General features: G+C 37.9%; 1 long non-coding RNA gene across 1 annotated transcript; it reads left to right on the forward strand.

Annotated features, from left to right (window-relative positions):
• The first annotated feature begins 1,846 nt into the window (after positions 1-1,846).
• Positions 1,847-91,067, forward strand: LOC140634685 (uncharacterized). Its single transcript, XR_012032077.1, has 6 exons — positions 1,847-1,974; positions 8,718-8,863; positions 22,525-22,604; positions 84,277-84,306; positions 87,019-87,133; positions 90,778-91,067. It is a non-coding gene; the product is annotated as an uncharacterized lncRNA (long non-coding RNA).
• The last annotated feature ends 53,112 nt before the right edge of the window (positions 91,068-144,179 follow it).

A 144,179-nucleotide genomic window follows, 5' to 3' on the forward strand; every position in this document is an offset into this window, starting at 1 on the left:
TTTTCCTCCATCTATTTTAAGTTACAGAGGAGAGACAAGAAAATCACAGCCTAAAGGCTTTCAGAATTTAACGTTTTCACTCTATGGAATATATGAATCACCCACTTGCACATTCTGAGGTTTAGTTATTTGTTTCTTTTTCCAAAAGAAATTGTTTTTACAGATTGCAAAAACATTAATTTTGATATTGACTCTTTTTTGTGACACACTCCTCATCTGAAATTTCTCTTACTCTCTGGTCAAATTCAAATATATTCACAATATATGGCCAGCAAAACAACATGCAATAAGACTAATATGATACAAAGTCTTCAGTAGATAGCATCTTTGAACTACTGCAGTTATATGAATCTGAGCTTAGTGATTGGCACCAGTACAATCCACTCACAAGCAGGAGTTCAAGACCCCATTCCGGGCTCAGCTCCGGAAAGGAGAAATGCCAGTATAGTTGAATGCCAAGGATATTTTTCCATGTAGGTGCCAGCCAGGCCCTGAAGCTTATGACATCATGAAGGGTATAAACCCTTGCATTATTAGGTGCTGTGCCCTCTTTGGAATTTGCCATTTAGTCATTTTTTTGGAAATTTGTTTCTCAGAAATATATTGGAGGTTGACATAAAAACTGGCCTGAGATGCCTTTTAGTAGTAAGGGCTCCTGGCACTTACAATATCTAACCAGACCAGGAAGAGGATCAAGGTAGAAAGGGCAGGCAGTGGATGGCTAAACCAGCTGCTGACACTTTGGGAAGAAACACATACTTTGCTGAGCTTTCCACTGGATTTTGTTTGCTACTTTTTTCTTTATCAGAGCATTAAGTCATGAAGTTTCATACAAGGGAATCAGGATGGTTGCATTGAGTCCTTACTACTGAGTCCTCATATGCAGTGTAGCCCAGCTTATGTATTCTAAGACCAACATCGCATAGTAATAAGCTATGCATTTTTGTTTTCCTTAAACATTGTCTCTCTTAAACCTGCCTATGATCATGCCAGGTGACTAGACAAGGTTGAGTGCTTAGATGTGGGACACTTACTTCATGACTTTCTTACCATCTCTTCCCCCTTTGCAAATACAACCAAGAGTCATCAGTACCAAAGAGAGAACAGTGGGCACCAAGTGACAGCTTACATTATAAATCTTTTAAGGAAGACCAAAATTCAGAGTTGAAGGTGAACAGAACCAACAACTGAAAGAAAAAGTAAAATAGAACAAAACAATTAACAGTTTTGAAATAGCAGTAAATCCAAATATACAGAGAGATCATAGAGGAATCCAAGAATTAGCATGGTCATAACACATACACACACGTATATGTACTCAGAGCCAAGTAGAATTTCTAAGATAATTATTATAATTTCTAAGATAATTATTTCCATGAAGGCCCCCAGTTTGAGAGTTCCTGCCTTCAAAACTCTAGGTGGTTCTAAACTTCAGATCAGAGTAGCCTAGTTTTAAAGGAACCATGATCTGTCTATTTCCATTTGTCTATGCCCTACATAGATGTTATAAGACTTAAACAAGACAAAACATAGATAACTGATTTTAATAAAGGAAAGAATGTAGCTGTCCAGAAAACATTTCAGATATATGTCTATAGGAATGGTTATATAACTCAGTGGAATTTGAAGCTCAAAAAGTCCACCCTTAGGTAATTAAGCTAGATTTAAAGTAGACATAGAACTAGAGTACAGGCTCTGAATCTGAGGCCATGGGCTTCTTTTCATACTACAGCTGCTACTATTACTTTGAATTTCACTAAAATAGCCTAGATGTCATCAGTCGGGAGACATCGTCTTGACTAAGATTCACCGCTGCCTCAAATAGAGGCTTCTATGACGCGCCCAAGCTTCACTTTATGTACATTGACACAGCATATCTCCACATTTGTCATTCCCCTGCCTTTCAAGAAAACTGGATTTGATTCTTCATTCTTACAAAGTGGTCTTCTCCAAGGACCAGAGTATTGATTCACCGTGAGTTTAAACTTTGGTTTAAAAACTTTGGTTTTTAAAAACCAAAAACTTTGGTTCTCCACCCTCCCTCAAAATTCTCTCACATAAGTCATTTAAATAATTGGAGATAGTCTTCTTATTCAGAATGGTTACATTTCCCACTATTCTGGTTGTTAGGAGTAGCAATGCACTTTAAAATGACACTCTAGGGACACCTGGGTGGCTCAGTCAGTTAAGTGGTTAATTGTCTGACTCCTGATTTCAGCTCAGGTCATGATCTCAGGGTCATGGGGATTGAGCCTTGAGTTGCTAGGCACTAGGCATGGAGCCTGCTTAAGATTCTCTCTCTCTCTCTCTCCCTCCCTCTGCTTCTCTCTCTCTCTCCCTCTGCTTCTCCCCCACATGCTTGTGCACTCTCTCTCTAAAAAAAAGTAAAATAGAATGACTCTCTAAGAACCTGAGTCAATGCTTCAGATACCGTTTTGACCAGCACAAGGCTGAGAAAAAAATCACATCTCCTTTGTTTTGAGTTATAATTCTAAGTCTACAATGAATTAATTGGATATAAGAGAAAGAGTGGAATAAGAACAGGGAAGTGAGATGACAGGATGATTTAGATAGTCCCAGGTTAGCCTTAATCCTTACATCTATATAGTAGAGATTCCAAGGTGGGTACATATGCTATATGATTTGATCCTCACAGCAAGCCATTCTGGCAAACAAGACAGTATAGACAAGGCATAATACACATTTTCTTATAAAACCAAGTATTAACATTAAAAAATTGCTTAAAGCTGTGGGTACCCATGTTGGAACTTTCTCTTTGTGGGACCTAAATCATTGGCGTAAGTGTATTTCCCTCAAAGAGGTAACTGTCATACATCTGACCCTTCATCCCAGTGTTAACCAACAAGGTTTAGATCTTGATAGCAAAAACACAGGATACGTTTTTCTACTTGGACCTCTTTTTTTAAAAGATTTTATTTATTTATTCATGAGAGACACCACAGAGAGGCAGACACAGGCAGAGGGAGAAGCAGGCTCCCTGCGGGATCCCAATGAGGTACTTGATCCTGAGACTCTGGGATCACACCCTGAGCCAAAGGCAGAGGCTCAACTACTGAGCCACCCAGGCATCCTCCTACTTGGGCCTTTTAAAAAACAAAATTTACAGTACATTAGTGCTACACAACTGTCATTCTTCTTTTTTTTTTTTCCTCTCTCAAAATCCCACTATTCACTTTAATTTGGAACATAATCACTCAAGTGTAAGATCTTTCATGTCTTTAGCATAATAGGATCATCTTAGAGTCTTCATCTTTGTTTTTTTTCCCTTGAATATTCAGCAGTGTACATGTATATGTGTCCCTGTGCATACATGCACACATGTGTGTACGTGTCTGTGGAGGAGGGAGGATACATTTCTTACTTTCATATTTAGAATTCTGGCTTTAAGATTGAGACCCTTGAGAATGTGTTGAGATTAAGGGACTTTGAGGCTGTGTTTATTTGGACACATACACATCATGACCTAATTACAGTGGGCCCCACCAGGTGTGTTCCCAGGTTCACTTCTCTGGTGTTCTGGTTCCCTTCTAGCTCCCCAATGTGCCAGATGTTTCTTAAATTGCACTCTCATTCAGCAGATTTGAAATCAGTAGGGCTTGATGGTAAAGGGAGGGGGTTGTTGCTTCTTAATTTTGTTTCTTTCCTTTGAAGCCTCCTGCCACAGCTGTGCACTAACAAAACTATCTCAGCCCCTCCCCCAGTGGCAAATTTCAGTTTTAGGTTCTAAAGTTTCATTAGCCCAAGCAATCTCTCCTGGAAGCTATTTCATTCCTCATAACCGTAGGCAGAAGCTAACACTCTCAAAAAAAAAGGGAAAAAAGAGAGAATCTTATTGTGGTTTTATAAGTGTCTCTTTGATGCCCCATTGCAGGTGCATATACGAGGCTGCCGAGCTTCAAGATAAGCTCCATGGCTCAAATCCTGTCTGTGGTTTTGTGTAAGCTGCCCCTTCCTCTTCTAGAGAATTTGTGAACTTTAAAGGTTATTACTGGGAAAACTCACTGGTCCAAAGAAACCTTCAGAATGAGAAAAATCTCACTGATTATTTTGTTGAAATATTCTTAATCTTTTTTTTTTAAGAAAAAGTGTTAAATTGATGCCAATCTCCATACTTTGGTCCAAGTTTACCACACTATGTTTAGAAATCATTTATCAATCTAATTAAATATCTGTTTTCTGCTCCTTTGTCCCAGATTTTATGCTGGACTCTAGACTTAGAAAGATATATAAAATACACTGTCCACCCCACCCTCAAAGAATTGTAGTAAAATTGGTGTGAAGCCTACATAAACCAATAAATAAGCACAATACATGATGATGAGTGCTATAATCAAGATTCCTGGTGAGGTGTGGTAGCAAAGGAAGAATTCAAAATTCAGACTGTGGAGAGAATGTGAATAGTGAGCACTGGATTCTATTTACTTTTCCATTTCTCATTTGTCTAAGAAAGGATAACTAATAGTCATGTCAGATATGTAACATAATTTTTTTGATATGTAACATAATTTATTATAATAATATATAATTATTGATTGTTATACAGTTATTGAAAACTTACTCTGTGCTGGTGCTAGGCAATGTATGAGCATTTATCATGTGTTACTTTGAAACTTAAAATAAGTTTATGAGGGGAATACTTATGTTTGTTATTTAAGTCAGGTTGTTGAAAAACACCAAACCCAAATTTTCATAGTATAACATAATAATGGTTATGCCTCAGTTAAGGTGAAAGGCTCTTTATTATAGTTTTCTGCTAACTGATGATGACTCAAGATTCAGGCTCCTTCCATCTTGTGGTACTGCCATCTTAAGCATATGACTTCCAAGTTCTTACAGAGAAGACAGAGAAAACCATGTTCCATCTCTCAAAATCCTCTTAAGTCCCACTTTTCATTTCACAAATACTGAATTACTTATAGCTCTTTGAATAGGCATACTATTCCATTCATCCTTTTCTTTGCCCATGCTCTACCCTTAATCTGAATGTGATTTTCCCTTAATTCCTCTTAGAAAATTTCTATTTTACTTCTGTAGGTAATATTTTTGCAAAGATTTTTTAAAACATTGTATAAATTTTCAAGGACTTGTTCCTCCTTGTATGATGCTAAATGCTAAGAGCCAGGCTTATAGTCAGGCAAAAACACCATTTTCTACTCAAACATGCATTGTTCTGATTCCACTAAATACACCAAAAATAAAACTCATTTTCTCACTGTACTCTTTTATAATGAGTCTTATAATCTGTGGATGGCATGATTTTCTTTTCCCTAACATATAGTCGTGATTCCCTCAGCCTTGAAATAGACCTCTTAATGGTCCTGACAGTGCTTTTTCTACAGCACAGCTCAGATAACCTCCCCTTTTCACACTGATGTGGCCACCAGTGTGATTCTGGTCCTCATTACCTCCCTATCCTGACCACTGCAGTGGCATTGCAATCTCTTCTTCAATATATTCCACCTTTACTTCCAAACATATATTTCTTCCTTTTTATCTCCATGACATCATTCATAGTATAGTGACTTGTAGGGAAAAGATACTTAATAAATTACTTTGTTATTGACAATTATAATGACAAAGATCTGTTAATGAATGCAAACGACTATCCACATATACTTATACAGCCTCCATATTATATGGAACCCATGAAGATGATTACCACGGATAAACTTTCAATGTTTTTAGAAATCCAAAGATCTTGGAGGTAACATTGAGAAATAATTATATATAAGGTGTGTACGCACACAGACACACACACACACACACACACACACAAGTGAACTCAATCCATCCTATAATAATGAAACTACTCTGTCCCAAAACGTTTCTCCCAACAATGCAAATTTCTTAGGGAGCTCTGCTTCAAAGCCTACCCACAGCCATATCTTAGAAGGTAAATATATAGGAACCATATATAATAAGAAGGGCTCCGATCAGAATGAGTAAATGAAAGGGGTCTGTTTGTCTATTTAAATTATATATATATTTTACCAGTGACTCCTCAATCAGTAAATATAAGTCTAGAAGTACATAGGGCATATAAAGAAGTATATTATTCCAATTAAATTATACAGGCCTTGCTTTCAAAAGTTGATATTCACACTTGAGGTGAAATGAACTTCCCATAGTGTAGAAATGAGGAACTATAAAAGAATATGCTGAGAAATTAAGCCAAATAAAAATGTAAAACTTCTCAAAAAAAAAAAAAAAGCCAAACTAAGAAACAGACTCTTAACTATAAAGAGAGCAAACTAATGGTTACCAGAGGGAAGGTGGCTGAGGAGGGGAGAGTGTAAAATAGGTGATGGGAATTAAGAGTAATTATCATGATGAGCACTGAGTAAAGTATAGAATTGTTGAATCACTATATTGTACACCTGAAACTAACATAACATTGTGTGTTAACTATATTAGAATTAAAAATGTTTTTAATGTAAAACTTCTCTAGGTAAAAAAAGCAATGTATAAGTAAAAGACAAATATCAAAATGGAAAATAATACTGGCAGCAAAAATAAAAAGGGCTAATATCATTAATATACAATGTCATAAATCAACAAGGATTCTCCAGGAGAAAAATGAGCAAAGGATATAAATTGGCATATCATAGAAGATAATTATAAATGACTTGTAAATGTATGAAAAAATGCTTAATTTCACTAGGAATAAAAAAATTAAAACAAGGTATAATTTTTCAACTGTCAAATTTGTAAGGATCAAAAAAGAGAGTGTTCAGCTTTGGCAAGGTTTTGAGTAAACAGGCTTTCTCATATATGGCTACTGGGAGTTGGAATTAGTTCTACTTTTCTAGAGGGTAATATTGCCTTAAAAATATGAAGAATGTACATAAAGTTGGTCTATTAGCTTTACTTATAAAAACATATTCTGAAGAAATCACTAAACAAATTTAAGAAGATACATGTATAGGGATATTCATTGCCCATTATTAATAGTAAAAAAATTGAAGATAACCTTAATGTATAATAGTAAGAATTAGTATATAGCACAGCTATTAATACGACTTAGATCTATATCTTTTAAGATAGGAAGATGCTCAAGATGTATTGATGAGGTGGAATTGTAGACTGGAAAACAATCCATGGAATATTAATTCTTGAGGAGATTTGTGTATAAATAAAATTATGAAAAGATTAAAATAAAATACAAGTGAATTTAAGTCTGATTTATACAAGTAATTTTTTTCTTATCAGTATTTTAATTTTAGCATAAACGTGGGTTACTTTTGTAAAACATACATAATTTGTGCTTTTGATTTAGCATAATATAGTCTTAAATTTAGAAGGAATCATTAAAATAATCTAATCTAGTTCATCCTGGAGACCTGCACTAGAATCCCCTGTACAAAGCATCCCTGATGGATGATAACTGAGCTTCTCTTGAGTATTGCAGATAAAGAGGAAGCTGCTATTCTATGTTCTATTTTGGGATCTTCAACTATTAATTTTATTTTTTTTCTTCTGTCAAACTGAAACCTTTTCCCAATACTATCTACTTATTAGCCTAGTTCCTTGTACTCTGGGAAAGTAGAGGAGAAACCTATTTCTTTTTCTACATGTCAACCCACCAACTCTTTGAAAGAAATTATTATGTTCCCTCCTGGCTTTCTTCACAAAGATATCAAAACCCATCGCCTCACTGATGGTTCCTGTCTTTCAGCCCCACTCTTTCCTGAGATACACCTCCACATTCCTCCAATCTGTGGCTGAATACACACCTTTGGGAACTGGGGATCAGAACAGGGAAAACAATAAATGATAAGGACTTCAGAAAAGGAGACCATCTCTGTGGTTGGGATGGTAAGGTCAGATTCATGGGAAAGATAAGACTTACTAGAGATCATGTAAAATCTTTGACTTTCTGACCACCATAGAAGGGAATAAAGGGTCCACCAGGCCCCATGACATTAGAGAATGTTTCCTTTTAATGGTCCAAATTTCAATACTAGACAAGAATTAAAATGTGCCTTTCATGTATTCATCTTACATTCTTTTTTACTCCTTTCCTACTTCCTGTTCCTTTGCTATTTGGGGGTAATGCCTAAATAAATAAATAAATAAATAAATAAATAAATAAATAAATAAATACCTGAAATGATGTTTGCCTTCTCACACTCCTTTTCTGCTGTTATTAAAAATCTTAGTTTTTAATACTTTGCTTGTTATTGTTCCATAAGCTACTTCCTATATATAGGTTTCAAATCTCCAGTGAGGCTGTAAGTCGGGCAGGTGTCTTTAATTTCTTCATCAGCTCTCCTCATGCCCAGTCCCACTTGACAATGCATACTATGCCTAAAAGATTAGGTTGTTAAATAAATGTTGTCTTTTTATTGTCTGGTGATGAGTTCTCTGTGATATCATCCCATTATACCCAATCCCATATGTGAAGACCTACCTCCTGTACTGCTTGTCACATTAGGAGAAAGAATAAAGTCACAGTAAGTATGCTCTTTGCTGAATTCTTATCCCTTCCAGTTGTAGATACACTCTCATGTAGCTACTTCTTACCACTTACTGTGGCTTTTGTGAAATTCCCAGTAGAAGATAGTATTCTTTCCAATGCACAGTTTGGACGCTCAGAGCAGAAAGTGAGAAAATTCTGGAAGCTATTGAACATTTAATCTAAGACCTGCTACCAGGCTGACCCAGGTTATCTTTGCCTCTTCCTCTTTTTCCTGTAGAACTTTCCTTTTCTACTGACACCATCTGAGGCTCTCCAAAGTGATTCCTCTTCAGAATTGTGGATTTCTGGTTCTCAAAGCTTAGGATCTACCCCAACTGATCCAAGGGTCCAGAATATTTTCTTCCCAGCCAAAGAGACTATCAGGTAAACAAGAGGAGATGATCCTACTTGGTTAATGTATCTCTTCTGTACAAGAAAGTTGGGTGCCTCTGAAGGAGTTGAAGATTAGTTTTCACTGTTCACTGAAGTCAAGAACTGAATTAATGAGGTGTACAGTCAATAGCCGACTCACGATCTTCCAGCTGAGGCCTCAGACCCAAGGCCTGATTTGATTATCACATTGCATTTATCTTGCTAAGATATGTCAATGGGACAGACCCTTGGAAGTATATGTAGTAAGCAAAATCTATATACTCAATACACCACTCCATCTTTACAGTCACTACCTTTCCTAGTTACTACCCAATATGTATCAAGTTTTATTCCCACCTGTGTCTTGAAATAGATGCTAATTTTAATAAAATATTTACATATTCAGCAGGAAATACTTTATTATAAAGAAAAAAAGTTTTCAGAATAAATTGAATATTAGTTATGAGGGCAAACTAGATAGTTTTTTATTTGACATATTGAGTTAAGGGAACTTCGAAGCTCTTACCATATAAACAAAGTTTTCTTTCTCAGAAATAGCTCTGAATGACATGATATATCACATAACAGAAATACCATGGCCTGAATTCATTACCCATACATACTTTATTCCTAGTTCATTTAGGATTAATAAATTAAAGCTAAATAGAAAACTTCCTTGATAAAGTTTTTAAGAAGAAAATGTCTCCAGAGAATGAAAAGTTCTCTGGTGCTATATTCGTATGTCTGTGCTTGCTACTCAAACAACTATTTCTACTCAATGCCACTGGCCATGGGATAGATGACCAACATCAATCTCCTCCCCTGAAACACCAGATAATAGCAGATCTCTAGAGACAGAAAGGGAGTTCAGATTTGCCTGTAGTGGGATAAAGCTAAACTAAGATGGGAAGCTGGCTGGATGCTGAGCCTTCAACAAAGACGATGGGAGCAGTGATATGAAGAGAGATTTTTGGTGGAAGATGTGAGATCAGGAGTGACGAATAGTCAAGTGGTATTTGTCTAAAACAGCCCAGACCCTAAACATATCATTTTCTCTTTTTTCTCCCAAAGTCAATTTAATCCCGTGATTAGTATCTCACCAACCAAATCATATTACAATTCATCAGTGAATTACTACAGAGGTGTATGATAGGATACCTCATGAAGTTGTGATGTAATACTGGGTTTCTGTTATTCTCCCCTTATTAATGTCTGACTTACCAATGCATAACCTGGATATATAGCATCTTAGGTATTATCAACTGCCAACTGGCACCTGATTCCAGTACAGAACTAGAATATGTGCTGAGAAGGATAACACAAGCAAATTCTCTTCGACCTTCTCATGAATGCCACATCCTCCTCAGAACCAAGCCCATGACTGACTGACAAGCCCAATGGAGAAGGAGCAGAAAACAGGAAAGCGTGTATTACACATTGCCCTGCATTCATCAGACCGCCCTTCAGAAAGGGGAAATAACAACGAGTGAATGGTGGGAAGTCATTTTATCTGCTAGAAAAATATGACCTGTTCCCCACTCAAAAAACAAGTGGTTGTGAAGCAACCACATTATTTAAAGCTACAAGGCAAACAGGAAGAGGCAAACCAAACACCCAGGCCCTGAGAACTTCCCGCAAGTGCACCCCTCAGCTGGGCTGGTTTGCAGTCATGATGGGCATGCTGACAGGCTCCAGTGGTTGCTGTGAACCCAGAGCATTCTTGATGAGAAAGGAAAGAGGAAAGGAAAGTGCTAGTTCCTCTTTAGTGAGCTATTTGGGAGTCAGTTGCTCATTCAAAGGAATAAATGATTTCTTGAACCAGCCACCATCAGTTTAAGCACTGCCATCTGCTAAAGAAGCCCAATACTAAAATACAAGCTTGGACGATGTAGAAATCGCCTAAAACTGGAAGGCAAAAGAAGATACCTACAAAACCTCAAGGAATGGTAGCACTTTAAAATCAATTGGCAGCACATGTGGCTGTGTTGGCAGAATTATTATCATTGGAACTTGCAAGGTTTACAGGTTGGCTGAAAGATTCTGCAGTTTTGAAATATCTGATACGAGCAAATAGACATTTCAGGAGCTATCCTGGGATGACACTCCCCAGCCTCAGGTCCCATCTTAATCATACTTTGAAATACCTAGAACTGCATTTCAGGACCACCTCTGAGCTAAGTTGTTATTTTGTTGCACAAACCAGCAATAGGTCTTAGTAGAGCAGGGGATGAGTACTGTGACTTTACTGAATTAAGAATCAATATTATTTTTTGAGTGAGGGTCCTGAGTTTGGAGTGACCGTTCCACTGTTATAGAGCCAGCCAGTCAGTGTCAGGCCTCTGTGATGAGAAACCTTCTCCTTTTCCCTCTACATTATAGATAATGCATATCTAGGGGCAGTGGTGAGATGATGCTCCATGGTAGACGGATTTCTCACTGCAGAGAAAAATTCCTTTTTGGGCTAGAGTGAGCAGTCATGTGGGAAAAGTTGTCCCTTTGGATACAATGGAAAGTGTGAGTCCACAGCTTTCCCAGAACCCAGAAACCCTCCAAAAGGTGGAGAGGCAAAGACCTTCACCTTCCAGATATGGATTACATAGAAAAATGTACCACTTGGCTGACAGTGATATTAATGTATGTTTTCCCATTTCTCTCACTCCTCTGACAAGATGTAGTGTCACAGAGAACCAAATTAACACACCGGGAGGTTTTGTCATTAAAGAAATACAAGCTCGCTTTGATTATTGCTGGCAAGAGAGCAGAGTGTGCAGTGCAAACAGCAATCCTATTCTCAGAACTAATATTCTGCAGACAGCATGGCTCTGTCTCAGAGTATCTTGAATTGGGAGACGGGGGTGTAATTTTTCAAATCTAAAGGGACAAAATGATTTCCAAGCTAGGTACTTAAAGGTATAGCTAGCCATAGATTGCAATGAACACAGCTGTCAATGTTGCCATAATCATAAAAAAAAAGAGAGAGAGAAAGAGAAAGGAGGGAGAAAAATTGCAAGAACTGTTTCTAGTTATATTTGTATGAACAGAATATGTTATTTGTGAGACTAAGTGAGAAAGGCACTTATAGAAGGGTAAAACTAAGATTTATTTATCTGAGAAAAGTTATCAAATATAATCAGGCAATTTACTGCAAGAGCTTTAAGAGTCTTAACTTTATTGTTGTAATTGTTGTTGTTTGCCTTTGCATTTAAATGAAAGTGTTACTGTTTTAGGTATCTTCTTGAAATTTACTTATATTTGCTGTTTTGCCATTTGATTGTAATCTGTTGATTATGGAAAAACAGATTGCAGACCAGACATCAGAGATACAGATTCTAGTGCATATATTTTCCTCACTTATTTGTTACCATTGATAAATTATTTCACCTCTTGAAGTCTTCGTTTCCTCATCTGAAAATAGGAAGAGTAATACTATCTATATTGATAATCTATAAAGGGTTATATCAAATAGCAAAATTAACAAGAAAGTGCTTGGAAATCTAAGTTTTGGCCTTACAAAGGCTACAATTGTCTCAATTAGGCTATTTAAATCACATTGATGTGATTTAATATGGGGTGCTGGGAACATAAAAAAGCTGTACATTCTCTCAGAAATGAAACATAGATTTTGTTTTGCTGCCAGAAATAGCAAAATCATTAAACTCATCTGAGACTTGATTCACTGCTTATACATTCCAAGACTTGAGGAGACATGAGCTGTACCTACATCACATAAAATATAAACATAAACAATTCACATAATTGGCTCAATTAATTGTCCCACAATCAGTGCGATATTTAGTTTTTAAGGCCATAGGTAATTACATCCATACAAAATAATTTGGATCTGTAAAATAACCCAAAAGGGTATAACCAAAAGGAAAGTTTAAGAGGATGCTTTATATTCCCAAAATAGAATTCCTGAGAGGGAAGAAAATAATAATTCTCACCAAAATGATGAAACCATGGCAAACTGTGACTATGAGACAAGTACCATCCAATTGTGGACAGAATAATGGTAATACAAGTTAAGGATTAGTCAATCTTAAAAAAAAAAAATTAGTCAATCTTTATCAACTAGTAGAAGGAGGTATGAACTTAAATCTAAAGAATCAGGTCCCAGAACTAGAGTCAGGCAGAATGGATAAGAGAACATCAGCCCTGTGAATGCGTCAGCTCAGGGAATAACAACACTGTTTTAAGAATAAGTAAAGAACATTCTTAAAAGTTTAAGTTGTCTAAGGTCATGAGAACATTATAAAGAGAAATTTTTAAAAATAACTCTTAACCATAGTCTTCAGTTGAGCTTTATAGAAAAGGCTTAAATTTAGATAATTACACTGCTGTAAAAACATAAATACTTTTTTAAAAAGAACTTTATGAAAATTATGCTAAAGAAACTGAATGGCTATGCTCTGTCAGATACTAAGGCTTTTCACATGGAAAGTTTAGCCACCAAAATGGGCTTCCAGAGCCATTTTAACATATATCCATTGCCAGGCAAAAAGTAGAACTGGGATTCATTTTCTATCAATTAAGAAAGAAACAAGGGTTTCTGACCATATAGATCCAAAATAAAGGGCTGAGGGATAGGTTTTTCTCCTAAAATGGATGACACATTCTGAGCCCCAAAGCAGTATCCCTTGGATAATATTTCCTTCAATACATGTACTTCTCAGATTCTGCAAACTCACATAATGTATTTGAAATCTAAATAATTCAAGTCATGTGTAAAACTATAATTTTATTCCTTTATTACTGAAATTTAACCTAAATCTCAATTCCAGCTTCCAATAATGATAGAAAGCTGAGCAACTGGAGTCAAACTAGTCTCTTTCTGTTTCTACACTCAAGTCTCAGAGGAATCCCCCTCTCTCTCTGCATTCTCTATGAAATGAAGTTAAATTAATGTGAGCAGAAGTTTTTAATTTTGATGCTGTTTAATGTATGATTTTTTTTCCTTATTGCTTTTGGTGTCATTTCTAAAAAAAAAAGTCTACCCCAAGGTCATAAAAATAAATACCCTGTTTTACTTTAGCAAACAGAGCTTTTATGTGTAGATCTATAGCCCATCCTGAATTAATTTTTGTGTGTGGTGTGAGGTAGAAATCAACGTTCATGAGAGACACCTAACTCTGGGAAATGAACAAGGGATAGTGGAAGGGGAGGTGGGCGAGGTTGGGGCGACTGGGTGACGGGCACTCGGGGAGGGCACTGGGTGTTATGCTATATGTTGGCAAATCGAACTGCAATAAAAAACATATATACATACATACATACATAAATATTCTTTTTTCCTAGAAGTTTATCCAGTTGTCCTGATATAATTTGTTATAGAGACTTTCTATATTCTCTATTGAGTTGCTTGGGCTTCTTTGCCAAAACTACTGACAGCATATGAGTGAGTCTAGAAGTAGATTCCCTATTCTATTTCTTGGACCTATATGTCTGTTTATACACAAATGTCACATTTCCTTAATTATAGTAGCTTTGTAGTAAGATGTGAAGTCAGTTAATTTAACTAGTCCAATTTCGTTTTTCTTTTCTAAAATATTTCATGGGCTGTTCTACACCATTGCATTCCCATATAAATTTTATAATCAACTCAGTTTCTAAAACTATTTTAAAAAATTAGAAAATCTATTGGGAATTTGTTGAATCCATAAATCAACTAGAGAAAATATCTACAATAGACTCTTTGAATTCATGATTGTGGCTTATTTCGCCATTAATTTAGGCCCTTTTTATTTCCTCTATGGCAAGTCTCACAGACTTCAGTGTAGCTGCCTTGTGTTTCTTTTGTTGAATATGATCCTAACCATGTATTTATCTATAAATATTTCATATATATAAATATACATATTTTTTCTACACCTTTGGAGAATAATTTGCTGACATGATGATCCTTCATCATTAAATACTTGATTTAACATGTGTGTCCTAAAGAACAAATAACCAAAGTATTATTATCAAAATCATGAAATTAATAATATAATATTATTTAAGTTTTGCCAATTTTCCCAATTATGTCCTTTGTAGTAAAACAAAATTCTGGATCAAGGATTTTGTGGCTTCTTAGCCTGTTTTAGTCTAGAAAAGAGCAAATGGAATTTACTGTGGCAATAGAAATGTTCTATGTCTACACTACCCATTAGAAAAGCCTCTAGCCATATGCAGCTATTGAACACTTGAAATGCAGGTAGTATGACTGAGAAATTGGATTTTTCATTTTAAATTTAAATTTAAATACTCACATGTAACTGGTAGCTTCTGTATTCAACAGTGAAAAATTCTAGAATAATTCCTCAGTCTTTTTGGTCTTTCAGGTTCTTGATATTTTTGATTAGTAAGACCACTTATTTAATAGGACATCCCTTAATTTGGGCCTTTCAAATATTTCTTCATGACTAGATTCAGATTATGAATTTGGGGCAGTAAAACTTCAGAAGTGATGCTGTTTTCAGTGCCTGTCAGCAGGCCAAAGATGTTGATTTGTTTCGTTACCTGTGATGTTAATTTTGATTACTTAGTTGACATGGCTTCTTGCCAGATTGCTCCACTATTTTTTTTTTTTTTAAGATTTTATTTATTTATTCATGATAGTCACACAGAGAGAGAGAGAGGCAGAGACACAGGCAGAAGGAGAAGCAGGCTCCATGCACCGGGAGCCCGATGTGGGATTCGATCCCGGGTCTCCAGGATCACGCCCTGGCCCAAAGGCAGGCACCAAACCGCTGTAGATTGCTCCACTATTATGTAAATAGATTTACCTTTATAATTAAAAAGTATCTTGTGGAGAGATATTTTCAGACTATGTAAATATCCTTTTACTCATCAAACTTTCACACATTATTTTAGCATTTATTAATGATTCTTGTGAGTCAAATATTATCACGATTAAAAAAAAATACTTTCCCCAAAGTTTCTAATTATCATCTGCTTAAAGGATGAGTCCAAAACAAGCTATCCCAACTTCACCAAAACCAGAACTCTGGATTACCATTTTAAACATGAATTCTCAAAAAAAAAAAAAAAAAAAAAAAAAAACATGAATTCTCTTGGTCTAAAATGATTACTGGAGAAGGAGATCAAATAGAATTGGTAAAATGTGAATATACATTAAAATACATAAAAGGAATGTATAAGAGGAGTCAAACCTAAGTTGATAGTGTTATTCAAATGAGCAAAATAGTTTCATTTTACTATAATGTATCTTTATCATTATTTATAGTCAATTGACATTGAGCGCTCCCTGTGCACTTGCCATTTGGTATATGTGTTTTACACGTGATTATCTTATTTAATTCTTATAATAACCTAATAAGGTAAATGCTGTTATAAACTATTTGACAAATGAGAAGTCTGTTGCTTAGAGAATTGGTAATGTCTTGGATTATGCATCTAAGGTGGTAGAATCAGTATATGGAATTTAGGTGTCTCTGTCAACGTAAGCATGTGAATGTAACTTGTAGCTGGTTTTATTGGGACTTTTCCACTTTCTTTTAAAACTTAGGGCTGGAAGAACAGCGTTATATTATTAAACTATCCAGTTAGTTGGTTCCAGGTCACCAAGCAAGCATTGGCATTGGCATTCCATCTATGTGGACAGCATGTTCAAAGATAAGACTTGAGTGTTGTTGTTATGATAAGCCACAGGGAGAGATATATCTAAAAAAGGACCAGAAAATACAAAGACTTAAGTCTTTATAAATAAGTCTGCATATAAGTTCAAGCAGAACCTTCTCTTGAAGGCTGAAGTTTGCAAAACATAATGAGATCCCTGGCTTCTCCATTGGGCTAGGTCATGCATATCAAGGAGCACAAGACTACTTTCTGCACTTGTCACTCCTTAGACATTTGCTTCTATAATTAGTTCAAGGCATTAATGCTGGCTGGATTATTAAGATAATTGAAGAGGGGAAAACATATTTACCATATATTTCCAAAGGGCTTAGTCAGTCCCTAATTTTATTCAAGAATGAATTATTTTTTAAAAAGATTTTATTTATTTATTCATGAGAGACACAGAGAGAAAGAGAGGCAGAGACACAGGCAGAGGGAGAAGAAGCAGGCTCCACGCAGGGAGCCCGATGTGGGACTCGATGCTGGGATTACAGGATCATGCCCTTGGCTGAAGGCGGCGCTAAACCGCTGAGCCACCCAGGCTACCCTCAAGAATGAATTATATAGCTGTAGGGTTATAAATACTACAAATTATAGATCTTACCACTAAGAGATTTTTCAACTCAATGGAGTTGATACAGAAACATGAAACATGCTCAGTGATGTTAAAGAAGCAAGGTTAATAAGGTAAAAGTCATCACCCAGCAGTGTACAGTAGGTTGAATCTATTATATAAGCAAGGAGAGCTAGAAATGAAGAGGAGGCCATGTGGCCTTTGGTCTGGGGAGTCTTCACAATAGAAATGGCTCTACGGTGTTGAATAGTTTATCATTAGCAGCATCATTATGCCTAAAGCATAGATAATATGAGGTGTAATGCATATATATCCCAGAAAGGTATGCTGCCATGCATCCCTCCTTTTTTTACCCGAGTCAAGTAAGCATACAATGCATTGCAAGAAAATGGGAGTTATTTTTAGAAAGATAAACTTGAAAAGTATTGTATAAAAAGAGAAGTCATCTATATATTTAAGCATTTAACTCTTTTTAGTGACCATTGCTGTGACATATCTCACATTCCTCCATGGGTCTCAACATTATGGTCAAGAATAGGTGGCCTGATTGCCTGTAACAATTCTTCCACTTTGAGCATTCTCTAGATCCTTGATCAAATCATTAGGTAATTGACTAGATGAAATACTATGGGAAGTAGCCTATGTAGAGAATAATTGAGATAGGCTTTGCTCTTACCTTTGCAGAAATGGGTATTTATTAATTAGCTCATGAAGTCAGTTAGAAATACAAAGTTGTCCTGGTAGCAAAATGAAAACTAAAAATCAGCATCAAGGAAGGTAATGAAAAGGTTGTGTCAGAATCCTAGAAGTCGCTCTCCGGACCTGTGGAGCTAGAATCATAACTCAGGGGAAGGAGGGATAATAGGCAAGTTCGTTTTCTCCATCCAACATGATGACAGTGTGATAAGATATGCTCTTAAACAAAAGGCTCAGCTGTGATATTACCCATGACCAGTAGAACAGTGACAGAACTACAAGGAATGCAGCTATTGAAAGAGAAGAATCATGATGTGTATAATCTCAGAAAGGCCATTTTCTGCCCAAACTCTACAGAGTTCTGCCATGAACATTGTTTAATTATTGTTGACAAAGGTAACCATTACTTTACGAAAACAGGATTTACAGAGTGTAATAGAAAGTCAACTTAACTTGTTTTCTTCACCACCACCACCTCCCATCTCCTTTCCCCTAACTGCCACCTGGTCTCTTTAAATCTGGCCCAGGGCAGGAACTTTACTTATCACACTTATGTCATACAAATTGTTTACTAGTTCCTTCTAGCAACACAAGTCTTGATTTAGTAATTAAAACATCCAATCCCATAAAACTCCAAATTGGCTTCAAAATAAATACTTTCCTACCTCATTTCAGACAAGAAGCCTGCAGATGGGGAAGCATATGTGGTCAGAGCCCTTATTTTTCCAAGGAATCTCCTTAAATTCCTTTTTACTTGGCTCAAAGTATGGGAAGGCTCTCTCAAAAAATTTACCATAAAATGATCAAGTCCTTTATACTCTTATGCATTAAGAATTGCATGATTGGTTTTTGACAATTTATTTGACAGTTCTACATTCCTCTATCACCTAGCTAATGCCTACTAAACATTTGTGCATGTACTTTGTTAGCCCAAGGATCTAAAGAATGTGAGGTACAGTTTTTGTTCTTTTTGGGATGAGTGTCATAAAATTAGCACAAAAAATTATAAGGGAGATTATTGGTAGCTGAAATAGTTGGGGAAAGTTTCATAGAGGACATGGTGTATGTGTTATGACTTAAGGGAGAGACTGAGTTCTAACAAGTAGAAATAAGGGGGAAATGGCCTTAGAACTACTGAACAAAGTATAACTTTGTGATCAAATGCTGAAAACATAAATGAAATTAGATGTTTTATTAAAAATTAATATGTGCTTTACTCATACTGTATGGAATATAATTAATTTAGTACATTTTCCTATATACCCATCTCATTCACCAGACATGTAAGTTGTAAGAAGATAATAGATGTTTGCCCTTTTGAGCTTACTCAGTATTTGAACTCACTCCCTTAGAGAAGGACAGATATGTCTTCCCCAGTTCCTGGCAGCTAGACTACAGGCACTTCGCTGAAACTCAATCAATTGGATATTTTCCCTGGGACTTTAATTAGGAGCAAATAAAGCAAAGACACAGGGAGCAAATTGGAAAGCCTTCCAACAGCGGTGACAGCATGTATCTCCTGGCAACAGTGTCAGTGGCAAATTCTAATGCCCAGTCCCGGTATTGGAGGTCAGATTCCTTCTGTGGCATCTCCTTGAATGTAGTTCTGGCAGACCTGCCTACTTCAGCGTCTGCCCATTTTCTGGTTTGTTCATGAGCCTTCCCAATTATTCTTGAAATTATCCAATATCTTTCCAATAAAATTCCTTTTCTGCTTAATTTACCCAAGTTTTGTCTCTGTTGTTTGCAACCAAAGACCCTGAATAATAAATGTTTCTATTTCTCATTCTCTCTTGTTGACAAAAGAAAGACTCAATTATTGAACTGAATTCAACTTCAGTTGAATTGAAAGGTCTGTTGCCAGATTCCAAAAGGCTTTACGTTCTTAGCTGACCATTCGGTATTTTATTTTTCGTGGAATGGGCCATTATGAATTTTTTTTTTTTTTGCTCACACTGTTTCCTTTTACAATCTCACCTATGTCCATGGCTTCAGCCAACATCTACATAAAAGTGATGCTATAATCTCTATCTCCACTTCACTTTCCCTTATAAATTTTCACTTTATATTTTCAGCTGCTTGACAGACACTTTCATCTGAGTGCACTGCCAATACTTCAAGCTTATAAATTAAATATTTAAGCTTATATTCTAAGTCATTTTTTTCTTAATTTACTATTTTTCCTAACTTTATGACACTTTTCATTGTGACCCAGGTCCAAAACCTGGGAGTCACCCTTGAGTCCTTTTTTTCCTCATGACCCATCACCAAGTCCAACTAAACTATAGTTCTGAAAGTTATTACTGAGTACTTGTGTTGGACTATTAGTCACTTTGACTTGCTAATTCTGAGTTTCTCTTCTGGGATTAATCTCTCTAGGGCATCCTAGAGGGGATACCTACAGTGATGAGGTAGAAAGAAAAATAATTAGAAAGAAGAACTAGGATTTTACTATGGATATATCAAGAAGGATCAGGATGGCCATAGGAGCAGATGACTTAAATTTCACAGATGACTTTAAAAAAGAGATTTTTTTAAAAAGAGATTTCAGTAAAATAGCAATAGTGAAAAAAATATGATAAATTGTTTTATGGGGATGGTATGAAAGTTGGGGTTAGAAATACAGTTTCTTGAGAAACCAAAGAGAAAGCAATACTAGGAAGGAGAAATGGGAGTAGAAGAGAGCTGGACATATGGGGTGATTGTAATACATGAGAATTGGGCCAGGCTGTCCATATTACAATACCAGTACTATCATTCTCCATGAGTTCCCTCTTATCTGTCCCTCAGCTTCTTCACTTCTAAAATGAAGGTAATAATACATACTTAAATAGCGAGGATTAAATGAGTTTGTATATATAAAGTACTTCTAAGAGGGCCAGTAAAAGAGACATCAGTAAATATGAGTTCTAAAGAATAACATTATATAAGACAAAAGCATGTTTTAAGAGACATAAATAAGAAAGTAAGGTAAAAAATGAAAAAGAGAAAAGAAAAAAATTGCAGAGTTAGCTCCATGAAGCAGTAAGATGACAGAGCAGCCTAAATTTTTAAGATTGGCCATTCACGGGATCCCTGGGTGGCGCAGCGGTTTGGCGCCTGCCTTTGGCCCAGGGCGCGATCCTGGAGACCCGGGATCGAATCCCACGTCAGGCTCCCGGCATGGAGCCTGCTTCTCCCTCTGCCTGTGTCTCTGTCTCTGTCTCTCTCTCTCTCTATGTCTATCATAAATAAATAAAAATAAATTTAAAAAAAAAGATTGGCCATTCACATGGGAATGGTACCTTTTATCTAATTCTCAGAAAGAGACAAAATCAGCTCAGATAGTATATCCATAACTCCAGGGTAAAGAGAAATATGTGATGAGCAGGCTGTATTGACCAATCCATATGTTGTTCTGTACCAGCAGAGAGATTGGAGGATTGTTTAGGGAACAGAAGATAGAAGGACTTTTGCAATCTTCACTGGGATTCTTAATAACAACTTTGGTCTCAGCCCAAGTAAGAAAAATGTAGCTGGTGATCTCACTCCTGGACCACCCACCTTTCAGTATTTAGTTCTTCCCCTGTCCATGAAGCAATAAGCAGGCCAATTCACCAAGCCCAGAAAACGAGCTGCCATGCTTTGACACTTGACTTTTTTTTTCTTTTTTTTCTTTTTTTTTTTTGTCAGATGTGTAGTATACAAAGGGTAGTTAATAGAGGAAGAGGGTAAGGGGTGAGTTCTGGACACATTTACATAGCTCTATTTTCTAGAGGAGGCCTTCTAAAATTTTTGTTGAAAACCTATGAGCCTTCCCCCAATGTGGCTTGGAAACATTTACGCATCCCAGATAGGTATGTAAATTAGAGAATTACATCACATTACACACAGATGTACAGTTTGCCTGCTCTGGGGCTGTCTCTGATTTTACCCTTCCTACCAGGGAACTCTGCCAAGGAACTTCTGAGAAGCAGACAGGCCATGAGCCTTGAGAGGGGGAGTACTGCTCCCTCTCATCCGTTCCAAGCCCACAAGTTAGACTCATGCCAAATGTAGGTCCTGGGATCCATTCAGTTCCAAATGTCAGTGTCTCAGAGGCCAACAGCCACCACCCATTCTTCCGTAGTGAGTAGCTACTGAAATGGTGGTACCACTTAGTGGTAATCAGAAACCATTAAAAACAATGCCTTTTGAGTGAGAAAACTGATAACCTCTTACAGAGCTTTGGCATCTGTCTATTTCACCAGTTGGTTTATTATCTAACAATAATCCAACTAGTAAGAGTGGTAGGTATCATAAGCCCCATTCTATAAATAAGATAACTGAGGTCTAGGGACACTTAACAAAGCCCTCTCATAGTATCTATCATGCTTTATGACAGCTTCCATGAACTGAGTTCAGTTTCTACCTCTACAAAGCGTAACAGGAAAATTCACTGTCTACTAAAATATCTTGATAACTAAGCATTCAGAGATTGTAACCTAATTATTTTTGTATTTTTAGCATCTAATCCAATATCTGACATGAGATACTCACTCAATTAGACATCAAATATTTAAATATATCAAAACCAAACAGAATGGAGTCCTTTATCTTCTTTGAGATGCTTTATTATTCTCACCTCTACTGAAATGAACAGACTTGATTTCACTGTATTATATAAACCCAAGGGTTACCAAGAGAAATATTGACCCAACAGTAATAATAGGTAACTTTATTTCAAAAATGTATTCATTCCTTGCCTAAGTCTACAGCTAGTTCTCTAAGGATGGGTAAAATACACAGAATGTATTCCCCTTTACAGATTTCTCCAAGAACGGGATCATATCATCTACTTCTGTATCTCCACACATTGTACAAACTTCTGCAAATATCTAAAACAAAGTAAGTTCTAACTGTATATTGAATTATGAACACTGTTCCCTTCATGACATAGAACTCAACTAAATCATAAAACCATAAATGGTTTCTAGTAAAGCACATGATTTTGTGCTACCTAGCATAGGACATACAGGATTTTTAGATAAAGTATTTTCTCTCAGCATGCTTATTTGTTAAAGAAATAATGTTTATTTATAAAAGACATGACAAAATAAGTACAGGTATGGCTTATGGAGGTTATAGGAGCTCAAGGAAAGAGATTCACATGGTATAGTGGTCAGAGATTCATTGAAAAGATGATGGTTGGGACTCATCAAAAAGAATATTTGCCCTCAACCTACAGTTCTTATCAAGTCTCTTCAGCCTAGAGGTATACATGCTTTAATAGAGTGATAAGCCTGGCCTGATTGCAAGTGGAATTTTTTTTTTTTTTTTGCAAAAGCTTCATCTCTATACTTCTTGTTTGGTGGTAAATTCGTGGTTTTGTTTGCATTTTGATCTTATGGAGATCTGCCAAGGACAATACCGAGTCCATAATGAAGATAAAAAAAGAAAAGGAAAAGGATTAGGAAGTTTGATTCTTTATTGCACCTAAGTCTGTCAATCTGAGGGTAACCATGTTGATTAGGGAGGCCATAGAGACACAATATCTAAGCAAATTCATCACACACTCCTGTGGAAAGCCCACAAACACATGCTATCCAGACACACTCCCACCCTCAAGTCAATGCATGCATATCAACACTCCAAAGTCAACTTAAGTGTTCTACTCTCAAGGGATGTGGAAGACAATAATATCCACTAAAAAGCTAATGTTCCTTATTAGAATTTTTTTTTCCTCACTTGGACCTAGTTTAAGTTTCCTCTCAGGTCATCAGGCTCCCAGCTCAAATACGTTTCCCAAATTGCTTGTAGCATCATTTTTTTTTTTCTTATTCTTCCTTCACCTTCCTTTTGTCAATCAACTAACTATAAGTTAGAAAGGAATATTTAGGTGTCTGATTGGAATTATTTATAATAATTCCAACCACACTGTAAATATTGATAATTCATTTATAACTACCACATTAAAAATAGTTACTTGCAAATTCAGCAGCCTCAAAAGCAATAATTAGGAAGGTTTGATTTTTTTTCCAGTTATTTAATGTATTTAAGAAAAATAGACACACACATATGAGGTTGTTGATACTCTAATTCTCCCTTGGTTCTGTATTGAAAGCTTAAAATTTACACTAACTCCTCCACTTGACCCTAGGGCTGAGAAACAGAAGGAAATCTACTGCTAAAAGCATCCTTCACTCCCCTTCACCCAGGCTCAGTTTCCAAAAACCAACACAAAAGGCATATTATATATCTTTAGCTCCATGGCCTGAAGGTACCTGACTAGAACTGGGAGCCTGTCCAGTCCAGACAGAAGGAAAATATTACCCTTCTATTTAACAAGGCAGTGCTGAAGGATTAATCATTAAGTAAATAGCAACAAGCCAGGAGGTTTGCAGGAGGGACAGAGTCCCACCCCATGTTCTCAATTTTTCTGGGATTCAAGATGGAAATTATTACAGGGATAGTTTGGAAGGGGCTGCAGTAACAACCACCTTCCAGAGCAAGATGGAACAATGCATGAAACTTCAGGTCTGACCCAGCCAAGAGGGAAGTTCATTCCTAGAGTCCTCCAGAAAGCTAGGTCCGTTTGAACAGTCTGCAAACATACGTAGAGTTGATAAAACCTGTAGAGTGTTCATGGTCCTGCCATGTGTTGCTGCGTAACTTTAAATAAGGCATTTAATCTTTCTGAGCCTTGCCTTTCTCAATTTAAAAGTGTATGTGTTGCGTTTATTGTCAGGTATGCTGTAATTAGAGACACATAGAAAATAAAAATCCTCAGAATGGTCACTTGGAATGCCTAAAACTTCTCAAGCCTCCCTATTGTGAACACAGACCCACATAATAGTTGCCTTTTTAAAGAAAAAAAATTCTGTAATTTGAACCAGAGGACTTGAGGCATTTTTCTGAGTAAAGTGACTCATATGCATTCTCTTAGGAACTAGCTCAGGCATTGTCTCATCAACGGCCTCACCTTGAGGTTGCAATATGCATGATGGAACCCCACATAGCTGCACAGTGATAAAACATAGACACTTCATGAAATGTATTATCTTGAAGATGATTCCCCTTTTATAAAAAGACCTTTAAAAAGAGTCTACCTATGTTTGGATTTAATTTGTCTCCTGTTATCATTGTACTTATTAATTTATTCCACCAAAAACAACATACTGGGCATTTAAAGTGTGCTGAGTTCAGTGCTTAATGTCAAATGGAATATAAGAAACCATTAGACATAATTTCAAATTTATAACACAGTCAAGGTAGAGTGAATAGGGGAAAAACACAAATAAAATATGAAAATCAAAATATAAAACAAAATTTGAAAGAAGCACTGAGAGCTGATAGAGCAGTCTATAACTCAATTTTTCTAACTCTATATAGGTTGGCCTCAGATGGAGGAAGGGATAGCCCCCATGGTAGTGGCACTCCATATCAAGCTGAGGGCATCACAGCATCACTCAGGATGTCAATACAGGTAGTGAAACATGGTGAAGGCACATAAGATCTATTTCCTGAAGGACTCACTGGAAAGTAGAATGGGAAAAGTGTCAGATTAAGGCCTGATCTGTAACCCTAGCCTCCAATCTTGCTCTCCTGACCCTAATCCAGATGGAAAGGTACAACAGAGTTCTTGCTATGACATGCCCATCAGAGATGAGAGGGGGCTACTTACTGGTGTTGAAATTTGCCAAGGTCTTCTTGGTACAATCCTAAATGCTTGGTATATTAGTCAAATTGCTGTATCAGTGACTCAAATTTCCTTGATGCTGTTAGGCACAGCAAAACTCATAGTAAGATGATCCCTGTGATCATCATAAAAGGGTATCAGAGGACAGCGGCAGGAGTTTATCTTCACTAGGTAACTCTATATCAAGTCTGTCAAAGGGATACTATAATGATCCCAAAGTCCATGCACTCTATATCATAGGAGGGATGGCAAATGGCATACCAAAGCTGCTGCCTTATCCAGGACTGAAGAAGCAGAAGAAGAAAGAGAAGGGAAAAGAGAAAAATATGAAGGGTCTCATCTCAACAGACAGACTACCAGTTTTAGTTGCCGTCTTCCTTTCCTAACCTCTCTGACTCAGTCAAGAACAGCCTCATTTTCTTGTTTTTCCAATCCAATTGGCCTTCAAGGCCTAGATTCCAACTCTCTTTTGACTCTGCCACTTGAAAGCAAAGTACCATCCAGAATAGGCTGGATAGAATGAGAAAGAAATCAAATATGCTTGGTTTGGACTTCTATATTTTTCAGAACCATTAACCAAAATTAACAAAAGTTAATAATACACACACACACACACTAACCTTTCTTAAATTTTTTGTTTCTATACAGACACACACACATAAATATATATACATGAATATGTATAGGAATTAAATAATAATTTGATCGTGTTAAATAAGTGGATTAAATAATGCATGCTGCAAGGTGTCCCAAAAATGCAATATTGACATGGTCTGGAATACATAAATTTCCATAGAAGAAAGAAGAGACTAACATATAGTTTTGAAGAATGGGGAAAAGTAGAATATACTGAGAGCACTTAGAAGGACATTCTCCATGAAGGCAACTATTTTTATAGCCTTGGCAAGGCTGTAAAGATGGAATGAATCTCACATTGTGGGAGATAATTACTAGTAAGATTATTTCTTCTTTCCAGCCCTTCAGAGTACAATGTCCAGTTCCCAGACCCCAGCCTTCTGACTCCTCCTCTTGCTTTCCTCCTCTTATTCCCATACTCACATCACTTTGGCAGGATGGTTTCCCAGGACACCTAAGCAAGGAAGTTCCTTTGTTCTAGCAAAAGAGATATTGTGTACTCCTGTGATATTTGCTTATCATTTTCTCTCTTCACTAAATCTTAAGTGGTCGTAGGTCAAGGGTCTGTCATGTCCACAGGTGCATAACCCAAACAGCCCCTAGCACAGAATAGGTTTTCTAGTTACTGAATGAGTGAGCAGATGATTATCAGTCTCAACAGTGAGATCTAGTCTGCAAATCTATCCTGAAAAAAGTGACGTTACAAATACAAAGCTGAAAAATTATGTTCTAAGTCCTCAAGAACTCAAGATCTAGTGGTAGGATAGGAAGACGAATTACAAGGTAATGTTATAGAGTTTAATAGACACATGTAGTGTGGTTGAAAGCATGGAAGGAGATATCAACTTTGCTGGAAGGGTCAGGGTAGTCTTCACAGAGAGGGTGAACTTTTTGCTGAGTCTTAAATGACAGGAGGAACATTCATAGTTTAGCTAGCAGAGAGTAAAGCGGAAGATTTGAAATAGAACTAGTATAGTGAGCAGTCCGGTAAATTGGAGTCAAGAGATGCTTTGAATTACAGGCTTTGTTTTATCTACAGAGAGTCACAGCCAGAGCATACTGCCACAAGTTGAAGTTTAAATTGCTTTAGATCGCAAGTTCCCAAAGGGTAAGGACAATGTCTTTGGTGTGTTCTCTCAAAATTTCATGCCTCCTGCACTGTGGGTGTTCAATAAATATTTAATAATAACGAGTTGATTAATTGAGAGCATTCATGTTCCATATGCATGGGTAGAGCCCTCTTTTCATTTTAATTACTGTTGCTTTAATCATCATTAAATAGCATTTCTTAGATAGCAGTTTGGTTCATTGTTAAACATGCGGGTTGCCTGAGTTTCTAGCCCTAAGGTAAATAGCAGAATGAGAGAATAATCCCCTTTTCATTGCTGGTGAATGATTTTGTGACACTGCCTGTATAAAATGGATGCAATGAAATTCTGGAAGAATACTTATTGACAGAAAGCACCTGAGTGAGTGCTGGAGAGGCGGGGTGAGATGCGGAAATGTAGGGAATATCCTGGCAGGAAACAAGAACTGAGTGAGCAGTTTATCACACAGCAGAGGCTGAAATAAAAGGACAAAGAAGTCTTCCAATAAATGTGGCAAGAGTCAGTTGGATTCCTGGCCTGATGGTGGTGTCCAGGGAGTGGATCATCCAAAGAGTTCAGCTACTGGTGAATGTGCTCCAGACCAAATGAACCCAGCAGGGCTGAGATAGAGCGTAGAAACACACATGTATGTCTGAGCATCGTTGCCAGTGTATTGTCCACAACTAGACTCTCAGATTGTAAAAGGCCAGTATCACCACAGCTGTGTAAAAGGCAGTCATGACTCAGAGCAGCAGAAGCTTTGGAAAGCAGTAAACTCTAATGCAGAGGAGTTAGCATCATGATCTAATGCAAATTTAAGTTAGATAATGGAATGGCAGTGAAGAGAAGGCAATAGTTGTGGAGGAGGAGGAAACAGGAGCAGAGGTGATAACATTTACAGCTGTCTCATAAGCACAAGTGGACAAAGTATTTGTGAAAGCAGGACGACCAATTTTCTGCCTTCAATATTATCCAGGGCCCAGCACAGAAAGGCAATCACTACAGGTCAAGTGTGGGGCTTTCATGCAATCACTCTGGACTATCTTAATTCATGTTAATAGGTATTAAATATCAGTTACTAGTTTTCCATTCTTGCCACGGTAGATCTTATTATTCGCAAAACATCCAGAGTAGTATTTTAAAAATGCAACTCAGATTGTATTACTCTCCTGTGTAAAATTCCCCAGTGGCTTCCCACGGTATAGCTCTATGATTTTTGTTGTACAGGAGTCTCAAACACAAAAGCCTAGAGGGACCAAACTGTAAGTGTTAACCATATATTATAAGATTGAACTGACCTCTGAAATTTAGTGTGCATGTGACAACCTTAAAGGGTGCTACTGCTCCTTACCTCTAGCTATGTTTTGGCATGTGAAATGTGAACCCATATTTGCTAGAACTTCTAGTTTTCCAACACAAACTGGATATCTACATTTTCAAGTGAAATCTAATTTTGAAATGTTGGATCAAATTTATAAAATATAGTTTATGCCAAGCAAAATGTATCTGCATGATGGTACTGTCTACTAGCTGCCAATTTGCTCCTCTGGGATAGGACCTAAGCCAGTCTACAATTGGTGTCAATTCACTTTATCTCATGAATGCTGGAATAGGGTTAAATTTTTAGGAAATATAATCAGTGTTGTGAAAAGCAAAAAGCCAAGTCACAGGGCAAAATGTGTATCTGCAGAATCTAGAGAGTAGCATCAAGGGCTGAGGATAAAAGATTAAGGCAGGAGAGTTCAGTGGAATATACAGTATGTCACAGCAGCAAAGAGAGGTTTGTGGAGCCATGATTGTTCAGTAACTTCCTCAAAAAAAGTCAGACTAATGAGATTGCCTTCCTAGTCCCTTACTTCTTATTTAACATGCCTGGTCTACAATCAGGCAACTTCATCCTCAATATTCACATAAGAAAAGGTAAAATAACTCAGAAGGAGAAAGAACATATTATTAACCAAATTTTCAGAATAGTATCCATCTCTTCAGAGGGCTGAATGGATACACAAGTTGCAAAGAATATGGCCTTACTGAGTGAGATAAGAAAGTATACTTCTTGGTAATAGTGCCCAAAGAGGAACCACTAAAACATGGGTACTTAATAGAGTTAAGGAATAATACCAATGAGTATCTGAAGCAAATCCAAAATGAGAGACATGATTAGTCAATAATGGGAAAAATCAGAAGTTCAGAAAAGAGGAGAACAGGTAAGTATGATCAGAAAACTCTTCAGAGAGAAGGTAAGACATGAGATTTTTTAAAAATGTATTGATATATTGTTTCCATGTCTTGGCTTTTGTAAATAATGTTGCAATGAATATAGAGGTGCATGTATCTTTTCAAAATACGTATTTCTGTACCTGTGGATAAATACCCAGTGGTGGAAGAGCTGTATCATATAGTAATTCTATCCTTAAAATGTTTTAAAGATTTTATTTATTTATTTATTTGAGATAAAAAGAGTGAGCAAGAGAGAGAACACAAGCAGGGGGAGCAGCAGAGGGAGAGAGAAGCAGGCTCCCCACCAAGCAGGGACCCCACCCCCACCCAACATGGGGCTGGATCCCAGGACCCTGGGATCATGAACCGAGCCAAAGGCAGATATTAACGAACTGAGCCACCCAGGTGCCCCTATTCTTAAATGTTTTAGGACTCTCCATACTGTTTTTCCACAGTGGCTGCACCTATTTACAATTCTACCAACAAAGTATGAGGGTTCCCTTTCTTCCACATCCTCTCCAACACTTATTATTTCTTTAAAAAAAAATTGTTTCCTAGTATGGTTAACACACAATATTACATTAATTGGAGGTTGCAGGAATAAAACATAGCGAATTAACTTCTCAGTATGTTATGCTATGCTCACAACCCTACTACAATATTGTTGACTATATTCTCTATGCTGTGTCTCTTATTCCTGTGACCTATTCATTCCACATCTGGAAGCCTGTATCTCCCACTATCTTTTACCCATTTTTCCCATTTCCCCACCCCTCTTATCTCTGGCAATCATCATTTTGCTTTTCTGTATTTATGGGTCTGACAACCTAAATGTCCATCAATGGATGAATGGATAAAGACACACAAATGCACCCCCCCACACACACATGCACAATGGAATATTAGTCACACAAAAAAAATGAAATCTTCCCATTTGCAACAACATGGACAGAACTTGAGAATATTATGCTATGGGAAATAAGTCAGAAGGATAAAGACAAATACCATATAACTTCCCTCATATGTAGAACTTAAAAAACAAAAACAAATTAACAAACAAAACAAACCACAAACAATATCATAGATAGAGAAAATAGATTGGCAATTACCAGAGGAGAAGCAGGTTGGGAGATGGGTAAAAGGGCTAACAGGGGTCAATTGTACAGTGAGAGATGGCAACTAGACTTTTGGGAGTCATCACATTGTAATGTATACAAATGTCAAGTTATAATGTTGAACCAGAAATTTATATAATAAAACAAAAATGACCAGAATTTTAAAAAGGAATGGATTGATAAAGTCCTCATTGATTCATTAATCCAACAAATGTTTATGAGATGCTAGGTATGGCTCTAGACATTGGAAATCTAATGAAGAAGAAAACAATGTTCTCATAGAGTTTCTATTCCAGCATAGGAAAATAAACAATAAACAAGTTGACAAATAATTTCAGGTAGTTATTAGTGCTACAAGGAAAATTTAAAAAGGGCTTAGGATATGAAGGGACTGGTGTGGTATTAGAAGCTAGGGACTTCTTAGGCATCTATGACCTAAGTGATGGAAAGGAACCAGTCAAGTGAAGGTCTCAGGGGAAAGTATCTCAGAAAGAAAGAATGGCAGGTGTAAGGAGAGAATGAGCTTAGTGTGTTCAAAAAAGGTGGTATAGGAGGGTAGTGCTACAAGAGGAGATCAGAGTGGTCATTGAGGAGGGTATTGTAGCATCTAAAGGCATAGTAAGGATTTGAGTTTAGCTCTATTTTTTTAAGTGGATAGCATTAGAGTGTTTTAGGTAGAAACGTGATATGATATGAACAATATTTTTAAAAGATCACACTGCCAATTATATGGAAAAATGACCTTAAGGATAAAAGATAGATGTAGATAGACCTATCAAAAGATAAACACAGAATACCAGGCAAAAGGAGTAAAGGGGCTTGAGTTGTATTTTGACAGTAATGAGTTGCCATAAGATGGGACAATGAAATAAATACAAAGTTTTGAATGCCAGCTTTAGGAATTAATTCAATCCTTAAGGAGAGCATTGAGGTTCTTGACCATAGGATTAGTGTGATAGTAGAGCAATAATCTATTTGCTTGTTTATTACCTATTTCCCACGACTAGAACATAAACTTCATGAAGTACTTTGTCTTATTCTCCAGGTTCCATCACCATCACTATCATCAACACAAAACTATAAGCACCTTGAAGGCAGACACCATGCTAATCTGAACACAGTTATTAGCACAGAGTAGGCTCTCAATATGTGGTTAATGAATGTGATTAATGAAAAAAAATGATAGAAGGTTGTATTTGAGGGGATCCCTGGGTGGCACAGCTGTTTGGCGCCTGCCTTTGGCCCAGGGCACGATCCTGGAGACCCAGGATCGAGTCCCACATCAGGCTTCCGGTGCATGGAGCCTGCTTCTCCCTCTGCCTGTCTCTCTGCCTCTCTCTCTCTCTCTCTGTGACTATCATAAATAAATAAAATAAAATAAAATAAAATAAAATAAAATAAAATAAAAAGAAGGTTGTATTTGACATAACAAATTGGATTTAATGGAGAGATATGGGGATGAAGCAAAGAGGTTGCTACTATAATACAGATTTGATGAGTTAAGGCACAAAGCCAAGGAAAGAAAAAAAATGGAAGAGAGGACAAGAAAACCACCTATATTTGGGGGAGAGTCAACAGAATTTTGAGATAGTGGTGACTTGCTCATAAAGGATAAAATTGAACAAGAATTTGCAGAAGATTACAATGGAGGAGTGGAAATAGGCAGTATAACAAGAGGGAAGCTGAGCCATGACAGGACAGAAAACCTCGAGCACAGCCACAAAGCAACAAGCAAGGATGAACAAACAAAAATCCTGGGAACTGAGCACAGAAGCTCTGAGTAGCCCATGCCATGAAGGAGAAGATCTGAAGGCGGGTAGCACCCCATTATGGGGCAAGAGCTTCCAATAGGGTTGCTGAAAACAGACTCATTGGAAAGACTTCCCATAACTATTTAGATGAATTCTAATGGCCTATGTACACGTTTTGAATATTGTCACAAAGAAGAAACATGGAATTGAGCCATTGGATAACAGTGCCTGCTTTGCTTGTGAGGCAAGGCCCCAGGTGGCTAGTTCCAGTGTAATGCAGCAGAAATGCAGAAACACACACTAGGTACCAACAAAACACAGGTCATCCTGGAGGCTGCTGTTAGATAATAGAAGGACAAAAATGCCTTCCCAACACAATTTGAACGATCTAGAAAAAACTCAAAGAATGAGCTACTGGAAATTGTTTTCTAAGTGGAACATCAGAATGATTTACAGAGTTACAGAACTATGGGTTTAGTCTTGGGTTTCCAGACTGCTCTTGCCAACTTTCAACCAAGGATTCAACAGGGAAGGACATGATGGTTGTGGAATAGAAGGCAGAAACAGATATAACTACAAATCTATGCATGCGTTTTACAAGTGTTTAAGCTTTCTCATTGTATTAATTTGTTCACGTTTTTGTTGCTGTGCTTTCACCCTGACCCATTTTGCAATGGACTTAAAGAATTGTGTGACATATTTAGTATTTTTTATTCTTTTATTTTTATAAGTATGTGTTGGTAATCAGTATCTTGATAATGTGTATGATCTGTGTCTTCAATCCTGCATCTTTGTCCATTCTCTCTTTGTTGACTTTGTAAAGATCTTTTAATAAAAACAAAATATGCAAACATCAACATGATTAACACTCATAGGAATCATTCTCATATAGGAAATTATTTAAATCACCCATTCCAGCATGCTCACTATGGCAATAATATCACTTTCATACATTTTTTTTATTTTTTTTTATTGGTGTTCAATTTACTAACATACAGAATAACACCCAGTGCCCGTCACCCATTCACTCCCACCCCCCGCCCTCCTCCCCTTCTACCACCCCTAGTTCATTTCCCAGAGTTAGCAGTCTTTACGTTCTGTCTCCCTTTCTGATATTTCCCACACATTTCTTCTCCCTTCCCTTATTTTCCCTTTCACTATTATTTATATTCCCCAAATGAATGAGAACATATACTTTCATACATTTTATTGTAAAAGAGGACACACACAGAGTTGATATTCCCACTTCCAGTGACCCACAGGCAAAATACAGGCTGCAATTTGTTGTCAGGTTCTGAATCTGTTTGGTGGGTTGATTTCACTGGTCCTTTTTAGAGTTGCTGTCTCTGGCTTCTTGGGGCTACAGGGACTTCTAAGTAAGGGATAACTACAATGTTCTAGAAAGTAAGGGGTGGTAGGAGAGAGATGAATTCTTAAAGCTTTCTAAAGCATCTTAGCATAAAGCTTCAATAGTTATAATGAGATTTTCTGTTTGGATGTTATGACACAAAGCCCGTAAACTTCATATGAACCCTTCCACAAGGTGCACCATAGTATTCTATACTATGTGGGTGCTGGTCACCATATCATTGAAGTTTGGAGCAAGAAGAGATAATAAATGCTTGATAAGGTGTTGACAATTCAGATCTCCACATCTACTACGTGTGTGGCTCATCATCAGCTTTTATCTTTCAAGAAAAATCAGTGATGACAAAGGCAGTACAATGGGCTAGTCCATGTCACAATGGAGAGCTTGTGATTCTCTTCCTTCAGAACCAGAGAGGCCTCTTGATGAACTAGACTCTAAGAGTTAAAGCTTCTCTGCAAACCCACTTCTTGCAAAGATGATGACAATGATGATAACATTATAGGTTGAATTGTGCTCCCCTAAAATCCATATGTTAAAGCCCTAACCCCCAGTAACTCACAATGTAACACCTTATTTGGAAATTGCATTGTTGCAGATATAATTAGTTAAGATGAGGTCATACTGTAATAGGGTGGGCCCCTAAATCAATATAACCAATACCCTTATAAAAGGAGGAAATTTGAACACAGACATGCACACACAGAGAGAATATCATAGGAAGATGAAGACAAAGATCTACAAACCAAGGAATATCAAAGATCACCAGCAAGCCAACCAAAGCTAGGATAGAAAAATAAAACATTCTCTCTTACAATCCTCAGAAAGAACCAATCCTGATGGTACTGCATCATAGATGCGCAGCCTCCAGAACTGTGACATGATAAATTTTTGTTTAAACCCCCAAGTCCATGGGGCTTTGTAAAGACAATTGTAGGAAACCAATTCAGGAAATAAGTTAATTATAACCATAAATATCTAATGACATTAATATACATTGTAGAGAAGTTTGAAGGTTCTTTATCCAAGTCAAAGAAGGAGGTAGGACAGGTTTTTGCTTTAACTAAACTGATAGAAGTGACAGGACTTTCCCCCAGCTTACATCGAAAGGTCATGGAAGAGCAGACACTAAAACTGAGTTTTCAGAACTGACTTTCTAAGGTTCTGTGACCACTGGTAGCCTATGTTGAAGGAAAGAAGTTAAGGAGGGGAAGAATACAACACCCGGATACCCACTCTCCTCCTAGGTCTGCTTTTTAAGGTTACTGTTAATTCTCAACAAGAAAACGTTGTAGGAAATGAATTCTATAAACTTAGAGCTGAGTAAGAACATGGGAGGTGAACTAACACTGACAATAATATAATAACTCACTACACAGGTGGAAAAGCACTGGAACAGAAGCTTCCTATGAGACCCCTGGCTTTAGTATTCCATGTATAGGGACATCTGGGTGACTCAGTGGTTGGACATCTGCCTTTGGCTCAGGCCATGATTGCATGGTCCTGGGATCAAGTCTCATGTCTCTGCCTATGTCTCTATCTTTGTGTATCTCTCATGAATTAAAAAAAAAAATCTTAGTATTCCATATATAAACTGGAGACCCTGCTGGCTTTGGTCTTCCCAGGCAGGACTCCTGGGTTGTGCAACATGCCCCTCACATGGGGTTGGCTCTGTCCTCTGTCCTGGCTCCTGATGACAGCAGGCCAGAGTTCAAGATCTGCAAGGGGAGTGAGTGCATTACTACAATCTGAAAATGTCAGAATGCACTCCAGCTGCCCCATCTTCCTTGGAAATCCCTTTTGGTTTTGTCACCGAGGCATTTATTTAAATCTTTCAAAGACTCTTTTACAGTTTTATTGCATATCCCCTTTGGGAATAAGCAAAGCAAATTTATTTTTCACTATGTTAAGCGTAATGACTATTGACTTATCCTAAAATTGCCTCTTTAGACCATTCCATCTTACCATCTCAAAGTGATCCCTCTATCTTTCATATCCCAGATTTGGTGAAAAGTACTTCTTCCCCATTCCCTGAATGAATTTGTGATTTGTATCCTTCTTTTGTCAATCTACCCTTTTAATCCCATAGCTACTTAGTCTTTCAATTCTGTTGGCTCGTTAATTGACCAATCAAGTATTGAGTACTTTCCTTATGTAAGTCCCTGGCCAAGCCCTGGTGACACAAAGATAAACAAAACACTATCTGTTCTCAAGTAGTTCACTCTCTAGGGGCAGAATTACAATGGAATGAGAGGGTGAGTGGGCCTGAGCCAAGCCAACCAGAATGTGATTTGAGCTCTAGGAGAAGCCGCAGAGCATGTGGGTTTCACTCAAAGGAGGGCCTTGTGTTGATCAGAGTTCTCTGCAAACAGCAGAAGCAAATTCTGGCTTATTTAAGCACAGGAGGGAGGGGCTGGATTATTGGAATAGCTTTGGGAAGCCTTGAGAGATCAAAAACAGGCCTCAGAAAGCTAGGAGCAAAGTTTGTTCCTGGGATTTGAGGAGAAGGAGTTGTTCTCAGAATGACTGTTCAGTTATTCTTGGTCCTTTTTAAGACACAGATTCTGAAGAGAGTCTCGTTTGCTGGTGCTGGACCTCAGTTCTATACCCACCTCCTTTCCAGGAAGATCACACCACCTTATAGGCTTCTTGTTCAGGCTGTATCCATTAAAGGATAGGCAGTTCCTCAAAAATGGAAATAAATAGAAACATCAGGGGGCTGACATTAAAGCAAGAAATCATTGCCAGACAGAGCACAGAGCAGATGTCCCTAACAGGAACTAGAGTAGGCTGGAAGGGTGGAGACTCCTGGAAGGAAATGGACAAGGGTAAAACTTTTAAAGAAAAGTAAGAGTTAGTATGGTAGGTGTAAGAGAAAAGGGGAAAGGAAGGTGCTCTGGGATCTGAACAGCAGAGACCATAGCATAAACCAAGCCCTGAGGATAAGTTGGAATACTTTGCCAGTAATAACAGAGCAGGGGGAAAGGTAGAGTCAGGAGCCAGATTGTGGAAGGGACCCTTTCTCTTTGATGTAATGGCATAAGTATATGAAAGAAGATGAGAGAAAACCACACAAAATTGAATATAAGACTCAATGTGCCAGCAATGTGAAAGGCAGGCAAGAAATAAGGGCAGGAGGGACAATAAGAATAAAATGATGCACAGCACCAAGCACATGATTAATGCTTAATAAGTATTGGTTCCACTATCAGAATTCATAAAATGGAATAGATCAGTATCTTCTTCCTAGATTTGTCTGAGAACTCAGGGAGCTAGAGGTGTGAAGCAGATGACATACAGCAGGTATGTTTCGAGTTTGTTCCCTACTTCCATTTCCATTCTTGCAGCAATGTAAGTCAAAAGGATTGAAAATAGCCACCAGAGCTAAAATGATTGTGCTGAGAATAGAAAGAAGTACAGAGAACACGAGGGACTAAGGTGAGCAGTTAGCACAGGGTATGAGAAGGGGAAAAAGCCTAAACCCTCCAGGGTTCTGAGGTAGGAGACTGAATAGATAGATACTAGCATTATTCACCAAGATGAAAAAGGTGAGGGAAGGGAGGTGCTTGGTTTGGCATTTGGAGGGTAAACTATATCAACTTTGGGTTTCAGGTGGCAGAGAAGGTCCATGGACGGTGGCCCTGGGTGGCTCTGGCCTCTTTTCCCTCCCCTACCAGTGTTAATGGGAAGTGAACAGCCAGAGTGGAGACTACTGTACAGGGCAGAGAGCTTCAAACTGACAAGAGGGTACCGAGTTATATGACCTGACCCGATATAAACCATGCTTTGTCTTATTCTCAAACCTTTTTACTATGCTATACTTCCAAAGCATGCCATGCCCTCTCCATTTAGATGCCTGTGGAAATCTTCCACTAGTGTCTCTAGTAAGTAAACTCTTTCCAAAAGGCAAGGATGAGGAAATTAAAACAACAAACTCAGAGATCTTTTATTTCTAAAAAGCATTTCTCCCTGAATACCTGGGGTTTCTAGACTATAGTTTCTAGTTTCCAATTCCCTTAAAACTAGTCAGGAGGACCTGGACCTTCCTGTGGCCTCCAGAGCCATGTCCAATCTCAACAATTGACATACAGTAATGAATCATAAAGGATGGAGGGGGAGCCAGATTGAAACTGTTACAAAGCCCAAGGAGAAATTTATTTTTATTTTTTTTTAACTTACGATGTGTTTCAGATTATACAACATCTGCCTGTTTATATTTCAGCTGGGGAAATTTTTTTTCCTGCTTAAAAGATTTCCTGATTTCTTATAATAGTAACTGATGTTTCCCTGTGCATTCTAACTTTTTTTCCTGACTAATTTTACATTTGAAACTGGGTGCTACAGAGGCTCAGTGATTTGCCCAAGGACATAGAATGATTGCATGAGTTAGAAGGGACTAAACACTGACGCTCTTGACTCCTAGTGCAGTGTTCCTTCCCAAAGCTCTCTTCCATGAGTTTGGTTGGAGCCTTTCCTTCTCAAAGGACAGACCCTCATCAGAGCACATACCCTGCTAACAGGCAGCACAATCAGTGAGGAGGCTCTTCACATCCAACTGCTCACTCATCCAGAGAATATACTGAGCTGCTCAGGCAGTGCTGATTACAAAGGTCAGTTAGTCGACATGTGGCTGGAGAGCTTTGCAGAGTGATAATCAGGTGCAGGCTCTTTCTTCCCTCTGAGAAATTTTCAATTTGATCAGGGTAACACGTTCAAGGGTTTGAGTTGACCTCTTAGAGTACTGTAGTTTTGTGTTCATGATACTCATCTTTTAGAAGTATCTGAAACCCAGAGATACAGCAAGTAATGGAATTAGAGAGGTTTTGCATTAGAAGATAGCAGAGAGAAAAAAAAAAACAAGAAAAAAAGCAAGTCACTTCAATTTATAAGCAAGGAAACTCAGATTTAGGCAAATGAGCCACAGAGCTGATCAGAGACAAGTTTGGTAGTAGAATGCAAGCCTCTTGACTCCCTGACCGGTGGTGTTTCCTCACATTGTATGGCATGTGGCTGCAAAGGATAAACCAAGTCACTGCATTCATTTCTCACTAATCAAGTCAGCAGGAAAACTTGGGTTTAACAAATAACACATTGGAAACAGCCCTCAAGATTATATGGGAAAGGAGAGAAAATGAGTGGGGAAAAATCAGAAAGGGTGACAAAACATGAGAGATCCTAACTCTGGGAAACGAACTAGGGGTAGTGGAAGGGGAGGTGGGCACGGGGATGGGGGAGAGACACTGAAGGGGGCACATAATGGGATGAGCACTGGGTGTTATACTATATATTGGCAAATTGAACTATAAAAAAATATACATACAAAAAATAAATTAAAAAAGAAAAAGAAAAAAGCCCTCCAAAGCTGGTCTGAGAGTCTAGGAGGCTGTGATCCTAGGTTCTGAGTCAAAGACATCCTGATGACTCACATTTCAATACTGCTTTTCCTGGGCATCTCATCGTATTTGTAGGAACTGTGACAAATAAACATCCAGACAGGCTCAGTGTAGACCATAAACCAGAAAGCCTGCTTGTGTCAGCTTATCTGGGACCTCGGAGAGTAGTTGCCTATCACAACTGATTAATATATATAAATATTCACTTGTACCTGCTTTAGAACAAGTCTGAGTAAGGCAATTGCCTGTCATGGTGTGACTTAAGTAATATTCATTCTTGCCCCAATACACATACACACACACATGCACACACACACACACACACCAGTATCAAATCAAAGCATCTAAAATTTCAAATTAGAAATGTGAATCCTTTTATTCTTAAAAGATCTTTGTATTTTAAGAACCACCTGATGAACAATAAATCCTCAGAGCATGTAAATAAAATGGACCTAGCTGATGCTTCTGGGCAAAGGACAGATAGCAATGAGAAGGGATATAGATGAGAGCCAAAAACCATGTTCATAGTTTTCAACTGTTAATAACTTTTATTGTGCACTTAATATATACCAGGTACCAGGTTAGGTGCAGGAAAAACAAAGATAAATAAGGCATAGTCTCTGCTGTCAAGTCTAAAATTCTCACAGCTAAGCAGAGGAAAAAGTTGTAAACCATCAGAATCCTATGTAATATTCCATGCTCATAGTGCTACTTGGAGAAAACAGATGAGGGCCACCTAGAACTGCCCAAAGAACAGTGTATAGGAAGTGATGCTTGAGCTGAGTCTTTTATAAATGAGGAGAAGCTCACCATGAAGCCATGAATATATTTTGGGCAGAAGGAGCAACCCTACACAAAGGCCCAGAGTCATACTATATACCCCATCTTCAGGAATAGTAAGCAATTCTAAGTATAATGACAATGTCATGGACACTTATCTGTAGGGTATTGAATAAACTGGTTTTCCCTGAACTGAGGGAAATCTTGGAGAATGAGACTTACAGAGCTATAGCCAGGAAAGTCCCTGCTAAGCCAGAATAGGTTGGTCAACCTACAGAGGATCATGAGGATGGTGCTCCTGTGTTGGGGGGGAAAAGGATCAAAGCAAATGGCATAGTGGAAGGAGCACTTGACCAGGAACCAGAAGCCCTGAGATCAGACTTGATGGCTGCTAGTAGAAGCCATCCTGAAATCAGTTCTTTAATCTGGACTGTTTCATGGCAAAGATTAGAGAGTGATTCAGCATTCATGAGAAAACATAGCAACAAATGGTGACAAAGGTACTGTGATACAGTTCCAAAATTCCATCTTTCTGAATGTCTGAGGAAATTCCCGAAGAGCAAAGTTAGGTAGAGTCACCTACTTCAACAACAGATCATTCCACACAATAACAATTCTGTGAGTGCAAATCTACACAAATCCCTGAAGCCTTTTCCAGGAGCAAAAGGAGCCCACAGGAGATAGAAATCTGAGAGAGATCACCTACTGCTACATGGTGACAATGGTGGCCGTGATGATGACTATATTTGTGCCTCTTATTCAAAAGTAGCCTCTTCAGGTGCTAGTCACTGGTTTGTAGCCAGGCATCAAAATGATTTAAAAAGTCATAAGTCCCTGTTTGTCATGACTATCTAAGTGTACATTAAATTGTAATGACCTGGAGCTGCCAATCTCAGTTGCACTGTATTTTGTCACAAAATTTCTTGTTTGTTTATTCACTCACCCATTGAACCAACAGATTAGAATAACACATTTGTTGTTTAGAAAAAGAGAAAATTGCAGTACCTGAGCTATTACCTCATTTAGATGATTAGGTGACTTAGGTGATTACCTCATAGAATTACAAAACTAAAAGTGAATATTATTTTTGTACTTTTTCTAGACCCGTGTTAGAATTACTGAACAAGCTTCAGACTTCCAGTGCAGTGACACAAAACCTTTATTCATATTAACCCCAAAATTCTGAGAGTGACTTACATCTATATCACACTTTGACTATAGATGAAATATAAAAAGAGTGACCAAATTCAGTCAGAGAAAAATAAAAACCATCACTTTTTGGGAGGGTTAGAAGAAGACCCGTGGAGTGAAATCATGTGAGCTCACTAACTGGCTGGCTGACTAAATTTAGTACTTTAGGGTCTTATCCAGACAATCCTGTTCTATGTGAATATTATGAATCCAAAACATAATGTGAGCCTCAAAACTGAATTTTCTATTTTCTGGATTTTCAAGTTTCTCATATACTTCCACAGTTGGGAGATCAGCCCTGCAATCCTTCCACAAGTTCTAAAAAATAATCAGTTCCATTTCCAACCCCAATGATTGTTCTCGGCTTCACAGCTTGTAGTCTCTGCCAGGAAACGAAGCAAACGTTCCCTCTTTCAAAGCAGGTGCAGCAGCCTGACAATAATCCAATAAAAAACCTATTAGCTGGGTCTCCATGACACTCCTGGTATCCATGGGACCCACAATATCTTTAATGTAGATAATAAATCCAGACCATTTCCTTCCACAATTGCTCCCAATATGGCTCCACTCCTAGGACTGTTCCACTAACCTTTTGTTGCTATGTTTTCTCATGAATGCTGAATCACTCTCTAATCTTTGCCATGAAACACGTGCAGTCCCACTCAGTGAAACAGATCAATCTGCTTGTGTTAGCCAATTGCAATTGCCTACTGGGCCATATCTGTAGATTGCAAACAGCAGGCCTAATACTGACCAAGTTGTAAATTATCAGCCATGGCTTGGTTGTTAAGTGATGATGGGTAAAGAGAGAACACAAGGGAGGTCTCAGGCCCTTGGAGTCTCTGCATGTATCTCTGAGTAACCCTGCACATATAAACTCCAAAACAGGTCAGTATGTTAAATAAAATTTTTAAGGAAAAGATGTTCTAATTCATCCCACATAATGCCTTTCCTTCAATATTCCTGTTATTTTATCTCATGTCAATTCAGAAATCTTCTATAGCAGGCTATACTAAAAGACCAAAACTTTCCTCCACCTGGGATTCAAGACTTTCATATTTAGGCGCCTTTCATATATTCAACACCATCTCTTATTGCCTCCATATAAACACTGTTTAACGAAGCAAAATGCTTTGCTGTTAAATATGCATGATGCTCACTGTCTTCTCCCTTAATTTGCTAGAGTGAATCTCCATAAAGGCAAGAGCCAAGTTTGTCTTGCTAACTTTCATATCCCTAGCACCTAGCACAGTAACTAGTACCTACTACACACTTAGAAAATATTTATTGATACAATAAATTTGCCAGCGAGCTTTTTCTCTAAAATAAATGTTGTGTTCCTTATCAATATTTATTTTCCTGGTCCCCCGACCTTAATCAAACCTTGACCCCTTCTGAAAGATTATCCTAGGCTATTCTGGACTATATTGACCTATTTTCATCAAAGTCCAATTATGCTGCAGAAATCATATTCAACTCTTGACTTAGAAAATGTCAGAAATTTAGGATTTACATGGACCAACATTTCATTTTTTATAAATGAGAAATCTGAAGTCCAAGAAAATGCATTACTTGAACACATTTACAAGTACATAGTACATCACAATCAAGACAGGAATCAGGCATGGGTTTTTGCACAACCTCACCTTTGTCATAACTTGGTCTTATCTGTACCCGGAGGCCATCATTCCTTAAAGTATTGACCCCTCCATGTGCACAGGGTAGTTTTCATCCAATTATATGATAAATATTGTTAAATGGCATATTTGTTCTTGAATATAAAATTGTGAGCTTTAAACAATAGAATAGTGTGAGATCAACCCTGGATAATATAAAAAGTTGTAGTTTGTCTTTGTTTCATGTTTAATGAAAAGTTAAAGTCACCTCAGGTTTGTGATGATTTATTTTAAATCAACAAAAACATCTGCATAGCTATTATATGTCTTGCAAGCTATATCAAATCAACAGCCATTCAGAATCAATAGTTCTCCTGGGAGACCATGTCCATTCACCAACTCTTCTGCAATATGTAACTGAAGTATTGTAATTAAAACCTGAGGGGCACCTGGGTGGCTCAGTAGTTGAGTGCCTGACTTCAGCTCAGGTTGTGTTCCGGGGTCCTGGGATTGAGTCCCGCATCAGTTTCCCTACAGGGAGTCTGCTTCTCCCTCTGCCTATGTCTCTGCCTCTCTCTGTGTCTCTCATGAATAAATAAATAAAATATTTGAAAAAAAACCCTGAATAATGAGGAAGAAGGAAGAAAGGAAAAGGGGGTGCCATTTTATGGGGAAAAAACTCAAAAAACCCTACTGCCCATGTCATCTAACTTACTGTTCTCTGGAGGAAGGTGTCACAAGAGACATAGGAAGTCTTGTCCTCTTCAGTGCATATTCCCATGGAAAAAGTGCTACATAATAAGACTGTGTGCCAAAATCTAAAACCTTAGCTTGATGATAAATGGGTTGGATGGGGGGCCTTATAATGATCTTAGAATTAGTGAATATTATGTTTCTGATAAATACAGAAAACATGGTGGCTTTGCCTATTGGCAACTCATCACTATCTATTTCCTCTCTCTCTGAAGAGGCAGGAAATTACATTTCTGAATCTAACTTGCATTTACTTGTGGTCATTTAACTGAGTTCTAAGCCTATGGAATGCAAATGGAAATAATCTTTGCTACCTCCTACCTAAAATCTAGTCATTGAAAATTGCTTCACATATTCTCTTCTATACTCTTTCTCCTCCCAACTGATGGTAACACCTGACCAATCTTAGAAGCTATAGGTTGACGATGGCAGTTGACATTAACCTGAGCCTCTGAATGACTAGAAAAGAACCACCCTCATCTCAATATAACCATTAGACAGTTATTATTTAATCCACTGAAATTTAGGGGGGCTATTTGTTACAGAAGCTTACTATACTCTAACCAATAAAAAAAACCATTCCTATGTTACAAGATTGATGTGAAGTACAAATTTACTTTGAAAATTATAGGAATAGGATACAGAACAGATGGGGATAATTTGTCAAAATTGCACATAAATTGTCCTTTACCCTGACCTTGCATAATTTTCAAAAGAAAAAAAATGATACCAATATAATTCTATATTTGCATTACTGCAAAGTTCCTTACACTGATATAGGAATAGAATTTTTAAAAATCTCAAAGGTCCTATGTTAACTATACTGGTATTAAAATTAAAAACTTCATTAAAAAATCTAAAAGGTCTCAGGTAATGGTAATGGGAATAAAATTCTTTTTTAAAAAGTGACTTCAGGAATAAATCAGATTTTAAGCTAGAATTATATAAGGATTTCTCCAGTCTTTTTTCTGATTTTCTAGTTTAAATCTGGCTAAAAGAAAGAACTAGACCTCAAGATCTAATAAAAAAAGTGTGTGCAGATAGATTCTTCAAGAAATCATCACCATTCTCTATAGCCACTAGACTTTGAAAAAGGAGAAAGAACTCTCAGTTCCTCAGAGAATGTGAGTACATGAAATAAGACTCTGACAATATTTTTTTCAGTTTATACACTTACTTGCAAATGAATAATGCATTCCATAATCAGATCTTTCCAGAAGATCATAGTTTACCAGGCAACACAATGATAGCTCGTAATCTAAAGAACATTCTCTAATTTTCCATTTCAGTCAATGGACATCAATATCAGGTTTAAAATTTCAATTTGAATCTTGATCAATTGTTCCTAGCTCCACACTATCTCTGAGTTCCATCATTTACCTTTCATTTTCAATATCCAACACCCCAGACAAACCTTTTAAACTCCATTTCATTTCTGAATTCCTAAAAAAATATTCCTAATTTCTCTTAGCTCAAATACTTTCTCTCTAATCCATCTACCAAAGCAAGTGCCCTAGAATATTGTTGTATCATATAAAAAGAATAAGAATAAGGTCACCTGAGTGGCTTGATTTCAGGAGTCATGAGCTCAAGCCCCATCCAGTGTGGAGCCCACTTTAAAAATAATAGTTATCTTTTATTAAACACTAAGCACTGAAATGTATGCTAAATACTGAACATGTTTTTCTATATTCCTGTGAACACTCTCTATGGGTTATTTTTCTTTCCACATAAAAAAAATAAGGAGACTAAGGCTTAGAGATGTTAAGAAACTTGTCTTTCCTTGCAGTCTTTAGTGGTAGGGACAAAATTCAGACATTGACCAGTCTGACTTTAGAGCCTGAAATTTTGGTTATTATATCATAGTACCTTTAGAAAAATAATAGAGGTCCCTTAATCCACTTGCTGATCTTTAAGTAAAAACTTCTCTCTCAGATCCATCCTTTCCTACCTATCTCAAGGAATTCAAAAGAACCCCCAGCTATGTGTTGAAACATATTCTCATTCTTTAGCAAACTTCAAACCTCTCTTTAGTATGCCCTATAGATAGAGTTTTGGTTACATTTAATACCCGTTTCAACCCAACTTTACTACTTTACTATGTGAGTGGGTGGGTGAGTGGATGGATGGATGGATGGATGGATGGATGGATGGATGGATGGATAACTATTCCATTACATCCCATACAGCAAGTTTGATCACTTCATGATCTCCTATCCAACAATCTTCCTTTTTTTCTATCCCTGCAATTTTCTTTCTCTGTTCTGCTCAGACCTCAGATTCACACATAAACACACTTGCCCACAAGATTCCAAAAATATTTATTGAACATCTATCACCTACTGTGAGGCAGGGTCTCTTCTAAGCTCTGGAAAAACAGGGGTGAACAAAGTTGAAAAGGTTCCTGCCCTTAACAAGCTTTCATTCTAGTAGGACTAAACAGTATCTTGATGTTATTCATAGAGAACTTGAAGCTCAGAGAACTTATGCAGTGTCTAAAGACATGGAAGTTAAAACAGAAATATAAGAATATTAGTGGGGGATCCCTGGGTGGCGCAGCGGTTTGGCGCCTGCCTTTGGCCCAGGGCGCGATCCTGGAGACCCGGGATCGAATCCCACGTCGGGCTCCCGGTGCATGGAGCCTGCTTCTCCCTCTGCCTATGTCTCTGCCTCTCTCTCTTTCTCCCTCTGTGACTATCATAAATAAATAAAAATTAAAAAAAAAAGAATATTAGTGATGTTTGCTAAGTTCTTTATAGATTTTGGATACTAGCCCTTTAACTGATATGTCATTTTCAAATATATTCTCCAATTCTGTAGGTTGTATTTTGGTTTTGTTGACTGTTTCTTTTGCTCTGTAAATGATTTTTAACCTGATCAAATCCCAATTGTTCACTTTTGCCTTTGTTTCCCTTGCCTTTGGAGATGTGTCTAGTGAGAAGTTGCCATAGCCAAGGTCACAAAGGTTGCTGCCTGTGTTCTCCTCTAGGATTTTGATGGATTCCTGTCTCACATTTAGGTATTTCATCCATTTTGAGTCCATTTTTGTGTATAGTGTGAGGAAATGGTCCAGTTTCATTTTTCTGCATGTGGCTGTCCAATTTTCCCAACACCATTTGTTGAAGAGACTGTCTTTTTCCATTGGATATTCTTTCCTGCTTTGTCAAATATTAGTGACCATAGAGCTGAGGATCCATTTCTGGGTTCTGAATAATCCAATCAAGAAAAGGGCAGAAGACATGGACAGACATTTCCCCAAAGAGGACATAAATGGTCAACAGACACGTGAAAGAATGTTTGCATCAAGAAATACAAATCAGGGATCCCTGGGTGGCGCAGCGGTTTGGCGCCTGCCTTTGGCCCAGGGCACGATCCTGGAGACCCGGGATCGAATCCCACATCGGCCTCCCGGTGTATGGAGCCTGCTTCTCCCTCTGCCTGTGTCTCTGCCTCTCTCTCTCTCTCTCACTGTGTACCTATCATAAATAAATAAATAAATAAATAAATAAATAAATAAATAAATAAATAAATAAATAAATAAATAAATAAAAATACAAATCAAAATCACAATGAGATACCGCCTCACACCAGTCAGAATGGCTAAAATTAACAAGCCAGGAAACGACAGATGCTGGTAAGGATGTGGAGAAAGGGGAACCCTCATATACTGTTGGTGGGAATGCAAGCTGGTGCAGCCACTCTTGAAAGCAATATGGAGGATCCTCAAAAAGTTGAAAACAGAGCTATCTACCCTATGATCCATCAATTGCACTATTAGGTATTTACCCCCAAAATAGAAATGTAGTGACCCAAAGGGTCACCTGCATCTCAATGTTTATGGAAGCAATGTCCACAATAGCCAAACTATAGAAAGAGCCCAGATGTCCATCAGTGGATGAATGGAGATACACACACACAAACACACACACACACACACCATGGAATACTACTTAGCCATCGAAAATGAAATCTTGCCATTTGCAATGAATGGATGGAACTAGAGGATATTATGCTAAGCAAAATAGGTCAATTATCATATGACCTCATATATGAAATTTAAGAAACAAAACAGAGACTCACAGGGGGAGAGACAAAATCAGAGAGGGAGACAAACCATAAGAGACACTAATCATAGGAAACAAACTGAGGGTCATTGGAGAGGACAGGAGTAGGGAGATGGGGTAACTGGGTGATGGATATTAAGGGGGGCACGTGATTTAATGAGCACTAGTACCATATAAGATTGATGAATCAGGTACACCTGGGTGGCTCTGTGATTGAGCATCTGTCTTTGGCTCAGGGCGTGATCTTGGAGTGCAGGATCGAGTCCCACATGGGGCTCCTTGCATGGAGTCTGCTTCTCCCTCTGCCATGTCTCTGCCTCTTTCTCTGTGTTTCTCATGAATAAATAAAGAAAATCTTAAAAAAAAGATTGATAAATCATTGACCTCTACTTCTGAAACCAATAATATATGTTAATTAATTGAATTTAAGTAAAATTTAAAAATTGAATTTAAGTAAAATTAATATATTTAAATTTTATTAATAAAATATAAAGAATATTAGTGTGTGTCAAAGACGTGAGTATAAGAATTAGTCTTTGAATATAAGGATCCAAGAGAAGCTAAAAGGAAGCTAAAGCTTCCTTGCAAGCTTTTAATTCTGTGATATTAGAAATTAGAGAGTTGCCATTTATGAGTGAGAGCTAAAGCTAGTAAAATGGAGTCTATTCTCCCCTTATTTATTACACATCCTACATTAATTTTCTGGAGAACTACCATTCTAATAATATTCCTTCTATACTCAAAAAATTTTACTATATTTTTCTGCAAATGATAATTGTTTATGTATATCTAATGTACCCTCCAAAAACAATAATTTGCCACTACTGAGAATAAATCATTGTCTTTTTTTTCTTTTCAAGTTGAATATTCATGGAGAGTTTGGTTAGCAAACTCAAGTTACAAAATTTTAGTATACATAATTTAGTACAAGGAACAAAAAGAATTATAGGCATTGCCCAGAGTTTGTAAGATTATTATTTTATTGTTTTGCAAAAGTGATTACAAGTTTAGAGGTTAATTTATAGCTCAGTCTTGTTCTTTACCATTTTTAAAAACTTTTTTTTTTTGTATACATTTCAGTTTGTAACATAACTCTGGGAACCTAGTATGTGCTTAATAAGTACTCATCACTGCTGCTTTTGGAGAATTTTTACTTCAGTTTATAAATGCAATATTACTTTTTCCTCAAGAAGAGTCATAGCCTCTTAATGACCACTCTCATCTTACAAACAGAAAATGTCAAAATAATCAATGCATGGTTGGAAACAAACACACTTTACTGTGTCTCAAATATGTAGTTAAGGATGGGAGATAAAAATCTTGTTATTTTACTCCTATCCATCCACCCTCTAAATCACTCTTCTTTCTTAAGTGCATGGCCAAGAGAGAAAACAAGTGCTTCTAGTTGTTCATGCTTTATCCAATTGATGTTAAATTTCCCTGAAGCATGTATAGTGTTTTATATGTTCCTATATGGTTTCTTATCTATGACCACATTTTGCCCTTATAGTAGCCCCAGGAGATAAGTAGGCAAGTATTTCTATCCCCATCATGCACAGATAAGTTCCAAGTTCAAGGACCTTGCCTAAAAGCACACAACTGGGTATTGGCAAATCAGGTCTCCATATATACTGCCCATCCATCTTCTTTCTCCTAAAACAGGCAACCTCTGAGGCTGGACTAATATTTTTCTCAGCTAAAGCTATCTACATTAATTACAGCTGTTTTCCAAGTACATGGCTAGGGTAGTGAACAGCTGTTCTTAACCTTAAGGAGGAACAAGAGCACAACCACAGAGGACAACAGGAAGCATCTTTCAGGCAATTTACAACTTGAGGCCAGACCCACATCTGCTGTGACAAATAGAAGAGGGGATTGGGTAATTACCTATGATGTTACTCCCTGTAGATGGACTCTCTCCCTAAACCCCTCAAATCATTTTGTCCTTAGAAGCATTTTTTTCCTTCTCTTACCCTCACATTTACTGACTAATTATATGGTAAATACTATGAGGGCAGGGACAGGTCTTCTATGTCCCACATAACTAGACTGATTGGCTCAATTGGTGCTAATGAGCACAAGGGTGTCATTCAGGGTCACAGAAAGGGAGGAAACGATCTCTACTGGAATCTGCCCAGGGTTCTTATTTACAAGTGCTACTGGATAAGTGTGGATGTTCCTTAACATTTTTTTCTTGATTTCCTAACCAGCCACATTCAGTCTATTATTCAACGTTCCACTTTCCACCTTCTCCATGAACTTTTTCCTGATTATGCCAAGTCCAATTCCCATTTCAGTGGAATCCCTTAGACTATGAATGACGTTTTAGCCTTAATTCATGTCCTATCTTTCACTATGATTTAGTTATGTCCCTTGCATCTATATATATCTCCTAATTAAAAAGGTCAGAGATAATGTGCCTGGATGGCTCAGTCAGTTAAGCATCTACCTTCAGCTCAGGTAAGGATCCTGGGGTCCTGGGATCAAGCCCTGCATAGGGCCCCCTGCTCAGCAGGGAGCCTACTTCTTCCTCTCCCTGCCCCTCTGGCTCATGATCTTTCTTACTCTCTCTCTCTTAAAAAAATAAAATAAAATATTTTTTAAAAAGGCTAGGTATTATGAATTTTCTTTTTTTGTATTTCTGCTTATCCCCTACTCTCCTTCTTACACCATCCTCATCTTCAACCAACATGAGGAACAGACACAAGATTGAAGTCATGTGAGAAATGACAATGTGAATGGTTTTTATTAATATATTGTAACTTATCCATCCAACCAAATGCTTTCCCTTCAAGACAGTTCTCATAGAAAGCTCAGCATATTGCTGCCTTTGATGATTGCTTCTTCCCCAAGTAGGTATTTCCTTAAGGGTGAGAAAGCCGATGCTTACTTTATTCATTGTTGACTAATTTGTCCTGTCCTATGTTTGCGCCTAACCAGGCACACTTGGTTGTAAATCCTGCTTGTAGCTTGAAGCATTCTAGTCAGGATTATAAAGGTGAGGCACATGAAATAGTAGCGAGTAGTCCAAAGAAGTACATCATCAAATTGTTTTCACTCACTGTTGCAGAATGGGTCTTTCCTTCTTACAACCCCCCTCACCTTTGTACTAGAGGGAATTCCAATAGAACATGCCCCTGCTCTGCAGCAGTGAGCTGCACCAACTCTCCCTGCCTCAGCAGACAGTGGGCTCCAATTAAGGAGTAAACAGGTATTACTCTTCTTCCTTTGCCTCAAGACCTGGAATAGCATCTTAATAAATCCAAAAATCACTTAGCTGCTCAAAAAGTGTTCCCCTTTGCAATGCTAAAGGAAGTCAGGGAAGGTGCTGAGCAATGTGAATTTGAGAAGCCAGACAAAGCTTCATGGCTAACGAGGGACCTGCCATAGACTTCAGTGGATGAGTAAAAGATGCAAGAGGGAGAAGGGAGAAGTGGGGAGGGCAGCACAGAGGACCATCCAAGCAAAGAACTTGACCAGATATCTGGTAGGCATCAACAAAGGGGTTGAAGTCTATTCCACTCATCACTACCCTAAATAAATCCAGATAACATCTATGAGCAATCAAGAAATGTTCTCCATTTGGTATAAGTGTTTCAAAGTAAGGATTCCTGGGTCCTCAAAAGCAATTCTGAAAATGACACTAAGTTAAGTGGCTTTGGAAAATCAGTTAAACTTTCTAGGCCTCAATTTCTTCATCTTTAAAATTGAAATAATGATGCTTCTCTGCCTGAGGGTGAAGTTGAAGATCCAGGTTAGATGAAGTAATACATATGAAATACTGTGAAAGAGCACTGGAACAAATGTAAGGAATCATAATCTAATTTGGCTGCTACCTTGAAAGAGGAAGATGTGTAACCCTCCTTCACCCAGAGCAAAGCTTCTGCATGTAAAATCACCAAGTAGGTGTAATCAGGCATGATTAGAGATGGTTCTCTTCCACCTTTCTTTCTCTTTCACCTTCCAGGATTTGGGGTCTAAGTAATGCTCAGAAAAATCAACCTGAAAATATCTACTTGGAGCCACTCTATATCTCTTTTCTGCTAGAAGAAATACATTTTAATTTTCATTGTTTCTCAATGTCTAACACAGAAAGAGGTGCTGTTTAATAAAATTTGATGAATGAATGAAGTTGCAAACCAGCAAAGACTTAGGATTTATTCATTAATTAATTTGGTAATTTATACCAAGAATGTATCCAGGTCATTTAGGAAATGGCTCCTCTTTCTTGTGATTTAGATCCACTAGTTAATTGGTTTCTCTGCCTGGCTGATTGTCAGCCGAGACGCCTACATTGCTTATAACCAGCATGTCCATAAACATAGCAAAGTTATTAATTTAATCTGCTTCAGTTGGTGGGCAATGTGAGGGAACCAGCCTGTGTGTACATAGTTCCCTTGGGTTTGTTTGTTTGCTGGATTACCACCTCAGAGAAAGCCAGGCTGTGTCTGTCTACACAACACCCACATGACTATGCTATTTAGTCTATGTAGCCAAATAAGTCACTGATTCAATGGCAAGTATCAATTGCTTGACTGAATTTCTGGTTGTCTAATGGAATGGAATGGTTAATGAACTTCGATTGGTTGATCCAATAATGCTATGGAGACAGATTCTTTCAGTATTTTTGTACAGAAAATATGTATTTCTTTACTTGAAAAGACTAATGTTGTTTTATTCACCTTCACACAAATAATTGGTCTAGGTTGATATAAAAATACATTGGCTTAGCAGGCAAGAAATCTGTACTGTCATTGTCTTACATCTACCATTACCAGTTTGACCTTGAATGTATTTCAATCTCACACCTCACCTCCTCTCTTCACCACTTTAACTCATTTCTCACTTCTAGCCTCAATGTTATCATTTGTGAATAAAAAGCTTACACCAATAAGTTTACATTTGGGTTTGATGAACTTCTGATGATACACCTAAATTGGCCTTCATTATTACAGAATATTTACTTCTATAGCCTTCAAGTATCAAACTTGAGACTCATCTGGCCTATAGGCTCAAATCTATTATGAGATGATCTTATCTCAAAGAAGTGAAGAGTACAGGCAACACATCCCAGTGATGTTGATACCTAACCTTAATATTTAGACTCTGGACAGATGTTAAACCAGTGAAGAACTAGAGAAAAAAGAGGGAGGTCTCAGACAGAGACAGAATTATTAGCAATGGCATAAAGATGAGAGAAATCACAATGCTTTCATAGAAATGGGTGCTGCTCAACTTACCTTGCATATAAACTAGGAGATATAGCAGTAGTTCTATAATTAAGCAATGCCCGTGGTGTCGTGGCTCTTATATTTAGTCAACAAATGGTAAGTTTTGCTATTTTTCAAGATTGTTTTAAGTAATGCAAAGGCCTTTACATTCACAAGCATAGAAATTCCTGATGGCTCTAGGACACAGAATTGGCACCAATGCTCAATGTGGTTAGAGGGGGAAAGTGGTTTGTGTTAAAGCAGGAATACCAGCTGGGAAGCTGTCACAGGGATCTAGGTGAGAAATGATGAGGGACTATACTGCAAGGCAGTGAGGTGGGTATGAAGAAGGGATTATTTTGCTTGGCATAGCCATTACCTGAGAAATCACCGACAAGAACCTCCACCACTATTTCCACAGGGCGGCACAGTTCGCCTGTGCTAATTTAGGATTGTGGTAACTTAGGGTATATTTTACGTTATTTATTTTTTAGACTAACAGTTACAAAAACATGTCAGAGCTGCACACCAATTAATGAACCCCTGCAGGCTGGGCTGAGATTTTATTAGAGGCGATAGGAGATCTGTCGGCATGGCAGCCAAAGGGAGGTCTCTGGTCCCACAGTGGAGTCCTCAGTGGCCTACATCCATGGCAAGCTGCTTCCCTTGTTAACACAGGCACGGATCTCAGCTGTATGTTCCAAGAACTGTCGAGCTGAGACTGTTCCCCTGGCTTTTACCAGCCATCCACGTGTGTTCTCAAGAGAACGTTCTCAACATGGTACAAAGCAAAGAGCAGATCTGGAAGGAGACAACTTCTTTTTGAGCCCCTCCTGCTCACTTCCCATCCCTGTGATGGTGGGTGAAGCCTGGAATCTTTCTACACCTCAGGTCCCTCCTTTATAATATGGATGAAACTCCCACAGCTACTCTACAGAGCTGGAAAATAAGGTTTTCTTGTGGATCTGGGCAAACAAGATTGCATGTGAAAAACCTATTCCAACTATAAAACATTCTACACATGCTCACTTGTAGTATTGTTATATAAGTGCTGCATAATGTTTTAGTTCTCTGTTTCTGAACAAACCACCCCAGAATTTAGAGTCTTACACCAACAAAGATTTAGTATCTCTCTCAAATCTGTGGGTTGGCAATCTAGGTGGTTTTATTTTTGCTGGTTGCAATCAGTCATATGGCTACAATATCTGATGGCTTGCCTGCAAGTTGGTGCCAGCTGCCATCTGTCATGTCTCTTCCATTGGACTTCTTACCCTGCTGTAGGAAGGACTGGACCTCTTCAGAATGTGGGGATCTTAGGGCCCCAAGAGGGGAACTGGAAGCCTTCTATCTCTGGCTGTAGCTAATCTCATATAGCCTCAGAAGTCATTACTATACTGTGTTCCACTTATCAGTCAAAACAAAACATAAGGTCAGCCCAAGTTTAAAAGGGAGGGAAAATCTATTCTATCTCTTGATGGGAGGATGGCAAAGTCATGTTGCAAAGGAGCTTGGGAAGAACTGCTGCAACCGTCTTTGAAAATAATCTACCACATAGAATAAAAAGAACAACATGATCTGGCCAGAGGCAATCACAATCATGGCCTAGCACCTGATTTTAGGCTTCCTGTGATGCTTCAGATCTACAAATACCTAGACTACCAGCTCTCTCCAAAGGTCCTTCCAGAAATCCCAGAGTCCTAGATTAGCATTACTTTTTCCATCTTATCTAGGAATTCCTAAAGTGTAATTTAAAGAGAAAAGAACATATAACACAATGGTCTGTCCTTTATTTCCATTTCTGACATTACTAAAAATTAATATGAGACCAGTCAAAGATATTAAACTTGCCCAAGCTTGAAATTTCACCTAGAAATTTAAAAACAATAACACCTAAATCAAGAAGAAATCTTTGGATAATAGTGAAAGCAAACTCCCCCTTCTGTTCACCAGTCCCAGGAGAGTCCTTGACATGCCCATAAGATACTACATAACCTCAGAAACATGATATGGTATGAATGTTCTTGTCCTTTTTCCTCTGGCCTCCTGGCTTTTCAGCTTGTCTTCTATCTCTGGCTGTAGCTAATCTAATAAAATAAGCTAGATTAAGAAGTTCCTGAATGATATTAGTTGCGAAAAGCTAACCTCCTCCTCCAATAGCATTCACTTTTTTACTTAGCAGCCTTCAAAGCTTTAAATCAAAGAATGACAGGGACAGAGATTGGGACATCATTGCAGCTGGGATGGGAGGTATTTTTTTTTTTTTTTGGATGGGAGATATTTTAGAAGAAGACACTGTGAACTTTGGTTTGTACTCTTTAAACACAGAATGCATGGTTTTAAAAAAAATGTGTGATATCCACATAAGAAAAGCATCTTATAAAATATTTTTTGGTTAAAGCTAAGACATTTCGCTCTTAATATTGATATCAGTCAACTTCCTTATAATGAAAACTCAGCTAACTCAAGGCTTCCATGCTCTAGAGGAAGGGCCATTGAATTTAGACTCAGCACCATACCATTTAAGCCTGACACGGGATCTATTGCCATGGATTTGGGCACCTATTACTTAGCCTTCTGTAAAAGAAGACAAAGATTCTAAGAGCCACTAGCCTTATCCACACAGGGAGTTTAGTCTGTAATGGGGAGGAGTGGGAGGAGGATACTGTCCTTTACTTAAGACTTCTTCTGGGCAGCCTGGGTGGCTCAACAGTTTAGCACCTGCCTTCAGCCCAGGATGTGATCCTAGAGACCCGCGATTGAGTCCCATGTCAGGCTCCCTGCATGGGGCCTATTTCTCCCTCTGCCTGTGTCTCTGCGCTTTTCTCTCTCTCTGTGTCTGTCATGAATAAATAAATAAAATCTTTTTATAAAAAAAAAAGACTTCTTCTACCAACTGCATGTCTCAAAGCCTGTAAACCCTGCCACTCAAGATTCATTCTCTTGAGTCTTTAAGTTCACTATCTCTCTATTAAGACAAACCAGGTAAAATATGAAGCTATTTCTGATCCACATCTTCAATAGACCATGTTCTATCCAAACCTTCAGCTGGGACCAGTGCTATATGACAAAAGATTGTAATTCAGAGATTCAAGGAACTTTAATTAGCTGAAGGACTTCCAGGGACTGTGGACTCTGGAAATAGCTCCAAAAATTCTGTGTCTATACCAGACTCCTCAATTTTGTCTCTGTGGGGACTGATAGGAGACATTGTAACTAATGCAAGAGTGCTTTTCTGGAGAAAAGGCCTCCCCTTTCATCACATTCCTTATCAGGTCCTTGATTTTTATTTTTATTTTTATTTTTTTTATTTTTTTTTTAGGTCCTTGATTTTTAAAAAATAGTGTAAAGTATTGAAAAGATACAGGATGGGATGATGGATACAAAGTGGTTCAGCCCTTGTTGAAGTAGTGGGTGAAGGGAGGGGAGCCAAGTATTAACAGGAAAGCAGAGAGCCCTCAAGATTAACTGTCCTGTTGTCACAGCTTGGCTGTGGGCTCAGAGTGGCTTGTAACTCAGACTTTGCTCAGCAGTGATCCAGACTTTGAAGAAGCTTCTCTAAAGCACCCTCAGAAACCTCACCCCAGAAGAGGTATCAAGCCCATGCTCTTGAGATTCCATGTCACATGACTTCCCCTAACTTGTTTCCCCACAGTTTAGAGTCTCTCATGAAAGGGCTGCAGGATGTACTTGAGCAAGAGAACAACTTCTTTTCTCATCTTTCCCTTCCTCTCTGTACCTGAAGATTCAGGATACAGGAAAGTCTTTCTTGTTACTTCATGGAAGAGGAAGAGCAAGGACCTGGTTCAGGCCTGAAGGAGCCCATGAACACATAGGTCTAATAGCTTGGCTCTGGCAGGGAGAGGATAAGCAGGGGCTGGAATAGATGGGTCAGACCTAAAGACCAGCCTCTCCTGAAGAAATGGCCACAGTAAGGCCATGTCACTCACAGGAAATATTTGCTTATTCCTGTTTAATGCTCCTGTGGGTAGGTGCAAAGAGTAACTTCTAGAAGAGCTTAAAACTCACCCAGGACAATCAGGCATGCACCTACCTAGACAGAAGTGGTACCTGCAGCCAGGTTTATAGCTGGCCTTATGCTTCATCCCAATGCCTCCACCTGCCTCTACCTCATACTTTCCCCATACCCTATACTATAAAAAGTACCCTTATGATATACCAGATGTGTCTTGCAGGTGTATTTTTCTCCTAATAGTACACAAACTATACGCACCACATACAAACTGCTCCATTCAGTACCATTATCTTGGTGGTAGGGATAGATCTTAAAAAGATGCTCAGAGATAATAAAATAGCCGGGTCAGTTTTTCTTAAAGTGTGTTCATAGTACTCTGTGATTTATGACTTCCATGGAATGTTTATTTTAAAAGGCTTCATGTTAATAGTGTGATGTGGTCCAACAAGTTTGGGAAGTACTAGGTTTAACAAAATTAAATGTTCCTTATCATTGAATCTTTACTATGTAATATACATTATATATTTTCAAGAAGTGAAGCGCTTCTCAAATGTATTTTGACCACAGAATTCATCTCACACAGAGCATTCCTTTCATTAATGTGTTACGAATATTTTAGAAAATGCTTAAACAAAAATCAGGGAAAAGAAATTCTGTAACCAGTTCTGGCTCTAAGACTTATTCAATGTCTGACCTTAGTTACCTATTGCTATGTAACAAATTACTTAACATGTATTGGCCTAAAATAGCATTTCTCACCTTGTGGTTTTTGTGTAGATTAGAAATTCAAGTGTACCTCAGTTGGAGGCTAAGGGTATGGGTCTGAATTTCCCAAGGCTGCAACCAAGGTGTTAGCCAGGGGTGCAGTCATATCAAGGTTTGACTGGGGAAGAATCTCTTCCTAGTGAGTTCCTTTGGGCTGTTGAACTCAAGACCTCAACTTCTCCATCTGTTGGCCAAAATCTGCCCCTAATTCTTTGTCATGTGGACCTATGAAGTTTGGTTTACTATAGCAAGCATATGAGAAGAGCCAAAAGGAGAAGTGCAAAGGAAAATCACGGTAGTTATAACCTAACCTCAGAAATGGTGTCTACAACATTTGCCATCTCCTGTTTGTCAGAAGCAAGTCACTAGGGAAGGGATTACAGAAGAGCATGAAAAGCAAAAAGTGGGGCTCACTTGAGAGCACTTAAGCAGCAGGCAATCATGCTATTAACAAAAACCACAGGATCTTCAATGTAGAAGAATTTTAGGAATTATCTAATTTCCACATTGAAATCTAGGACTCAGATCTTTTCAGTGTCAGGTTGGTGCTTTTTCCACTACAGCAGGCTGCTTCAGTATCTACATGTATAAAATGGGATTAGTAATGTCTGGGCAGCATTTCCCCCTCAACAGATATCTGTGATAAACCAAAGCAATCAAAAAAGTAAAAATGCTTTAAAAAGCATAAAATTATGGCTGTTCAAAGTTACATTTTACCATTATTTTTTAAAGTTATTTATTTTAGACAGGAGAGTCTGCTTGAGATACTCTCTCTCCCACTCCTTCTGTCCCTCCCTCACCCCTCCCTGTCTAAAATCTCATGACCCCAAGATCATGACCCGAGCCAAAATCAAGAGTCAGACACCCAACCAACTGAGACACCCAGGTGCCCCAAAGTTACATTTTATCATTATTATTTCTACTACTACTACTACTACTACTACTACTACCACTACTACCACTACCACTACCACTACCACCACCACTGTTAATGTTGTTTAGCCTCAGGAGCAGATTTGTAAGGTAAGATTTCTTCAAACTTCTCCTTTCTCTTTTTTTGATGATACCTTTACCAACTTTGAGTAGATGAACATTTCCTTTTGAGGGAGATCACAGAGCCAGACATCCTGTCTTTTTCCCACTTACTTGCTTCCAGTGTCATTTAATAGCCAATCCTGTTCCCATTGCACATGTATCAGAGCCTAGTAATCTTGAGCTCCATCCTGTGATTTTTCTCTCTCGGTAGCAATGCTACCGAGGTTCAACCTAATTGTCAAAGGTTCAACCTAAAAGAATTAGATTTTCTTCCTAAACAGACCCATGTGAAAAGAATAGGTCTGGGACACTACAGAGACCCAAACATCCTACCTGTCACATGCATTACACCAAGAGAGTCTGCTAAGTCCTCCACAATCCCCACCATTAGAATGTTGTCACACATACTGAAATCTTACCTCACCTAGACTCAGAGTTACCATTTTTTGAGGAGCCATATGGGGCTGGCCATTTCTTTAAGCACTCTATAGGAGCATTTTGGTTTTCAGATACACATGCTCAAGTTTATAGGTGAGATAAATCAGCTGGAAAAGGTATAATTCCTTGGCCAACTTCATAAGCAACAGCAGAACTGGGAATCAGCCAGCAATTCTAGGCAGCATGCAGGAAAATTTATCTTATCTATAACCTCAGTGCCTGGCTCAGTATTGGAATTAGTATTAATTAACTAATAACTAATGCACTGCCCATTTCAGGTGTATTTATCATTTTATCATTCTTTCTAAGATCCCTGAGGGCAACTTCTCACTTTACATTCCCCTCAGTAGAAAATACAAGTCTTCCAAAGTATTAAAAATGTATTGTTTATTTCTCCTCATCCTGCCCGAGTGACAAGCAGTGACCGTATAAGGGAAAATCATGAAATCAGTTACTACATGTAGAAAAGATTATTTTGCTGTAGATTAAACACCCAACCCCAGTCAACCAAGAAATGTCTGCCAAGGAATGGCTTCATGTTTCAGTATTACTGAAAAAATAATGAACATAGGGTCCCAGTGAATGCCGTTCTTTGCATACAAAGGATGGTACCTCATGCTAAGGGCTTCCCTTTAATTTGTTCTAAATTATCTCCTTCACACTTCAAAGAAGGCAACCTGTTCTTTTATGTTTCTCATTGAAAACCAGTTTATCCACACATGTGAGGAAAGAAGAGGAAATCAGGAGCTTCTAGATGGGCTTTATGTTTTCTCCTGACATATTTTGTTCCAAAATATTTGTTCTTCCAAGAGTCTGACATAGTACCTATTTAGTCTCCCTAAGCTGCCCACATTTTAACCTTATCTCAGCCTTAAACATTACCCTAGCCCAATTGTGTATACAATTAAAGTGTTTGTTTATAGAGCTTTTCATCACAAGCACAAAACAATAATCAGGCATCATTCTGTCAGTTCACATTGCCAGCAAAAGACTTCTTGATATCTTCCCAAATTTGTTTCACATCCATTCACCTTGTCTCTACTTTTTGGCTCCTTGTTCCTTCCTTCCTAAAGCAATTGGGAGAGGGAATCTCTCTGTCAAGTCAGTTCCTCACTCTTTTGCCAAACGTTCTTTATTTCACTTATTTATTGAACTCCTGCATGTCCCCGGAGTTTACATTAATCCAGAGATTCACTGAATTCCAATTTAGTATTTCCTTTGCCATTAAATTCATCTCCCCATTACTGTTCAAGTCTTAACAGTATGCATTGGTGCCAGAAAATATAACATTTATCTTCACAGCTGAGGTGCAAATAGGATATTTCTCAAAATATCTTGCCCTTTATCCAGGAGTTATAAAAGACAAAAAAAATATTCTGCTTAACTTAATGTCAGCCTTCTAGCTCCAGCTGTGCAGTCTACAGTTACAATAACAACTATCATCTATATGGTTTAAGACTGGTCAAAGATCTACTACATGCACACATGTTGTGACAATACCTCAATTCTTTTTGTGTAAATTTTCATGAGTAGTTAAGTCATTTGGGGTAAAATATGAAAAGTGGTTTTACATTTGTCGACATTGTTATTGAAAAAACCTCACTGAAAATTACTCAAACGCATGGAAAATAAAAGTCAGATCACACAAACTCCAAGGTAAGAATCAGTCAGAAAACAAGATTAGAATCTGGTACAGTGGATTTAGCAGCCCCTGGATCCCTCCTAGGTGCCTTGGGCTCTTTGCTCAGGGATAGCTCAGACATTCCTTCAGCAGCCCAGTTCCAGCCTTATTCTACAAGAGAAGATCCCTGCCCCAGTGTCCAAATAAGCCACACCCTTGTATCAGTGTCTGACAGTGACGGACTCTGAAGGGATGCGAGGCTTGGTCCAGGGCTCTAACCACTATTTCCTCATAACACAAATCATAGTGTTTCTTCCCTGAGCCAGATTCTCCCAGCTGGGCTTTTGATCAAAGAGCATCTTCAAGCAGTAGCTAAGCAGCTTATATACAAAATATGCCTATATGTATAAAATTTTTAAAAATTGCAAGGATGTAGAATAAAATTTATAAACTTGAAAGCTGTGAAGAAAATGAGAAATAAGCAATTGTTTCTATTTTTATATGTCTTAATATAGTCATTTGACAAGTTTAGGAATGTAAAATTGATGTTATATGTGAAATATAGCATTTAAAATACCTATAAAATTCTCAATTTTGGTATACCGAATGATGAAAGCTCTCCCCAGTCCCCAGATAGCTTTAGGAAACTGAAGTAATTTTTAAAAGGGGATGGGGAATATTGAGTCTTAGATTTACATAGATACATTTGTATATATTATTTATTTATATATATAATTTATACCAAATATATATATGTGTATATATATATATTTGTGTGTGTGTCTATATATATATATACAAAACATTCTTTGAGTGGCTTCTAAAATTTCATATTTTATTTCAAGGACTCACATCTCCATAAATAACATTCTGTTGGGTCCTGCATAAGATAATTTAGACAAAGAAAATCAGCAAAATTCTTCCTTTGTGCACATTATCTAGCTAACTTTCACATTTCAGGAGAGTTAGGAGAAAGTTGTACTGGCTTATGAAGCAAATAAGTGGAAATTTGGAAAAAATCACTTGACCCATGATCTATGGTTGTGCCCCCCAATGGCACAACTTATTAACTGTGTGATTTGGGAAAAACAGCTCAAACTCTGAGTGACAATTTTTCATTTGCAAAGATTAGTAGTGTATTTCATATTGACCTTAAAAAGTTTCTAGAGACTCAAATAGAATGACACAAAAGAACTTCCTAGTAAATAATATTATCTATTATTTAAATTGTTCATTTTCAGATGCCTTACTAAAATATTGCTTTTTAATTCATGCTCTCCATAATAATCATTGAGGATAGATTTTATTGAATTCAACAATGTTTGAGCATCTTATTGGGTCTGTCAATACTGGTTTCCATATTTTCATTCTATGTCTGAGGTGGGAAGGGGGCTTCTAATTACAGCTCCCAATAGCCAGAGAGCTACAGCAATAGCAGAGTTCCAAAAGAATAGGTGATAGATTTTTTTTTCATGCAACATCACAGCAACTGCAAATAAGGGCAATTTTATATCTTCTTTTCTAGTGTTTTATTTCTTTTTCTTTCCTTATCACACTGGCTAGGACTGTCAACAAAATGTTGAATCAAAATGTTATTAGAAGACATCCTTATCTTTTGATATGTCATGAATCTTAGTTTTTTTCTGATATCTTTTGACTACTGCAGAACAAAACACCCCCCATTTTGGGTTGTCTGGGGTCTCTTTTTTATTAAATTGAGTTTGCTTTTTGGAAAGAATACCCTAAAAATCATATTGAGTTCACTACATTATATAAGAAGGTACAAGATGCTACAAGTAATGTTAACTTCAATCACTTGACTAAGGTGTTGTCTGCCAGGCTATTCTATTGTAAAGTTATCTTTCCATTTGTAATTCATAAATATCTAATGGAATTGGAGACTGTAAAACTCCTGCTAATCCTAAATGTTTAACCTGCTATTTTAGTTATCCATTGTCATCCATAATTCTAGCCTCAATCAATTTTATGATACTGGCTGACAAATAGTGATTTTCTAAATTTTTTCTCTACATTTCAAGATTGGCTTTCTACTGTAAAGAAGAGCCTTGTCTTAATATACAGAAATCTCTTGTGTTTCTACACACTAATAACAAAGTCGCAGAAAGAAAAATTAAGAAAACAATTCCATTGACTACTGATGGCTGTCCCCTGCATAAGGAAGAATTCCTTCTACCTGACTATATTCTAACTTTGGCATATTTTTTTTTTCCTGCCTCAGACTTGAACTGAAACTTTGACTTTTCCTGGATCTGTAGCCTGCCAGCCTTTGGACTAGAACTATAGCAAATAGTTTTCATAGGTCTTCAGCTTGCCATCTACAGATCTTGGAGCTTGTGAGTGTCCATAATCACATAAACCAGCTCCTTATAACAAATCTCTTTCTATATTTATACACAACCTGCTGATTCTATTTCTCTGGAGAATCCTGATGAGTATGGAGGTTACAGTGGATTAAGGCAGGCCTTAAATATAATAACTACTGTCCTTCTAAGAAGAGAAAACAGAGACTTAGAGAAAACAAATAAGGAAAAGGCCATGTGATGAAAGAGGCAGAGACTGGAATGATGCATCAACAAGCCAAGGAATGCCAAGGATTGCTGGCAACCACCAGAGGCTAGAAAGAGGAATGGAACAGATTCTCCTCCCAAGATTCCAAAAGGAACTGGAATTGCTGGCACCTTGATTTTGGACTTCTAGTGCCCTGAGTTGTGGCAGAATAAATTTCTATTGTTTGAAGCTACGAGTTTATGGCAGGCTAGGAAACTAATGGGGAGAGAGAAAGAGTAGTATGAAATGACCTCCTCTCTAGCAAAAGCAATTCTAGAGATCAAAGGTCTGTATTTGAAGCCATCTCTCTTTTCTTTCATTTATTCATTTATTTCTATCCTTGTCTTGTCCCAGAAAGAAACATAAGCATGTATCATTTTCCTCCATATACAAATACAACAAATCAGAAGCAAAACAGACAACTTAAAGACATAAGCCCATTTCTAGAAACAGCATGACACTAATCATCTATGTAATTTCTAACTATGTTACTATAAAAAACAAACTTGGATTTTCCCAAGTATAAGACAGTATCTATCTGTAAGATGTAAGCATTGAAGAGTACCTTTGAGAACATCTAACTCAATCATTTTATTTTTTTATTTTTTAAAGATTTATTTATTTATTTATTCATGATAGATATATATATATAGAGAGAGAGAGGCAGAGACACAGGAGGAGGGAGAAGCAGGCTCCATGCCGGGAGCCCAACGCGGGACTCGATCCCGGGACTCCAGGATCGTGCCTGGGCCAAAGGCAGGTGTCAAACCGCTGAGCCACCCAGAGATCCCCTCAATAATTTTATTTTAGAGAAACATTTTTCTAAAGCTAGTCTTTCCTATTGCCAAAGATTAACACACATTTAGTGGTTTAAAAACAACACAAATTTATTTTCTTATAGTTCTGGAGGTCAGAAATCCAAAATTAGGCTCAGTGAGGCAAAATCAAGGTGTCAGCAAAACTGGCTGTGCTCCTTCTGGAGGCTCCAGGGGAGAGTCTTTTCTTTGCCTTTTCCAGTTTCCAGAAGCTGTCCACATTCCTTGGCTCCTGGCCCTGCATCCCTCTGACCTCTACTTCTGTCATCTCCATTACACCTCTGATTCTCCTGCCTCCTTCTTATAAATACCTTGATGGTTACCTTGGGCTCACCTGGAAAATCCAGGACAATCTCCCTATCTCAAAATCCTTAATGCAATCATGTCTGCAAAACTCCACTTACAGAGAAGGTAACATTCATAGGTTCTAGAGATTAGGATGTGGATGTCTTTAGGTAGTCATTATTAAACTTACTATAGATAGTCTGGTTAGAACTCTGAGTGGCATGACTCCCATGCCACTGGCTCATCCGTGATGCCACAATGCACGGTCTCATAAAATTGGCCTTGCAGTTCAGGGTCTTTCTCAGATTTCTAGTGTGTACAAAGCACACATAGGAAAAATATTAACAAATTGCACTTCCAGCTGGGAAGAGTAATTTAAAATATAGTAAGCAGAAGTGTATGAAATAGATTATTGCAAATTGGGAATTACTTCAATTCATTAATGATGACTGCTTTAGTTACTCGAAACAATGGAGCATGGTCCTACTGCCATCTCTCTGTGATGTCCCTGGCTACTCAGCAGTCACAGCAGTAATTGTTTCTTCAGAGCCCTTGTGAATTTGGGAAGGAACCTAACCCCAGGTTGCTCCTTAACAACAGAATGAGGATGTTTTTGTTTGTTGTGAAGTTGTGCAAGGATAATGGTGCTCTACACCTATTTAGAAATACTTAAAGTTCATGAAGCGTGTTAATATGGGGTTTCTTGGGTAACTTTGCAACAAGCCACAGAGGTAAGCAAACAATTTCATCTTATTTTAGATAGGAGGAAACTGAGGTTCAGAGAAGCTGTGTGAATTGTTCAAGTTCATATCTTCACAAATCAGTGGAGCTAGGATTCAAACCCAGATTTCCTGATGCCAGGTTCCCAGTTGTTCTTAAATCCGTAGCTAGGTAAGGCAAACAGAAATCAACCAATCAGGCCCACCAAAAAGGGAAATTGGATAATAAGACCTATTACCTTCCAACTTGAAATAAGAGACCCTTATAGAATGGCCACTTTGTGTTTTGAGTTGGTTAAAATTTTAAAAATAGGTTAATACCATGAAAACCTTTTTAAATGTAACAGAAACTCTTATTAGACTTAGAACCATACCATGTAAAAATTCAAAACACAAACCCAGCATCTTACTCAACAGAGGTATATCAAATACTGGAAACTAAGGGGAATTTAAGGTTTAAGAAAATATGGCTCTATTAAAAATTCTTATGTTTCATGGCTCCAACTTTTCTTATTTTGGCTAAATTTTATGGGAGACTGGTGTGTGTGCGTGTGTGTGTGTGTGCGTGTGTGGGTATATATATATGTGTGTGTGTGTATATATATATATACCAGAAACTGAAACTCTGCTACATCTAACATTACTATTAGGAAAAAATATGAAATATAATGTACATGAGAAATCTCAAACTTTTCTTTCCAATAAGGAAAATGAGCACTTTGTGATGGCCTATTCTCCAGACATAGGATAAATTCTAAATGGAATTTGACTGTGAAAGAGTCTGTTTAAAACAGATGTGGGCCAGGTGGTGATTGAAAAAAACTTCCTAGGAAAAAGGGCAGATTATGTGGTTTTGATAAGAAATCCTGATCAATTTAGAGTGGAAGAACCAACTCCAACTGTCAGCTGAGAGAACAACTAATGTTATTCCTTCCTTCCTTCCTCCCATCATGTACCAAAAACAATAACTAGACCTTGATCTTGTGAAATAAGTCATTTCTTCATGAAATTAGTAATTCCATTTTTGTATAGCTCTATTTATTAGAAAGTTCTTTCTTGCATATAGCAAAATGGGCATGTCCACAGTTTCTAACAAGTAAAGTTAGTTACATCCTTTGGAGTCATAGACAACTTGCTTCTCTCTTTTTCTTATAAGAGCTATATTATGTGTGTCTTTCTTTAACCTTCTATCCCCCACACTATAAATCCCTGTTTGCATCAGGTGGGTCTCATTTGACACAATATTTAGACCTTTCACTGTCTTGTTTTGGCAGTCAGGGCATCCTAAATTCTACCCTTACTCCAAATAGGTCTAGTCATCATAGCAGAGTCAGCTTGGATTATATCACATTATTGGCTTCATAGATGTATAAATGTAATTAACCTAATTTTGTTAGCACTTTAAATACCTCTATCTTAGGATCACATAACACTGTCACATCTTTTGCAGGTGGGTATTGCCAAAACAAGCACCATCCTCTATTTGTAAAATTCATATTTTGAACTTAAAAATGATTTCAGTAGGACTTCATGCTTGTTCTGCTGAAAAGCATCTCACTGGCGTTAGCCCCAAAGACAAGGTCACGATCAGCTCATCATACAGTTAGTTACTTATGCAATAGAAATTTTAAGGAATTTAAAGCTACTTCCAAACACTTTCAAGTACAAACAATCTCTTCCTAGCTTTCTAACAGCCTAGATTTACCAATTTAATAATGTTTAAGAATATTAAGATTAAATATACTCTAAAGGGTAAGATATCCAGAATTTGGTAGTTAAAAATAGAAATATTCCATCACAAAGGAGTGTTCTATCAGGACATTAGTCTGAAAAGTTATCTTAGCCAAATGCTGGACCCTGAAAGGATGGCAAAGGAGAAAATTTTAGTGGAAGAATATAATTAGAAAGGTTCAGGGCTAGATAGAGGCTTTCCTGGGGAAGGTAGGTCTATTTTCCTCAGGGAAAAATATCATGTTGTTATTAGATCAAAATCTACTAATATTGGGACGCCTGGGTGGCTCAGCAGTTGGGCATCTGTTTTTGGCTCAGGACATGATCCTGTGTCTGGGGATCGAGTCCCACATCAGGCTCCCTGCAAGGACCCTGCTTCTCCCTCTGCCTATGTCTCTGCCTCTGTATCTCTCTCTCTCTCTCTCATGAATAAATAAAATCTTTTTTAAAAATCTAATATTTAGGTTAAAATATTTATACATATATGGCCAAAAGTAATGTAGAAAAATGTTACCACTATAGTGTACAGAAGTGTAGAGTAGGCATTGTTGTTATAATTTTACAGATGAAGGAATAGACTTAGGAGCAATTTGTCTAAAATTGCAGGGTCAGTTAGTAGCAGCGATAATGTCTGAGATCAGCCTTGTTGATGAGATCTTTCTCTTTACTCCTTTTTACTCTTTTCCAGAACTTAAATTCAGTATATATATATATATATATATATATATATATATATATATAATCTTCTGAAGGAACATTATAATCATTTAAGGATATTCTGGTTAGAAAAAAAAGGAACTGAAACATTGTCAATAATCTGATTTGTCAGAGACTGGGTACATTTAAAAATTCTCCAATTATTAAGCTTTCCATTTCATTTCACATCCAAGAACATGACTCAGTCTTGGAAATTGGCTACAGTGTAGCCTGAGAGTGGGGGTTTTGGAATAGAACTGGAGAGGTGAGATTGATCTAATGATAAACACCCTCAGGAGGGGAAAGTTCATTAAATTTAACTTTGTAGTGCCCAAGTTGGAGAAATGTTCACATTCTCTTGGATCCTCTACACAAGAGAAAGGCCAACAGTGTGGCTAACACCAGCATGCCTGCAAGTGCAAAAACATCAATTTGTCTCTGGAATGACTGAAGCAGAGGGTGGTTTATTCATTTGCTTATTTATTTTTCACACAATTAATGCACATATGGACAGCTAAATAAGCTGAGGATATCAAGAATAAGTGGAGAACTGTGCTCTCACAAGACTTGCAGTCTACTAGAGAAGCCACAAAAAGCATTAATGATATTCAGAATGTTATAAATGTCTCTGTAACCAGCCTCCAGTTCTAACCCAGGCTTTCTAGGCTCTTCGTAATCTCAGCCTACACTGCTCATCTGTCCTCATACCCACTGGTTAACACGGATACACATTGTTGTCATGAGCCTGGTCTCTTGACCTCTACACAAACATGCCTGGCTCACCTTGGCTTCCTTCCTTCCTTCCTACTCACCCATCCTCTGCCCATCCCTGCTTTCCTTACTCCTTCTTTCTTTTGATAAATGTTTTTGAGCATCTACAGTATGCCAGGAGCCTCTGTGCTAACTGCCAGAGTTCCATCAGATGATTAGATGTCCGTATTTCCATCCCTCTGGGACTGGCAGTCATTGACTCTTCTGCAATCAGATTACTCTATTATTGCCTTGCAACCAGTAATGTATTGTCAGAGAAAAGGGCGTGGCAGGAGTTTAAGGAGTGGGGATTGTCGAAGCCTGAGACAGCCCCGAGAAGCCTTTGGGAAGGTAAGATTAGAAATGGACCATCAGGAAGGGGCAGTTGAATGTGGTCATCTTGAAGAATTCAGATAGGGGAAAGCAATGATGGTTTTAAGAAAGGACAAGCCCAAGAGGAACTCATTTCTTCAAGGCACGAGAATTTTTATGTTTCTGAACTATAGTTTCAGAAAATTGGCTAGGTCACAATCAGCATGGAATGACCAAGCAAGGCCACACTTGACAAAAGATGTTCTTTCTCACTTTATTCTTTACTCAGATCTATTGGTTATCAAATTGTAAAATTTCAGAATAGCGATAATTTAGGAGGCTTCAGGACAGAATGCTCCCTCTCCATGGCAGCAATACATGACAGATGGTCCACGATGACCTCTGTATGAACAATAACGTCTGCTTTCCATACTAACAGAATAGCTAGTTCATTCATTTGACCACTCCACTGAAAACAAAATTCTTTCCCACATTAATCTGAGATCTGGCTCTGGATATTTTTCAGCCATTGAGCCTAGTTTTCCCTTCCAAAGCCATACAGAGCAAGCTTGATTTCTCATCAACACGAGAGTTTCTTAAATATTTGTAAAAATAGTACTGCACACTTGGCAAGTAACTTGAAAGAGTCATTCTCTGGAACATGTGGCTTGAAATCATTGCTTAAGACAATGAAACAGCAGGCAGAACATAGGAAGGCAATGTGACCCGGCGTTCAAAGTGCAGACTCTAGTTCTGACTGTCTTGGTTTCATTCTTTGCTCCTGCACTTAACTGGCTCCTCCCTGGGCCTCAGGCTTTTCACTTATTAAGTGAAGATTACAATCACATCTACTTCATCATGCTTTTCCAAAGGTTAAATGAGATAATACACAAAAAGCACTGGTGTGGTCTCTGGTAGATAATAGATTTTGATTGAAAGCAGAGAGAAAATTAGCCACACAGTAAATGGGAACATTTGTGCAAAACATACCATTATTTAAAATATGTCTAACTGAGCCGTGAAGGATGACCAGGCCTTATAGGAGCAACTGTGCCCAAGCTAAAAAAAAAAAAAAAAAAAAAAGCAAAGACAAACAAAGCCTACCTAGGACACCTTTGCCTGCTTCCCTGGCTAAGCTACATTACCCCCTGTGGTGCATCCCTAAATCCTTGGTCTGGTGTGGATTTAAATGATGCAAGCAGTGAAGTAGTAAATCTGTCATTGAGGAGGAGAATATTTTGTGGTTTTTACCGAATGGCTTTCTAAAAGTTTCCCCCACCTCCACCACCATCTACTTAAAAGTTCCCATGCTTCCATTCCATCCTTCTTAATTCTAACCCATTGATTGACCTTAAGTAATATGTGCCCATCTTTGAACTCAAGGTCCGTTTTGGGAGATCCTTAGGGCACTCATGCTGAAGGCTGTGGAAATGGTGACCCAGTGAGAAGGAAAATGTTATATCCCAAAACCCTCAGAACACTGGTACTTTCATAGTATATACTTTAAAAAAATTTTTCCCATATATTTGATCTTATTAAACACCTATAATGGGTACTTAGAGCATCTGAGGTTATATACATTCTACAGGTAATACTCAGATACTCAGTATCAGATATTCTGATATTCAGAAAGGTGGGGGGCTTGCTCTTGCAATGGGGTATAGTGTGGACAGAAGGGAAATCCAGGGATTCAGAGTGGTTGAGTTCCGATTTGGCTATACTTCTTTAGGTCTCCATATTCTTCTCTGTAAGATCAGGAGTTTGAACTCAGTGATGATTCCTTTAGCACTAGTAATATTCCATGATGATGACAAGACATTCGATGTTGTATAGTATTTTAAAGTCCAAAGTAGGACTAGTTGGTGAGCTAAGCCACCAACTATATCTAAGCCAATGCTATGCCCATGAGGCCTACCTGTTCTGAGATGCCGTGTCACCCCCAGCCTTCCCATCCACCCACCCACCACCCTGTTTCTGTTTTGGCAATCATTATGAAGTAGTCTCCCAGAATGATTAGGGGTGTTGACAGGAAATTATTTCTCTTCTTCTCCCGTGTGCTCTGGCACATGGATATGTTTGGGCAAGTTGTCCCTGTTGTGATCATTATGCACTTAGTTATTTTTGTTCTAGTGCCCAGAAGCCTGTGGGGCATGGATGTCTGGTAAAAGAATTTATAGCCAATTTAGTCCACCTGAGTTAAGTTACACAATCAGCCTAATTGCAGAAAGCTGGTTTCTGTTTCCCTGATATTGGTCATTCCTGAGGATCAGCTTGGGCCATTATGAGATCATAGAGTAGACTTGGAAAAGAAAACCACTGAGATTGAAACCAAGGTTCAGGGGGCTTCATCCATGACTTAATGGCAGTTGAAGTGTGGGTTTAAGACCCTAGCCTGCTGCTTACTAACTGTTGAAGCTTGGATGAATCATTTGCCTCTCTGTGTTTCCATTGCCTTATCTGCAAGATGGGTTTAATAATAATGACCCATCTCATAATAGGAGTGAATGAGATAAGGCATGTTAATTGTTTAAAAGAGTGTGGTACTTTGTAGGTTCTCCATATATACTAGCTCTTATAATTCAAATCATTTTATTATTCTCATTTTAAAATTACAAAAGATGAGATCCCAAGAGAAGTCTCCTGCCCATGATCGTGCCAGATTCAATAGTTTAGTCACAGTTAAATTCAGCTATCCTTATTACTTTTCTTCCATTCAGGTTTCCTTATACCTCTCTTTAAATAATGAATTCCCATTTAGGGTTCAGGAATTGTTTATAAACACTGTAAGATACATACAAAGCACTCCTAACAGTAAGTTGTCCATTTATTTCTAAAGCATGATTAATTAGTCACCCCAATGATCCTCCAGCAATTGTGTACCACACTCTGGGTAAATATTGTTGCTGTTACCCACTATGATAATTGTGCCCACGTTGTCCCAAGAAGAGTTAGCATGTAGACCCTGCCTTTCTGAGATCCCATCATTCCAACCGAAACAGGGCCCATTCATTGGCAACATGTCCAGCATCATCCCTGACCTACAGAGGACAAACATCACAGAGCTATTCCAGGATGGCTGTGTCCCCTCCCTTTTATAGATTCCTTTATGTCTGTTCTGGACCCACTGGGGCACACAGTTAGTAGAAGATGGGCATTCAGATAGTGTATGATGTAAAACTTGTATTTTCTGATTCTATAACTTTGGTTTGTACTGATTTAGATGCCTTGTTTCTCAATGGAAGGATGTCTTTGCTAGAGAAAACGATAATTTGACTAAACTGGAAGGTAAGACTGACACCTGGCATTTATGTCACAGAACCAATAGGCAAAGAAATAGGGTTATTTTACTGATTAATTTGATTCTGATTACCAAGGGGGAAAATAATTGCTTCCCTGTAGTAAGAGAGAGGGGACTATATTTGATACTCAGAGATTGCTGGCGTGCCAGCAATCTCTTGGGTGTTTTCACACCCAAATGTTGATGAAACCTTCAACCACTAAATACAGGTGACATTCAGACCCTTCAGAAATGACAGTTGGTTTATCCTCAAATAAAGAATCCCAATTAACTGAGGTGCTAGTTAAGGCAAAGAAAACAGAGATGGGTAGTAAACCATAAAGTTGGGATATTGAGTATGGCTGAATAACTAGTCACAGTTAAACATATTCTTGTCTTTGCTGGTTCTGTATACATTAAATATCTTTTTCTTCTCTCTTCCTACTCTTTTGTGTCGGAAGCATTGATTATGGTTAATTTTTAAATGTAATCTTTAGACTACAGAGAAAGGTAGGATTGTTGTTACTTAACTATAAATAGAATATCACTGAAGATAAGAACAATGCCTTGTGGCACTTTGTGTCAATCTTTTTGTGTGTGTGGGTGAGGGGGGATTATCTTCATTTGTGTAAAGAATGGCTGCATCTCATATAGTGTAAATGTTGTTATTGTCACTATTTAGAAGTTTTAACATGCGTAGAAGAGGCTCAGTAATCAAAAAGATGGACTGCACTAGTTTCAAACTGTTTCTCAGCCAAAGTGTACCTTTTGATATTCTGCTCTTTACTGTTAGGAATGAGAATCTGCAAACTACATTTTGCAGTCTCCATGGCCTGCTAGACTCCTCTTAGGCTCTCTAGTAGGAATGACAGTGGGAAGATCCAAAAGTAGAGAAAGAGAGAAGTTGCATACAAGAATGTTGGTATTAATATTTGTTTACTCATTTCTGTTTTGGGGCTTATCTTTGTGTAAGCGGTTCCTTTTGCTTGGAATGTTACTCCCTTTGGTCTTCAGATGACTGCTATCTTCTTGTCATTCAGATCTCTATTTCAATATTATCCACACATACACACAAACACACACACAAAAACAAAAGCCTTTCCCTGACCCCTTAGTCTAAAGTAATCATTTTCTCATTTTAATTCTCTGCATAGCAGTTACCATTCTCTGATAACATGTTACTCGTGTATCAATCTATTTAAATTTATAGAATGAAAGTTTCATGAGAGTAGCTTTCTTTTCTGATTAAGGATGCCTGGTGTAATTTGGGTACTCAATGAAGATATGGTGAATAAGTTACAAAACTAATTTCCTTTCTTACTATTTTTCCTTACTCTAGGCTAAATTAACTTCAAATATTCCCATGGGGTGAGCAAGGCAGAAATTATCATCTCCTTTGTTATAATATTGAAACAACAACAAAAAAGGAAACTTCTATTTCTGCCTAAGATGTTATTAGTAGTATCAGATGAAATCTTCTAAGAAATTTATGACTTAGATTTGGGCATGGGTGTGTGTGTGGGGGGGTGAGCAAAGTAGCTCTTTGAAAGCATTAGAAAAGAACTAGGGCAACTAGGCATTAATGTCCAAGATTACGGAGAAGAATGAATTGCATTGAAGTGAGCCTGACATTTATGGCTGCTTTCCCCCGACTCAGGGCCTTTGCTGATTCAGAGATCATGGTGCCAAGGCCAACAGCCTAAAGCTGTTGGCAGCCTCACAGGGTGAGAGAGACAAAACATGGAGTCCACAGTTATCAAGACAGCCATATTTTGAGGGAGAAAATATCATGGAGAAAAAAATGAAGATGAGGTGAACCTGAATCTTTTTGAGAAATTTCCCCTGAAGACACTTGCTTACTCTAAAGTAGTGCATGTGGGGGTAGTACTTTCAAAAAGCATGCAAAAGCTGCTGCTTAAGAGGCCAAAAATTTAGCAGAAATTTGGCAGCTTCCTGAGATTGGGGGATCAGAGCCCATCAAATAAGAGCCATTCTGGCGAACACTCCAAGATTTATGATGAGATACCTGAAAAGACTTGACTCAAGAAGTAAAGGCTAATCTGAAATAGGTGAGTCCTAACTGGATCAAGCTTATATGTTAATACTCTATTTGAAGAAAGATAACATTATATAGAGTCACTAAAATCTTTTATAAGATATACACAGCATTCAATCAAGTTACCAGGTAAGCCAAGAAACAAGGTTAAACGACTGAAAACTAAAAGCAAAGCAAAACAAAAAAGACAGTAAAAGGAAAATCACAGGTTAGAATTATCAGATATAGATTTTAAAATAATTATAATATATGTAAGATAAAAATGTAGATAATGTAACCAAAGAACTGGCAATCTACAAAGCAGAATGAAATAGAAATGCAAGAACAAAATACAATGAGTAAAATTAAAAATTTAATACATTGATATATTTTTCCAGAAGTCACAACAGACTAAAAAAATAGCGAACTAGAAATAGATATTAGAAAATATCCAGGCTGAACCACACAGAGAAGAAAAATACAGAAGAAAATATGAGATAGATGTGTCATGATGAAGAGGTCTACTATATGCTTGCATCTCAGAAGAGAAAAGAGAAGAAATATGTGAAGAAATGATGTCTTTAGCAAATTTTGGGAAATTTTTAGACAGTAAGTCCTAGTTTCCAAAATGCTAAATTCCCCAGGTGAGATAATTAGTTTGCACTAATGATGCACTGACAGTTTTGGCCAGAGTAATAGGTGAGAAAAATGTAATGAAAGCCATATCTTGGTGTATTAGTTTCCAAGGAGTCCTGTAACAAAGTACCACAGGTTGGATGACTTAAGACAATAATAAGGTATTGTCTTACCCTTCTGGGATCCATGAATCTGAAATCAAGATGTTAGTAGGGAAGGATCTATTTCATGCTTCTTTATCTCCTGGTATCTTTAGTTACTCCTTGGCATATAGATGCATCATTCCAAACCTCTGTCTTCACATGGAATTCTCTCTGCATGTTTTAACATCATCTGTCCCTTGCATGTACCTATTTCTGTGTCTAAATTTCTACTTTTTAGGAGGATACTAGCCATATTGGATTAGGCCCTATATAATGACCTCATTTTAACTTGATTACCTCAGTAAAGACCCTATTTCCAAATGAGGTCACATTCTGAGGTGCTAGGGGTTGGGACTTCAACGTATCTTTATTGGGGGACACAATTCAACCCATAGTATTTGATACATCACAGTAAAACTGCAGAAGACTAAAGATAAGAGAAAAATCTAAAAGCAGACAGATTGAACACAGATTAAAAAGTGGTAACAGTAAGACAAAGCAGACTTTAGGGGAAAAAAATGTGATAAGGCTATCATAAAAAACTATATGCCAAAACCTAGATGAAATGGATAAATTCATAGAAACATATAACCTTCTAAAAGTGAATCAGAAAGAAATAGAAAATTTGAACAGACTAATTGCTAGCAATGAAATTGAATCAGTAATCAAAAACTCCCAAAATCAAAAGTCCAGGACCAAATGCCTTCACAGATGAATTCTACCAAACATTTAAAGAAGAGTTAATACCTATTTTTCTGAAACTATTCCATAAAATAGGAGAGAAAGGAAAGCTTCCAAAATGATTCTATGAGGCCAGCATTATTACCCTGATACTGAAACCAGATAAAGACACTGTAAAAAAAGGGAAACTACAGATCAATATCTCTGATGAACATAGATGCAAAAATTTTCACCAAATATTTGCAAACCAAATCAAACAATATATTAAAAAGAATCATTTACCATGAAATGAAGTCGAATTTGTTCAAGGGATGCAAGGGTGGTTCAATATTTACAAATCAAAGTGATACCATCAACAAGACAAAGGACGAATGCCACATGATCAGGTTAGTAGATGCAGAAAAAGTATTTGATAATGTACAATATCTGTCTATAATAAGAACTCTCAACAAAGTAAGTTTAGAGAGAATATACATCAATATAATAAAGGCCATCAATGAAAACCCCACAGCTAACATCACATTCAATGGTTAAAAACTGAGAGCTTTTCCTCTAGTATCAGAATCAAGGATGTCCACTCTCACTACTTTTATTCAACATAGTACTAAAAGCCTTAACCACAGCAATCAGACAAGAAAAAGAAATAAAATTCTCCATATTAGTGAAGAAGAAGTAAAACTGTCACTATTTGCAGATGACATAACTATATATAGAAAACCCCAAAGATTCCTCCAAGAAACTACTAGAACTGATAAATGAATTCAGTAAAGTTTCATTTTATAAAATATACAGAAATCTGTCGCATTTCTATGCAATAACAAAGTATCAGAAAGAGAAATTAAGAAAACAATCTCATTTATAATTGCACCAAAAATAATAAAATACCTAAGAATGAATTTAACCAAGGAAGTGAAAGACCTGTACTCTGAAAAGATATAAAATATTGATGAAGAAATTGAAGAGGACATAAATAAATGGGGAGATATTCCATGCTCAGTGGGAGAACTGATACTGTTAAAATGTCCATACTACTCAAAGCAATCTACAGATTTGATGCAAACCCTAACAAAATATCAATAGCATTTTTCACAGAACTAGAACAAATAATCCTAAGATTTGTATGGAATCTCAAAAGACCCCCAATCTCCAAAGCATCGTGAGAAAGAACAAAGCTGAAGGTATCACAATCCTAGATTTGAAAATATACTACAAAACTGTAGTAATCAAAACAAGATGGTGCTGGCATAAAAATAGACATAGATCAATGGAACAGGGCAGAGAACCCAGAAATAAGCCCACACTTATATGGTTAAACTACAACAAAGGAATAATAATATACAATGGGGAAAAGTCAGTCTCTTCAATAAATGGTACTGGGATAACTGAACCACTTTCTTATACCATACACAAAAATAAACTCTCAAAATAGATTAAAGACCTAAATGTGAGACCTAAAACCATAAAACTCCTATAAGAAAATATAGGGAGTATTTACTTTGAAATTAACTGTAGAAATATTTTTTCTACATATCTAAGATATCTACTTAGGCAAAGGAAACAGAAGCAAAAATAAACTATTAGGATTACACCAAAAAAAAAAAAAAAACTTTGCACAGTAAATAAGCCATCAACAACAACCAAAAAAAGGCTACCTACCTAATAGGAAACGATATTTACAAATGATACATCTGATAAAGAGTTAATATCCAAAGTATATAAAGAAAAAAACATATGCACTCAACACCAATAAAAATCCCCCAAATAATCCATATAAAAGATGGCAGATAACATGAGAAGATATTTTTCCAAAGACATACAGATGGCCAACAGACACATGAAAAGATGTTCACTATCACTCATCATCAGGGAAATGTAAATCAAAACAACAATGAGATATCACCTCATACCTGTCAGATTGGCTGGTTTCAAAAAGTTAAGAAATAACACATGTTGGTGGGAATATGGAGAAAACGGAATTCTCATGGATTGTTGGTGAGAATGTAAACTGGTACTGGAACTGTGGAAAAAGTATGGAGGTTCCTCAAAAAAAAATATGGACAGTACAACACTCCCAACACAGAGTTCCCTGGAACCCAATCTCAGAAACACCAGACATAATCTCCAAGGAATCTTCAATTTCCAATAATCTGTGATTTTATCAATCATTATTTCTTCAACTTCCTTTTAAAAAATAAATTCTTCTTGGACTACCAGTGTTGGTTTAAAATATATTTATTATAATGTTACTTAAATATGAATAAAAAGAAAACTACCTATAAATCCCTTATGCTTCTAACTCTTAAAGAACTATAAAACCCAAACAAATACGAAAAACTAATTTCAAAACCAATAAAGTCAAAATTTACAACATCAATTTAACATGATATTATTTTCCTGGAATTATATCACTGCTTACAATGCACTTGTAGAATGTTCTGTTCTGGTGTACGTCACCAAATCTATTAGAACCTGCCACAGGTGATCTCATCCTTCCACCCATTTTTTTCTATGCAAATTCCAGAAATGCTGTACTTACACAGCTGCCAGTGATGCCATTTACCTTTTTATTATGGGAACACACCACTTATATATTTCTTATATCTTTGTTCTTATTACTGGTAAGCATTAGATAGTTCTCCTTCATATCAATGCAATAATAAGCACAAATAACACAGTTAAAAAAACTATGAGTAGATTATAAAGTAGCCACCCAAAAGATCCAGAGTATCTGTCTTTTCTTTAGGTTATTATCGTTAGACTAGGATAGAAAAATCTATCCACATATACACATGTATATGTTTATTCTCTCTAAATATTTACTTTTATACATATATATACACATATAGTAAAAAATACATAGTATAGTATATATGGTAAACAAATGTAGTATAGTAAACAAATACAATGAAGAACTTGCAAACCTGAAATTGTTTGCAGATCTAATTCCTTAGAGTCTAATTTAAAAGTGCTAACCGTAGACGCTTGTGGTTCTCTCCCAACAACCTCAAACTTCTTCAGCAAAGATCAACTCTGTTCTTTGCTGTCATTCTTTTCCTAGGGACCCAGAAGTCAAACATATGCATGAAGGTGATGCTCAATCAGACACTTGTCCCTAGTTAGGGGATCATGTCCATGAACTTTCAATTTAATGTAGAAATCTGTGTACAACTGAAAGTGCTGTATGAGTTCTGCAAACTCAAAATTTAAGCTTCAGAAGAAAAGGAATAAAGTCTGGTGATCTCCCCAATTGACTCTTGGAGGATGCCCTATTCATAAACAAATTTCATTAATTCAGGCTAACTGGGCTATGAAGATGCTAGTACGAATTACAGAAGTCTAAATGAAATTTTCTCTTTACTGCCAAGGAATATAACAACTCAAACTACTATAACAAAGTGTTAAGAGGCTGAGGTCCTTAATAGGCTGCTTTAATGAACAGGTAAAAAACAGTTTAAAATTAGCACAATGATTGTTTTCTTGCAAATTGATTCTCTACTATTCTATTAAGCATTTTAATTCTCTGCAATCTTGTTTACCCCAGTAATTTGCTAAGAAAACTCTTTCTTTCATAGCTAGAGTAGAAGCAACATTTAGCTCAGGCCGGTCCAAATGAGCAAGAGTTTCAAATTAGTAGCATCTGATTTAATTAGGTTTTACTAATAGCAAGTCAGGAAAATGCATTAACTGGCTTAGCCCACTAGGGGTTCTCTTTCTGTGCTGATGTTAATTGCTGCCATTTACTTCATTGCCTGTTGCTTGCCTCCCCACTGCCTTCTTGTTGACAACAGTGTGGGGACATTCTGACAAACCTCACTCAACATCACCAGCATTCTCAGCTCAGAAGATGGTGTATGAATGGTGAGTTAGCTGTCAGTCTTTATGATGAGATTACAGGATCACCAAAAGGCCACTCTGTCCAAAATCATTCCTACCTTTTTATACCTACAGCAAGTGCTCAAGGAGCCATCAAATAGATAGTTACCTTTAACATTACTTCTTGAGGACTTTTACAGATTTTATGCTCTTTTGATAACATCATAGTAGGACTTTTCCTCTCTTCCAGGGTTTAGCTACACATTCAGTATACATGAGTGTGGTATGTACTACTTATTTCTACTAAAGTTCATAAAGGTATGCTTTGTCTTTGCAACAAGAGGCAACTGAGGACAGAGACTATTTTTCCCATATTTTTGCCCAACCCTCACTTCCATTTCAATTCTGTGGCACAGTTCTGTGCAAATAATAATAAACAGTAAAAATCCATTGTTGGATAGGCAATAACAATTTACATACTTCAACCTTAAACAAGTAAAATGGAATTACTCATTAGCAGTTTTTGTCACCCAATAGACAGTGAGGTCCTGATGGGACAGGAAAGTTTTGATGGGATGTAAAGTTTTCTGGAATATGAAAGGTGTAAATGAGCATGTAGGAGCCAGGAGAAAAGGAGATGTGATTTGAAAAGAAAGAATAACATTCCCCTAATTCCCATTTTGCTTCAGGCTAGAACTCCTCAGATGCCATGGCCTATCAGACCAAGGCAAATATCTGAATACTCTCAACCCTCGTATTTTTTTCTTCCCACCACCAATTATTCTTTAATGAGAATACAAGGAGGAATTTCTCAGTTTAAAAGAAATGTTCATAGTATCCAGGTCTGGGTATGAGGCAAAATACATCAAATAACATAAAGTAAAACTCAGGAACTGATTTCAAAAAAGAGGATGCTAGCAAAACATCTGTTTCAACCCTATTGGCAGGTAATGGCCAGGCAACTTAATGAGAAATTATCATCTGTCATTCTCATTCCCCAGCTCAATACTTAATGTTCAAGGAAACACTATCAACCAAATATTCAGTTGTCAACAAGCCCCCTCCCTGCATTTATATAGAGGAAAAAATGGCCTTTTTATTGAAATTATTTGATCAAGTAAGGAATTTTTAATATAATGAGTCTATTTCCTAGAAACAAAAGTTTAATGACTCGAGAATTACTCTAAGTTTTGTCTTGTTCACTGAAATCCCAGAACATGGAGAAAGAACTGGGACAATGAGAAAATGTGGACAGGTGGTAGTTTCCCTAGAAACAAGGAAGGGATCTTCCCGTAGATTCTGCTCTCTGCCTGGACATCCATTAGCCAGAAAAGAAGATACCACAGGGGAAGCCAACATCACCCCTCAAGAGTCCCTGGAATGTGTTGCTGGGAGCCTGGGTCATGGTTCAGAGAAAGCCTTGGATCCTTAACCTCTAAATGCTATGCAAGTAGCTTTAGAAAAGCTATTTAGCCTTGCCACCTCTATTATGTGGTGAATGTTTATGTCCCACAAAAATCTGTATGTTGAAATCCTAACCTCCAATGTGATGAAGGTGGTATTGTTGGGAGACAATTAGTTCAGGTGAACTCCTGAGAGTAGAACCCTTATGATGGAATGAAGAAGAGGAAAAGACACCAAGCTTGCTCTCCATATATACACACCAAGGAAAGCCATGTGAGCACACAGCAAGGCAGCACCTATTTTAACTTCTGTTATCAGGATATTTATTTTCTAATTACCCACTCACTCTACAAACATGTTCTGTGCTCCTACTAGGCACCAGCTACCATGCTATGGAGGAGATGATGTAACAACAAGAAAATGTTCCTACTCTCAAGCAGCTTTCAGTTGGCAAAACTAGGTCCCGTAGCTTTAACAAAGTGAGCCCACTGAGCTCCCTAATCTGAGAAATCTTTTAAAAGGAGGGAGTGGTTCATAAATAAAAATATTATCTTGCATAAAATCAAATTATTAGAAAAATGTATATTAGAAGTTTTTCCAACCAATCACTAGGAAGGCATTTTCCTCCTGAACATAATATTAATAATATTTACTAGACTTTATTCTCCTCTGGTTCTAAAAATATGCAGTGTTCTAAAAGCCAAACTCTAATTTGTGATTTTCACAGCTGAATCACATCTATTTCCTCCCCAATCGGATACTAGTGGGCACAGCCACCATTGTTCAACAGCCACCCCACTCAAATCCAAGAGTTCCCCCTGGGAGGGTGAGGCAGGTTAGGTTCTATTTATATCAAGCCTCAAAAAGAACACCTCTAAAGTAGAAGCTATTCAATCAATAGACAGAAAGCTGGAGTAGAAGACCATGAAGGCTCTTTTCAATCCCAGATTCCATCATTCTTGGAGACTTTTTCCTCATGAAATGTAACAGACATCCTAGTTAGTCTGTGAATGGAAGCCAAGTGTTCTCATTTCCAACTTCAGGTTTTGTAAAGCAGGCAATCAATGGTTGGTTTGGTCTAGAGCTCAAGAAATAAAATAGTATTGTCTCTTTTTAAAAAGATTTTATTTATTCATTTGAGAAAGAGGTAGAGAGAAAAGTAGACTCCCCACTGAGCAAGGAGCCTGACATGGGGCTTGATCCCAAGACCTGGAGATCATGATCTGAGCTTAAGGTAGATGCTTAACCATCTGAGCTTACCAGGCACCCCAACAGTATTGTCTTTTAGTTCAGAGGAAGAGTTTATAAGGCAAACAAATATACAGGTTAGCAAACCATTTTACTTAAATCTGCAAAGCCTCCTCTAAGCCTCAACTTATAGGATACAGAAATACAAAAAAAATATTGAAGCAGTTATCACAGGAAAGCTAATGATAAACCCTTGAGAAAAGACTGAGTCCTTAGAGAACACCACTCTCCTCTAGTAGGGGGCAGGAGAGAGGGAAGGACATCAATAGCCTCCCCTGACCCATTTGGGCTTTGGACAGAGACGAAATAAAGACATGGGACAATTTTAAAGCTGACTGGACAATGATCTTCCTGTGACTATTCACTGGAGGAAACTTTTTAAAAAGGCATAATGGCATGACAACCTAGGAGCTGGCTGAGAGGTAATCTAAATTTTGATGATCCAAAGAATAGGCACAAGTTTAAAGGACACAGCTTCAATCATTAAGGACATTTGGGCTCAAAAGAACAAAACTTCTCCAGCTAATCTCTGACCAGAACAAGAACCAAGGAACATGCTTCTCATGTTTGTGCTTTTGAACAATTCAGAGTTTCCTACAGGAATTCATATTGCGTGGAGGTTAAGAGCATGAGATTTGGAATCAAAACTGAGTTTAAATCCCATCATAACTCCCTATTATCTGTGTACCCTTGTGTCATTGAATCTCTCTGAGGCTTAGTTTCCTCATTTTTATAAGAAATCAATAAATTCTTCAGAATATTGTTGTAAGATAAAGTGAGATAATATATTCAGAACTCTTAGCATAAATGTAGCTACTTATTATAAACTCAGATCTAGATTTTACATTAATTTGAAATAATAATAATATAGAAAACAATTTTATTTTATTCAAACCTCTTACACATGAACAAACCCATGATTAAAAGAAAACAACTAGTTCAAGATGACATAGCTAACACAGCAAAGGAAAGAATCAACCAAATGAAAAAACAACTTCCTGAATAGGAGAAAATATTTGCAAATCATATATCTGATAAGGGATTAATATTCAAAACATACAAAGAACTCATACAACTCAATGGTTAAACACATACACATACATACATACATAAACACACACACACACACACACACACAAAGCTGATTTAAAAAATGGGCAATAGAATAGACTTTTTTTTTTTTTCCAAAGAAGACTTACAGATGACCAACAGGTACATGAAAAAATGCTCAACCTCACTACTCATCAAGGAAATGCAAATCAAAGCCAAAATGAGATATCTACACCTGTTAAAATGACTTATCAAAAAGACAAGATGTAAGTATTAGTAAGAATGTGGAGAAAAGGGAATCCTCATGTACTGTTCATGGGAATGTAAATTGGTGAAGCCATTATGGAAAATAATAAAGAGGTTCCTCAAAAAATTAGAAATAGAATTACCATACAATGCAGCAACTCCACTTTTCTAAGTTTTTATCCAAAGAATACAAAAACTCTAACTTGAAAAGATACATGAACCCCTATGTTTATCGCAGCATTATTTACCATAGCCAAGATATAGAACAGAAATAACCTAGGTGCCCATAAGTAGATAAATGGCCTCAAAAAGAACATATGTGGGAATGCCTGGGTGGCTCAGTGGTTTAGCACCTGCGTCCGGCCTAGGGCGTGATCCTGGAGTCCTGGCATCAAGTCCCACATCAGGTTCCCTTCTTGGGGCCTACTTCTCCCTCTGACTGTGTCTCTGCCTCTCTCTCTCTCTCTCTCTCTCTCTCTCTCTCTGTGTGTGTCTGTCTCATGAATAAATAAATAAAATCTTTAAAAAAATGTGTGTATATATGTGTGTGTATGCAATGTAGATATATGTATGCAAGTGTGTATATGCAATGGAATATTATTAAGCCATAAAAAAGAATGAAATCTTGCCATTTGCAACTACATGGATGGAACTCAAGGATATTATGCTAAATAAAATAAGTTAGAAAAAGACAAATACCGTACGTTCTCATATATGAGATCTAAAAAAACAACACCCCCCCCCAAAAAAAAACATGCTCATACATACAGAGAACAGATTGGTGGTTGCCAGGGGTAGGGAGGGTGGTGGTGAGCAGTGAGCAAAATGAGTGAAAGGCAACAAAAGGTACCAACTTTCAGTTATAAAATAAATAAGTTAGGAGATGTACAGCATGATAACTATAATTAATACTGTATTACATATTTGAAAGTCGTTAAAAGAGTAGATTTTAAAAGTTCTTATGAAAAATGGGTAACTATGTAAGGAATGTTGACTAGATATATTGTTGACCATTCTGTAATGCATATAAATATTGAATCATATTGTATACCTGAAAATAAATTATATGTCAATAAAAAGCAAATTTAAAAAAAAGACAAGGCTAAGAAGTCTCAGAGACAGGATTATAAGTATTCTAATTTGAGGCAAGTGTTCTTTTTTTTTTTTTTTTTTTTAGAGGCCAGTGTTCTTTTTTAGGCACCATCCTCATATATATTGGGGTTACTTACACATCTTAAATATCCTTTATTTTCCTATGGATCTATTCCCATAGTTTAATTCTTTCCCTAAAGGAACAAATTCCAAAACTGTGCTACCACTCCATAAAATAAGAATTCTGTGAAGAGTAAATTCTAATTTTCCAAGATTCTGGGATCAGACTCTTAACCTGTTACATCATTTGACCCCTAAGAACAAATGTGTGTGCTCTACCTTAAGCTTTCCCTTATTTCCTACAGACAAACCCTGGTCATTCAGTACAACTTAGGGTGAGTACTCTCATATTTATCTATCGATGTTATCTTTTCTAGTATTAATAACAAAGGCTTTTAATCTCTAGTCCCATCAAGCTTATGATCATGAAATGATAGAACCTGTGAAGATAGCCCTGCACATTCTGTATCACACACCTAAGACATGTATCAATGGATCAATTAATCCGGGAGCTTGGATGAGTCAATAGAAATTGTTGAATTAGAATCTAAGTAGGAATTTTTTTAATTCTTTTTCTTGTGAACCTGTTTTTATTGAGATAAGAGATGGGTTGGGAATGGTCACATGGGTTATGTCCCACCAGGTAAATGTCCAAAGAATAGGAAATTTTAATTGAGAGGAATGCCTGAGGATTTGGGTACTTGTTCCTTCTACCTTTATGGGACCAGGTGACTGAAGTTTCAAGAACTCTATGCTCTGAGCCAAGCTGAGGAGCTGGGCAGGCAAAGGAAGGAGAACAGTTCCACCCTCAGGGGAGGGAGAGGTTCAACATCCTAAGAATTTTTGATAGTCTAATACCTTGGATCATGGGATGGCTCCAGTTGTTTGCCAACTTATTATCCCACAGAAGTCCTATAACCATACTGACTCTACCTAACAAAGGCTATCCCTCCTTTATGTCAAGCTTCAAAATAGGAATGGTTTTGGGTCTCAAATAGGAAAGACAATTAAGCCATTTGAATTCTGAATTACTTACTGCAACACTATAAATATGAACTTGCCATCCAAACCACTCAAAGATAAAAATATTGTTTTTCAGTATATCTTGGTTTGTGAATTAATGAAGTCTCACTGTCCTCATTAATACCAAGCTTTGCAGAGATTAGTATCTGGTTCAATGACTCTAAAAATAAGATTAATACCATTCATTGCATCTCTTTCTGAATCAGACATACAGGAGCCTATGCTTACAACGATCAATTCCAATGAACTACACTTCATTTCTATGTGAATGTCTCCCAACCCACCTCTGCAGTGTTGGGTTTTCTTGAGTGCCAATGTCCTATTTACAATTGTGCATTAAGCCATTGAGGATAATCTGTTGTCACTTCAAACTAATATATTTAATATTAAATTTTATTTTATTTTCCAAATCACTTTATGTCTTTTTTTATAAATTTATTTTTATGGGTGTTCAATTTGCCAATATATAGAATAACACCCAATGCTCATCCCATCAAGTGCCCCCCTCAGTGCCCATCACCCAGTCACCCCTACCCCCCACCCTTCCACCACCCCTTAGTTCATTTCCCAGAGTTAGGAGTCTTTCATGTTATGTCTTACATTAGGCACTACATAGACCCTTGTTGGCTAAATCCATAAAAAAATCTTCCTTTTGAACTTGATATTAACATTTGTTGTTCCATCATTCCCTCAGTTCACAAGCCTCATGCAAGTCCTTTTCTTTGACTCTGCCCTTTCCACGAACCCTCAAATTCAATCAGTCACCAGTTTGTCAAATATTTCTTTGAGACACATCTACTTTTGTCAACACCCATTCAGGGATCTTATTATTTTATGCCTCTTTATTGAACTCCCTATTCTGTTTCCCCCTACATTTTCTTTAATCAATCTTTTAAATCTATAGTTGCCATCCATGGTTTTGACAGCAGGCTTCCCACTTCCCTTACTGAATAATAATACTGGACTTCTCATTTCCCTAATACTTCAATGTACTTATATGTAGTAATTTAGAGAGACAGAGTGGGAAGTCAAGTAGAAAGGCTTCAGGACTCCTTCATCTCTTCTTCCCCACCAGAGAGGATATTTTTTCTTCTATTTTACGTGTTGGGACCTACATGAGTTTGCTTTAAAATTTTATCTACTGAAAAAACAAGTTAGGAATCAATGGCCAATGTGTAAAAGGCAACATTCCTTAGCCTGGCATGTAGGACTATCCCAGTCTAGCCCCACACAGCTGTTCGATTATAATTCATTTTCTTTCTCTTCAAGTTGAGTTTTCTCATTCTTTAATTAGGTCTTAGGTCTTCCCATCCTGCTCTCTCATGTCTCTTATCTAAATGCTGTACATCTGTGGTAGTCATTTGTGGTATTACCATATATTTCTACTTCTCTACTCCTCCAATGCAAGACAGAATTTCTTTTCTAAGGATCATGTGAGGATCTGGCCCATGATATTTAGGTGTAAGTTACTGGTGTCAATTACAGAATAGAGCATTAATTGCCAGTTTTGGACCTTCTGAAAGTCTGTCTTTCTCTTGGTACTGCAACTAGTTATACTCCAGATAGTGGTTGTACCAGCATCCTGGATCCAAGAGTGAGGGAGAGATTGAGCAGATCTTCCCGCAATGCAAAGTGAGCAAGAACCATTGTCTTAAGCAACTAAGATTTTGAGATTACTATGATCTTTCCTAAACAATACACTATCCTTCTTCAAGGATGGACTAAAATCCTTTACAAGGTGATTTTTTTAAAAAAAAACTAAGCCATTTTATTATGTACTCTGCGTTCTCTACTTCCACTAAGGAAAAATGCTTCTCAATGAATGAGATCAGTGGCATATTAAGTAGCCACTCCATAGAACTACAAAAACATGTATAATTATTTGTACTCATTTGGCATGTAAATCGATAGGCTGCCCCACATTATTAAGCTATAAATATATGTGCATCTCCCATATTTACCATAAGCTCTTTGACTTGAATATACCCACGTATGTTTTATTGCTCTCTGTCCTTCTCCCGCAGACCCACCCAAACCCATATCTGTCCAGATGGAATTTGGTTAAATTAATACCAATGATATTATTGAAAGAAAGTTAATCTCATAAAACTACAAGTAAAAACACATGCAGCCTAAGAAGTAAGTATGTATGGGTGTGAGAAGGCTAAGAGACTCAAAAACTACTCACTATTTATTCGTTCACCACTGGCCACCTCATGCTCCCCTATTTATAATCTCCTTGACTTGAGATGGACCGAATGCATTTTAAGGCCCACTAAAATATGGAGTAGAGGATGGTGACCCCACTTTGCCTTATCTCAAATACCCACTGTCTGTGAAGTTCAGGGCTGTGTCAATTCCTTCTGTTATATAGCCCCCAAGGTTTCAGCCTAAGGATGCTTAGCAAGCATTTCTTTCTGGATTGTTGGAGTTTTGTCAATTCCCCACAGATATCAAGTTGAAACAGAAAATTGGTCACTGCCCAGAATTACTAAAGAGAGCTGATAGTAGTTGCTTATTTTGTACTTTCAGTGTGCCTGGCATTGCTGTAAGCAATTTGCATGTGTTACTTTAGTATAGCATGGTGGTTTATGTGGATGCCTGGGTCAGAGTGCCATAACTCAAATCCTTGCTTTTTAATTACTACCTATTTGACCTTGGGCAGACAACCTCTCTGTACCTCAGTGGTTATGTATATGAGGTGATGATCATAATCATACCTTCCTCACAAGGTTGCTGTGGGACGTAAAGCAAGTACTACATGCCTAAATCTTAAAGCACTGTCTGGCACCCAGTGTAAGCTCAGTACATGTAGGCTATTTTTGCTGCAGGGGGCCAGTCAGAATGTACCTGCAGGACCTACAAAATGTTGCAGATGGAAGTCACATAAGCCAACATCAAACATTGCAGCTTTTAATATGTTGAGATGTCTATCAAGAATTGGCTATTGGTTCCCACTGAGATGAGGGCACTGGTTCCTGACTGATTCCTGCTGCCTGGCTGTTGTGCTTCTCCTGTTTTGCATTAGAGGGTTTTTTTCCCCACACTCAAGGGATAACATGATATATTTCACATGTCAAAGTCTTTTCATCTGGGACATTGTGGGATATGATGACAACTCTCCTAGCATTTGTTCCCCCGCCGACATAGGCTAGGCCATACCTAGGTAGAACTTTATGGAAATATCCTGTCACTGTTGAACAGGACAAGAACCAATAATTCTCTATAAAAGGAGAGATGATGTGAGTCTGACCTGCAATAATTGTTTCTAGAGCATAAGCAACCATGAGATGAAAAGGACAGACTGTGGCAGGTCTGGACTCTGGAATCCTACTAGGATATATTCCCAGGTTGCTGTGTCATCCAGCTCTGTCACGGCCATAGCTGCAGTGTTTCACCTCTCAGTGAACATCCATAGGAGGCAAACCAGAAGAGATCAATCCAACTGAACAGTTGAGTTGCAAACTTGGTTTCTGCAAATGTGATCATGGCAACCAACCAAAGGCTGACCTGTGGAGGGAGAGAGGGAAGGAAAGCCATCTCCCCTCCTGAAAGACCCAGCTTGGAAGTTTGCTTCTCCTTCTCTATCACTGCCAGGGAGATATGCGAGGGGTTTTCTGAATGTTGAATGGTAGCCCTATTGGCCAACTTAGGGAGTTTGTAGTAAGAAAGCAGGAAATATTATTGTAGTGCTTCAACATAATATTTATATTGTCAGTTTAACCATATTGTCATTGTGAAAAAATCTAGAATACATAAAAAATAAAAATATTTATAATCCTGACTTTTATAACTTCACTTTTTCAATTGCCATTGAAAAAGTTATTTTTCCCCAAATATTTTTCTATGTCATATGTTACCTAAGATTATAATGTTATTTAACCTCTGCTCCCAATGATTGAATGATTAGATTGCTTCTAATTTCTTAAAATTGGAAAAGGCAAATAAATATATTTGAACATAAATATTTATTATAATTTCTGCCTATTTGATTACATAGATTTCTAGTAGAAAATTTTGATTCAAACAGTATGACTATTTTAAAGAAATATGTATGTAACATGTATGTATGTTTTTCCATGTTTTTGTATTCCTTTTTCAGGAAGAAATTTTATATTTCTACAACTGTGTGAAAGAGGTTAGCTCTTCCTAGCCTCATAGCCTTAGTATGTTTGTTGGCTTCATATATTTTTTTAAAATCTTAAGCTAAACTTAGAAGTAGTTGAAGATTCATCCACATGGAACAATATCATTCATGGCAAAATGCCATAAAACTTTAAACAGATTCTAAGTGATATTGGAATTGAGAAGGATAGGGAAAAAAATCAATGAAACTAAGAATAGTCAGGGGGGAAAGGCTTCAAGAAGCACCTAGTCTTAAGCTGAACCTAAAATATTTCTTCAGATAGATAGAAAAAATATATGCATACCTGGAGTGGGGGCGGGGGGGGGCGGAGAAACTTAGACAAAGAAGCCAAAACAAGCAGAAATATTGGCAGTGGGGAAGAAGAGTGTTATCCTTACAGTTATTTCCACATCCTTCATTCAAGTAATATTTACTTAATGCATATTAGTACCTGACAGTGTGTGACATGCTGCAAGTACAGCAAGAATAAAACACAACTTTGATCTCTGAGTGAAATAGCTCCTATCTGGCTTCCCTGCCTCCAAGTTCAACCCACCCCAATCTATCACTACTGTCAAAGTATCCTCCAAACAATAAACCTGTGTATGTTGCACCCTGTTTTTAATCCCCCCAGTCATTTTTAGAAGGTTGTGAAACTTCAGTGGCCTAGCCACACTTTAGAATAAAATCCAAAGACTTTAATGGGGTTTTCATAGCTTTGCTGCATCTGGGGATTTCCTATGTTCCCTCCTAACATCTCACCTCTCTCCCTCTCTTTCCAGAAATAAGCTTCTTTCAGTTTGGTGAACTGGTCAGATGCAAACTCTTTACACAATGTCTAGACTCTTGGAAATCACACAGATGTTCCTCATCTGAAACATCTCCCCCTCTACCATACACACTTGCTCCAAAACCTTCCACTTAGCTAACTCCTGTTCATCTTTTAGCTGTCAACTTCAGGAAGGCTTACCTTGGCCTTGAGTATGGGTTAAATTTTCCTGCTACATACCCATTCCTCTGGTATAACTCTCATCACATTTTATTAGCATAACTTCTTTTCTCATGGCTCCCTCAACTGTAGGCTCTATAAATATCAAAATTTGTTCCTTCACATTTACCTCTAAGTTCCTAACGTTGCATCTTATACATAGTAGATTCTCAGTAAATATTTGTCAAAATATTTTGAAGTGAATCTTGTTGCAGGGGGCTAGGTTGGTGCTATCATTCAACCCGAAGATTTAGAATATTGAATCATAGAGTCAGGCAGAACCAGCACAAATCCTGAACAGAAGAGAACTCAGGCTCAGGAGACTGAATAGTGGCATGTCAATATAATAATAATCTGCAACTTTTGAGCTGTTCATTTATTTTATAATAAGTAAGCTCCTACTGTGTTATCACAGACTAGGAATCAGGAGACAAGATATAAACTGGGAGGCTTTGGGGTGAGGCAAATTTAGATCCATTGCTTATCTCTACCACTTTCTATGGGAGTTTGGGAAAATTTTTTAGCCTCTCTGCACTTGAATTCCCTCTTTTGTAATGGAGAAGCTAATACCTCTTTCCAAAGGCCATAAGACAAATGTATAGAAAACTGAATACAACTCCCAAACTCTCACATTCACTAAATGCTCATTTATTCCCGTTTCCTTCTCAGCTCTTCCTCTTGCTCCCTGAAGAAATTTGGACAAATCACTTCTTCCAGAACCTTCATGCTCTCTGCTATAAAACCAAGAGATTAGGGGAAAGCAGTGTTCCCCCAAATTGGTCAAACTCAAGCAACATCAAGAGAGCTTTGGCTGAAAAACTCCAAGAGTGGACCTAAAAGTCAGTTTCTTTCTTTATAAAGTTCCCCCAGGTGATCCTGAAGCACCCGGCCCAGCCCAGCCCAGCCCAGAATTACAGCCAGTATCATGGAAACACTAGCCTTTTCCAGCTTGAACAGGCAATGGTTTCATTTTTCTTTCTATTTTCACATGGAAAATGTTTATGCAATAAATCAGAATATGACTCACCTGGCTGGCATTTTTTGTTCCACCAGACCAAAACTATGCCGTAATTGGCAACGAAGATCAGCTGTGTGTGTGTGTATGTGCATGCATGTTTCTTTGCATTTATGTTTGCATGTTGGGGGCAGAGGAAGGAAAAGTATACAATTTTTTTTTACCTGCCTCAAATACTTCCTTTGTTGACTGGCATGAGATCTCCTGACCACGGAGCTACAGCAGGATCAAGCAGTGAACTGCCTACATAAGGCTGTCCTTAAGTTGGAAACAAAGTAAAGGAACCTTTAGCCTTCTGCTATTATTTTATTAATATGACATTGACAGGTGGATCAATGATCATTGCCTGTTAAGTCAACACCAGATGATATGGTCATTATGGATTCTCAGATCCAAGAAGAGCTAATAAAGACAAAATCACGACCAGCTCAGAGGCTGGTTGTTGACTTAACAAAGAGCATGAACAGAACAAAAACCCATGAAGAAAAAAAGGGAATTGGGTGTCCACTAGATTAAAATGACAGAAAACACAAAAACTGAATGAGGCATGCAAGTGATTCAAAGCCTGTGGAAAAATCTGAACTCTGAGCCAGCTGAGTTATATGGCAAATTCCATAAACATTGTGTGAACCCAGATGTTGTGATAAAATGAAGAAAATCTATTAAGACATAGACCATCCCTTTGAAGAACTTTCAGCCTATAAAGAAACCTGGAAAGAATGGTAACTAAGGTGTCTCCTGCATCACATACATCTTATTTGATCTTCTTAACAACTTTGCATTGTGGATATCATCAGACAGGTTCAATGGCTTACCCAATATTCAGAGCTAATGTCAAAAAAGGTGAACTACCTCTTTATTAGTAGATGGACTGTTCAGAAACAGTGTATGTTATAAAGAAGATATGTCTAAACATTTCTTTCTAGTGAATAATCATAGTTCAAACACTCATCAAAGGACCATTTTATTAAGAATCATTAAGCCTGAAGTTTCTCTGTGACAGCCCAGAAACTTAATGGTAACTGGAGTTTTAAGGTCAAAGATTCTGATTCTTGAAATGCTATTGCCATTTGGGTGTTAACCCTAGAATTAGTCTCTGCCAGCCACGTGAATCTGTTCTTTCCTCTTCACTAAGCCAGAATAAGCAAAGAACTTTCCCCTTATTTACACCCACATGTTGGGTAAAATGACAGTCCAAACTCCAAAGAGTCCTATGAAATGCTAGCTGGGCATTGGTGGGCAAAGGCTCATGCCAAAAGTGTTGGAGCACTGGAGACAAAACTCACCCAGTGGCTCCAAGAACAAAAATCCACATATTTTCTTTCTTCCTTTACCAACAACAACAACAAAAACTATCCCAAAACAAACAGTCTATCTAGGCTAATAATTGGACAACTAAGTATTCACTACTTTCCCAAACTCAAACTCTTTTTAAAAGTCTCATTGCTAGTGCTGGAAAGAAATAGAAATAATCTTTGTGTCTGATTGAAAACAGGTTTCCTGATTCTCTTGGGCTTCCACGTTTAACAGCACATTCCACAAAAACAATCTCCCTTCTCTCTGCTTGGCCTAGAAAGTTTCTGACTTTATTGGTGCATTTTAATACACAGACTGTCCCCCTCCAATGTGACCTGTCATCATTGAACTTTGAATATACAAATCCCAACCATCCCCTCCCCCAAATTAGCAGAACACATCTCTCTGTTTTGACTTGCATTAGATGGTCGCTACTGAACTTGAAAAGGTTGCGTCTCACTTCCTGGCATCGTTGGACAGGTTGCAAATCATAACCACACTAATTAGCACATAGATTTCTGGATTTTAAGTATGCCAGGCAAAGGGAGATGTAAGGTAGAGACAGAAGGAAGAGGAAAGGGTCATTCAGGGGAGAAAATGGAAGGGAGGGAGCGTGGGCAAAAAGAATTTGAGTGACATTGTTTTATTCTCCAAAGCTGATACCCCAGGGAGGATTAGCTTCAGGGAAAATCCTTTACTATTATCCTTATTTGTTACACAGGAATAAATATTCTCATTCTTTCTTATTAGATCCTCTTTTCTTCTTCTTCTGGATCATGGAAACACAACAGGTTTGGGTAGGTACTGAATTAAATGATCTCTGGCTTTGCTATCAACTGCAGTCAAGTCAATTGCAATTCTATTCATTACATAATTGAACTAGAAAAAGTAAGTCTTTGAAAAGTTTCAGAGCTAAGTTTTGCACTTGTAGCAACAAATAGAACACTACCATACTTTTAAAGTATACATAGATGTATATATACACATGTAATATGTATATACATGCATGCATATAAACATATATAATACACATAGGTATACATACATATATATGTATATATACATATGTACATAAATGTATACATATAGAGATATGAAATGCTTCCAGTCCCCAACAAATAAAAGGAGCTTTGTTAGAGAAAAAAATTCCCCAGAGCAGTCCTTGAAAGTGAAAACTTAGTTCCTTGTTTCATCTAACTTCTTCCTCCCTAAAGCCTCAGACTACTGCATGGACATTCTCTAATTCAGAATATGCACGAATGTAGCAGAAAAAGTAGGCTGTAGGTCTTGTTTTCAAACTTTGTCTCTTTGCCTTCTCTGTCTTCCTCCAGCCCTTCAAATAGCTCTGTCCTAAATGAACCTTCCAGGCCGGTCTGATGTTAAAAGAGAAATGTTTATCTTGGAGTGTAGAGATAATTGACAATTAGAAAAGAGGACACTTTTAGCTCTTGGTCAGGGCACTGCGCTCCTGGACAAAGTGCTCTTTTCTTTGAGGCAGGGTGGAGTGCTGAGTGACTCAGGCAGCAATCTGTGTGTTTACACTTAGAGCCTACCAGAGTCAAGGACTGGAGCTTTCTGGGACAGATTTCCCTACCAACTGGTTTCAAATAATATCGATGACTCCTAAAGGACAAGATCAAATAGTTCTAACTCCTTCAAGTGATGATTTCTAACTTTTCCTCCCTTGTGCTGGTATATAGGAACTGACTTGCAGAGTTGAACCCACATGTGACCCCAGTTTTTGTTTTCACCACCCACCAGAAGAACATGCTATAGATAGAACCAACTTTCTCCCTGATTCTAATCTGAAGAGTTAGAAAATTGATGGCGCTTCAAAAAAAAAAAAAAAAAAAACTATTATTATACTATTATCTCAAATGTGGTTTATTCTATTATAAATATATTTTTATTCTATGCAATTTTTGTACTATTTTCTTTTCAAAATCCACAACCATTACTCTCCCCAACAAGGGTAACTACTCTAATGTATTTAATAAGCTTGTTTTTAGTTTTTATGTGTTCTTAAAAATAGGTATAATTTACATAAATACATGTATTTTAAATTTTCTATGAGTTATTAAACTACGTAGCTCTGCTTGCCTTTTTCCTCACTGTATTTTTAAGGTCCATTTATGACATTTTATGTACATGTGGTATATTACTTCTATCTACCAGTTCTTATATCTCAAATGCTCTATGTTGCCCAAGTCCAGAAATGATTGACTCTACCTTTCAAAAGAAAAACTAAAGAATGATGATTTGTTTTTTCAGATATTAAGACATACTACAAAGCCATAATAATAATAAAAGTAAAGTGCATTTAGGGATCAAGAACAAATAGATAATAGAAAGCCAAGAGACAAATGCCTACATATATAGAGATGTATACTATATCATAAGGAGCGCACTATAAACAACGGGGTAAAGGGAGATTGTTGAAGAGGTGATGGTGGGAAACCTTGCTCACTATATATGTAGAAATAACTGGGTATTTAACACCACACTCAAGATGGACCATAGATGAATTAAAGGCCTCATTGTGACAGGTTAAAACCATAAAGTTCTAATATGGAAATATGAGTAACTTTATGTCTTAGGAAAACCCTTTTAAAAGAAAATCTCAAAAAAATGGAAATATAAGACAAAAAATGTGGTTTATAAATAATTAAGGACTTCTGTTCAATGAAAACCCCAAATGACCAAGCAAAATTTGAATTTACCAATTGGGTAGTAAGAAATTGTTATTGCTTCTTTTCACTTGACCTACTCCAAAGTCCAAAGAATACTCATTCACCCCTTCTGTTCAAAATTAATGAATAGGTTAGCCTTCATTCTCTCCAAGCTCTGCATGGTTTTAAAGACATCTATTGAAATGTCTTATCTTTTCAATCTAACCCAACTAGTAGCCTCGGAAGGGAAAAGGGAGTCTTGGAGAGTTTCTTCATGTATTAAGCAAGAATGTGTGCATGGAGATATTTTACTTATTTCAAAGCATCAGAACACATAAACTCATTTCTTCCCCTTCTGTCTCAGGCCTGATACTAAGCATGCATGGAATTCCTTAGATAGTTCCTCTGAAGGAATTCTGAGCTCGCAGAACTGACAGAGGTTAGGGTATGTTGGCAGGAGAAAAATGGCTGAATTTAAGACCAGTTTTGTCCTCACTTTCAAAACAAGGATGCGGGAAAAAGTGACTGTTTTCTATTTAAGGTAGCAAATTCTTTCCAAGCTTCCTTAGTGGCACTTGTAAAATAAGAATGCATTCAATTACAGACATTGAAAGCTAGAAGGAACTGTGAGAGATCAACAAATCCAGACATCCTCCACTGATTGCAACAAGGGAACTGTGGTGAAGAGTGCTCAAACAACTAGTTAACTGCGCTTGGACCAGGACTTACAGTTGCCTCTTTGCCCTGTTCCCATGATTCTTTGACTGTATTAGGGGAGGGAATTCAAAGTGCCATGGTGACCTCACAGTGTTGCTGGCAGACATTTCAAATTCTTAAGGGAATTGCTGACATCTGTCAGAAACTACACCATCTCAGGCTCAAGGCAGTTCATAGTTTCATGCATCTTACTCTTCTTGATGGCACTGTATCTTAGCGAAGCTGGATCTTCATCTGTTCCTGTGATTAATAGCAAGTAGCACATGAAGTCAATGTGAAACAGGAAATAAAGGTGACAGCATCTGATTCCAAGGTTTGAGAATTTTTACAAAGCCCAGCTAGCATACATATGCCATCAGCAAGTGATTATAGTTATTTAGGAACAAAATTAAAATATTATTTTAATAATATTCTATTAAAATATTAATAAAATATAAAAATATATTTAAAAATAGTAGTTTCTAATAGTAGTTTTCATATTTATAGTAGTTTTCATATATATATATATATATATATATATATATATATATATATATTAGTTTCTCAAATGGGTATTAAGTTGTTAGGACATGAATTGTATTAATTTGCTTGGACCTAACTACTTAACAGAAGGTTTAGCTATTTCCTTTGGCAAGAAACACTGTGTAGGGGGTGGGGATGGCATTGCTGAGACACAGAATACAAAAAAAAACAAAAACAAAAACAAAAATGTTGTGCTTATTCTTTAGTCTGTTAGAAAGGTAGCCTACTCTGTAGTTGTAATGGTGCCTCTTCAGAGCCCTTTGAGAGTTGGGATGGCGGCGGCCCTGAGGACTCCCATCTGAATGAAATTCAACAAAGCAGCTTTTCATTTACCTATTTAACACTTTGCCATATCCATGGCCTTTTATTTGGAGAAAAGGTTGAGGAGCTGGAGACAAATGGAATGAATCCACAGCTATGGTAGACAGAATGGTTTGGAATTAGAAGATGAAGAAATTCCTCTTATTGAAAACGTCAGAGTAAAGCAGGATAAATTTACTCCTGATTAAGAAGAGGATGCTAAAAATACAATGCCAAGGAGTACCAGAGGAATCATTAAAAATAACCCATAATAGCTCCAATGGAAACTTTCCCAGGCCTAGTCTCAACTTCCAGTTTAGTTCAAGTTTAAAAGTATATTTTGTTTTAGGGGTGCCTCAGTTGGTAAGCCTCTGACTCTTGGTTTCAGCTCAGGTCATGATCTGATGGGTCATGAGATGGAGCCTTGAGTCAGGTACACACTTAGCACAAAGTCTGCTTGAAGATTCTCTCCCTCTATCCCACTCCCCACTTGAGGATGCACATACTCTAAAATAAATAAATCTTTTAAGGTATCTTTAGTTTTATCCTAATTACAAATGATTTAGATTCAAACTCACTAGCCCTTACCAAATCACAGTTTGATGTGTTATTCATTTCTGCTGCTGGTATTCTCTTGTTCCAAGTCACCTAGACCTGAAACTTAGAATTATTTTTGCCTTCTCCCTCCGTCTTACTCTCCATCATTACTTCAGGCTCCAAATCCTATACATTTTATTTCAACAGTCCCTCTCTCATCTCCTGTCTCCCCTCTCCTTTCCATGGTGAGACAGTAAAGATGTAGTGATAACCACAGATGGCTTTTCTGAAGGGCTCACAGGTAGTTATAGTAGTGGAATAAAGGAAGAAGCTATGGGTATTATCTCCTTGCAAGTGATATTTGAGGCAGCAAAAGGGAAGATCAAGAAGAGAACTCAGGAGAATACAGAGAGCAGCATGAGAAATAGTGATCCCATCAGGAGAGACAAAAAACCATCACCTTGAAAAAACTATCATATAGTATAGAAATGAAAGTAAGGAAAGGATTGACTATTAAGTACCAAATTGTAATTCTATATCACGGTGGCCAAGGAGGAAAAGAAAATATAAAGAAATAGAATTTCTAGTCTAAAACAAGCTATCATCTCATTGAGGATAGAACATAGTCACAGAACAATTTAAGAGCAATTCAGAAGTAATACCATCTTAAAGGCAAAATATCTATCCAACTGCAGTGATGAACAAAAAGGCACAATTTAAGGTTTCTACTATTTCTCCATTCTTTTAAAGCCTGTTACTCGAGCTCCTATGAAGCTATTTATGAGGTGTTTATGACATAGATTTTGATAATGATGAGGTCTATGGAAGCTTACCATACATTTATACAATGGAGTTATAGGAAGGCTTATGGAGCCATAGAATGTTAACACTCACCAGTTCTCCAAAGAGTTTTGTCATTCAGACATTGCAAACTGATAGCTTATGAGCTATTTCTAGGCCACAGGCATTGTTATTTAGCTCAACATTGTTTTTTTGTTTTATTACTTTGATCCTCACCAACAATTAAAAATGGAAAGATTTTATATTAAATTATTTATCTCTAACTTCTTTTCAACAATCAGAAATGCTTCTGTTGTGGACCAGCATACCAACATGGTGGCAATCAGCTGCAGATGAATCATAGTCTCCCCTGCTGAAGGCAGCCCAATCTGGCCTGATTACTCATTGGCACCCCTGGCCTGGTTCTTACAGATAGATATTCCAGTTTGCAAGCCTGCTACAGTGCAATCTGCACATTTTACAGATGAGGAACATCCAAGAATCCAGGGTAACAAAAGAAACAAACAAAAGACAAGACACTTGCTCAAAACCCATGGCTTACTAGACACAGAAATGGTCCCAATCTAGAATCTCCCCACTCCTACTTTGGGATTTATGGAACTAGGACTTTGTACAGTGTGGCTCACCAGGAAAAGTCCTAAGAGAGAAATAATTCCATTCCTAGGTCTATTGCTTATCATTGGGTGGGTGACCTTTGACAAGTCTGCCCAATTTCCCTCATCTATACAACTATAGTAACGGCATGTGCCCAACTTACTTCATTCTACTTACAATAGAATGAAATATTTTTAAGTACTCTAAAAATCATTGTTTTACTTATTTTTAGAGAATATTGGAATTAGACAAAGTCATAGGTTCTAGGGCTAGTTCCTCCACATGCTAATTGTATGACCTTTCACAAGTTTCTTTAACTCTCCAGATTCAAATGCAAATATTTTATTTTCCATGATCTTTGCAAGATTAATCTCATTCATCATTTTTTAAAATGTTTCTCTTGAACTAAAACTTTTATTACTTGGGCCAAACCCAAATGTGAATTAAACTAATAGATAATAAAAATGGACTATTGAGCTGGGTCTACTTTATGGACATCTCAGAAGCACACAGAGATGTTGATAAGGTGCCATCATTTGAAACCTCAGCATCCCCCACCTTGGCACAAAGCAGACCTCATCAAGAGTAGAGACCGAGAGCAGAGGTTGGAGAAGAAAAATAGAGATGGAAATGACTGGAGAAGTGCTTCCAGGGTGCTGAGTCAGCCAGAACAGAGCCTCCAGCTGAGCTCAATGGATCTTTTCTCAGTTACCTGGAGTGTTGGCTGGAGTCTGCTTGGCAGTGCCTGCTGGGAAGACAATTTTTAGTCCATCGATTCATTTCAGCTGGGCAGTTTGCCCTGGTACTTAGGCACTCAGACAAAAATGCCTTTAATCACTGGCAAACTCTGGGATGTAGAGAGGTCCAGTGGTTCAATCAGTACTCCAGGCCTGCCTGAAGGAGAAGGATGGTCTAGAAAGCTCAGAGTGTCAGTCACTGAGAATTCATAGGAACTAAGCCTTGACTTTTCAGGCCAGAACCCTAAATAATCCCTAATCTTAGGGTCAGGAATGTTCCATCTAAAAGCACTGAACTTTTTCCTTTACCCTCAGTCAAACAAAGAGCTGCTGGGGTTTTCTGATCATCATCCACACTGTCCCCTCTGCTTATCCCCATGATTGATGCTGGGCTGACTACTACTTATCCCAGGGTTTGCCTCCTCTAGGAAGCTTTTCCTGGCCTCTTTTCTGTCTATTGGGATCTAGCCCCTACACTGTCCCTCTTCAAAATTTTGCTCACTTTCCACTATTATATCACCTTCATAGCATATTGTAACTGCTTCTTTTCTTATTTACCTCCTAGATAAGATTCTTTGAGACTGAGAGTTTCTATTTGATTATCCATCTATAGTGTCTAGCATATGAAATACCATTAAATCCTTAAATGCTTATGGAGGGAAGGAGGCACAGGTGACTGACTATTCTGATGAAAGTGAGCCATGTATTGACTGAGGGAACAATGATGCAACAAAGCTGTTGACCAAAATCCCCAAAAAGCAATAATAGCAGAATTCAGTGTCTGCAGAGTCGATAAAGTTGAAGGAAAAACTGGCCCTAGAACAAAGAATTAAAGGGCCTTTGGTCTTACTTCTGACCCCATCACACAGTAACTGCCGAACGCAGGGCCAGATAACATGTGCTAGGCTTCAGCATCCTCATCTGAAGTCTTGGGAGGACCAGGCAAGATCATTCATGTACAAGTATTTTGAAAGTTTCAAATGTCCTCTGAATGCGAAGGATTATTAAGGGCTCTATCCCCACTGTGAAGGAATTAGAATTACCTCTTCTGATCAGTGTATGATTTCTGAAGACCTATGATTAAAAAAAAAAAGCAATCTGATTCTTGTTTATGAACAGGCTTTTATAAGTAAGATTTCTTCATTAACTAAAACTCCTTCATGAACTGAAACTCCTGATTATATCATATTTTCATAATCATAAGGATGCCTTATGTAGATAGAACATCATAGAGTCCTCAAAACATACACCTGTTGGATTTTTAAGAAAACTTCAGAAAGGCCAATCAGATACGATAGCCGCAATTTACAGATGGTTAAACTGAGATTCATTGAGGTTAAGTGACTTGCTTAAGATTATACTTGGTAAACTTCTAGGATAATGCTAAGCACAAGTTCAAAAATATTTACAGAAATACAGTGCTGGAATGGGTCTAAAGAGTAAACAATTCCATCATCCTACATACTTAAGGAAACCTGTCTGATAGAGGGTACACATAACAGCTGGCAAACACTTAAATACTCTGTATTTTCCAGGAATAAAATGCTTTGCCCCTCATCTTTCATCTCGGGAGCCAGTTTACTCATTGTACAAAAAGAAAATAATTAACATATATTCTGCAGATTTTTATAAGGATGAAAATAGATAATATGAATGAAGTACTTTGCAAGGACAATTCATGGCACATAATAAATATTCAATAAATGGGAGTTCTTACTTATTACTCTTACTACTATAATTTTCATTAGCCTACTTGTGTTTCTGATTTGCTTTTTCTGGATTCTCTCCAGTCACTTGCATCTTTTTGTTTCAGATTCTTTCACTGTTTCAGGTGACTGGGGGAAATCCATTTTCATGATTCTCTAAGTCATCCTTGTTGGAGTGGAAATTGTTGGTTTAATCTTTCTCTGCATCATAGAGACTTAGCAATGTGATGAATTGACAACAGCTGAGTCAAAGACAAAGTCTTTCCAGAAAGCTGTATTTTTTTTCTTCCAGAATCTGAAAGAAACTTATTTGGCAACTTGCCATTACAATAGCATAACTGTGTGACATCCGAATTCCTGAACATGTAGATGAAATTCTTGTAAAATAAAGTTTTACAGTGACAATTAACTCTGATTTGAAGCATACTACATGAAGAATCTTACTTATGTTAAACCCTTCGAGTGTGACCCAGAATGTGGACAAGATCATCCATTGGAATGTACAAAAACTATTGGAATCTGAACTAGTGTATTAATGCAATCTCTTCTATGACTTTTATCTTTATGGGTATTTAAAATCCATAATATATTACTACAGTTGAACATGTACACAGTTTCTTAGTAAATGTACATATATTTGGGGACTGTGATCATAATATTTATAGGTAAGGCATGTACTCAAAAAGGTTTTGAAATCAATGGTTTATAGAAATCCTGAGATTAGCAGATGTTCAAAAAGTTCCTATGTCAAAATCTTCACGATTATTCACAAAAATAGAAATGCTGATTTAATTTTTTTGTATAGTTTTCTCATAGAGTTCGATTTGCCAACATATAGTATAACACCCAGTGCTAATCCTGTCCAGTGCCCCATCAGTGCCCATCACCCAATTACCTCACCCCCACCCACCCCCCTGCACATCTCCCCTTCCACTACCTCTTGTTTTTTCCCAGAGTTAGGAGTCTCTCAGGTTGTCACCCTCACTGATATTTCCTACTCATTTTTCTCTCCTTTCCCCTTTAATCCCTTTCACTATTTTTTATATTTCCCAAATGAATGAAACCATATAATGATTGTCCTCCGATTGACTTACTTCACTCAGCATAATACCCCCCAGTTCCATCCAGGTTGAAGCAAATGGTAGGTATTCATCATTTCTAATGGCTGAGTGATATTCCATTGTATGCATAGACCACATCTTCTTTATCCATTCATCTTTCGATGGACAATGAGGCTCCTTCCAGAGTTTGGCTATTGTGGACACTGCTGATATAAACATTGGGGTGCAGGTGTCCCGGCATTTCAAGGCATCTGTATCTTTGGGGCAAATCTCCTGTAGTGCAATTGCTGGGTTATAAGGTAGTTCTATTTTTGACTCTTTGAGGAACCTCCACATAGTTTCCAGAGTGGCTGCACCAGTTCACATTCCCACCAACAGTGCAAGAGGGTTCCCCTTTCTCCACATCCTCTCCAACATTTGTTATTTCCTGCCTTGTTTCTTTTCACCATTCTCACTGGTGTGAGGTGGTATCTCACTGTGGTTTTGATTTGTATTTCTCTGAACGCCAGTGATGCGGAGTATTTTCTCATGTGCTTATTGGCCGTGTCTATGTCTTCCTCTGTGAAATTTCTGTTCATGTGTTTTGCCCATTTCATGATTTGATTGTTTCTTTGCTGTTGAGTTTAATAAGTTCTTTATGAATCTCGGATACTAGCCGCTTTATCTGATCTGTCATTTGCAAATATCTTCTCCCATTCTGTAGGTTGTCTTTTAGTTTTGTTGACTGTTTCTTTTGCTGTGAAGAAGCTTTTTACCTTGATGAAGTCCCAATAGTTCATTTTTGCTTTTGTTCCCCTTGCCTTCATAGATGTATCTTGCAAGAAGTTGTGTGGCCAAATTCAAAAAGAGTGTTGCCTGTGGTCTCCTCTAATTTTGATGGCATCTTGTCTCACATTTAGATCTTTCATCCATTTTGAGTTTATCTTTGTGTATGGTGTAAGAGAGTGGTCTAGTTTCATTCTCCTGCATGTGGCTGTCCAATTTTCCCAGCACCATTTATTGAAGAGACTGTCCTTTATCCAGTGGATAGCCTTTTCTCCTTTGTCAAATATTAATGAACCATAGAGTTGAGGAACCATTTCTGGGTTCTCTATTCTGTTCTATTTGATCAAAAACAGATGTGTCTTTTTTGTACCAGTGCCACACTGTCTTGATGATGACACCGTTGTAGTACAATTTGAAATCTGGCATTGTGATGCCCCTGGCTCTGGTTTTCTTTTCAATATTCCCTTGGTTTTGGGGGGTCTTTTCTGATTCCACACAAATCAGAAAGTCCATGGTATTTTGGATAGGAATTGCACTGAACGTGTAAATTGCTCTGGGTAGCATAAACATTTTCACAATATTAATTCTTCCAATCCATGAGCATGGAATATTTTTCCATCTCTTTGTGTCTTCCTCAATTTCTTTCAGAAGTGTTCTGTAGTTTTTAGGGTATAGATCCTTTACCTCTTTGGTTAAGTTTATTCATAGGTATCTTATGCTTTTGGGTGCAATTGTAAATGGGATTGACTCCTTAATTTCTCTTTCTTCAGTCTCATTGTTAGTGTATAGAAATGTCACTGATTTCTAGACATTGTTTTTGTATCCTGCCACACTGCCAAATTGCTGTATGAGTTCTAGCAATCCTGGGGTGGATTCTTTTGGGTTTTCTATGTACAGTATCATGTCATCTGAAAAGAGGGAGAGTTTGACTGCTTCTTGGCCAATTTGAATGCCTTTTATTTCTTTTTGTTGCCTGATTGCTGAGGCTAGGACTTCTAATACTATGTTGAATAGCAGTGGTAAGAGTGGGCATCCCTGTTGTGTTCCTGATCTTACGGGAAAGGCTCCCAGTGTTTCCCAATTGAGAATGATATTTGCTGTGGGCTTTTTGTAGATGGCTTTTAAGATGCTGAGGAATGTTCCCTCTATCCCTACACTCTGAAGAGTTTTGATCAGGAATGGATGCTGTATTTTGTCAAATGCTTTCTCTGCATCTATTGAGAGGATCATATGGCTCTTGTTTTTTCTCTTGTTGATATGATCTATCACGTTGATTGCTTTATGAGTGTTGAACCAGCCTTGCATCCCGGGGATAAATCCCACTTGGTCATGGTGAATAATCTTCTAAATGTCCTGTTGGATCCTATTGGCTAGTATCTTGTTGAGAATTTTTGCATCTGTGTTCATCAGGGATATTGGTCTATAATTCTCCCTTTTGGTGGAGTCTTTGTCTGGTTTTGATGTTAAGGTGATGCTGGCCTCATAAAACGAGTTTGGAAGTATTCCTTCCCTTTCTATCTTTTGGAACAGCTTTAGTAGAATAGGTATTGTTTCTTCTTTAAACGTTTGATAGAATTCCCCTAGGAAGCCATCTGGCCCTAGACTTTTGTGTCTTGGGAGGTTTTTAATGACTACTTCAATTTCCTCCCTAGTTATTGGTTTTCTATTTATTCCTGTTCCAGTTTTGGTAATTTACAGTTTTCCAGAAATGCATCCATTTCTTGTAGAGTACCTAATTTATTGGTGTATAGCTGCTCATAATATGTTTTTAAAATAGTTTGTATTTCCTTGGTATTGGTTGTGATCTCTCCTTTTCATTCATGATCTTATTAATTAGGGTCTTTTTCTTTTGTTTTTAATAAGGCTAGCTAATGGTTTCTCTATCTTATTAATTCTTTCAAAGAACCAACTCCTGGTTGTGTTGATCTGTTCTACAGTTCTTCTGGTCTCTATTTCATTGAGTTCTGCTCGGATCTTTATTAACTCTTCTTCTGCTTGGTGTACAGTTTATTTGCTGTTCTTTCTCCAGTTCCTTTAGGTGGGATGTTAGCTTGTGTATTTGAGTTTTTTCCAATTTTTTGAGGGATGCTTGTATTGTGGTGTATTTCACTCTTACGACTGCTTTTGCTGTATCCCAAAGATTTTGAACAGTTGTGTCTTCATTTTCATTAGTTTCATGAATCTTTTTAATTCTTCTCTAATTTCCTAGTTGACCCATTCATCTTTTAGTAGTATGCTCTTAAACCTCCACGTGTTTGAGTTTCTTCCAAATTTCTTCTTGTGATTGAGTTCTAGTTGAAAGCATTGTAGTCTGAAAATATGCAGGAGACAATCCCAATCTTTTAGTATTGCTTGAGACCTGATTTGTGACCCAGTATGTAGTCTATTCTGGAGAAAATTCCATGTGTACTTTAGAATTGTATTCAGTTGTGTTTGGATGCAACGTTCCATATATATCTATGAAATCCATCTGGTCCAGTGTATCATTGAAAGCTCTTGTTTCCTTGGTGATGTTATGCTTAGAAGATCTGTCATTTGCAGAAAGTGCCGTGTTGAAGTCTCCTGGTATTAGTGTATTCTTATTCTTATCTAAGTATGTCTTTACTTTGGTTATTAATGGATTGATATACTTGGCAGCTCCCACATTAGGGGCATAATATTTATGATCATTATGTCTTCTTGTTGGATAGACCCTTTAAGTATGATATAGTGACCCTCTTCATCTCTTACTATAGTCTTTGGGATAAACTTTAATTTATCTGATAGGAGGATTGCTACACCAGCGTTCTTTTGAGGACCATTTGATGGTAAATGGTTCTCCACCCTTTCATTTTCAGGCTGGAGGTGTCCTTGTGTCTAAAATGAGTCTCTTGTAGACAGAAAATAGATGGGTCTTGCTTTTTTATCCAGTCCAAAACCCTGCGTCTTTTGATGGTCATTTAGCCCATTCATGTTCAGAGTTACTATTGAAAGATATGAATTTAGTGTCATCATAATACCTATTCAGTCCTTGTTTTTGTGGATTATTTCTTTGGGCTTCCTCTTTCTTTTACAGAGTCATTACAGAGTAATATTTCTTGCAGAGCTGGTTTGGTGGTCACCTATTCTTTCAGTTTCTGCCTATCTTGAAAGCTCTTTATCTCTCCTATTCTGCTTTAAGGATTTTCTCTTTATCTTTGGAATTTGCAAGTTTCACTATTAAATGTCAAGGTGCTGAACGGTTTTTATTGATTTTTGGGGGGAGACCTCTCTATCTCCTGGATCTGAATGCCTGTTTCTCTCCACAAATTAGGGAAGCTCTCAGCTATGATTTGTTCAAATATGCTTTCTGGCCCTCTGGCCCTCTCGGTGCTCTCTGGAACCCCAATTATATGTAGATTTTTCCTTCTGAGGCTATTATTTATTTCCCTTAACCTTTCCTCATGGTCTCTTAATTGTTTTTCCTCAGTTTCCTTCCTTGCCATCAATTTGTCTTCTATGTCACTCTTTCCTCCACCTCATTAACCCTCATCATTAGGACCTCCAGTTTGGATTGTGTCTCATTTAGTTGATTTTTAATTTTGGCCTAATTAGATCTAAATTCTGCAGTCATGAAGTCTCTTGAATCCTTTATGCTTTTTCCCAAATCCACCAATAGCTTTTTTTTTTTAGATTTTATTTATTCATTCATGAAAGACACAGAGAGAGAGAGAGAGAGGCAGAGACACAGGCAGAGGGAGAAGTAGGTTCCACTTAAGGAGCCCGATGTGGGACTTGATCCCAGGACTCCAGGATCACATGCTGGGCCGAAGGCAGGCACTAAACTACTGAGCCACCCAGGGATTCCTCACCAGCAGCTTTATAATTGTTTTTCTGAATTGGCTTTCTGACATGGAATTGTAGTCGAAATTCTATAACTCTGTGGCAGTGAGTACTGTTTCTGAATCTTTCTTTTGTGGTGAGTTCTTCCTTCTAGTCATTTTGTTCAGTGCAGAGTGGCTGTATGAGTGGGCTGAGTCAAGAATATCAACCACGACCTAAGTAAATTTCACCCTAGATGATTCTGATGAGGTCAGAGACCAGAAATTGAAAACAAAGATCAGAACGAAATAAAACAAAAGGACCACTAAAATGAAAAACAAATTTTAAAACAAAGTAGTAAAAAATAAAAGGCCAGAAATCCCAAAGAAGAAAAAAAGAAAAAAGAAAAAGAGGAAAAAAAGAAAAAAGGAGAAGAAAAATAAAGGGAGGGGACTGGGAGATGGTGGTGGTGATGAAGTTGTAGTGGAGGGAGAATGTAGTCTACCTGAGGGGTCCTAGAGGGTAATCCTCTTGGTTCTGAGTATATTAAGTTCTGTATGTTAGAACATGCTCAGTCCCAAGCTTATAAAAACAATACTTGTAGAGGGCCCCATCATTGAGCACCAAAACGTAAACGAGATAAAGGAGGGGAGCAGAATGGGAATGAGTAGAGAATATAATGTCACAGAATGAACCAGCACGGTTTACCACTTGTTTCTGCGTGCATGCTGGTCATGTTTTAGAAGGTATTAACTTCCACCATTGTAGAACAACATGAGGCAGAGAAAACAAACACAAAACAAAAAACATATGTTGTATATCTCCCAGAATTAAGCTGAGTATGTAGAAGGGAATCTAAAAGTGGAAAATATATCTAAGACCTGTAATTGTAGAAATATGAAAGTCAAAGAGGAAAAAACTTAAAAATGAAGAGGTGGTAAAATATTGTAGTTAAGGTGGGAAAAGAGAAAAAATATTGGAAATTTATAGTCTGATATAAAAAACAAGTTGTACTGGAAAAAGAAAAAAAAGGGGGGGGATGAGTACCCTCTAGCTCTATACACTGTACATCCCTCGACTTTCCCTGGAGCTTTCCAGCGCTGCTGGGTCCAGAACTTGCTCTTCCCCTGTCCTTCCAGCTGGTCTTCTGGGGGAGCGGCCTGCTGTGCTGATTCTCAGGTGTGTGCACCTGGGGGAGCCACCCCCCCGCCAGGTGCCGGGCTCAGTGGGAGCTGCTGTCCCCGTGAGGCCCCTGTTCCCTGGGGCCCGGCCCCATCCCAGGCACAAGGTGACACCAGGAGGAACGACCACACTGGCGGCGGCAGCTCCCCAGCCCTGGAGTCCGCTCCCGCAGTAACTCCCGCAGCTCCTAGTCCTAGTCCGCACCGGCCTGGATGCTCCCGGGGCGGGGGCGCCGATCTGCACAGCTCGGGGCCCCTGGCAGGAGCGTCCTCGCTGTCCTGGGCCCTCCCCGCCTCCCTGTCCCGGGGGGAGCGCAGGGCCCTGGGCTGTGTCCCCCGCGCCCTGGGTCTGGGGCCTGCGCCGCTGGACTCGCGCTCCCGGCCTCGGCTCCCGAAGGCAGCAGGTGCAGCCCCCTCCCCCGGAGCCCCCCGACCCAGCGGCTTCTCCCGAGGCCCCGCCGGGGTGCTGCAGCCCTTCCCCGAGCTCGGCCGCGGGGTGTGGGGCGCTGTCCCCCGGGCGCACCTCCTGTTAGTGACCCCGGGAGACTGGGGGCTCCGCGGCCCCTCCTGGGATCCCGCCCGAGCTCCCTGCGAGCGCCTTTCGTCCGGGACGAATCCGGGCGGATCTTTAAAGCTCCCGCGTCTCGGGGCTGGGCTCTCCCGAGCTGGAGGCTCTGGCCGCGGCCTCAGCCCGGCTCCTCGCGGGCCCCCCCCCCCCCACCTGATCCTTCTTTATTTTTTTTCCTCCTGCCATCCCACCTTGTTAGAAGCCAAAACCCTTCTCTCTCTAGCGTTCGGGCTGTTCTCGCTTTAAATCTCAGGTCGAATCCGTAGGTGTCCAGGGTGTTTTGAAGGTTATCTAGGTAAGCTGGCGGGGCCGGGTGACTCGGGGAGCCTACTCCTCTGCCGTCTTGCCCCGCCTCCCATATGCCTATTTATAAACTAGTGTTGCCATTTTACTGTTCTCGGTATGAATTTGAAATTTGATAAAGTTAGTTCAGTTGCCTAAATCTCTACTCTCTACTTCTTTATAAAACCTAATTCAGATTTATCACATTCATTGTATAGAAAAATGGGTGGAATATGCTACCAACATTCAAAGGAAACTTTCCTAAGAGCTGATGGAAAACCAAACCACAGATCCAGTGAAGATCTTGACACCCTTTTTTAATAGCAGTAGATGGGATCTTAGTCAATTCTTTTCACAAATTTTCGTGTAACAAACGGAGACAAATACCAAGTGCCAGGTAACTAAGTTATATCTCACTTATCTTTAGGCTACTCGGTCATAAGCATGGTTCAGTTCTCACTTTCAAGTCTGAGACAGTTTTAAATGCATGGCCCCTCCTCCAAAACTGAGGAGGCAAACTGTGAAAGAGGTCTTCTCCCCACTTTTCAGCATAGTTAATCATTTCTAGGGATTGACAGGTATCTGGGGAACTTTCAGAGAATTTTCTTTTTCATTTGCAGTTCTTTTTACCTCCCTTGGTGGTTTAGTGATGAATGTGGCCTCTACACAAATGCATATCTGGAAACCCAGCCCCCAATGTGATGGTATTAGAAGGTGGGCGCTTTGGAAATAGATCATGAGAGTGCAGTCTTCATGAATGGAATCAGTGCCCTTATTGGAGACCCCAGAGAGCTTCCTTGCCTCTCCATCCCTGTGCGGACGCAGTGGGAAGATGGCCATTCATTAAAAGGAAGCAGGCTCTCACCAGACACCAAATATGCCAGTGCCCTGATCCTGCACTTCCCAGCTTCCATAACTGTGAGAAATCTTTGTTGCTTAAGGCACCTAAATCTATGGTATTTTTTGTTATTGTATCCTAAATAGACTAAATAGGGACCATCGTGAGGTAAGCCCCACAAATCTCTGCAGACACCCAGATACACCAGAATCTTTTGAGATTACTTTGGAGAAATATACTACCACCCTGATTCCATTCTAGCAATTTCCCTGTGACCAAGCAGTCCTGGCAACCTAAATCGTGGTACCCTGCAAAACATAACCTTTCACAAATGAATGTCCAAGACAATGTTTCCTAACCGTTTATAAGTCATAAACCCCATAGCAGAAATCATTCTGAATGATCACCAAAACATTTTGCTTAAGTATAACATTTATTAAGTATACTACATTTCTCAACTCTTTTTGAATCTAAATGGAGCTATGTGACAAGTTCTATCCAGTAGAATGTTCAAAAAAGTGATGTAAGCCACTTTCAAGCCTACAGAATCATCCTTACTCTTTATCTTTTATCATTACCTGACTAGTTGCAGAGTATCCACTGGAGAATTTTAGAAAGATCTGAGGACAAATAGAACATTAAATAAAAGACAGAGTCACAACTCATGAAAGGAGAAATTGGTAAGGTATTTTGATTAAAATAAAAAACTGCTCTGGAAGAGACACTGTTAAGACAATGAAAAAATAAGCAATGGACTAGTAGAAAACTCTTACAAGATACATATCTGATAGGGGACTTATATACAAAATATACAAAGAACCCTTAAAAATCAACAATAGGGAAACAAATAGCCCAACTAAAAACAGAACAAAAGATCTGAACAGATACTTCACCAAAGATGGCAAATAAATACATGAAAAGATCCTCAAAATCACTTGTCATTAGATACTTATGAATTAAAACAAAAATGCAATACTTTAACATACATATTAGAGTGGTTAAAATCCAAAAAACTTGCAGTTTCAGGGACAGCTCAGAACAGGTGAAATCAGGACTGAGACACTGCCTTGGAAACTATTTTTCTCACAGGATCTCAGATTTTTGTGAGGGTCAGCAGGGGAATCCTAAAATGAGAAACACCTGGTCCTTCCTTCTCTCCACCTGGACCCCTGGTAGCCCACCGATCTTTTTGCCACGTCCATAGTTTTCTTCTCCGTAGTGTCTACATGGTTGGTATCATATGTTGCATGACCTTTTTGGATGGCTTATTTCAGTTGGTAGTATGCATTTGAGGCTCTCACATGTCTCATCATGGCTCAATAGTTCATTTCTTTTTGTCACGGAATAGGATTCCGTTACCCCGATATACCCCATTTTATATAACTTTTCGCCTGTTGAGGAACATCTCAATTGCTTCCATGTTTGGGTAGTTATGAAGAAAGCTTATGTAAACATAAAAAATAAAATAAAAAATAAACTGACAATACCAATTGTAAACAACAAATGTAAAAAACAGAAACTCTCATTCATTGCTGGTGATTACAGCTACTTTGGAAGTCATTTTGGCAGCTTCTGACCAAGCCAAACCTAAATTTACCATATGATTCAATAATTGCACTCCTAGGTATTTACCTAATTGAAAATGTATGTTCACACTAGAACCTGCACATGAAAGTTTATAGCAGCTGTATTCATAACCACCAAAAACTAGAGATAGCTGGGAAGTTCTCCAACAGGTGAAGGATGACTAAACTATGATATATCCATATAATGAAATGTTACTTGGTGATTTTAAAAAGGATGTGATCTACGGAATTATGAGAAGACATATGTCAGTCTTGGATGCATGTTGCTAGGTGAAAGAAATTACTGAGGGTCATGGGCCACTGCTTACTCTATGGTTCCAATTGTACCACATTTTAGAAAACACAGAGTTGGTTTAATGTTAGTAAGATCAGTGGTTATGGAAGGATAAAGTGTTGAATAAGTGAAGCTCCAGGGGATATTCTGTGGCACTGAAACCATTGTTGCTGGATGGATGAAATGTGGAATGTGGCAAAACAAACTGTATTACAACTATCTGAAACAACTCCGCAGAAGAGAACAGGGGCAAAAAGGTACTGACCTAAATAAGTACAAATGAAAAGAATATGCAAAACCAAGGTTTAAAAAAAAGACATAAGAAATGAACTTTTGCTAATAAAGCAGTCTCCCCTGGGGATACACATGAACAGGCACACATACATTAATAATTCTGATGCCACTATGCATAATGGCACAATTAAGAAGAAAATGAATGGCAGTTGGAGGTGCCAGGTTTCTCATGTTGAAGTGGAAGCTTACAGATAAACAAGAGCCTAGACTGATTCATGTGGTAATGGATTAGTGTTCAAGCCATCAGTAAGAATTTATGTTTAGTGTAAGATGCAGATGGTGACATAAAGAAAAATGTATAAGTTTATGTATAGATGCATATATTTCTTTGCTCTGTCAATGATCCCGTAGCAACAGCATACCCAACACCCAGATGTTATCTTCTATTATCATTGTTCAGCAAGAGGCCCAGAGTCTCTTGGAGAAGTGGCTGATTCTAGGGCTGCTCCAGGAAATATACAATATGAACCTGGAGCATCACGTAGTACCAGTAGGGAGGTATTAAAAACAAACAAACCAAAAATAAAAAATAAAAAAACCATCTCAATGAAAGGAGTATGAATAAATTAATAAATAGGAGACAGCGACAAACCTCCCTTGAAGAAGAATTACAAATAATTTATAAAGATACTGCACCTTCAAAAGTAGTGTTTGGGTGGCACATAGTAACTTTCTTTCAAAGAGCGCAGTAGCTCAGTATAGGGTTAGGGGTCAGGAAGGGAAGAGTAACTTTACGGTGGAAAATCACAGCATCAACTACTTCAGCCAAGTGATTAAGGTAATCACCAACAATTGTAAGCCATGTTGATGAAATGCATCCTTGATATGATGCAATGAAAATGGTACTTTTCTTCTGTAATCTGCCTCCCAAATACCCATAACCTCAGTTTTAAAAAAAGTCATTAATTATCCATGTGGAACAGAACATACTTTCCCAACCTCCCCAACTGAACTAAGCTGGCCATAAGTGAGAAACCAATATTTAAGCCACAGACATTTTTGGAGTTGTTTGTTACAGCAGCTGGAAAAGTTGGCTAATACAGATTCCTTTGAAAAATATGATGACAGACATTTTCCCTCTTCACGGGACAGTGCAAGTATGTCCCTGTACACAAAAGATGAAGTGCAGATATCAGGAACACATTAGGGATCCCATTATCCTTTTTGCTTGGATGAATCTAGTAATCAGTGTCAGCACAGGGTCCTACCTATCTCTAGTGGTGCTTTAAAACTCTTCCACATCACATCCTCTATTTTGAATAATTTTTATTTGGGGTTTGATTGGTTTGGTAATTTCCCTCTCATCATGGCCCAAATCATCTGAAATCTAATTTATCTCTTTAGGTCTATAATCCCCAGAAGGACAGATGAGAAAAGCCTGGCAAGCAGTTGTCCAAGGTATCCAAAGTGTCCAGTCATGTAGAAACGTTATCCTTCACACTGGGTGAAAATGATTGAGCTTTTGGTGTAGTATTGGCTTACCAGGCCTGAGGACAGTTATGAGCTGTGGTTTAACCAGACAAATTTTCTAGCTTCAACCATGCAACAAAACATAGGGTTCCCTCTCTGTCCCTCTTTTGTGCCTCCAGACCTGGGTAAGTTTACCAAGTTGTACCTGATAGTGAAAAGCAACTAAAAAACAACCACACCCCAACACTAAAGTTGCCATGCATCATCTCGATGGCATAGCCATACTCATCCCTAACTTCACTCTTCCCACTGTCCCCTTCACTCATGTTATATTGTCATCAACATATGTGCAGTGACTTCCCTTATTCCCCTAGCGCTCCCAGGTTCATCCCCAGGTTCATCAATGGCACCGAGCAGTAAAAGCAGTATTCAAGTAAATTGTATGATTTGGCTGCATTAAAAAAAAATCTGTAGAATGTGATTTTGAAATTTTCTCAATGTATAAGCAATTTGTAGAAATAAGTGTGAATTTACTTCTATATCTGCTTGTTTGTGAATTTTTAATTATTTACTAGTAATCTGAGCAGCTTTCTTAAGCAAACACAATGTGGCACAACTGACAGTTGTAACTAAATCGTGATGGCTAGAAGCCCAGGTTTTCCCAGATTTCCTCTCCCTCAAGTCGTTCTTGCAATCACTGGAGAGGTTTATATACATCAAGAATCAGCCAGCCAAATCAGGATCATCCACAGCTTCTAGTCCCCAGTAGTTCCCCAGAGCAGCAGCTCTTAGCTCGATTAGGCTTCTGTGCCGGATGCTGCCAGAAGAAATAAGAATGGACCCAACTCCCATGCTTTTTTAGCTAGAATAGATCTGCTACACCTTCAAGAAACTCATGTGGCTGCTCGTCTGACAGAAAATGACGCTTCCTACTTCTGGAGTTGGAGGCTGGGAAGGAGTAAGTACAAAAAAGAGTCATGAACCCAGAAAAATAAACACTTTTAGTGCTACAACTCTCAGCTCATACATATACCCAGTCTGGAATATATACATTTTCCCAGAGGAGAAGGGTCAGACCAACTCCCAGCTTCAGCTGCGGGGCTATATTCACAACTTCCATTTCCAGAGACTTGTTCACAGGAGGTTCCTCAATCCCTGTGCCCACTCGTTCATGCAAATGACCACATGGGAGAGAAATATCACTTTGTTCTCATTACTTTGACTGCACCTAAGCTCTAGTATGGGTACAGTCAAGATAAATTGGTAAGTACTCCATTGCACACCTACATAGTAACAAATAATAGATACGAACTGGGGTTATATAATAATAGGACTTTTTGCAAGTTACATATAAATATTACTTTTATCTTTCAATCATCCTTATTTTTACTCTTAAGAAAAATAATGCATACTTATTTATGTATGTGCCTATATTTAAGAATATCACTGAACCTCCACATATTGAAGAAGAGATCATTAACCAAGGGGAAACAGAAGTCAGAAAGGAAAGTTTTTCTTCCAGGTTTATTCATTAAGAGTGTATTGTTTATTCCATCATGATAAAGAGAAAATTAGCTTTATCTACAGTATGAGATTCTAACCACCAACACTTTGCCCTCCCCATATGATTGATTTCCAAATTGGTACTATTGATACTATTTTATTTTCCAAAGTCTGAAAGAAAAGATTTGTACATGGTATGAAAATGCCAGTCACTATTAATGTAATATAAAGAATATACATAAAGCAATTGTCAGAAAAGTGTTAGAATTTTGGTCGCCTCCCGCAAACCATTAAATATAGAATAGTAAGAGGTCAGATTATTCTGAATACTAAGATAAGTACAAGAGCTTCGGATTTAGCAATCTCATTCTAATAGTTGAAGAACAGTTAATGGTGTTGGGATATATAATTAATCTACTAGAAGAATAGAATACATTGCAAGAGAACTTCTGGGTTTTGGTTTGCTTCCAAAATAATTTGAAAATCAATGTAGAAATTTGTACACTCAAGTTTTCTTCCTCTCCTCAATATTTACTTTGTAACGCAATGATACTGACTTGTGTTTTTATAATACTTCATAATTTTCAAAGACTGTCAAATCCATTGTTTTGCCTGGACTTTTCAGCATCACTGTAAGAAAGTAAAGTAGAATTAACACCTGGTTTTAAAGTAAAAGAGGAAAAAGAATAAATAAAGTGAAAGAGGGGCAGCCCAGGGGGCTCAGCAGTTTAGCACCGCCTTCAGTCAGGGCCTGATCCTGGAGACCTGGGATCGAGTCTCGTGTCAGGCTCCCTGCATGGAGCCTGCTTCTCCCTCTGCCTGTGTCTCTGCCTCTCTCTCTCTCTCTCTCTCTCTGTTTCTCATGAATAAATAAAATATAAATAAATAAATAAATAAATAAATAAATAAATAAATAAATAAATAAAGTGAAAGAAAAGAATTACAGGCAGGAGTCACAAGGCTTGGCAAAATCAGCCTGAAGAGAAAATTAGAGTAGAGGGGTGCCTGGGTGGCTGTTGCTTATGTGTCTGCCTTAGACTCAGATCATATCCCAGAGTCCTGGGATTGAACCCCACATTGAGCCTCACATCAGGCTCCCTACTCAGGAATTTTTATAACCTCACCTTTTCTAAGTCAAATGAGCCAAAATTTCAATCTGGCTTCAGCTTTCTGAGTAACCTAGGTCAAATTAGTCATCACTCCTAAATCTCAGTTTCCTCATCTATAAAATGAGAAAATTCATTGCAACTTCGTTAAGGTATATAAAATGACCAGACATTATATAAGTGCTCAATAAATATTCATTATTTTCCTCTCCCTTTTATTATTTCCAGAAAGCCCCATTCACACCATCACAGTCCCTTTGAAGATGAACCGCTCGCTAGCAAAACCACAATAGTATCCATCTGGAATTAGGAAGATATTAAGTTGGGAAACCACTTTGGGTAGGAAACTCAGTGGAATGAGGTGGTCCGCTGGGAAGTTCTGACGTTTCTCTGAACTTTGTCCTGCCCCAACTCCATGAGACAGCTCGCTTCATCTGCAGATCTCTTCAGGGGCAACCTATCTCAAAATATTCACTTCCTTCTATCCACCTAGTCATGGGTGCCCTTGGTATGCATCACTTTATTGGCTTGATTAAAAGACCCTGTTGCTTAGCATTATAGGAAGGGAATCCTTTGGTTTAGGGCTGGATTCTATACAGCTACAGCACATTACTTTATCATTCTAATTGCCAGATGGATTTCTCTGACGTTTCAAGTGCTATATGATCAGAAGAGTCAGTATGAGATCGGAGACAAGCACTGGCCAGGATGAGGGAGACATGGGTTACAACCTTAATCAACATCTAGGTGTTGACTCAATAAAGCCTTTTAACTCTATGAGCTTCCTATTCTTCATGTACAGAACAAAAATGATGAAGATATGGTGGATCAATCTTCACAATCTTATGAGACCATAATGCAAAGGGGCCTTGCAGTTTGGGGCCCAATCGTGTCAAAGAACAAAACCACACAAAACCCAATAAAGGAACAAAAAAGGCATGGGGAATCTAAGATGGTAAAAGGGTTAATGACATCTGACATTTGTCAAGGTATGAACCAGAGGCTTAAAGACTTGTCAACCAGCCAACAAATGCATGAGAAGGAGCTCTAGATGAGATCAGTAGATTTGGTGGAGGGAGTACAGTGAGGAGTGTGAGAGAGGGAGATGAAGGCGAGCAAAACTTCAAAGAAATTTGAGTTGCCTGAGGAGAAGGAACCAGGCAAGGGGCCAGGAAGCCCCTTTTGCAAAAGAATGTACTTTGGCCACAAGAAGTAGAAGGTTTTGGCTGGCCTGCTTATTCCAGGTCCCTCCTTCCTCCCAACTATCTTGCACTCATTGCCAAATTATTCATCCTAATTCACCCAAATATGCCTGGGGGATCTTATGAAAGCCTTTGTAAATGGGGTATAATTTGACAGTCTTAGGAGATGAGTAGAAACTCACAGGGCCATTGAACTCCAAGCAAAAGGAAGGACAGAAAGCATCTATTTCATGAAGAACCTTTTCTGTTGCAGATACGGTGCTAGATGCATAGCATACCTCTCCTAGGAACTGCACACCACAACCAGAAAGTAATTACTATCCCCATCTCACAAATGAGGAAAAAGAGGCTCAGAGAGTCTAAGTAATTTGCCTATGGTTACGTGGCTCCCAAGTTTAAAACCTAACTTCAAAACATACCCTAAGTCCATTGTGCAATTTCTTCTTTCCCACCACACTTCTCAACACATGCAAAACCACAGAGTTACAGAAGAATAAGATTTGAAGAGTACTGTCTTTGCTTTCTCTGTTTAAACAGAAGAAGTGCAGTTAGTGAGATGTGACAGTTGGAGATGTGGTTTCAAAGATAGGTTGAGGCTACATTAAAAGTGGTCTTGAGAGTTTTAATGTAACCGTGTGAACAAGGGGAGACCCACTGATGTTTTGAAGGAATGGCAGAAGACAGACGAGTTGATAGATAAGTAGTCTGGTCTCTGGTCCTACTGCCTGGGACTGCCTTATGCCTCATTAGATGCTTTTAGGATATTATCAGAATTATCTTATTCTTGAGAAATGTCATCATCTAAAACAGGTTTAGGTCTTCCCAGGCTACTTCTGTTATCTGTGATTAAACTCCTTTGCTGTCTGTCCTCAGGACACTAGGTCCGAAGGTCTAAAGGTGTTAAGCTCATTCTTCTAGTCTAGGAATGTAGTTGCAGAGAGCCTTCTTGTCTTACCTATCAGACTCCAGTCAAGAGAATATAAAGAATATTCTCTATAAATAGCGGTTCCTTGGTGGGGACCCGAACAGGAAGTCTCTATACCCAGTAGCATTCAGAGAGTGTTCTTGTCCCCACTGGAATCTTGGATTCATATTTCTTTCACATTTTATGAACCATAACCCTGGCTTTCTAAACCAAGACCAGCCTGTTGTAAGTTCTATTTTTTTTTTTTTGCATCATACTCTATACAAGAAAAGCAGAAGCTCATGTGTAAAAAAAATAAAATAAAGTAACAATAATAGTAATTATGGGACCAGTGCCACATGACAGCAGCAATAACAGCTTTCAAAATCCTTTGAGTGCAAAAGTCTTACTTGTTTTATGAGCCGACACATGGAGCTAGTCTTAAAAATAAAAAATAAGAATGGTTTCTTGCAGTTCAGATTTCATAAGGAAAAAAATTGCATCTTTAATTAAGATTTATGGGCCTCGGTAGGGCCCAGCAAGAGGAGAGAAATGGCTCAAGAGTGTAAAAACTAACAGTTAAAAATGGGGAAATATGATTAAGGGCCTTTAATTCCTCCTGCCTCTTTTGCAGGGCTTCCAGTGGCCCCAGGCAAAACCAGGCACTTATTGTCTTTAAAATAGCATTATTCTTGGCATAAAATGTTTATGAATCAAGATGAAACTTGTAAGGAATAATAATATCAACCTTACTTGAAAGGCTTTTCTTGCTAGAAACAATATTTAGTTTAATAAAAAAAAATTCTTGAGAGAAAAATATGCATAAAAGTTTATATGTAAGGGAAGATGTATATAAATTGATATCTTGCCTGGTGTTGGTTTAGCATTTTTCAGTTTTCATAGTAGCGTATGCTGGAGCTTGCTGGATCTTGTTAAAAGCTCTGAGATGTAGTCCAGGCAGATATTAAGATCTCTACTTTGAAGATGAAGATTCTTTTCCAAGATGTTAGGTTACTTGTTCAAAGAGTAGAAAATGACATAAATAAAAGTTTGATTTTAAATTCAGTGTTCATTCCATTGCATCAATTAAGCCATTCCTCTAAGAATTTATCTGTGCATGTTATTTCTACCTCATGTACATTTTTTTAAGTTTCATGGGGGACGTTTTTCAAAAGTGTAATGAAGAAACCTTAATATTATGTATTTCAGTTTGGTGATTGTGGACATTGCTGCTATGACCATTGAGGTGCAGGTGTCCTGTCACTTAACCAAATCTGTATCTTTGGGGTAAATACTCAGTAGTGGATTGCTGGGTCATAGGTTAGCTCTATTTTTAACTTCTTGAGGAATCTCCACACTGTTTTCCAGAGCTTGCATTCCCATCAACAGTGCAAGACGGCTTCCCTTTCTCCATATCCTTTCCAAAATTTTTTGCTTCCTGTCTTGTTAATTTTAGCCATTAGCATCTGTGTAAAGTGGCTTCTCATTGTGGTTTGGATTTGTATTTCCCTGGTGGTAAGTGATGTGGAGCATTTTCTCATGTGCTTCCTGGCCATGTGTATGTCTTCTTTGGAGAAATGTCTATGCATGTCTTCTGCCCATTTCATGGTCGGATTGTTTATTTCTTGGGTGTTGAGTTTAATAAGTTCTTATAGTTCTTGGATACTAGCCCTTCATCTGATATGTCATTTATACTCTAAATATTAAAACTAACAATAGATACCTTGTGTGTACATATTAAAATGTCATCCTGGAATAATATACACTTAATTTGATACAGGAAATGGAATTCATCAAGTTTCAGCCTACATCCCTCATCAACACATTGAAAATCACATTTGAGAACAAATCATTCCAAAAATACTTCTAGCCATTATTGCCCTCACCACCACAAAGACAATTAATTATCCAATCCTACATTTGTTATCTCACTGAGAAATAATTCCACCTATTCTTCCCCTACAAATAGCGTTTTCTAGGGAAAGAACTGTGTCATCATCACTTGTTACTATAGCTGAAGGTGGGAATGCTGTCAGTATATGATTTGTCAATTATGTAGGACTGGCTTTAATTTTTTAAATCACTTCCTTAATGCTTCAAGGTGTGTCCCCTTGATCTCATACTTTGATATTAATACATAAGCCATTCCTTTCATGACAGAATGTATTTAATTATTCCTCAATCTATCTTCTCAAATTCAAGTTCCAATCCTGTTCTAGCTCTGCCACCTACATGGCCAGTCTATCCCTTCCAATGAGAAGGAGGAACACCTGTGAATGTACATATCCAGCCCTGGAATTTTAACAACCTCCATTTTGCCCCAAAGATTCACAAATCTGGTGGTCACTATTCCAACAGCCACAACTTTCCAGAAAGAGAAGGGAACCTAAAAAGTAGATAAAAAAGGCTTTCCAAAGGCCTTCAATATATTCATCATGCATAAAAGCAGTCCTTATGTTCTCACCACTCTCATTTGATGAATCACTTCCATGACTTTAGAAAATATCCTTATGAAGATGATTCCTAAATCAATTCCTTTAGTCTCAAGATTACTTCCAAACATTAGCCCTAAGGAGCCATCTGCTTAAGAGACAGTGCCACCTGTGTGTCTAACCACCAATGCAAACTCATTATATCTAAAATTAAATTCACAATTGTGTCCCCTGAACTCTCCTTCCTTAGGTCCTCTAACAGTACTTGCTGTACTCATCCTAATTTTGTTACCCAGAATACCTCGATTTCTATCAAAACCCCTTCCATTTTTCAATGACTGGCCTGATTTCTGTCTTTTTGATGCAGACTCATGACCTCTTTAGCTAAAAAGGATCTCAATCACTTTTGAACTTCTAAAACGTATTGTAATTCTAATTGTTACTCAAATATCTAAAAACCAGTGTTCTGTGTGATGTCCATAAAAATGCCTTTTTTGAAATATCTTTGCCTCAGTTCAATAAATGAAAAAGGTGTTTAAGGGGACCTGTCTCTAAAGTAAGTTGTGTGAGGTGATCTGTAGAGACAAAACATTAAATTTTCTATTCAAATCTATCTTAAAATTAGGAAATTGATATGCAAGTTGCCTGCATTGAACCTTGTGTGAAAAGGTCTCATGTCCCATGCAATGCATAGGATTTCTCAGAAAACAGCAAAAAAATTCTTGAATCCAAAATGTGGACAGTGGGTGCCTCATTCTTCCATTTGTTTTCCAATAAAGGCCAGGTGTTGCAGTTAATTTGTGATTAATCAAGCAGATTTATTGGTAAGGTTGTCTATTATTAACTACACTACCTTGAAAACAAAGCAAACTAGTTTAAAATATTTATTTCAAAGTTATTTGGAGGAAATAATTTAAAGTTAATAACAGTAATACAAGCACAAATGAATTATAAGAAAATGGCAGAACTGAAATATCTCTGTGCAGAATAAACTCTTTATCAGGAATATTATGAGACAAAAACAATGGGTCATATAATGAGAATCATGACAACATAGACTTTTAACTTCATCCTAGTAATATAGAGCTTAAGATATAGCTATTATAGTTATGATGTCATTATATTTGGGGTACATTTTATAATATTGTATATTTTATCTTACATCACTTAAAAATTCTATTTTAAGTATATTTATTTTTTAAAGATTTTATTTATATATTTTAGAAAGAGAAAGTGAGAAACAGAGCAGGCGTGGAGGCAGAGAGGGGCAGGGGCCAAGGAAGAGGGAGAAGCAGACTCCCTGCTGAGCTGGGAGCCCAACTTGGGGCTTGATCTAAGGACCTTGGGATCATTACCTAACCAAAGGCAGATGCTTAACCAACTGAGCCACCCAGGTACCCCAATATTTTAAGTATATTTCACAATCTACCAATACTACAGTGTCTTTTATAGTTTATAAATGAATATTCACATCTTATACTTTTACTTTATTTGTTTCTTTTTATGAATAGGGATGCACAATTACAGAATTCAGAGACCACTGCCATGAAGACGTGATTCCCACACCAAGGGATTCTGGATAGTGCATTGGTGGAGAATTGCTGGTGATGATGGTAGTACCAAATAACTAATGTCCCACAGAAATTGAAGTTGATTGGGTAACCCAATGCTACAGGCTCAAATCCAGTGTTACATCAATACCACCACTGCCACAGATCTCAGCCACAAACATCCTATAGGAAATGCTGCAGCTTTGTAACAATTTAACATGTTGAATTATTGGCATCCACATTTTTGTACACAGTCCCAGAAGACCAAGGTCAGAAGACATCAAGAAAATCTAGAACCAGAAATTTTCTCCAATAATTAGTCCTGCTCTTCACTATGTCACTACCACTTCTTCCTTAGCTCTGACAAATTTTCTCTTTTGGGACGTTGTAGGATTTCTCTTTTCCTCTAACTATGGTCTAGACCACCCTAGACTATCAGACATAGTCTAATAATTCTGAACTCAAACGGAAGTAGCAGGACTCTCAATTTCTTCCTATCAAGGGTCTTAGCTGCCTCTTTGTAGTTTCATGGATTAAAAAATGTAGGGAAGATGCTATCTTCCAAGATCCACATGGCAACACCTGAGACACAAATGAAAGTGAGAATTTTAGATGAAGACAGACTCTTACTTCCTCCATCTGTATCCTCAAAGTCTCCAAACTCTTTCAAGGCATGGGCCCATTACATGGATCTTCTCATTTTCTTAATGATAATTCCATAGAGGACAAGGGAAAACAGCACAGTGCAGAGGTTTGGGGCACAGGCTTAGGGGCCAGATGGTCTATATCCAACTCACAACCCTACCATTGATCTGCTGTGTTGATCTTGGACATTCTACAAGGTCTTTTTGGCCCACAATTTCTCCTTGCTGGAGGAATGAAAAGGAAACTGAGGTGCTAAAATTTAATGAGCTAATTCTTATAACATACTTTGAACAAGGTTATCTTTCACATGAAAGTAGCTAATAAATGTTAGCATTAGGAATTATTATCATTATTATTATAAATTTTCTATTTTCCAAAAACTTCTAACACCACGTATTGTCCTCCATATCCATTTGCTTGGTGGTTAAATTAAGAAATAATTGAGTGAATAGATGATGTCTTTTGTCTGTTATCTCCAAATTATTGTTTTTTTTTTTTAAAAAAGATTCAATTTATCTATTCATGAGAGACACACAGAGAGAGGCAGAGACATAGGCAGAGGGAGTAGCAGGCTCCCTGTGAGGAACCTGATATGGGACTGGATCCCAGGAACCTGTGACCATGACCCAAGCCAAAGGCAGATGCTCAGCCACTAAGCCACCCAGGTGCCCCTCAAAATTGTTTTAGAAGTGTGAATTTCTTTCCTTAAACAGAAGTTCCACAATATTAAGATTTTTCCTAATTTGTATGTCTCTTCCACAGGCCTCATAATGCTGCAAATATTTTTTGCTTCTCAATAAATATGGGATAAACACACATGCAATATATATATATTATATGCAATATATATATACACACACACACACACACACACATATATGTGTGTGTGTGTGTGTGTGTGCGCGCGCGCGCGCGCCAAGCAGCCAATGCATAATTTTTCTTGGTTGGCCTCAAATTTCTACAACTTTAACCGAGAAAAATGATGACTGATAACAGGAATCTAAAAAATAACATGTTCACTTCTCTCCTATACAATTTTTAGATGCCTTGTATTGTCTATCTTCTCTCTGGAGTTGCCTGTATCCCACCAGCATATTTTTACTCATCAGGAAACCCCCAGGAATGACTCCAGAAGAGACCTCTTAGACCTTACAGACCTATCACCAGCACTTGCATGTGGGAAACCTCCTACAGTGCCTCTACTATGTGGCCTCAATCCAAAAAGACATTAAAATAAAAAACAATCAGGAAATCTTTGGGCTTCATCACAGCCCTAGAGACACACTGGTGCCAAGGCTGAGAGTAACTGAAAAGGTGAAGACATTGCAAACTACAGGAATGTTAAACACAACAGAATAAATATCAAGAGAGGAAGTGATCAAGATATTCAACAGCATGATTTTCTGCCTGAAAATTGATTGTTTCTCTCCTGTAAAATGTACTTATTACATGCAATGTGAGAGCACAGAGTGATATTAGGAAAAATATTTTTAGAATGCAGAGGAGAAATATGAGCTTATAGATAGCCTCTGGAAAGCATACCTGATGCCTGAGGAGAGCATTAAAATATATGCCGGTATGATCTCAGGTGTTATATCGTTAATAATATATGCCTCTAAGTCCATGGTAAAGATACTTGAGTATCTTAAGGCACACAGTCTTGAAGACACTAATAAAAGATTCTTATTTTCCATGTGTTCATGGCCCCACATCTGTCTACCACATGTTGGTAGAACCACATTCCCTCGAGAGGAAAGGACCAAATGTCCATGCTGCCTGGCTAGCCAGAGCCAGGAAAATAAGCTAGTGATGTGGTTATCCCCATATGTTTTGGTTTTTCTTAGAACCACTTGGCAACTGAAACCTCAAAAGTAATCAGTCTATTAGTGTATCAGTCATAATGGATTAGTAGTGCTAGGATAACAAACATCCCCAAAAATCTCAGTCTCTGAGAGCAACAAATTTTCATTTCTTGTTCATACTACATGTCCATCCTGGATGATCTGAGAGCTATGCTCCATTACATGTCTACTTCAGGCCCCAGGCTGACAGAACAACCATTACCTGGATGTTGACAGCTTCTATAGCTTTGGGAGAGTGTTCTCTAGTGGCTCTCATTTTTCCTGGAAGTGACATACAATTCCTCCTACAATTCATTGGCCAGAATTAGTCACATGACCCCATCTAACTATGAGATTGCTAATAAGTTTAACTTTCATGTGTGCCTCAATGGCAGAAAGAAATAGTGCAAATATCCCACTATGAACTCCTTCCATTGGCAAAGATGAACAAATGTCATATTATGAACTTAAACTTAACACCAAGGAGGAGGGATTGGAGGGGAATACAATTTGATCTTTGCCTTCTAAGAGATAGCAACCTTTTGGGGGAAACAGAACATTCAGAAAAGTTACAAAAGTTAACTAGTAGTGAAGACCATTTACAATCAGAAGGAATATGAAACCCCAAATTCTAGAATGCCAGAATAGCACATAATTTCCCCTTTAATATGCTGCAAACTATAACTGAAAATTTCAAATTATACCCTTTAGATCATTAATGGTTCCACATCCCATTCTTAAAGTTATTCAAATTACTCTTTTCTAAAAATCATTATGTTATTGGATAGCTTTCTCTTCACTCCTAATATAATTAGCAAAATTACTACCATGTAGAGATTTTACACACACACACACACACACACACACACACACTAATTTATACACGTAAATAGAACTAATGAATAAGCAAAAACAAGGGATCCTCTCTGAGAAATAATTCTTGACCATTGGATAATCTCATCCCCAGAACAGGTATATGTATAAGATTAAGGTTTGTACTTCTGCATCACTACTAAGTTTTACCTGTCAGATTTTGGGAATCACTTCAAATAAAACCAAGAAGACTTGAAAGCACTAAAATATAAGAGAAATGTGTAGAAAGAAGTGCATTTTTACCCTAATTGCTTTTAATATATCATGTTCCTTGGGAAAGTAACATTTATTAAGGTTCATCATATGTAAATTGAGTGGTAAACTATACTACATTGTCTCTAGGGCCCTTTCTGAGTTTGTATTTTATTCTAGAGAAAAACTGCTATGGTAGTTCAAAGATAGCCAGTGAGGTCATTATGCACTCAATGGAAATGTAACAAGTATGACATAAAATCATAGAGGTCATAAATAATAAACAGCCTCTTTCCATTTATTAAACACACACACACACACAGACACACTTCAGATTCTCTTGCATTCATCCTATTTTTCATTCTAAATTCACTCCTTTAAGAAAAAGTTTATAATCATTAATTCACTTTTCCACTTTCAGATGAAGGAAACTACAAAAGTTCTTTTTTTTTTTTAATGTATGAAATAAAGATGCACTGCTCATCAGAGCCATGGTAGATATTGTGTAATAGGAAAAAAAACCTCTATTATAAATGTGCCCAGTATATTCTGACATTCAGGAGGCTTATGCACATGAACTAACTCATAATGTGAAGAATAGTTAAGGAAAATCAAGAGTGAAATTGTGTGCGTGTGTGTGTGTGTGTGTATTTCAGAAAAGATTTATGAAAGTAATCCAAACTGACCACTAACTGTTGAGATGCTCCAAAGAAAATAATTAAACAGACTGTGATCAGCATATCTTGAAGCATGGGGTTACATGCTTTAGAAGAGAGAGATAAGGAATGAAAGAAGGTCAATAGTCATACTTGCCAAATGAGCAATATTGATAAATAGATTCATTTAAGAACTAGTGGAGGAAAAGACAAAAAAGAACAAGTGGAGGGACTTCTTTAAGCAGGATAGAGTACTTTGTGGGATTTCCCAAAGAATAAATAGAAAAGACTTATAAACATTAAAAGCACATTTTTAAAGCTATCAGGAAGCTGTTGATTCAATGATTATTAGTATATGTGCTCCCGAAGTGAGCACTGATTCAATGATTAGATGAACCAAGATTACAGAGAGTGAGAACTACAGAAAGATGGGCTGGTGAGCTGTAGCTACTCTTTCCCTAGGAACATTAGCTGATTCTGGAAACAGGAAAAGAGGAGAAAGATTCAGGCCAGGTTTTGCCTAGTCAGAAGACCACTACTGGGGACTATTGGTAGTCTTAGCCAATTTGGTGGTCTTACAGGGTTGAAGAGACTATATTAGAGATTTGAGAAAGTTCATACATATCTGATTTTTCCCTCAAGATATTTGCTAAATTCTGAGGCAACATGCATGGGAAGTTAAGAAGTAATCTGGAACCTCTGAAAAGGAGAGCAAAATTCTTGGTAGAAGGGCAGTTTGTGTCTGACCTAATGACAGAAAGATTAGAGTTCAGGAACTACATCTTAGCTGACAGTTTTTCAAGGGCACACCCTAGAAGAGTGAAACAAGGCAGATTGCACTTTCAAAAATTGCAGCCCAGCATCAGTTGAACTCAGTCCCTGATTGGAATAAAGATGATCAGCTACCACTGAATCAGCCTAGCAGAGTAAAGGTTGAATCCTCTCAGAAAGAAGATATCATATGGAGTCACTAACAATGTTTAAACACAATATCAGGCATTCAATAAAAAATTACTAAGCATGCTAAAAATAGATATCATTGAGGACAATGGGAAAAAACATAATAGTAAACTGACCGATGATCTAGTAATGCCTTTAGAAGAATAAAAAATTTGATGTTAAAATGATAAATATGATTTTTAAATAGTCAAAGATATGCATAAAATGGATTGAAAGTAGAAAAAAATCTCCAGAAGTTATATATCTAGAAAAAGAATCAATAGAAATTCCAGAATTTAAAGTATCTGAAGATAAGAATCCAAGTGATAAGTTAAAAAATCATTAAGTCACAGACATTGAATCAGATATATTAGGTATAACTATATAGAGATATGGATAAAGATTAAAATAAAGACATCATCAGGGGATCCCTGGGTGGCTCAGCAGTTTAGCGCCTGCCTTTGGCCCAGGGTGTGATCCTGGAGACCTGGGATCGAGTCCCACATCAGGCTTCCTGCATGGAGCCTGCTTCTCCGTCTGCCTCTCTCTCTCTGTCTCTCTGTCTCTCTCTGTCTCTCTCTGTATATCATGAATAAATAAAAAATCTTTAAAAAAAAAAAAAAGACATCATCAAACTGAAGCACAGAAAATAAGAATGGAATACACAGAAAAATGCAATGAAGCACGTGAACACAGTAAGAACAAATATAATTGGATATCCTAAGGAAAAGAGTAAAATAATGAGCAAAACATCATTTGAAGGAATTGTCCACTCTACTTCTATAGCAAACAAATAAAAAAAATCTAATGTGTCACTTAACATCATATGGCATCAAACATATCAAATACCTAGTAATAAATCTAACAAACGTATGTAAGACAGGAACACTGAAAACTATGTTAATAAGAGAAGGGCTAGTTTCCAAGATCTATAAAGAACTTATCAAACTCAACACCAAAGAAACAAACAATCCAATCATGAAATGGGCAAAAGACATGAACAGAAATCTCACAGAGGAAGACATAGACATGGCCAACATGCACATGAGAAAATGCTCTGCATCACTTGCCATCAGGGAAATACAAATCAAAACCACAATGAGATATCACCTAACACCAGTGAGAATGGGGAACATTAACAAGGCAGGAAACCACAAATGTTGGAGAGGATGCGGAGAAAAGGGAACCCTCTTACACTGTTGGTGGGAATGTGAACTGGCGCAGCCACTCTGGAAAACTGTGTGGAGGTTCCTCAAAGAGTTAAAAATAGACCTGCCCTACGACCCAGCAATTGCACTGTTGGGGATTTACCCCAAAGATACAGATGCAATGAAACACCGGGACACCTGCACCCCGATGTTTATAGCAGCAATGTCCACAATAGCCAAACTGTGGAAGGAGCCTCGGTGTCCATCGAAAGATGAATGGATAAAGAAGATGTGGTTTATGTATACAATGGAATACTACTCAGCCATTAGAAACGACAAATACCCACCATTTGCTTCGACATGGATGGAACTGGAGGGTATTATGCTGAGTGAAGTAAGTCAATCGGAGAAGGACAAACATTGTATGTTCTCATTCATTTTGGGAATATAAATAATAGTGAAAGGGAATATGAGAGAAGGGAGAAGAAATGCGTGGGAAATATCAGAAAGGGAGACAGAACATAAAGACTCCTAACTGGGAAACGAACTAGGGGTGATGGAAGGGGAGGAGGGTGGGGGGTGGGGGTGAATGGGTGACGGGCACTGAGGGGGGCACTTGATGGGGTGAGCACTGGGTGTTATTCTGTATGTTGGTAAATTGAACACCAATAAAAAATAAATTTATTATTAAAAAAATAAGAGAAATAAAAGAAAAACTATATAAATCAAAGACTATACCATTATCATGGATAGGGAGAACCAAATGAGGCATTAATTCTCCCAAATTGCCTAGAGATTCACATCAATCCAAAAAAATTACAACATGGTCTGTTTGAGTGTAAATCGACAAGCTTGTCCTAATTCTTTTTGGTCATAGAAGGACTAAGGATAGTTCAAGTAATCTTGAAGAAGTATAAATAAATCCTCTTCTTGGTCTTCAGCTGAAGGGTTTATACTTCCAGATGCAAAATATATTATAATACTCATGAAAGTGCACTTCTGGCAAAAGAGTAGTAAAACAGACAAAAAGGAGTAGAACAGAATGGAGAATGTATAAACTGACCCATATCTAGAAAAATCATCTAATTTATGACAAAGATAGCAGTATAGTTCCTTAGGAAAGAGAGAGGCCTTTCAATAAATGGTATTTGCAGACAAAAAAAATCTATTATAGGGGGTGCCTGGGTGGCCCTGTGTTTGAGCACCTGCCTTCAGCTCAGGGTGTGATCCTGGAGTCCAGGGATAGAGACCCACATTGGACTCCCTGCATGGAGTCTGCTTCTGTCTCTCCCTATGTCTCTGCTTCTCTCTGTGTGTCTATGATGAATAAAGAATAAAATCTTTTAAAAAATCCATTATAAATAAAATATCAATATCAGATAGATGTATATCTCAATGTGAACAGAAAATCAGTAATTATTTTAGAGGAAATCACAGTGGGATATCTTTATGACTTTGAAGTAGGCAAAGATTGCTTAAATATGATACAAAAGGAGCTAAAATCAAAAGAGTGGTGATAAATTGGATTTTATTAAATTTAAGAATTTCTGGCTATAAAGAGAAATCAATAAAATTTAAAAGGAGAGCTACAGAATGAGAAAAATTTTTTAATACATCAATCTATAAAAGACTCAAGCCAAAATAAAAAAAATAAAAAAGACTCATGCCTAGCACATATAAAGAATTTTTTTGAATCAATAAGATAGCAGGTAGAGGTACGGTGCCTGGCCAGTTCAGTTGGTAGTGCATGTGACTCTTGATCCCAAAGTTGTAAGTTTGAGCCCCATGTTGGGTTGTAGAGATTACTTAAAAATAAAATCTTTAAAATAAAGAAAGAAAGGAAGGAAGCCAGAAGGATAATGAGCAAAAGATTTGAAGGAGGAACTTCTTAAAATCCAAATGTCAAAATGATAAATTAACATATGAAAAGGTGCTCAAGTTTATTAGATATCAGGATATTGTAAATTAAAACCAAAATAGGACACAATACAGAATGACTAAAATGAATGATGATGAGTGGAACTCTCATACAGCACTGATGGAAATGTGAATTATTAATAGATACCCTATCTGCTACAGCTAACAGGTACACAAAGTTCAGGAAAAGAACATTGATTGCTAAGTAAGTAAATTCACATTTTTTTAAATGACTCATTTTATTTTTAACACAAGATATTATTACAACTTCGATGTGCTTTAGCACACAATCACCTAAAAAATCCAAATATTTATATATGTATGAATCAAGTTTTTCCAATGCCAACTGAGCAAAAAAGCAGCATTCTTAGTATTCACGTGTTTATCTCCCATGCTGCACACATCCCTGGGGTTCTGTCTTCCAGCTCAAAACGTCAACCACCATTATGATATGTGTTATTGACAGAAAACATTTTCTCAACAGATTTCTATCTGCCAGGAATAAATGTTTGCAGTGGAAATATTTTTGCTTTTTAACATTGTACATAGAATATATCTCATCTAGCATCCATGTATCCCACCAATGTTCTATGTCACAAATAACTAAAATTGTTCTATTCTATGATAGTGTCACAAATGTCCATACTAATATTAATAATCCAACAAAATTATTAAACTTTATAAAATATCCTGGTTGTTATCTTTGTGAGTTTATCTTTTAAAGAGCATAGCTGTCTAACTATTATCCAAGACTTCAGGGTATTAGTGGAGATCACAGATGATCATACCTTAACACCACTCAGCAAGGGTAACCAATGACCTATATAAACAATGCATGTCTATCTTCTGGGCCTCCTGATGCTCTGCTCTTTTCCTCTTCCCATCTTAACTTCCCACCAAAATTCCATGATCTTCTGTATTATCAAAAAATAATAATTAATAATAATGATCCACAGAAGCTATAGCTTTATCACAAATACCAATAGTATGAATTGAATCTACAGGGAACTAATGTTTCAGCCAAGAAGGGGCTGAATCTTTAAAGAGATCTAAGTTTTCTTGGCTTGTGGAAATGGATCCTTACATTCTGTTTGGGTCAAAGAATGTTTTTGCATGTAGGACAAATATGGTTTAAGTATTGCCCTCTTCCTGTAACCTCTTTTAAAATCTAGACAGCCTTTAAAGGAATAATATACCCAGTTATGAATACTTAATGTAAGTTTCATTCTCAGATTGCTTTCTTCTAGAAAGAACAATATCCTAAGATCACAAGTCCATGAGAATGATATATGGGTGCTTACATAGGAGATACAGAAATTGAAGAGTGGAAGGGTAAGTTGGAAACACAAACATCACCTCCTTCAAAATTATCTCAGGGACCAAAAAAATAGAAAAGCACAGATTTCTCTTTCTTGCTGTGGCTGCCCCTTGAACATAAGAAGCCCTCCCATGTGGCATTGGGGTTGACATCAAAACTATAATAAAAGGACACCGAATCCCTCTCTAAGCCAAACACTGACTGTTAGGCCCCAGGAGCTCAGAAAAGATGTGAGAAAGAGAGACTTCTTCTGTCTCCATTGAAGCTGGAGTTTACAGCAGCCAAAGTCATTTTACCCCATATTTGGCAAAGCAATCCAAAGGCTGTATCCAATCCTGCAGCTAGGCTAATCTCAACTTTCAGCACTGTCTGCAAACAGATTTGGGAATTGCCAACTGCCTGATTCCAGTGGCCTGGGAAAAGTTCTTTAAGCTGAGTGCTGCTCTGTTCTTTACTTCCGTATTGTCTTTGGGCCAGTAGGTGAAATAGATAACACCAACTGGACAGGTTTTGAGAGGTGGCACAAAGGGGAGGTTTTGAGGAAAGTCAATTCTCTATCAAAATGCAGTAATGACTGCTTACCTGCTCTTAGCATCTTTTAGTGAGAGTCAGTCAGCTCTGAACATTGGGTTAGAGAGTACGCCCAGCCCTAAATGACACACCCAAGGTTGTTACTGTTGAAAGGGGAGAGAAAGTGTGAAAATAATTTCAAGAGAAGAACAGATCTGTCTGAAGCCAGCAAAAGCTTAGCATCCAGTACTCTAGTCTCAGTAATCCAGCTTTGGGATGAGAAAACAATCAGAATAGAGGACAACAATGACAACGACAACGACGACGACGACCATGACGACGACAAGGGCAACAGTCTGTGAGGGGAAAATTGTGAAAATTCTGAATCCTGGCCCTTTAAGACTGATAGAGATGCATCCTTGAGGTGAGAGAGAGCATAGGCCTTCCAGAGAAGTCCTGCCTTTAGGAAAAGTCAGGACTATGGTTTCAGAAGGTCACTAGCACTAGTTCCCATGACTTTCTTCTCATAAACTCCAGTCTATTTCTGGCCCAGTGACCCCAGATATGCCAATTCTCATTGGAATCAGGGTCTTCTCTTATGCTAAACAGGGTCTGACTCAAACTGAGTTCCCACTCCTGCTTTGTCTTTGTAGGCTAAATTTTGGCTTCTTGCCCAAGTTCCACCATCCAGTATTTGCCACTTCCTAATTTTTCCTTTGCTAGTCCCATCCCCTGTAAAGGTCTTCCTCTATCAGCTCCAGTGAGAATGCACCAACGACCAGCTTTGTTTGTCTTGAAGTTTTTACGCCACCATGATTTATATACGATTATCCTGGGAGCTGGGGAGCTGGAGGACTGGGCAGGTGGTGGCACCAGAATCTCTAATACAAAGAGCAGTTCCAGTCTTCAGGTAAAATGAAAGGGCTAAAGAAGCAAATTGAACACCAATAAAAAATAAATTTATAAAAAAAAAAAAAGAAGAAGAAGCAGACACAGGATCATAGGGAAAAAGTGCTGTACCATCCACAGCAGCCCTGGGCACCAGCAGAATCCACCTGGAAGCCCCCACCAGTGTGTACCTCAGAGCTCATTAGCATTTTAAGGAGGCCTGGAAGCTTCAGTCTCCCAGTTGGAACATGATTTCAACTGCCAGCTTAAGGGAATCAAGGCATTTCCCTCCCTTTATTTACATGTAAAGCAGAAAGAAGCACAACAGTTACAAGTCCCAGTGCCCCTGGGAGAGGAAGGTATGATAATCACAGGATAATATTATCCCTCCAGAGCAGCTACTAGGCTCATCCAGCTGTTGCCCTCAGCTAGCCAGCTGCTCAGAGGACTATCTCATTTGGGGTAAAGGTGGGAGACATTTTCAGGCTTGGAGATAATTAAGTGAGGCAGCAGGGTGGAAGGTGATTGCAGTTGAAGGCAAGGCCAGCACACAGGTTTGGACCTCAGGCTAATCCTTCAGATCCTTTGAACTGACAGTGATTTTTTTTTTTTCTGTGGCTGGAAGAGAAGGGAGAGAGTTTTCCTATATGAGCCTCCAAAGCAGAGCAGAGAAAAAAAAGCTGTGATGTGCTCACCAGTTGGGAAGAAGGAGGACTCTCATCTGCCCTTTGCTGAGCTTGAATATCCATCCCTCTATGTGCACGTCTTGCAATCATGATGCCCACCATGATGGGAGGAGCAACCGATGCTATCACCACAGAACTTCAAGAAGGAACCAGATAGATCCTGGTCTACCCATTGGTCTGAAACTGGAAAAATACATTACATTCCCTTATTAGCCTAGCCTCAACTCAGTATAGTTCAAAATCCTTACATTGAGCATTTTCTATAAAACAAGTGGAAAAAGAAAAGAATAGAAGCACCTTTGTTAACAAAGTAAAGACACATTTTGCTAACTAAAGTTTAGTCATAGGTGTGGCTGTCCCTATACTCTTCGCTCATCGGCTTCCATCTGGGAAGGATACTGAATTGTGGCAAGCCCCTCAGACCACCAATCCAAAGCAGAGTTTGGTTGGCTCTGGCCCTGAGAATGATGGGACACAGTACCAGAACCACCGGCATTATATATAACCCAGAACGTGAACTCCCATAGATTCCTCTGGCCATGAGTACACTATATTTAAAATCTACAGTCCCAAGAAAGTAATATGTTACCTGCCCTGCAGAAGATATCTCTGTGTCTTTGGAACATCTTGAATTATCTTTTAAGTTGCCACTTTCTCACCCCCTCGTAGTCTCTTTGATTTCTGCATTTGCAATAACTCCTGTAAAGCAATTTTCTTTGTCTGAGTGCCATGTCTAGAATACCTCCACCTGTCTGTCACTAGGTTTCCTCACCTAGTGTTCCAAGTTTATAACCAGGGTTAGGGTCACTGACAGTCTCATGGGCTCAGCTCAGCAGCTCTTACAATGATCTCTGATGGCCATGTTTTTCAATCCAAATTCTTTATAAACCAAGGGATGCCTCTCATTTCATATTATTACAAAGTAATAGCTCCACACAACCTACCTTTCTCTAGCACTCACTAAGATATGGTCTCAGATTCAGACACTAATAATTACAGGAAGAGCTCTCTTTAAGATATATGGAGAATTGGCACTTCCTCAGTGGTCTCTGTGCTTTGAAGGCCTATGAAACTGGTGCACAGTGGGAGGGTTGGGGAAGGGAGGTGATTTGGAGTTGTATTAATCAGGGTTTAGTGAGGGAAGTAGTATCATCACAAATATCATGGAAGAAGGAATTTCCTATAAGAATTAGACCTTACGTTTTTGAGGGAGTCACTGGGGAAGTAAAGGTTTTGAGTGGAAAGGTCAGAGAAAGGTCACTAACTAGCATAGCATTCCTGAATGAATTGGAACTTTCAGGGGCATCTGGAAGCTAGGAGCACCTAGCTGCTACGGTCCAACTGGGGAAAATTCTGGCTGCAGAAGTCTGCAGAAGGCATCTGGATCTATGTAACTACTGCCTCTATGTGATTGCAAGAAAGGGTAAGATGGCAGACCATGGATGCTGTTGGTCAGCAAGCCTACCAGTTGAGATCAAGATCAAATTGGAACCCATCTGCACCTCTGTGTCTGTTTCATCATTTTTCTTTGACACCTATCTTCAACTGCTGCTATATATCCTCTTCCCAAATCTCATGTAACCTCACTTCTGAGCCCAACCCAGAAAAACCTCAGGCATTCCCTCAAGATTCTGGAATATCTAGTTTCTGGTATAACAAAATTAGCAATAGAAATCCAGTATACTTGTATCTAATCTGTAGCCCCCCTCCGCTATCCCATCACCACCTTTAGTGAGGCGGAAAATGGTTTTCCCTAGAGATCCATAGCCCTCCCAGAGCTAAACACAACATCTCCCTTTTGTTATTGGCATTTGTTTAAACCTAGACTTCATCTAAGTTAAATAAATCTTAAGGGTTAGCACAGAATGTGTGAGTATATGGTGTAGTTTTTCTTGAGAAGTTCATTCTCTTGGTACAATCTGGCTGTATATGTCTGTGGGCTATGCCCATAGGATATCCCATGGGATATGTCTATGGAATATGACTGCCAACATATCTTTATCTGACCTGATCCCCATCTTCTCATTTGCACTTAAGTTTCCTGAATTTCTTCTCCTGAATACTCCTAGTGAACCAAAGACAGACTCTTTAGAGGACTCTCTGCTGATGCCAAGTTTTAAACTGAGGGACAGAGTGAACTGATTGCTGTCCATGCCAGCAATTGCAAATGCCAGGGCAGAATTCAGGAGCAAGTTGTGATAAGACCAAATAAACTAGACTTTCTTGCTACAAAGTTCTAGCAGGCTCCATCCCTTCTCACTATGACTTGCTGTAAAATGCACTTCTGCCCCATGATTGCCCACATTGCTTCATTATATCTCTTTTTCCCTTTTATTTCCCAGTCTTACCATCCATTTCATTCTCTCCTAACCCCTCATCTTTTCCTTTTCCTTTTCATTTCCAAAATACATAACTCTTAAAAAAAAAAAAAAAAAAACCTTGTGAAGTATGGATGCAGTGTTTCTTAGTGTGACCAGTGAATCACCTGTTTTGAAATCCCCATGATTTTGTAAACAGACTCTGGGCCCCAGTTCAAGCCTACTAAACCAGATTGGTCCACAAATCTGAATCTCTAACAAGCACTCTAAATAATTCTTACGCCAATCCAGTTTTTAAAATCACTGCACTAGGGGTCAGCTAGCTGATCATGATCAGCTCTGGTCATGATCCTAGGGTCCTGGGATCAAGTACCGCATCGGGCTCCCTGTGAGGAGCATGCATCTCCCTCTGCCAGTGTCTCTGCCTCTCTCTCTGTGTCTCTTGTGAATAAATAAAAATCTTTAATTAAAAAAAAGCACTGCACTAAAGGCTTTAAGGAAAAAAATTAATTTTATTAATGTCTGGTCCCTGTTACCTAATCCTTATACCATGAAAATAGTTCACCCTCCTTTTGTTTAAATATCTTCTAATTGTATTATTCAATGTTGTACTTCTGTTGAAACAATCTTGAGCTTCCAAGAGAACTAGCATCCAAACACCTCAATCAGTTGAAACCAGGTGTTAATGTAAAGAGGTCATTAGGAGATAGTGCTGAGTGCAGGGGAGCAGGGAGGAGATGTCCCACACTGATGGGATTCACTGGAGGATGGTCCAGGTTTCTACTCTCTTGCTGTTTCCCCCATAAGATATTTTCTCCAACTTTGGAGATGATTATTACATCCTGTTCTTCTTCTAATTGTTTAAACTTCCTGACTTTCTTGGTCTGTTCAGGCTGCTGTAACCAAATACCACAGATGGGAGAGCAGGGATCAGGGAGGGTCTTAAACAACAGAAGTTTATTTCTCACAGGCCTAGACGCTGCAAGTCCCAGAACTGGATTTGGAAGCATTCCACATCTAATGAAGCCTCTCTTCCTGGCTTGTAGACAGCAACTTTCATGTGGCCTTCCTCTGAGTGCACAGGGAGATGGAGCTCCAGTGTCTCTTCTTATAAGAACACTAATCCTATGGATCAAGGCCCCACCCTTATGACCTCATTTAACCTTAATTACTTGTGTTAAGGCCTCATTTACAAATGCAGTCACACTGAGGGTTGGGGTCTCAACATACGAATTTGGGAGAAATCCAAACATTCAGTCCATAACACTGAGCTTCATGCTGGAGCTTCAGACCAAGTAGATGGCTCTCAGACTCCAAAGAATCACAAGTCATCTGCAGAGAACTTTGGGCATAAGACAATGAGTTCATCTGAATGACAGACTCAGAGCCTCCTCGTAAGAATTCTTATTAACATGATGCACATATATCACTGCATTCATCAAGACTTCCATCTCATCGTGGAATGTTTGTCTCAGGCATCTCCCCACCATATCACCCTGGCAAACCATTCTGTTTGGAGGTAACACTAGCTCTCTGTCCTCTGGCTTTGGCTCTGCACCCTCTCCTGAGCCAAAGGAACATCTACTGTACAGCTTCTCAACCTTGGCACTGTTAACATTTGGAGCTGGAGAATTCTTTGTTGTGAGGGACTATCCTACATATTGCAGGATGTTTAGCAGGATCTTTGATCTCTACTCGCTGGATACAGGTAGCACCCCTTCTAGTTATGAAACAAATTATGTCTGTATACATTTCCAAATGCCCCTCTGGGGACAAAATTGCCCCTGGCTGTGAACTATTTAAACCAAACATCAGCTTCCTCATTTTACTCCCTTTTCTAGGGACTCAAATACCCAATCCACATAAATCTTGAGCCTTAGTCCAATTCCTGTTCTGTTTATATCACCATTAGGACTCTAGGAAAAGTATAAATGTGTGCCAGTCTTCTCCTTCTAATGCTGAAAAGTGCAATCTGAGAACGTCTAAGGTGTCAGAGGGAATGTTTTCAGAGAATTTACGACAGGCATACAGCAATGCTATGAACTTAGAGAAGTGATTTGTCTTTCAATATTTTCATTTATAAAATGAGAGGGATCTGATTAGGGCTCATTACATTTCCATGCAGCACTAATATTCTACGAAACATTCCAATTTCTGTGTAAAACATCAACATACATTAAAAACAATTATACTTTTGATCCACAGTCTGGATAATTTAGCCAAATCTGAGGGTCAAATTTCTAGGATGTAAGAGCAATAAAAGTTATAGCCCCTGATCTTATAATAGCTCAGTGTGTTGGTCAGGAAGTACTTGAGTATTACAGATGACAAAAGTTCAGTAGTTCACAAACAGATGAACAAAGCAGGGAAGACTTCCTAGAGGAGATGGGAATTGAACTAAGTCTCAGAAAACTATCAGGATAAGGAGAAATGAAGAGTTTTTTGAGCTCCCTACACTGGATCACAGCTCTGCCTGTGTATTAGAATCACCTGGGGAGTTGTTTTGCTTTCCCCCTGCTCAAGCATCACCCAAAATCCATTAAATCCAATCTCTAGAGATGAGGCCTGGGCACTGGAATTTTTTTTTTTCAGAGTTCCCTAGGTGATTCTAATCTGCAGGCAGTGTTGAGAATAACCACTAAGCTAGGCAAAGCAAGATGAGCAAGGCTCTCATTATTTTAATATGTTATAATAACACTTAGCACCTGCGAGGTCTTTTCATGCTCTTGGCATTTAACTTGAAACATATATTAATTACTTACCAAAAGAAAATCCCAAAAGGCCTCTCCTTGGCCCTGACATTAAGCAGGAGCATGCACACCTGGGGGCTCTATGGGTGCCTCTGTTGGCAAATGCTCACACCTGTGCTTCCTCGCCCACCCACGCAGCAGTAAGAATGAAAGCTCCTTCAGTGCACTCCTACGGCAGCCTGCACACACATTGCAGGTGCTTACCAAGGTGTAGGGCAATGTATCTGTTCGTCTTCATTTTCCCCCAACAGATGGTGCAGTAGTATGTACAGTGCCCAGTGTGTTTTAAGTAGCTGGAAGAAGGAATGAACAAATGTAAGAAATAAATGCAGCCCAAGGATACCAACTCAATTTCGATATCTCCTGCATTCTGGAGATGGTCTCACAAATTCTCTGGCCTTCTGGACTCTAGATCTGATCTGGACAGCCAGATGATACCTTCTTGGCCTCCAATGTCCTTACTTTCTATATTGAACTTGATCTCTCTCCTATGTTCGCCTATGGAATGTGGATGGAATACTCAACCTCCCTGGTCCCTCTGGAAGCAGTCTCTTACCTGGCAAACCTTGACCAGACTGTCAAGTTAGACTCTAGGCATGATCTCCATATCTGGCAGAGCCTCCAAGCTGCCACCAGAGAAATAACTGACCTTGAGCATCTATGTAGAATGCGTTGACAGTATACTCATTTCATAGACAAGGTACTCAAATTTCCACTTTGAAACAGTTTTCTCCAATATGTTGAGAACTGCTGTGGCAAATATGAAAACCAAAGCAACCTGCTGATAGCAGTTGTAACTGCTTCATGTACTCATGCAGGCTTTTCTTCAGAACTATTCTATAACCTTCTTCCTGGAAAAACAAGCCTTTGTCTTTCTCATGTCACCTGAATCATTAAATTTAGTGACTGACTATATAATCTTGTATTTTCTTTTGGTCAGATATATTATCCTTGTCACTCCCCAAAATTATAAGCTTCTTGAAATGGGGGCTCTATCTTTTGCTTCTCATACATCTAGCATAGCAACTGGAATGTGAACTCTGAGAGAAAGGGACTGGCTGTTTTATTCCCTGCAAGGTCTTCTTATGTTTCTTTTGGCACATAAAACACTTCCTGAAATGTGACAGACGCAAATGAACATTTGTTATATATGAAGGTAGTAGCAGGAGGATGTAGTTTTACTCTTCAGTGTTTAAAATTGTTTTGACTTGATAATTTATAATGATTCGTGTCTATTTTCAAAACCAATCATGGACAAACCTCCAGTTTAGGCTAAATATACCGTTGGGAAGGTTCTCCAAGTTTCCTTTCTGTACTTTTTCTTAAAAGCCCAGTATCTATATTCCAGCAATTAAATCTGGCTATATAAACTCATTCCCTACATAAGACCGATGTTACCCTACAAAGTATCACTTTAAACAAGAGATCACTACTCCAAAAAAGACACTTTATTTTCCCCTTTCATCCCAATGAGGTGTACCACATGCACTGGCTCAGTTCAGTCATGTTTTGGAGAGAAAATAATTACAAGAAACATGCATAACTAACAGGTCTCTACTCTATTTCACAAAGCATCTGTATTTTCTTTTCTTTTTTAAAAATGTAAAGATTTATTTAATTTTATTTATTTATTTAAGAGAGAGAGAGAGAGAGCATGAGCAGGAGAGGCAGAGGGAGAGGAAGAGAGAATCTCAAGCAGACACCTTGCTGAGCACAGAGCCCCACACAGGGCTTGATCTCACAACTCTGAGATCATGACCTGAGCTGAAACCAAGAATCAGATGCTTAACCTACTGTGCTGCACAGACACCCCAAAGTGTCTGAATTTTCAAAAGCATTTCTTAGCCCAAAAGAAATCTTCAGAGATGGGAAAATAGTAGTAAAGAATTATAGACTTATGACATTTTTATCATCTCTATGACTAGATATGGTTTTTATTGGAAATTTCCCTCTATTATAACTGAGAATGCCCTTGTTTTGGTCCTCGCTGGATGATCAAAGACAATTACTTTCTTTAAATTTCAAACTTCTTATTGAAAAAGTGACAGTATTGAGCCATAGCATTAGTTTTCAAATACTATCTTCCATTTCTCTTCTCTGGAATAGGGTGTTACATGGGACAGCCAAGAGAGAGTAGGCATCACTACAAGAACTCATTGAATCCACATGTGTTCCAGTAAATTGAATGAGTAACATCTCAACAATATATTTTAATGTATATAGATTCTGTTATGATTTAAAGAAAACCTTACTGAATTTAAAGTATTTGCTGTTATGCATGTTCTTCCTCACAGGATATAGACTATACTAACAGACACCTATTCATCAATATTGGGGATCACCAGTCTGAAGAGCCACTATAGATCCTTCCAGTTGTTTCATGGAAGAAAATAGAAGTTTCTCTGGATATACAAAGTTTCATATAAGAATTATGGGCTTATCCAGCTTTTGGAAGAACCTGGAGAACAATATTTGCTGAATCCAAAGCTGAAGATTTCAGCCTGAACCTCAAAGCCAACAATTCATAACAGCTTGCCAGAACTCCATTCAATCCATCAGAGTTCCCACCAACAATCTCAATCTGTAGCAGTAAACAGTGGGTTCTCAAGAACTCACCAGAAAACTCCTACCCATCTCACATTTACTCCTATATCTGGCAGCAACGACCTCCAGAGAAGTGACTGTTTTTTTGTCTTCCAAATCTATGTAAGTGGCAAATGCTAAACTAAAACTATATATGAAAGAAGATTCTGGGAAATGTAAACTTTGTATTTTCCTCTGCACTGCAAAAGAGACCTCAGAAGAGTGTGGTATTGGTGCCAAATTGACAATAGATAGTCCAACACTACAGACAGAGGACACTATTTGTCAACCCAGCATCCCTACATGCCCATTTTGCCCATTTTAACCTTCAAACAGGATATAAACATCATTTTGACCTACTGTGGTGCAATCATATCTCATACATCCAAAGACTTTTACTCACTTTTTGCTCCAAAAGTAAACACAAAGCCCTATATGTCATTTCCTTTTCTTTTTTTTCTTTTCTTTCTTTTTTTTTTTCTTTTTTTGAGAGAGAGAGAGTGTGTGTGTGAACACAAGCTGACAAGCAGGAGGAGGGGCAGAGAGAGAGAATACTAAGCAGGCTCCATAGGCTCCATACCCAGCATGGAGCCTAATAAAAGGCCCAACCTCATGATCCCTGAGATCATGACCTGAGCTGAAATCAAGAGTCAGATGTTTAACTGACTGAGCCACCCAAGGGCCTCATGTCATTTCATCTTTCAACAATGCCCTTCATCTTTAAGCTCAGACCAAATTTCCATTGGTATCTTGTAATTTTAGTCCTGAATTACAGGGTAACCTATAATTAACACATCTTATATTAGACACAGGAGATTGGGAAAGTGAGAGAAAAGAATAGGTAAACATGTAAAGCACATAAAAGCAAGGGAGAAAATATGCATAATCACAAAGTTATTTTTGCCACTAATCACACAGCCAGGGTTGACAATAATTTCCTTTTTATACTACACTTTCCATGTTTTCTTTGTCCTCATTCAGCACCTCAGCTGGTTATGAATCTACCTGGCTGGGTACTTCATGACTGGATGTCAACAAATGATGGCTATAGAGGTACCACTGAGGGCAGAGAAATCAAATATAAATCTAGACTTCATCTCTTTTAGTGAAGATACATTATTACTCTTCATATGGGAGAAGATTCAATTTAATCACCTGTCCAAAATCACATAAGGGTTTCATTGTTGATCTTTTCTATAGACAGTTTTGGCATTCAGCTATATAACAGCCAGATAAGTCTTAATGAATAAAAAGTCATGATATTGAATTAATATATAACTCCACTCTGCCACCATGGGCCCAGATTTTGTTCATGAATTCACTGAGCAATGACTAAAGTGTTGGGATGGAGGCTAATTCGCAGAGAAGCATAGGTCTTCTAAGCCACCTGAACTTTGGGAACTGCTCACCAGTAGTATTTGGTGAGCATCAATGGGATGTAAATATCCCCATATTTTCTGTACATTCTGTGAGACTCTTCCACAAACTTCTCCCACAGACTTTGTTATTACCAACATTCTAATCTTGTTCCTACTGAGTCCATAACAACCTGGCCTAATCATGACTGAATAAATGTGTATCCTTGCTCACATTTCTTGGAAGAAAAGTTACTCCAGGGAAAGTGAACAAAGAACTGCAATACTCAGGTCTGCCCACTTGTAGAATTTCTCTTCACCACTATCCTCAAATGCTTTTCTGAAACTGGCCATTGTACATACTCATACACTTTTGGGTGGTGCTACCATATAGTGTGGAATTATCTATAAAACAGGTCCAATTTTTTTCTTCCTTAGGTGGCCAGAAATAGAGAACTTCCCAGGGAGCAACACATATTGATGGAGATAGAGTTATCAATGTGACAAAAATAGATGCCATGAAAATCTATATACATTGTCAAAATTACAATGACACATTGAAGCTCCTAATACCAAAAGGTGGAATCTATTTTCCATCTCTTGAATCTGGGCTATCTTAATATCCTTGCTATCAAATAGAATGTGGCAGAAAAAGTTTGAGTTCTGAACATAGGCCTCCAGAATCTTCACAGAAATCTTTGCATTTCTTGGAACTCTGTAGTCTCCATGTGAAAGTCCTGGACTAGCCTTCTGAGTGATCAGAGATACATAGTACAGTCACTTCCAATGTCCTAGCTGATAACCCGTTAACAGCCACACAGGTGAGCGCACAGGTGAGCAAGGACATCCTACATCATCCAGCTCTCTGCTGATCTGTCAGGTGACAGAACAACATTTGAGTAAACCCAGCAGAGATCAGTGAAGTTGACTCAGACCACAAATAATTAATTAATTTAAAAGCCCAGCATAACCTTGCTCCACAATCCTAAGGATTTGGGCTATGATTCTCCTATAGATGTTACACAGTACCCTAGAGATACTTTGACCAAGCACTGGATCTTCTTGGTCCTATAGCTCAAGATGCAGAGCACCTTATGCCTTCTAGAAAGCTTTATCTTTATCTTGGCACAACTCAGAACTGGTAACAGATAAATGAGTCAGATTAGCATACCCTCATATGTATCTGTTATCTCTAGAATTCAGAGGCTCACAGGTACTGAGCCCCTTTCTGAGAAGTAATAGATACAAGATACAACAAGCAGTTCTTCACTTCACTTTGCAGGGAAATCTCAATATACCCCAGACCACTCAATACCTAAAAACTTCCTAAAATGGGAGATATCTGAATTTTTATGAGCTTAATTTTCTACCTTTGTGACTTCTATATCATTTACCAAGGCATCTAGGGTATTTGCTGCACCATGATCATCATTTCCAAGCACCATCACATCGTTTGTGTTACGAATTCAGATCATTCCCTGTATATTGGTGAGACAATCAAGTTTCTGCTTGCTAAATTGTGATGAAGAGTTTATAATTTGAGGTAAGACAGTGAAGTTATACTTCTATCTTTCCCAAGTAAAAGCAAACCATTTCTACAATTTTGTTTTGTTTTGTTTTTGTTTTGCTAACAGGCACAAAAGCAATAGTAGAATACCAGATATCAGGAATTTAATTGGTCTGGTCTTACTTTCAGGCAAGGCAGGTATACGTATTCCAAATCTTTGATCATATCACTAATCTTTGAAATTTCCCCTAGTATGTTATGTTGATCATGTTTTTTTTTTTTTTTTTTTACTTTTGTAGAGATAAACTACCACTT

The sequence above is a fragment of the Canis lupus genome, chromosome 6 (assembly GCF_048164855.1).
Source record: "Canis lupus baileyi chromosome 6, mCanLup2.hap1, whole genome shotgun sequence".
Taxonomy (NCBI): Eukaryota; Metazoa; Chordata; class Mammalia; order Carnivora; family Canidae; genus Canis; species Canis lupus.